The 121,896-nt window shown below is 37.6% G+C and overlaps 1 protein-coding gene, 1 long non-coding RNA gene and 1 pseudogene across 10 annotated transcripts in view; 2 read left to right on the top strand and 1 right to left on the bottom strand.

Moving 5' to 3' along the window:
• Positions 1-206: 206 nt before the first annotated feature.
• On the bottom strand, positions 207-1,310 carry LOC109503027 (annotated as a pseudogene).
• Positions 1,311-15,150: 13,840 nt separating this feature from the next.
• On the top strand, positions 15,151-64,226 carry LOC123379003. Of its 4 annotated transcripts, XR_006582849.1 has the most exons (5): positions 15,151-15,412; positions 15,893-16,067; positions 60,642-60,710; positions 62,292-62,382; positions 63,993-64,226. It is a non-coding gene; the product is annotated as an uncharacterized LOC123379003 (long non-coding RNA). The 4 variants fall into 4 exon arrangements; XR_006582852.1 differs by lacking the exons at positions 60,642-60,710; positions 62,292-62,382; positions 63,993-64,226 and adding exons at positions 39,656-39,692; positions 40,300-42,017; XR_006582850.1 differs by lacking the exons at positions 60,642-60,710; positions 62,292-62,382; positions 63,993-64,226 and adding an exon at positions 39,656-42,017.
• Positions 64,227-114,673: 50,447 nt separating this feature from the next.
• The window catches only part of LRIF1 (ligand dependent nuclear receptor interacting factor 1), a 25,918-nt gene continuing 18,695 nt past the window's right edge, over positions 114,674-121,896 (top strand). Inside the window, exon 1 of one of the 6 annotated variants that reach the window (XM_045033274.1) lies at positions 114,674-115,153. In XM_045033274.1, the coding sequence (XP_044889209.1) occupies positions 115,086-115,153 (68 nt within the window). In that variant the 5' untranslated portion in view covers positions 114,674-115,085. Of the gene's footprint in view, positions 116,537-121,896 lie in introns of all 6 variants that reach the window. The other 5 variants (XM_003990432.6, XM_019837600.3, XM_006934987.5 and 2 more) reach the window with 5 other exon arrangements.

Genomic DNA, 121,896 nt, shown 5'->3' with positions numbered 1-121,896 from the left:
TTCTGCCTGAAAACCCCATTTGGCGCTGAATAAACCAGGTCTCCTGGGGGCTGGACTCATTTTGAACCACTAGCCAGAACCTGCCAGCTTTGTCCATGCGAGGCCAGTGGGAGGCCACTCATCATCTGCCCCACCAGCCCCTGAATGACTGGCTGTGCCGGCCACCTCCCAAAGCATCTGTCCTGGCTCCCAACAGTGCTGTTGTGACTGTGGCAGGTCAGCTAGGCTGCAGCTCAGGGGAGGCCCTCCTTCCTCTGACGGCATTGTGGGAGAGGCGCCCGCCAGTCAAAGACGTAGGAAAGGCGCAGCTGCATGTCCTGCTTGCACAGGTGGTCCTCTCCCATCAGGGCCTTGCACTTTTTCAGCATGTCCTCCAGGCTCAGCTTGCGTGTCACTGGGTACAGGTCGCTACAGCCGCTGGACTTAGACTCGGTGTGGAAGCAGGGGTCGTACTCGTGCCAGACACCCATTGACCCCGGCCAGGTGCCCAGGGACACCTCCTCGCTGTGCCACGTGTGCAAGTGCTCAAGCTGTGGCACAGGTAGTGCACCAGGTCCGCTGAGAGCACAGAGCCACTGCTCGGCGTGTACGGCAGGTAGTAGTCACAGAGCTGTCAGATGGCTTTGTGCCAGTGGCCCCGAGGCTTGGCGCTGCCGCGGCCTAAAAGGAAGCCCCAGTTGAGACGGTGACCGTGCCTGGGGTCACGTGTGCAAAGCTCTGCCAGCAGCTCGCCCAGCCCCGCAAACGCGTCGGCATCCGCCTTTAGCATGAATGCAAAGGCCACATGCCCTCCAGCCAGACCAGCGTGGCCGGTACCTTGGCCGTGAGGTTCTCGCACACGTGGTGCAGTGCCGGGAGCAGCAGGTCACTGTGCTGTGCCTGCTTGCGTGCCAGGGCTAGCCGCTCCTCGGCGCCCAGGCTGCCTGTGCCCACTGGCAGAATGTGCCCACATGTCACCCTGGCTGCTGGGCTATGCGGCCGCCTCCTTTGTGTGGTGCACCACACAGTGCTGTGCGGCCGCCCACGGCATACGGGCCAACGGTACCACCAGGAAGGTGGTGGCCCGTGCTGGCCCAGCGGGAGGAGGGCTGCGGCCTCTGGCAGGCTAGGGCCAAGAGCCGCACAGCAGGCCAGGTAGAGAAGTCCGGCACTGGAGAGCACCAGGCCACCCAGGCCCAACACTGTCCAGTGCCACCAGGTGTGGTATAGTAGCTTCAGGACACTCCCCCGGGACATACCAGAGGCCCTGACCCTGAGGCACAGGCAGAATCCACTGGCAGTGGAGGCTGAGGGCCAGGGCAAAAACTAGTTATTTTACATAATATAATATAGGGACTCTAGAAATCAGCCCTCCCCTCTCCTCCCCCCCCCCCCTTCCAAAAGCTTGTTAGTTTGCTGTTTGATTACTTATCTGGATCAATACAATGCATTCCCTATTCTGTCTAGTGTGGAGCCGGAGCCGACAATATTTTTGGTCAACTTCATAGTCAACCAGTGATTGGCAGAAACTTCAAAGCAGTGCCGGGGGCACCTGGGTGGCTCAGTTGGTTAAGTGTCTGGCTTTGGCTCAGGTCATGATCTTGCGGTTTGTGAGTTGGAGCCCGGCATCAAGCTTTGTGCTGACAGCTCAGAGCCTGGAGCCTGCTTCGGATTCTGTGTCTCCCTCTCTCGCTGCCCTGCTTGTGCTCTTGCTCTCTCTCAAAAATAAAAATAAACATTAAAAAAAATTAAAAAAAAAAAAACAACTTCAAAACAATGCCTTAAAGCAATGAATCGTCCCCATTTGAAAAGAGGCTCTGTGTACATGTTGCAGCATGCCCTCGGTGCTCTGGTGGTTTATAGTTCTTTCTTAGCTTTCATTTCCTGCTTGTGAGAGATTAGGGTCTTTTACATTGTCTTCCTGAGCTTCCATGCCTGCTTGCATGTGCATTCTGCCCTCTAGACCTCTACGTGTAACCATTTGTGCACATCGATTCCCTGGATTTTCCGATATAATTTTCTTGGCCATCTTTCTAGCCCTTCCTAGTTTTTCTGCCTGAGGCAGCTGCAATTTGACATAATCGCTGTTATTTATTTTTGACTAACGGCCAGATGTTTCCTCACTGTGTGAACTCTAAGTCAGTTCAAAGCTGGTGAATGGGCATTTCCAGGAAGCTTCCAGACAGGTCAAACAGTGACAGTTCTCTGGTAGTGGGCTTTTTTGGAAACTTCCCAAACAATTGTCCCTTCAGTACCTACTACACTGGGGTTTCTTTCCTTTTCCCTTTCCTTTCCTTTCTTCCTTTTTCTCCCTTCCCCCCTCCCCCTCCCTCTCCCCCTCCCCCTCCCCCTCCCCTTCTCTTTAGTTGCTCTTGCTCTTAGGCCTCTAATTTTTAAGACTCCACTGATCTGTGGAGGTGACTAGGAAAGAGCATCCTCAGAGCTCACAGTTCTTCTTACTGAGATTCACTTGTTGTTCTTGAAGAAATGCTCTCCAGCTTCTTGAAGCCTTGAGTAATTTCCAAAGTTTAGAAAAAGTTGACGTTGACCATTTTGACACTGTTCTCTCCCCCCACCCCCCCCACCCCCGCCCCACCACACCCCTCTCAGAGTGGATATTCAGAAGTCCTTACTTGACTGTTCCTAAAGTGTTCTTCAAGACACTTTTGAGGAACAAGTTTAGAGTTTGAAAAAGTGGGCTGAAAATACACAGATTCTTGCCAGGTGAGCCAATTATTTAAAATAAATCTCTTTCTCAGGAATCTAGTTTTGGAAGCAGGAGGTGAGAAAATGAGTCTTACTTACAAAAACCTATGAAAATAATGCATCTGGTCTATGTATTTTTAACATGGGTTCTAAAAAATTCAATGAAAAAGAAGAGTTTTTTTAAATCAAATAGTGCTCAAACAACTGAATAACAAAAAGAAACAAACTGGCACTTAATCTAATACTTCACACAAAATATTTACTTTATATAGACATCCATTTAAGAATGCTAAAACTATAAAATTTATAAAAGTATGAGTAATTTTAGCAGTATTGGGGGTAGACATAGTTTTATATATATGTAACATAAAAGGCTTGAGTTATTACAGTGGATAAGTTTGAGTTATCATAATTAAAATTTTCTGCTTCAGACACTCTGATGATTGATTTCCTGTGTCCAGCTTGGCTAAGCTATGGTACCCAGTTGTTCAGTCAAACACTAATCCAGATGTTGCTGTGAAGGTACTGTTTTAGATGTGATTAACTTAAAAAAATTTTTTTAATGTTTTTGTTTATTTTTGAGAGAGAGAGAGAGAGAGAGCGGGGGAGGGGCAGAGAGTGATGCAGGGCTCAAACTCATGAACCATGAGATCATGACCTGAGCCAAAGTTGGACGCTCAACTGACTGAGCCACCCAAGCGCCCCTAGAAGTGATTAACTTTTGTAATCAGTTGGCTCTCAGTAAAGCAGATTATCCTCCATAATGTGGGTTAGCCACATCCAATCAGTTGAAGGTCTTATGAACAAAAACTGAAGTTTCTCAAGAAGAATGAATTCTACTTCAAGAACATAACAATTCTGAGTGAATTTTCAGTCTTTTGCTCTGCAATGGAGATTTTGGACTCAATACTGCAACATCAAATTCTACCTTAATTTCCTATTTGCTGGCCTCCCCTATAGATTTCCAACTTGCCAGCCCACACAATCATGTGAGACAATTTTTTAAAAACTCTTTAACACCTCCCACCCCACACACACATAGGTGTCTCTGGGGAGCCCTATGCACACCCTAAGAAAATGAAAAGGAAAACTAGAGAGTGGGGAAAAACGTTTTAAATATATATCTTACAAAGGATTTATATCCAAAATATATAAAGTACTCTTTTAATCCAGTAATATAAAGATCCATAAAGAAGGGGAACAGATTTAAACAAATACTTTGTAACATGAGATCAAGAAATGGTCAATGAGCATATCAAATTATAATGAACATTATTTGTCATTAGAGAAGTGCATATTGAAATATCAATATAATTATACTACACACCAACTAGAATTACTAAAATTATATAACTGACAATTATAAATATTGCTAAATATGGAGCACTTAGAATTTTCACATGTTTCTGGTTAATGTAAAATTTATAACCACTCAAATATTTTTGATGGATTTTTTATAAACTCAAATTTACAATTATGATATGAGTCCACTGGATATTTACCCACGGTAAATGAAAACTTTTGTCCACAAAAGACTTATATTGGTATTTCATAGCAGCTGTATTAATAATAATTATAAACTGGTAATTATGTGAATGTCTGTCAACAGGTAAATGAATGAACACATTGTGATATATCTGCACAATGGAATGCTAATCAGTAAAAGGAAACAAATTTCTGATATATGTAAATATGTAGATGAAGTTCTAAACGTGTTTAGACACAAAAGAGAATGTATGTTAATACAGTTCCACTCATATGAAATTTTAGAAAAGGGAAAAAGCAAATTGTAATTTGTAACTATAGAAGACAAATCCATTTGGGACTTGGGTGTTAGGGGATTGACTGCAAAAAGAATTTTGAGGAATGATGGAATACCTTTACTTCCTAATTCTGGTAGTGTTTACATTGCTGTACATAGTTTTCAAAACTCATGTAACTCTACACTTATAATGAACACATTTACGTGAACTATATTTCAATAAGGTTTATACTAAAAATCATAAATCTGTTAAAAGGCATCGAAGATTTGCATAGGTACTGGCAAATTTGGAAGCCAAACTTTAAAAAGAAGGAATGCTCAAAGAAGCGAGCCTGTCATCGATGCTGCTTTTTCCTCAAATTATAGGAATTGCCAATTCTGAAAGGAGGTACAAAACCAAGCATCACTTTCTGTGGAGTCAATAGTAGTACACTGACAAATACTGCAGTAATTGGCCCTAGGAAGGAGGTGAGACCTTGGGCAATAACCCACTTTCAGTCGGGACTCTGAAAGGCGTGAGGCTGAGGTACATGTAGAATTTCCATTGTACAGTTTGAAGCCAAGCTTCAGATCATATATTCCTTAGATGAGTCCGCCTACTGTGGGATCTCCAGCTCCTTTAGCCTATATTCCTAACAGAAGCATGAGCAAATCCGATCTGGAGAAAGGTCCCATCACCCAGAGTCTCTAATTATATCTACAGTTTTTAACATTAAATATCACAGTACGGGGCGCCTGGGTGCTCAGTCAGTTAAGTGTCCGACTCCAGCTCAGGTCATGATCTCACGGCTCATGAGTTCGAGCCCTGTGACGGGCTTTGTGCTGACAGCTCAGAGCCTGGAGCCTGCTTCAGATTCTGGGTCTCCCTCTCTCTCTGTCCCCATCCCCCACTTGTACTCTCTGTCTCTCAAAAACATTAAAAAAAAGTGAAGTACCACATTAATATATCTGACAACCAGATGAGTATAGGGGCAGGTGAGGGGGGATGACAAAATACCAAGAACTTACTTTAGATAACCAAGAAAGCCAAATAATGGAGTTCACAGACATGGACTTTAAAACCATACAAATGGATTTGTTAGGCTAAAACACATAATAGCTGAAAATAATATTCACTTAAGATGTAAAGGAAAAGAGTAAAAAATTTGTCAAAAGAAAATATTACAGTGATGCCATAGAGAAGCAAAAAGATGGATGTCAGAAGAAGGACCATAAGAGATACGTGGACTACATAGTGAAAAAGACTGATTGGAGTGAAGAACAGGGTGGAGAGAGAATGGGGCTGAACAGTACTTAAAGAGATGCTGGCTGAAGGATGTTAGAAGATTGAAGAAAGATCAATCTGCAAATTAAAAGAAAAAAGTTTTATAAACATAAATTTATGAAGGTAAATTAAAACATATGTAAGTATATTACAGCAAAGCTAGTAAAAATTAATGACAAGGAGAAAGTCTTCAAAACATCCAAAGAGAAGAAACATTGTGTTTAAAGGGGGAACATGGGACACCTGGGTGACTCAGTCGGTTAAGTGTCTGACTCTTTATTTCAGCTCAGGTCATGATCTTTCAGTTTGTGAGATTGAGCACCATATAGGGCTCTGTGCTGAATGTGGAGCCTGCTTGGAATTCTCTTTCTCCCTCTCTCTCTGCCCCTCCCTGACTCGCATGCACACGTGTCTCTTCCTTTCTCTCTCTCAAAATAAATAAACATTAAAAAGGGGGGAACATAACATTTACAAGTGACTTGCTAACAGAGATGATGGAAATCAGAATGCAATGGAATAATGTATTCAAAGAACTAAAAGAAAATAATTGCCAACTTAAACCTGTGTATCAAGTCAATCTATCAAGATTAAGTAAAAATAGCAACATTTTTGGACCTATAAGGCCAATAAATTTCACCATTTGGTCTTCACTAAAGAAAATATTAAAGGGGGTTGTTTGTGCAAAGTTAAGATTCCAGAGGCAGTATTAGAAATTAAAGAATAAACAGGAACAGAATGGATATATAAATGGGTAAGTCTAAATTACTGTTGATTGTACAAAATCATCATCATCATTATCAATCACAACTGCCTAGGCCTAAAATATACGCAGAAGCAAAATATATGAAAAAATACACAAATCAAAATAAATGGAATAAAAATTTTTGAATTTCCCTTAATTGCTCAGGAAATGTACAGATTTTGGTTTAAAAATTTTTTTAATGTTTATTGATTTTTGAGAGAGAGACAGAGCATGAGTAGGGGAGGAGCAGAGAGAGGGGGAGACACAGAACCTGAAGCAGGCTTCAGGCTCTGAGCTGTCAGCACAGAGTCCAACGCAGGGCTCGAACTCACGAACTGTGCGATCATGACCTGAGCCAAAGTCGGATGCTTAAGTGACTGAGCCACCCAGGCACCCCCAGATTTTGATTTTAGTAAGGGTACATGCTGGAATCTGTAGGGAACCCCTAAGACATTAGTATGAGAATGTGTAAGAGATAATAAAAGGAAAAATGGAATAATAAAAATTAAGCCAAAACAAAGCAAGAGGATTGAAAAAGTAATAGTGCAAGTGAGATAAATGTGACTGTATCTCTATTTCATGGATTTAAGTCAAATGTATCAATACTTATAATAAATATTAACTATAAATTCTCTAAAAGGCAAACACTGCTACAGCTCAATAACAGAATAGCAAATAATGTGATAAAAATGTGCAGAGAACTTCTTAAATTTATTTATTTATTTAAATATAGTTGAATATAACATGATATGAAGTTAAAGTTTACAATGCATTGATTAGATACAGTTGTATATGGCAATGCTTAATAACACCTTAGCATTAGCTAATACTTCCATCATATCACGTAACTATTATTTCTTTATTGTAAAAACAATTAAGGTCTAGTCTCTTAGCGCTTTTGAAGTTTATAATACAATATTGTTGATTATAATCCGCTGTACTATACATTAGATCTCCAGAATGTGTTTATCTACTAGTTTCAAGTTTGTACCCTTAAACATCCCAGTTCTCCTACTCCTCAATCCCTGATAACCTCAATTCTATGCTCTGTACAAGTTTAGCTTTTTAAGATTCCATATACAAGTGATATAATGCGGTGTTTCTCTTTATCTCTCTAACTTACCTCGCTTAGCGTAATGCCCTCAAAGTCCATCCATGTTGTTGCAAATGGCAGGATTTCCTTCTTTCTCCTGGCTGAATAGTATTCCATTGTATGTGTACACATCCACATCCACACATCCACATCCACATCTTCTTCATCCATTTACCCACTGAGGGACACTTAGGGTGTTTCCATATGTAAAAATGCTGTAGTAAAGCTGCAATGAATATGGAATTCTTTTTGAAATCCTGATTTCATTTCCTTTGGATGTATACCCAGAAGTGGGATTGCTGGATCATATGATCACTCTATTTGTTGTATTTTGAACTTCCATACTGGTTTCCATAGTATCTGTACAAACTTACATTCTCACCAATAGTGCACTAGGTAGGGTTCCTTTCCCACACATTTTCACCAACAGTTGTTATTTTTTATCTTCTAGATGATAGTATTCTAACAGGTGTGAGGTAATATTTTATTGTGGTTTTGACTTAGATTTTCCTGATGATTAGTAATGGTGAACACTTTTCATGTACTTGTTATCTATTTGTATGTCTTCTTTGGAAAAATACCTATTGAGTTACTTTGCCCATTTAAAAATTTTTTTTACATTTTTTTATTTTTCAGAGAGAGACAGTGCAAGTGTGGGAGGGGCAGAGAGAGAGAGGGAGACACAGAATCTGAAGCAGGCTCTAGGCTCTGAGCTGTCAGCACAGAGACTGATGTGGGGCTCGAACTCACGGACTGTGAGATCAGGACCTGAGCTGAAGCCGGACACTTAGGCAGCTGAGCCACACAGGCGCCCCTACTTTGCCCATTTTTAATTTGATTTTCTTTTGTTATTGGCTTGCGTGAGCTTTTGGATATTTTAGATATTATCCCATATGCAATATATGGCTTGAAAATATTTTTTCTCCTTTTCTGTAGGTTGACTTTTCATTTTGCTGATTTTTTCCTATGCTGTGCAGAATTTTTTTTGTTTCATGTAGCTTCACTTGTTTATTTTTGCTTTTCTTGATTACGTTTCTGATGTCATATACAAAAAAAATCATTGCTAAGACCAATGCCAAGTGAATTCTTCTCTGTGTTTTCTTGTAGAAGATTTGCAATGTCAGGTCTTATGTTTATGTTTTAATTTATGTTGAGTTATTTTTAATGAATGCTGTAAGATTGCAGTCTGATTTCATTTTTTTGCATGTGATGATCCACTTTGTGCATCACCATTTGTTGAAGAGGCTTTCATTTCCCCATTGAGTGTTCTTGGACCATTGTCAAATATTAGTTGACCGTATCTGCAGGGGTTTATTTCTGGGCTCTCTTCCATTGGTCTAAGTGTCTATTCTTACGTCAGTACCATACTATTTTAATTACTAGAGCTTTGTGTTATAGTGTGAAATCATGAAGTGTGATGTCTCCAGCTTTGTTTTTTTCCCCCCAGAATTGCTTTGAATATTTGGGGTCTTCTCTGGTTTCACACAAATTTTAGAATTATTTTGTTCTCTTTCTGTGAAAATTGCCTTTATGATTTTGATAGGGATTACATTGAATTTATAAATATACTTAGTGGCATGATATTTTAACAATATTAATTCTCCTGACCATGAACATGGGATATCTTTCCATTTATTGTGTCTTCTTCAACTTATTTCATCAAAGTCTTGTAGTTTTCATTGTGCTGAATGTCCACTTCCTTTGTTAAATTATTAAGTATTTTACTGTTTTTCATGCTATTGTGAATAGGATAGTTTTATTCCTTTTTTCATATATTTCACTGTTAGAGTATACAAACACAACTGATTTCTCTATGTTGATTTTATATCCTGCAACTTTCCTGAGCTTGATTTGTTCTACAGGTTTTGGGTTGAGTCTTTACTATTTTCTACATATAAGACCATATCACCTACAAATAATGACAATTTTACTTCTTCTTTTCTAATTTGGATGCTTTTTATTTCTTTTTTTAAAAATAATTTATTTTTTAATTTACATCCACGTTAGCATATAGTGCAACAATGATTTCAGGAGTAGATTTCTTTTTTTTTTTAAGTTTATTTTTGACAGAGACATAGTGTGAGCATGAGCTGGGGAGGGGGCAGAGAGAGAGGGAGACACAGAATCCGAAGGAGGCTTCAGGCTCCAAGCTGTCAGCACAGAGCCTGACGCGGGGCTCGAACTGATGAACCGTGAGATCATGACCTGGGCCGAAGTTGGACATTCAACCGACTGAGCCACCCAGGCGCCCCTCAGGAGTAGATTTCTTAATGCCCCTGACCCATTTAGTCCATCCCCCCTCCCACAACCCCTCCAGTAACCCTCTATTCTCCATATTTAAGAGTCTCTTATGTTTTGTCCCCCTCCCTGTTTTTATATTATTTTTACTTCCCTTCCCTTATGTTCATCTGTTTTTTAAGTCCTCATATGAGTGAAGTCATATCATATTTGTCTTTCCCTAATTTTGCTTAGCATAATACTCTCTAGTTCCATCCACATAGTTGCAAATGGCAAGATTTCATTCTTGTTGATTGCCGGGTAATACTCCATTGTATATATGTATATACCACATCTTCTTAATCCATTCATCCATAGATGGACATTTGGACTCCTTCCATACTTTGGCTATTGTCAATAGTGCTGCTATAAACATTGGAGTGTATGTGCCCCTTTGAAACAGCCTACCTATATCCCTTGGATAAATACCTAGTAGTGCAATTGCTGGGTTGTAGGGTAGTTCTCTTTTTAAGTTTTTGAGAAACCTCCATGCTGTTTTCCAGAGTGGCTGCATTAGTTTTCATTCCCACCAGCAGTGCAAAAGAGATCCTCTTCCTCCACATCCTCGCCAACATCTGTTGTTGCCTAAGTTGTTAACTTTAGCCATTCTGACAGATGTGAGGTGGTATCTCATTGTGGTTTTGATTTGTATTTCCCTGATGAGTGATGTTGAGCATTTTTTCATGTGTCAGTTGGCCATCTGGATGTCTTCTTTGGAGAAGTGTCTATTCATGTCTTTTGGCCATTTCTTCACTGGATTATTTGTTTTTGGGTGTTGAGTTTGATAAGTTCTTTATAGATTTTGGATACTAAGCCTTTATCTGATATGTCATTTGCAAATATCTTCTCCCATTCCATCAGTTGCATTACAGTTTTGCTGATTGTTTCCTTCACTGTGCAGAAGCTTTTTATTTTGATGAGGTCCCACTAGTTCATTTTTATTTTTGTTTCCCTTGCCTCCAGACACGTGTTGAGTAAGAAGTTGCTGTGGCCAAGGTCAAAGAGATTTTTGCCTGCTTTCTCCTCGAGGATTTTGATGGCTTCCTGTCTTACGTTTAGGTCTTTCATCCATTTTGAATTTATTTTGTGTATGGTGTAAGAAAGTGGTTCAGATTCATTTTTCTGCATGTCGCTGTCCAGTTTTCCCAGCACCACTTGCTGAAGACACTGTCTTTATTCCATTTGATAGTCTTTCCTGCTTTGTCAAAGACTAGTTGGCCATACATTTGTGGGTTGATTTCTGGGTTCTCTATTCTGTTCCATTGATCTGAGTGTCTGTTTTTGTGCCAGTACTATACTATCTTGATAGATGAGAGCTTTGTAATACAGCTTGAAGTCCAGGATTGTGATGCTTCCAGCTTTGTTTTTCTTTTTCAAAATTGCTTTGGCTATTTGGTGTCTTTTCTGGTTTCATACAAATTTTAGAATTGTTTGTTACGGCTCTGTGAAGAATGATGGTGTTATTTTGATAGGTATTTCATTGAATATGTAGATTGCTTTTGGTAGTATTAACATTTTAACAATATTTGTTCTTCCTATCCAGGAGCATGGAATATTTTTCCATTTTGTCTGTCTTCTTCAATTTCTTTCATAAACCTTCTATAGTTTTCAGTTTATAGATTTTTCACCTCTTCAGTTAGATTTATTTCTAGGTATTTTATTGTTTTTGGTGCAATTGTAAGTGGGATTGATTCCTTGATTTCTCTTTCTGGTCTTCATTGTTGGATGTATAAGAATGCAACTGATTTCTGTGCATTGATTTTATATCCTGCAACTTTACTGAATTCATGGATTAGTTCTAGCCATTTTTGGTGGAATCTTTTGGGTTTTCCATGTAGATTATCATGTCATCTGCAAAGAGTGAAAGTTTGACCTCCTACTGGCCAATTTGGATGGCTTTTATTTCTTTGTGTTGTCTGATTGCAGAGGCTAAGACTTCCAGTACTATGTTGAATAACAGTGGCAAGACTGGGCATCCCTGTCTTGTTCCTGACCTTACGGAGAAAGCTCTCATTTTTTCCCCATGGAGGATGATATTAGCATTGGGTCTTTCATGTATGGCTTTTGTGATCTCAGGTATGATCTTTATATCCCTACTTTCTTGAGGGTTTTTGTCAAGAGAGGATGCTGTATTTTGTCAAATGCTTTCTTTGCATCTATTGGGAGGATCATGTGGTTCTTGTCCTTTCTTTTATTGATGTGATGTATCACATTGATTGTTTTGTGGATATTGAGCCAGGCCTGCATCCCAAGTATAAATCCCACTTGGTCATGGTGAATAATTTTTTTAATATTATTGGATCCAGTTGGCTAATATATTGCTGAGGATTCTTGCATCCAGGTTCATCAGGTAAATTGGTCTATAGTTCTCCTTTTTCATGGGGTCTTTGGTTTTGGAATCAAGGTAATGTTGGCTTCATTGAAAGAGTTTGGAAGTTTTCCTTCCATTTCTACTTTTTGGAACAGCTTCAAGAGAAAGATGTTAACTCTTCCTTAAATGTTTGATAGAATTCCCCTGGAAAGCCATCTGGCCAAGGACTCTTGTTTTTTGGGAGATTTTTGATTACTAATTCAATTTCTTTGCTTGTTATGGGTCTGTTAAATATTTCTATTTCTTCCTGTTTCAGGTTTGGTCATTTCTATGTTTCTAGGAATTTGTCCATTTCTTCCAGGTTTCCCATTTTATCGGTGTGTAATGCTCATAATATTCTCTTATTATAATTTGTATTTCTACTGTGTTGGTTGTGATCTCTCCTCTTTCATTCTTGATTTTATTTATTTCGGTTCTTTCCTTTTTCTTTTTGATCAAACTGGCGAGGGTTTATCAATTTTGTTAATTCTTTGAAAGAAGCAGCTTCTGGTTTCATTGATCTGTTCTGTTGTAGGGTTTTTTTTGTTTTTTTGTGTATTTTTTTTGTTCTTTTGTGTGTGTTTTTTTTGTTTGTTTCAATAGCATTGATTTCTGCTCTAATCTTTATTATTTCCTGTCTTTTGCTGGTTTTTGGTTTATTTGCTGTTCTTTTCCAGCTTCTTAAGGTGTAAGGTTAGGTTGTGTATCTGAGACCTTTCTTCCTTCTTTAGGAAGACTTGGATTGCTATATACTTCCCTCTTATGACCGTCTTTGCTGAGTCCCAGAGGTTTGGGGCTGTGGTGTTATCATTTTCATTGGCTTCCAGGTGCTTTCAAATTTCCTCTTTAACTTCTTGGTTATCCCATTAATTCTTTAGTAGGATGGTCTTTAGTCTCAAAGTATTTGTTATCTTTCCACATTTTTTCTTGTGGTTGATTTCGAGTTTCATAGAGTTGTGGTCTGAAAATATGCACGGTATGATCTCAGTCTTTTTGTACTTGTTTAGGGCTGACTTGTGTCCCAGTATGTGATCTATTCTGGAGAATGTTCCATGTGCACTGGATAAGTAGGTGTATTCCACTGCTTTAGGATGCAATTTTCTGAATATATCTGTTAAGTCCATCTGGTCCAGTGTGTCATTCAAAGCTATTGTTTCCTTGTTGATTTTCTGTTTAGGTGGCCTGTCCTTTGCTCTAAGTGGGGTGTTGAAGTCCCTACAACTGTGGTATTATTATCAATGAGTTTCTTTATGTTTGTGATTAATTGTTTTATATATTTGGGTGCTGCCACATGTGGAGCGTAAGTGTTTACAATTGTTAGGTCTTCTTGGTGGATAGACCCCTTAAGTATGATATAATGCCCTTCTTCATTTCTTGTTACAGTCCTTATTTTAAAGTCTAGATTGTCTGATATAAGTATGGCTACTCCAGCTTTCTTTTGTTGACCATTAGCATGATAGATGGTTCTCTATCCCCTTACTTTCAATCTGAAGGTGTCTTTAGGTCTAAAGTGAGTCTCTTGTAAGCAGCATATAGATGGATCTTGTTTTCTTATCCATTCTGTTACCTTATGTCTATTTATTGGAGCATTTAGTCCATTGACATTTAGAGTGAATACTGAAAGATATGAACTTTTTTCCATTGTGTTGCCTGTAGAGTTGGAGTTTCTGGTAGTGTTCCCTAGTCCTTTCTAGCCTTTGTGCTTTTGGTCTTTTTTGTTTTGTTTTGTCTTTTCTCCCTTCAGAGAGTCCCCCTTAAAATTTCCTGCAGGGCTGGTTTAGTGGTCACAAACTCCTTTAAGTTTTGTCTGTCTGGGAAACTTTTTCTCTCTCTTTCTATTTTGAATGACAGCCTTGCTGGAGAAGGAATTCTTCACTGCATATTTTTTCTGAGTCAGCACACTGAATATATCCTGCCACTCCTTTCTGGCCTGCCAAGTTTCTGTGGATAGGTTTCTGCAAACCTGATCTGTGTTCCCTTGTAGGTTAGGGACTTTTTTTCCCTTGCTACTTTCATGATTCTCTCCTTGCCTATTTTGTGAATTTGAGTATGATATGCCTTGTTGATGGTCAGTTTTGCTGAATCTAATGGGAGTCCTCTGTGTTTTCTGGATTTTGAGGTCTGTGTCTTTCCCCAGGTTAGGAAAGTTTTCTGCTATGATTTACTCACATAACCCTTCTACCCCTTTTTCTCTCTCTTCATCTTTTTGGGACCCGTATGATTTTGATGTTACTTTTTAATGAGTCGCTGATTTTTCTAATTCTTAAATCATGCTCTTTTGCCTTAGTCTCCCTCTTTTTTTCTGCTTCATTATTCTCCTAGAGGACCAGTTTGTCCTTTATATTGCTGATTTACTGCTCTGCTGCATCCATCTTTGCCTCCGTGGCATCCATTCGAGATTGCAGCTCAGTTATCCATTTTTTAAATTTCTTCCTGACTAGCTTTTTCTTCTTTTATATCCTCAGAAAGGGATTCTAATATGTTTTCAACCCCAGCTAGTATTCTTATTATTGTGATTCTAAATTCTAGATCAGACATCTTGCTTGTGTCTCTTGATTAAGTCCCTGGCTGTCATATCTTTCTGCTCTTTCTTTTGGGGTGAGTTCCTTCATTTCATCATTTTGAAGGAAAAGGAATTAGTGAGATAAAAAATTAAAATTATAAAATAAAAACAACACACACAAAAATCAAATAAATGATGCTAGATCCTAGGTGTGTTTTGGTCTAGTTGTTGAAAAGGGCTTGATAGATTAGTGAAAAAAGGGAAAGATAAAAAAAAAGAAAAAAGAAAAAAGAAAAATGTTTGAAAATTTGAAAAAAATGAATACAATGAAATAGAATTAAATGACATGATGGAAGTAAAATAGAATTTGAAAAGTTTACAAAAAAGTAAAAAATATAGTAGAAAAAATTAAAGACAAATTTTTTTATAAAAATTGAAAATAAAAATAAATTTTTTTCTCTTTCTGTATTCAAGCAAAAGAAAAGAAAAAGAAAACAAATTGAATAGATGGACCAGCAAAGACTGAAATACAATTGAAATTACATCAGTTTCCCCTAGAAGCAAACTATGAAGCACTTCATAATCCATCAACTAAGCAGGCGGAGAAACTTGTGTGGTGGAGAAACTTGTGTTCCTGAAGTGTGAGGTTGGCCCAGCTGGGCGGGGCTTAGTGTAACAGCTCCGTTCTCCACTAGATGGCACTTCTAGCCTACTGCGGTCGATTGTTGTGTCGCATGTAAGTATGTTTGCGCATGTGTGGGAGGGGTGAGAAGGGTGTCACCCACCTACCCAGTCTCTAGTATCAGAAATCTGTTCTCCCTGATCGGCAATCCCGCACACACCCTTTGTCTCCAGCTTCCAACCACACTCCACTTTTAGACTGTCTGTGACCAAGCCGCCAGGTTACTAGGCGGCACCTCCCTCCTGAGTTTTATCTCAAATGCGGCTGTTTCCTGACCCCTCACTTCTGAAGGACTGCGTCTTTGACCCACTCAGACCTTCTTGGGGAGCGTCTCACCAAGAAATGGCTGGGTGCTGGCCCACCCCCAGGGACGTTTGGGAGACCGCGTCGCTGCTGATGCCCAGAGACCACGGCTGGGTGCCAGCCCGCCCCAGAAAAAGTTCACACGATCATGTAGCAGCAGCATTTCAGGGATTATGAAAAATCACAACACATATCTGGCACCAGGCTTCACCCTTAATGACCTTGTTCCAGCACCAGTGAATGTGGTTGTTCTCCGGGGTCTGCTGGAACCTTTGCCTGTGGGGTGTCTGCATAGCCTCTACCAGATGTCCTCCCAGCAAGGGAACTGCCTCTTCTCTGTGGCCCAAGGACCTCCCGACCTCACTCTGCTCCTGGGGATTCGCCCTTCCTACCAGAACACCATCAGGTATCAAGCTACAAAGTTTCAGACTCTGAGGTCCCCCTGTTTAGAGTCTTAATGGAATCTAAACCCTCTTATTTCTCCTTTCTCTCTTTTTTTCCTTCACTTCCTTGTGTGCTCTTTCTTTTCTCTCCAGCTGCTTTCAGGCGTTTGGGGGTGGGATGCTTTCCTGTACTCTCCCTACCCACCCCCCCATCTCCATCCTCTCTCCACAAGCAAAAACAGCTCCTTGCCCTCTGTGGCTTCTCTCCCCTGGTTCACCTCTCTGCCCACGTACCTGCTGAGTTCTGTGATCCAGGTTGTGTAGATTGTTGTGTTAATCCTCAAATCAGTTTTCTAGGTGTGCAAGATGGTTTAGTGTTGATCTGGCTGTATTTCAGGGATGAGAGACGCAAAAAAAATATTCCATGCTGTTCTGCCAACTTGGCCCCTCTCAGAAAGCCACTTTTTGTTTCTTTATCTTCCTAATTTCTCTATCTGTGGCTTCCAATACTATGTAGAATAAGAGTGGTGAGGGTGATCTTAGAGGAAAACCTCTCATTCTTTCACCATTGAGTTTGATGTTAGCTGCGACACTGTCATATATAATCCTTGTTTTGTTCAGGTATGTTTCTTTTATACTCAGTTGACTGAGGGTTTTTTAGCATGAAATGATGTATTTTGTCAAGTGCTTTTTTTGCATCTATTCATATGATCATAGATTTTATTTTTCATATTACTAATATGATATATCACATTTATTGATTGTGTTTGCTGCATCCCAGGGATAATCCTGCTTGGTAATGTTGTATGATATTTTTAATGTGTTTTTGAATTCAGTTTCCTGATATTTTGTTTATAATTTTTACACCTATATTCATCAGGGATGTTGGCCTTTAGTTTTCTTCTACTGGCATTTGTATGTGGGTAATGCTAACCTTGTAAAATGAGTTTGGAAATATAACTTCATTTTCAATTTCTTGGAAGAATTTGAGCAAAATTGGCATTAATTCTTTAAATATTTGGTAGAATTCACTAGTGAAACCATTTCATACTGATCTTTTCCTTGTTGAGAGGTTTTTGACTAATGATTCAATCACTGTTCTAGTTTGGGTCTCTTTAGACATTCTATTTCTTCATGATCTACCTGTGGTCGGTTATGTTTCTAGGAATTTATCCATTTCTCTTAGATTATCCAGTGCTTTGAGATAAATAGCTTTTTCTTTCTTTCTTTCTTTCTTTCTTTCTTTCTTTCTTTCTTTCTTTCTTTCTTGTTTTTTAGTTTCAGGTATAGAATTTAGTGATTCATCACTTACATACAGTACCCAGTGCCCATCACAACCAGTGCCCTCCTTAATACCCATCACCCCTTTAACCCATCCCCCCACCCACCTCCCCTCCAGCAACCCTCAGCTTATTCTCTATAATTAAGAGTCTGTCTTATGGCTTGCCTCTCTCTTCCACCCCACCAATGTTAATTTGTTTCATTTCTTAAATTCCACGTATGAGTAGAATCATATGGTATTTGTATTTCTCTGACTGACTTATTTCACCTAGCATAATAGTTTCCAGCTCCATCCATGCCATTGCAAATGGCAAGATTTGATTCTTTTTGATGGCCGAGTAATATTCCATTATATATATATATATATATATATATATATATATATATATATATATATATATTCATGCCACAAGTTTTTTATCTATTCACCATTCAATAGACATTAGGGCTCTTTCCATACTTTGGCTATTGTTAATAATGCTGCTATAAACTTTGGAGTGTGTGTATCCCTTCAAATCAGTATTTTTGTGTCCTTGGGGTAAATATCTCGTAGTGCAATTGCTGGATGGTAGGGTAGTTCTATTTTTAAGTTTTTGAGGAAACGTCCTACTGTTTTCCAGAGTGGCTTCACCAGTTTGCATTCCCACAAACAGTGTAAGAGTGTTCCCCTTTCTCTGCATCATCACCGACATCTGTTTTTCCATGAGTTGTTAATTTTAGCCATTCTGAAAAGTGATCTTTTTATTTGTGTCATTAGTTCTCATGTTTCTTTCATTTCCAATTTTATTTATTTGAGTGAGTTTCCCCTCTGTTTTCTTAGACTAGTGAAGGGTTTGTCAGTTTTATCTTTTCAAAAAGCCAACTCTTAGTTTTTTTAAAATCATTTTGCTATTTTCTATTTCTTTGACTTTTTCTCTAACCTTTGTTATTTTCTTCCTTCTGCTAACGTTGGATTTGGTTTATTACTATTTTTCTAGTTCCTTGAATTGTAAAGTTAGGTTGTTAATTTGAGTTTTTTTTTAATGTATTCATTAATTACTACAAATTTCCTTCTTGGTCCTGATTCTTCTACATCCTCTCTGGGGAGTCCACCATAGTGATGGCTGCTGGTTACCTCAATGGAAAATAGTTGCTGGTGTCTTCTGAGGAGTAGACTGTCAGGATCCACACTAACAAACATTTTAGAGTCCTCAACTTTGAACAGTATAGGAGCCTGGGGTTGTTTTGAGGGCTACTGAATTCCTAGGCAGTAAAGCCTGGAAGAGCCCTCTGCAGAGCAAGCCAATGGAAAATGTGATGGCACCCACCACATAGCTAATAACATAACCCCACCCTTTTACTTTGTTCCTAATCATCTCCAGATATCTTAACTAACACAATCTTCCCAGTGACCCTTTCTGTGTGGTTTATCTTAATTTTTTGCTCCACTGTGTTGCTATAGAATCTTGATACTTTTGAGCTCTCTAAGGCCTATTTTCACTTATGGATAACTATTTAAATGTTATGCTTTGTGGGGGGAATGAAGATTGATGTATCCTATTCTGTGTCTAGCTGACATTATTCATGTTCATTATACTCAACAGTGGAAAGTTGAAAACTTTCATCAAAATAAGGAACCAGGTAAGAATGCCTTATCTTGCTGCTTCTACTCAGCATAGTATTGGAAGTACTAACCAGAACAATTAAGCTAGAAAACAAAATGAATCAAAATTTGAAAAGAGGAAGCAAAATTGTCTTTGTTTGCGGATGATGTGATCTTATATGTGGAATACCCTAGAGACTCCACCAAAAAATTTTTAGAACTACAACCAGACTCAGTAATGTTACACAATACAAAATCAACATGCAAAAATTATGTGATTCTGTGTACTAACAATGAACTATCTGAAAGAGAAATTAAGAAAACAATTCCAGGGGTGCCCAAGTAGCTCAGTTTGTTAAGTGTCTGACTCTTGATCTCAGCTCAGGTCTTAATCTTGATGTCGTGAGCTCAAGCCCCACATTGGGTTCCATGCCAGGCATGGAGCCTACTTGAAAAAGAAAAAAAGGAAATAATTTCATTTACAGTAGCACCCAAAACAATAAAATGTTTAAGAATAAATTTAACAGAGAAAATCTTGAACATTAAAACTCTAAGAAATTAAAGACACAAATAAATGGAAAGATAGCCCATGATCATGATTGAAAGAATTAATATTGTTAAAATATTCTCTCTATCCAAAATGATGTACAGAATCAATTCAATCTCTATAAAAATTACAATGGCATTTTTCACAGAAGTAGACAAAACAATTCCAGAATTCACATGGAGCCACAAAATACCCCAAATAACTAAAGGAATCTTGAGAAAAAAGAAGAACGACATAACACTTCTTGATTTCAAGCTATACTACAAAGTTATAGGATCATAACAGTATGGTACTGGCATGAAAACAGACACACAGACCAACAGAACAAAAAAGTAATCCAGAATTGAACCTACATATATAGTCTACTAATCTTTGGCAAGATTGTCAAGAATACGCAATGGAGAAAGGATAGACTCTTCAATAAATAGAGTTAGAAGAACTGGTTATCCACATACAAAAGAGTTATCAACAGTCTACTTATCCTAACTGATAAGGAGTTAATATTAAAAATATAAAAAGAACTCATAAAATTCAATAGCAAAAGAAAAAAATCTCATTAAAAATTGGGCAAAGGACCTAAATAGAAATTTTTCCAATGAAGGTATACAGATAACCACAAGTACACAAAAAGATGCTCAATATGACCAGGGAAATCTTGGTTGAAACCACAATGAAATACATCTCACATCTGTTAGAATAGCTATTAACAACAACAGCAACAAAAGAGTTAGTAAGGATGTGGAGAAAAGAGAGCCTTGTATACTGCTGATGGAAATATAAGTTGGTATAGCCATTATGGATAACAGTATGAAATGGAGGTTCATTAAAAAATTAAAACTACCATATAATCCACCAATCCCATTTCTGAGAATATATCTGAAAGAAAAAAAAGTCAAGCAAATTTACTATTCTTTTTCTAATTTCCTGTAGAGGAAGCTTAAGTTATTGTTTTTTAGATCTTAAAATATGTATTCCATGCTATAATTTCTTTCTAAACACTGCTGCTATAGACTGAATGTTTGAGTCTTGCTCCCCCACCCCAAATTCATAAATTGAAATCTAATCCTGACGTAAGAGTATTTGGAGGTGGGGCACTTGGGAAGTGAGGTTATTAGGGAAGAGCCCTCATAAATATGATTAGAATCTTTATAAAAGAGACTGTAGAGGGGCACCTGGGTGGCTCAGTCGGATGAGCGTCCGACTTCGGCTCAGGTCATGATCTCACGGTCTGTGAGTTCAAGCCCCGCATCGGGCTCTGTGCTGACAGCTCAGAGCCTGGACCCCGTTTCAGATTCTGTGTCTCCCTCTCTCTGACCCTCCCCCGTTCATGCTCTGTCTCTCTCTGTCTCAAAAATAAATAAAACATTAAAAAATTAAAAAAAAAAGAGACTGTAGAGATTTTCTTTCCCTCTTTTGATATGTGAGAACATAGCAAAAAAATCTATGAACCAAGAATTAGACTCTCATAAGACACTAAATCTGCCAGCGGCTCTATCTTGGATTTCTCAGCCCCCTGAACTGTGAGAAATAAATGTTTCTTGTTTATAAACCACCCAATCTGTGGTATTTTGTCATGGCAGCCCAAACAGACTAAAACAACGGCCTTTGCTGAGTTCCACAAATTCTGATAAGTTGTATTTTCATTCAGTTCAAAACATTTAAAAAATTTTTGAGCTTTCTTCATTGACCCATGTGTTATTTAATCTTTACATATACTGGGATTTTCTGGCTATTTTCCTGTTGTTGATACATGGTTTAATTATGTTGCGGTCTGAGAGCATACATTGTATATTTTCATTCTTTTTAATTTCTTAAGGTGTATTTTGTGTCAAAGAATGTGGTCTATCTTAGTAAATATTCCATATGAACTCGAAAAGTCTGTGTATTCTACCTCTTTTTGATTGGTAGTCTATTGATGTCAATTATATCGAGTTGCTTCATGGTGCTGTTGATTTTAACTATGTCTGTACCAATTTTCTTCCTGCTAGATCTGTCCATTTCTGATACTCAGTGTTGAGGTTTCCAACTATATTAGTGAATTCGTTTATTTATCCTTGCAATTTTGATTTCCTATATTTTGATGCTCTGTTGATAGGCACATGCATGTTTTGTATTGTTATGTTTTCTTGGACAATTGGCCCATGTCTCATTATGTAACACTGCTCTTCATACCTGATAATTATTCTTGCTCTGAATTCTGCTCTGTCTGAAATATAGCTACTCCAGCTTTCTTTTTTTTTTTAAGTTTATTTATTTATTTTGAGAGAGAGAGTACAAGCAGGGGAGGACCAGAGAGAGGGAGAGAGAGCAAATTCTAAGCAGGCTCCAAACTGACAACATGGAGCCCGATGCGGTTCCCCAACCCACGAATCGTGAGATCTTGACCTGAGCTGAAATCAAGAATTGGATGCTTAACCAACTGAGCCGCCCAGGCACCCCCTAACTTTCTTTTGATTAGTGTTATCATGGTTATCTTATTTGTTCTCTTACTTTTAACCTACATGTATCCTTGTATTTAAAATGGGTTACACATGGATAACATAGGTAGGTTTTATTTTTTACATACTCTGATGTAAAAATTCCAGAAATAGCAAAAGTAAAACAACTGGATCATAGTAATTAGTAAGAGTTTATTATAAACACAAAAACAGTTCACAAACTGGGAGCTCTGAAGCCAACAGTAGAAAGAGGCTCAGAGGAATATTATTATAAGATAGCTTATATTGTAAGAATGCAGAGGTTGCATCTTTACAATAAGTTGATTACAGTATTAGAGTTTTCCTACTAATAAGGGACTGCCAGTTTGGGGGAATAGCTTGTTTCATTTATGATTTTAAGAGGCATAAGAATGGCTCAAGTTTGACTTGCGTTGCAGAATTGGCTGTATTAAGTTTTCCTTATGTGGTTTAATTGGGTTTTTCTGCTCAGGAAATTTTCATCTCGTTTCCATTCTCTATTTGATTTTAACATCTCTATCTTCTAAATGATGTATATAGGACATTGATGTTTAAAGTTATTGTTATATACTTCATATACAACAAATCATATTTGTTACTGTTATCTATTCCTTGCCATGAATGTTTGTTCAACTTTTTGTGTTCTGCTCTTTTGCTGACCATTGCATTTTTAATTGAACATTTGATATCATCCCACTTTATGTCCTCTCTTACTATATCAGTAATAGGTTGGTTTTTTAAACCTTTTTGAGTTATTATCCTAGAGTTTGAGTGTACATTTACAGCCAATGCAAGTCCATTTTTTAATCTATATCACAACACAGATAATGCAGGTAGCTTATGACAACAAAATATTCCTAATTCTTTTCCATTTTTTTTCATCGTTACTGCCACTTATTTTACTTATATATAAGCTATAATCATCAAATACATTGTTGATAGTATTTTGAGTAAACCATTATCTGTTAATTAAGAAGAAAAAATTAGGGGCGCCTGCATGGCTCAGTTGGTTATGTATCTGACTTTGGCTCAGGTCATGATCTCATGGTTTTTGAGTTCAAGTCCCACATTGGGGTCTCTGCTGGTAGTATGAAGCCTGCTTTGGATTCTCTCTCTCTCTTTCTTTCTCTCTCCCCGCCGCCCACCTTGGACAGAGAGATCGGGACAATCTCCTGCTTACACTGTCCATTTCTCTAAAAAATAAGCATTGAAAAATTTTTTTGAATTAGAGTTTTTATTTTACTTATTCCTTCTCTAATGCTCTTTATTTATGTAGATCTCAGTTTCTGACCTGTATTATTTTTCTTCACTCTGAGAAAGTTCTTTTACATTTCTTTTTTTCCTTTTTAAAATTTTATTTTAATTCCAATAGAGTTAACATACATTGTCATATTAGTTTCAGGTATGCAGTATAGTGATTCAGTAATTCCATACATCACCCAGTGCTCATAACCCAAGTGCACTCCTTAATTCTCATCACCTTTTTCACCCATTCACATATTCACCTCCCCTTTGGTAACCATCAGTTCTCTTTAGTTAAGAGTCTGTTTCTTGGGTTCTCTCTCTCTCTCTCTCTCTCTCTCTCTCTCTCTCTCTCTCTCCTCCCTTGCTTGCTTGTTTTGTTTCTTAACTTCCACATATGAATGAAATCATATGGTATTTGTCTTTCTCTGACTTATTTCCCTTAGCATTATAATCTCTCATTCATGTCATTGTAATTGGCAAGATTTCATTCTTTTAATTGCTGAATAATATTCCATACACACACACATGCCACCTCTTCTTTATGCATTCATCAGTTGATGGACATTTGGGCTGTTTCCACGATTTGGCTATTGTGGATAATGCTGCTATAAATATCAAGGTGCATGTATCCATTTGAATTAGTATTTTTGTATCCTTTGGGTAAATAATTCCATTTTTAACATTTGGGAAACCTCTACACCATTTTACAGACTGCACCAGTTTGCGTCCCTGGCAATAGTGCAAGACAGTTCTCCTTTCTCTACATCCTTGTCAACAAATGTTGTTTCCTGTGTTATTAATTTTAGCCATTTTGACAAGTATGGGGTGGTATCTCATTGTAGTTTTAATTTGCATTTCCCTGATGGTGAATGATGTTGACCATCTTTTTATGTGTCTATTGGCATCTGTACATCTTCTTTGGGAAATTTCCTATTCATGTCTTCTGCCCATTTTTTTAACTGGGTCATTTAATTTTTTGGTGTTGAATTTGATAAGTTCTTTATATATTTTGAATACTAACCATATGCATGTTATGATCTTATTCATTTGTGTTTGCTGAGGCCTGATTTCTGAATATGTGATGTGTTCTGGAGACTCTCCAATGTGTACTTGAAAAGGATGTGTATTCTGCTGTTTTAAGATGGGATGTTCTGAATATATCTGTTAATTCCATCTGGTCCAGTGTGTCATTCAAAGCCATTGTTTCCTTGATTTTCTGCTTAGATCTGTCCATTGATGTAAGTGGGGTGTTAAAGCTTCTAGTAGTATTGCATTATTATCAATAAGTTACTTTATATTTGCTATTAATTTTTTTTATATATTTGGTGCTTTCATGTTGGATGCATAAATTTTTACAATTGTTAGATCTTCTGGTTGGATTGTATCCTTTATGATTATATTGTGCCCTTTTCTCTTTTTACAGTGTTTGTTTTAAAAAAATTTTTTTCCCAACGTTTTTTATTTATTTTTGGGACAGAGAGAGACAGAGCATGAACGGGGGAGGGGCAGAGAGAGAGGGAGACACAGAATCCGAAACACAGAAACAGGCTCCAGGCTCCGAGCCATCAGCCCAGAGCCCGACGCGGGGCTCGAACTCACGGACGGCGAGATCGTGACCTGGCTGAAGTCGGACGCTCAACCGACTGCGCCACCCAGGTGCCCCTACAGTGTTTGTTTTAAAGTCTAGTTTATCTGATATAAGTATTGCTACTCCAGATGTCTTTTGACATCAGTTTGCATTTTAAATGTTTATCCATCCCCTCACTTTAGTCTGCAGATATCTTTAGATCTAAAATGAGTGTCTGGGAAGCAGCCTATAGACGGATTTTTTTAAATCATTCGGACACCCTGTATCTTTTGATTGGAACATTTAGTCCATTTACATTGAAAGTAATTATTGATGGGTAGTATTTATTGCCGTTTTATTGTTTTGTCATTGTTTCTGGATATTATCTCTGTTCCTTTCTTGTGGTTGTCACTTTTGTCCTTTTCTTTCCAAAGAAAAAAGAGACCAAAAAAAGTTACAAACAGAGAGGGAGGCAAACCATAAGAGACTCCTAAATACAGAGAACGAACTGAGGGTTGATTGGGGGGACGGGGAAAATGAATGATGGGCATTGAGGAGGGTACTTGTTGGGATGATCACTGGGTGTTGTGTGTAAGTGTTGAATCACAGGAATCTACTCCTGAAGCCAAGAGCACACGGTATACACTGTATGTTAGCTAACTTGACAATAAAGTATATAAAAATAAAATGTATATATATCTATATCTGGCAACACTGGTTAGTTGTCATGAACATCTTTAGTTTTTGTCTGTGAAACTCTTTTATCTCTCCTATTCTGAACAACAGCTTTGCTGGATACAGTATTATTGGCTGCAGATTTTTCCCATTCAGCACTTTGAATATATTATACTCCTCCCTTATGGCTTGCCATGTTTCTGTTGAGAAATCTCCAGCTAGTCTTATGGGTTTTCCCTTGTAAGTTAAGGACTTATTTTGTCTTGTTTCTTTTAAGGTTCTTTCTTTTTCACCATATTTTGCAAATTTATTTACAATATATCTTGGTATGGGACTGCTTTTGTTGACTTTGATGGTAATTCTCTGTGTCTCCTGGACCTGGATGTCTGTTTCCTTCCCCAGATTAGAGAAATTTTCACCTATAATTTCCTTAAATAAACCTGCCCCATTTTCTCTTTCTTCTTCTAGGACTCCTATAAAATGAACATTATTACATACAATAGGGTCACTGAAATCTCTAAATCTATTCTCGTGTTGCAAAATTCTTCTCTCTCATTTTTTTAATGCTGATTTTTGAGAGATAGAGAAAGAGAGAGAGAGAGAGACAGTGTGAGTGGGAGAGGGGCAGAGAGAGACACACACAGAACCCAAGCAGGCTCTAGGCTCTAAGCTGTCAGCACAGAGCCCGATGTGGGGCTCAAACCCACAGACCACAAGATCATGACCTGAGCTGAAGTTGGATGCTTAACTGACTGAGCCATCCAGGCGCCCCTATCTCTCTTTTGTTAAGCTTCATTTCTTTCCATTATTTTGTCTTCTGGGTCACTAATCCGTTCCTCTGCTTCTTCTAGCCTGCTATTCATTGCATTAAGCCTGTCTCCATCTCATTTATTGAGCTCTTCATTTCTGATTCTTTTTTCTCTTTCATCTCTGTGGTAAGGGTCCCACTATTGTCTTTTCTCAAACCCAGCAAATATCCTTATGATTATTGCTTTAAATTCTCCATCAGGCATGTTTCTTATATCTGTTTAGGTTATATCTCTGGCCATGGCCATAACTTGTTCTTTCATTTGGGATATATTTCTCCATCTTTGCATTTTGTCCAACTCTCTGCCTTCTTCTCTGTGTTAGAAAATCTAGTTATTCAAATACACAACCTAACCCGATACCTAAAAGAGCTGGAAAAAGAACAGCAAATAAAGCCCTAAACCAGCAGAAGAAGGGAAATAACAAAGATTAGAGCAGAAATTAGTGATATTGAAATTAAAAAAAACAAAAAAAAAACAAAAACAGTAGAACAGATCAATGAAACCAGGATCTGGTTCTTTGAAGGAATAAACAGAATTGATAAACCCCTAGCCAGACTGATTGAAAGAAAACGGAAAGTACCCAAATAAATAAAATCACAAGTGAAAGAGGAGAGATCACAACCAATGCCACAGAAATACAAACAATTCTAAGAGAATAATATAAGCAATTATGTACCAACAAATTGGGCAATCTGGAAGAAATGGACAAATTCCTAGAAACATAAACTACCAAAACTGAAACAGGAAAAAATAGAAAATTTGAACAAACCCACAACCAGTAAAGAAATTGAGTCAATAATAAAAAAAAATCTCCCAACAAACAAGAGTCCAGGGCTGGATGGCATTCCAGGGGAATTCTACCAAACATTTAAAGAAGAGTTAATACCTATTCTTTGGAAGCTGTTCCAAAAAATAGAAATGGAAGGAAAACTTCCAAACTTTCTATGAGGCTAGCATTACCTTGATTCCAAAACGAGACAAAGACCCCACTAAAAAGGAGAGCTACAGACCAATTTCCCTGATGAACATGGATGCAAAAATTCTCAACAAGATACTAGCCAACCGAATAAAAAAATACATTAAAAGAATTTTCACCAAAATCAAGTGGGATTTATTTCTGGGATGCAGGGCTGGTTCAATATCCATAAATCAATCAATGTGATATATCACATTAATAAAAGAAATGATTAGAACTACATGATCTTCTCAATAGATTCAGAGAAAGCATTTTACAAATGCTAAATTGATAAAGACCCTCAAGAAAGTAGAGATAGAAGGATTAGACCTCCATATCATAAAATCCAGATATGAAAGACCCACTGCTACTATCATCCTTAATGGGGGAAAACCGAGAGCTTTCCCCCTAAGATCAGGAACACAACAAGGATGTCCACTCTCACCACGGTTGTTCAACACAGTATTGGAAGTCCTGGCCTCAGCAATTAGACAACACAAAGAAATAAAAGGCATCCAAATCAGAAAGGAGGAAACAATCAGAAAAACTAAAAGGCAACCAAGAGAATGGGAGAAAACTTTGCAAATAACAAACACTCTTTGCAGATGACATGATACTGTATGTGGAAAACCTAAAAGACCACACACACACATAAAAATTCTAGAACTGATCCATGAATTCAACAAAGTCGCAGGATATAAAATCAATGTACAGAAATTGGCTGCATTTCTATACACTAGTAATGAAGCAGCAGAAAGAGAAATCAAGGACTTGGTTCCATTTACAATTTGACCAAAAACCATAAAATACCTAGGAATAAATCTAACCAAAGAGGTGAAAAGTCTATACACTGAAAACTATAGAAAGTTTGTGAAAGAAATTGAAGACACACACACACACACAAAACTGGAAAAACATTCCATGCTCATGGATTGAAAGAACAAACATTGTTAAAATGTTGATACTACCCAAAGCAATCTACATATTTAATGCAATCCCTATCAAAATAAAACCAGAATTCTTCACAGAGGTAAAACAAACAATCCTAAAATTCGTATGGAACCAGAAAAGACCCTGAATAGCCAAAGCAATCTTGAAAAAGAAAACCAAAGTTAGAGGCATCACAGTTCTGGACTTCAAGCTGTCTTACAAAGCTGAAATAATCAAACCACTATGAAACTAGCACAAAAACAGACACATAGATAAATAGAACAGAATAGAGAACCCAGAAGTGGACCCTCAAATGTATGGACAACTAATCTTTGACAAAGCAGGAAAGAATATCCAATGGAAAAAAGACAGTGTCTTCAGCATATGGTGTTGGGAAAACTGGACAGCGACATGGAGAAGAATGGACCTGGACCACTTTCTTACACCACACACAAAAATAAACTCAAAATGGATGAATGACCTAAACATAAGACAGGAAGCCATCAAAATCCTAGAGGAGAATATAGGTAACAACCTCTTTGACTTTGCCACAGCAACTTTTTACTTAACATGTCTCCAGAGGCAAGGGAAACCAAAGCAAAAATGAACTATTGGGACCTCATCAAGATAAAAGTCTACTGCACAGAAAAGGAAACAATCAGAAAAACTAAAAGGCAACCAAGAGAATGGGAGAAAAATTTGCAAATAACATATCAGATAAAAGTTTAGAATCCAAAATCTGTAAAGAATTTATCAAACTCAACACCCAAAAAAACAAATAATCCAGTGAAGAAATGGGCAAAGGACATGAACAGACACTTTTCCAAAGAAGACATCTAGATGGTTAACATACACTCATCATCAGGGAAATTCAAATCAAAATCACAATGAGATACCATCTCCCACCTGTCAGAATGGCTAAAGGAAACAACTCAGGCAATAACAGATGTTGGTGAGGGTGCAGAGAAAGAGGAACACTTTTGCACTGCTGGTGGGAATGCAAATTGGTGTAGTCACTCTGGAAAACAGTATGGAGGTTCCTCAAAAATTTAAAGATAGAACTACCCTATGATCCAGCAATTGCACTGCCAGGTATTTATCCAAAGGGTACAGGAGTACTGTTTCGAAGGGACACATGCACCCATTGTTTAAACAGCACTATTGACAATAGCCGAAGTATGGAAAGAGCCCAAATGTCCATAAACTGATGAATGAATAAAGATGTGATGTGTGTGTGTGTGTGTGTGTATGTATATATGTATATATGTATATACGTATACATATACACACACAATGTACATGTATACATATATACACACACAATGTACATACATACATGTATACATACACATACATATATGTATACATATATGTATACATATATACATATATACATATATTTATATGTGTGTATGTGTATACATATATTTATACATATATATACATATATATACATATATTTATATGTGTGTATGTGTATACATATATTTATACATATATACATATTTATATATGTGTATGTGTATACATATATTTATACATATATACATATATTTATATGTGTATACATATATGTGTGTGTATGTGTATATGGCATGCATGTATATATACGTGTGTGTGTGTGTGTGTGTGTGTATAATGAAATATTAGTGATCCAAAAGAATGAAATCCTGCCATTTGCAAACATGTGGATGGAACCACAGTGTATTACGCTAAGCAAAATAAGTTAGAGAAAGACAAATGTCATATGACTTCACTCATATGTGGAATTTAAGATACAAAACAAGTGAACATAAGGGAATGGAAGCAAAATTAATATAAAAACAGGGAGAGAGAGAAACCATAAAAGACTCTTAAATACAGAGAACAAACTGAGGGTTCCTGGAGGGGTCTTGGGTAGGGGGATGGTCTAGCTAAGTGGACAAGGGGCATTAAGGAGGACACTTGTTGGGATGAACACTGGGTGTTATACATAAGTGATGAATCACTAAATTCTATTCCTGAAATCATTATTACACTGTATGCTAACTAACTTGGACTTAAATTTTTAAAAAAGGAAGAAAAGAAAATCCAGTTATGTCTCCTGCTCCTGAGAGTAATAGCCTTATAAAGTGGTCATGTAGCACATAGGGCCTGGTGCTCCAGGGAGTGTCTCCAGAGTGTGTTGCACGCACTCTGGTATTGTGTTATTATCTGCTGTGGGCAGTGTTTGGACCCTGTCCTGAATGTGGTGAGTCTCAAGTAGATGTGCCCTAGTCTGCTTGTGAAATGAGACTTGACACCATCTTTACCAAAACTGAGCCCTGTAGAACTCTCTGGTCAGGTGACATGGTATGGGGAGGTGTTTGTGCTGGTACTCTGGGGGAAGTGCCCACAGCACTGAGACTGAGGCAAGCTTAACTGAGAAGGGCAGTCCCACCAGAGTGCAGTGAGGTGGGGCCTGGTATATGCAAGTTAGGCACCCAGTGTTGGTGTCATGCTGCTTCCTGCAAGTGGCTTTGTGTCTATGCTGAGGGGTGGAGGATGGAGGATGGTGCCAGACAGCTCCTTTTTTCCTGGAGAGGTTTCTCAGAAACACATTTTGAGAAGAGTGAATAGTCTCATGCCTGTGTGCCCCAGGCATTCTTCAGCAAGCAGTCTCCAGTCTGTCCCCAGGTTGTTTGCCTGCCTTCTCTCCAGGATCAGTACAGTGCCTTCCAGCTCTATCCCAACCAAGCCCACTGTCCTTTAAAACTGCAGGCTTTAAACCCTGCTTGTTGCAGAAACTCTCAAAATTCAGCCTCTCTCACTTTCCAAGCAATAGCTTTTGGGAAGCATTCTCCTTGTGTGTTCCCCTGTGTACTCTTCTCTCGCTTTCTCACTTTTCTCAACTACCACACTCCCTCCCCTCCATAGCTGTGATCCATTTCTCCCCTAAACCATGTCTCCAACCTTCCTACGTTCCTTGAGGTGCTTCATTCCCCTTAGTTGTGCAGTTCTGTCAGTCTTCATGTCGATTTCTGGGGTGCTTAGGGTGATTTGATAGTTATCTAGTTGTGTTTATGGGATGAGGTGAGCCTAGGGTTCTCCTCCCTGCCCCCACCATCTTCCTCTCCAACATTATGTTTTTTATATATTTTGGATACTAGCCCTTTATTGGCTATTTCATTTCATTTGTAAATATTTTCTCCCATTCTGTACGTTACCTTTTAGTTTGTTGATTGTTTTCTTCATTGTGCAGAGGACTTTTATTTTGATGTAGTCCCAGTAGAGTTTTTAAATATTATTATTATTATTATTATTATTATTATTATTATTATTATTTTGTTTTGCTTTAGATTTTGCTTTTATTTCCCTTGCCTCAGGAGACATTTATAGAAACATTTTGCTACAGCTCATGTCAGAGATTACTGCCTGTGCTCTCTTCTAGGATTTTTTATGATTTTAAGTCTCACTTTTAGGTCTTTATTCCACTTGGGGTTTATTTTTGTGTATGATACAAGAAAGTGATCCAGTGTCATTCCTTTGCATGTAGCTCACTAGTTTTCCCAAAACCATTTGTTGAGGAATGAGGAAGCTTTGTCCCATTTGATATTCTTTCCTGTTTTGCCAAAGATTAATTGACCAAATAATCATGGCTTTATTTCTGGGCTTTCTATTCTGTTCTGTTGATCTATGTGTCTGTTTTTGTACCAGTACTATACTGTTTTGATCACCACAGTTTTGTAGTATAAATTGAAGTCTGGGATTTTGGTACCTCTAGCTTTTCTTTTCTTTTTCAAAATTGCTTTGACTCTTCAGGGTCTTTTGTGGCTCCAAACAAATTTACAGTTTTTTAATTCTACTTCTGTGAAATATGCTGTTGGTATTTTGATAGGGATCGCATTAGCTGTGTAGATTATTTTGGGTGGTGTGGACATTTTAACATTTTTTTTCTTCAATCCATGAGATGGAATGTCTTTCCATTTCTTTATGTCATCTTCAATTTCTTTTATCATTGTTTCATAGTGTTAACGAGTACAGTTCTTTCACCTCTTTGGTTAGATTTATTCCTCAGTATCTTATTACTTTTGGTGCAATTGTATATGGGATTGTTTTTATTATTTTCTCTTTCTGCTGCTTCATTATTAGTGTCTATAAATGCAATGGATTTCTGCACATTGATTTTGTATCCTGTGATTTTACTGAATATATTTATCTGTTCTAGTAAGTTTTTGTTGGAGTCTCTAGGGTTTTCTATATAGAGTTATCTGCAAATATTGGTTTTATGTTATATGTTATATATTATCTGCAAATAATGGAAGTGTTACTTCTTTACCTATTTGGATACCTTTATTTCTTTTTGTTGTCTAGTTGCTATGGCTAGGACTTTAAATACTATGTTGAATAAAAGTGGTGAGAGTGGACATCCTTGTCTTCTTCCTGACCTTAGGGATAAAGCTCTAGGTTTTTCCTCATTGAGTATGATGGTTGTGTTTTTTTCATGTATGACTTTTACTATGTTGAGGCATCTTTCCTCTAAACCTACTTCATTGAAGGTTATTATCATGAATGGATGTTGTACTTCATCAAATACTTTTTCTACATCTATTGAAATGATCATATGGTTTTTATCCTTTCTTTTATTGATGCGATATAGCATTTTGATTGATTTGTGAATATTGAACTACCCTTGCATACTAGAAATAAATTCCACTTGATTGTGGTAAATGATTTTTTAAATGCATTTTTGGATTCTGTTTGGTAGTATTTTATGAGGAATTTTATATCTGTGTTCATCAAAGATATTGGCCTATAGTTCTCTTTTTTAGTGGAGTCTTTATCTGATTTTTGTATTAGGGTAATGCTGGCTTCATAGAATGAATCTATAAATTTTCCTTCCTTTTCTATTTTTGTAATATATTGAGAAAAATGAGTATTAACTCTTCTTTAAATGTTTGGTAGAATTCACCTGTGAAGCCATCTGGTCCTGGACTTTTGTTCTTTCTTAGTTTTTTCTTTTTTCTTTTTCTTTTTCTTTTTTTTTTTTTTTTTTGTTACTGATTCAATCTCCTTGCTGGTAGTCTATTCACATTTTCTATTTCTTCCTGCTTCAGTTATGGTAGGTATATGTTCCTAGGAATTTATCCCTATGATAAGTTTCTTCTAATTTGTCCAATCTGTTGGTATATAGTTTTTCATAATATTCTCTTACAATTATTTGTATTTCTCTGGAGTTTGTTATTTCTCCTCTTTCATTTGTAATTTATTTATTAGAGTCCTTTCTATTTTCTTTTTGATGAGTCTGGCTAGAAGTTTATGAATATTGTTTATCTTTTCAAAGAACCAGCTTCTGCAACTTCTGGTTTCATTTATCTGTTCTGCTGTGTTGTTGTTGTTGTTGTTGTTGTTGTTGTTGTTGTTGTTGTTGTTTTAGTTTATATAACAATTATTTCTGCTCTAATCTTTATTATTTCCTTCCTTCTGCTGGTTTTAGGTTTTGTTTTTTCATCTTTTTCTAGCTCTGTTAGGTGTAAGAGTTGGTTATTTATTTGAGATTTTCCACGTTTTTTGAGGTAGGCTTTTATTGGTATAAACTTCCCTCTTAGAAACACTTTTTTTTTGCATCTGAAATGTCTTGGGCCATTGTGTTTTCATTTTCATTTGTTTCCATACACCTTTTGGTTTCTTCTTTGATTTCTTGGTTAACCCATTTATTGTTTTGAAGCATGTTATTTAATCTCTATGTATTTGTGGTCTTTCCAAATTTTTTCTTGTGGTTGATTTCTAGTATCATAGTATTGTAGTCAGAAAAGATTCATGGTATGACTTCACTATTGTTGAATTTTTTGAGTCTTATTTTCTAGACTAATATGTGACCTATTCTGGAGAATGTTCCATGTACAGTTGAAAAGAATGTGTATTCTGCCATTTTAGGATGGAATGTTCTGAATATATCTGTTAAGTCCACTGGTTCAGTATGTTATTCAAAGTCATTCTTGTTGATTTTCTGTTTGGATGATCTATTGATGTAAGTGGAGTGTTAACGTCCACTACTATTATTCTGTTACTATCAAGTAGTTTCTTTATGTTTGTTATTAACTATTTTATGTATTTGGGTTTTCCCATGTTGTGTGCATAAGTATTTACAATTGTAATATCTTCTTTCTTGGACTGTCTACTTTATGATTACATAGTGTCCTCATTTGTCTTGTTATAGTCTTTGTTTTAAAGTCTCTTTTATCTGATATAAATATTGCTACCCCAGGTCTCTTACCATATACATTTGAATGAGAAATATTTCTCTATCCTCTCACTTTCTTTTTTTTAATTTAAATTTAAATTCTTATTTATTTTTTATTTAAATCCAAGCTAGTTAACATATAGTGTAGTAAAGGTTTCAGGAGTAAAATTTAGTGATTCATCACTTACATATAACACCCGATGCTCATCCCAGAAGTGCCTTTCTTAACGCCAATCCCTCATTTAACCCATCCCCCTACCTGGTACTCCTCCAGGAGCCCTCAGTTTGTTCTCTGTATTTAAGAGTCTCTATAGTTTGCCTCTTTATCTGTTTTTATCTTACTTTATTTTTCCTTCCCTTCGCTATGTTCATCTGTTTTCTTAAATTCCACATGTCAGTGAAATCATATGGTATTTATCTTTCTCTGACTAACTTATTTTGCTTAGCATAATACATTCTGGTTCCATCCATCTTGCTGCAAATGGCAAGATAGCATTCTTTTGGATCACCAAGGAATAATCCATTGTATATATATGCTATATTTTCTTTACCCACTTGTCAGTGGATGGGCATTTGGGATGTGGAATTTGGGTATTGTTGATAGCACGGCTATAAACATTGCAGTGCATGTGCCCCTTCAAATCAGCATTTTTGTATCCTTTGGAGAAAGGATAGAGCAATTGCTGGGTCATAGGGTAGCTCTATTTTTAATTATTTTGAGGACCCGCCATACTGTTTTCCAGAATGGCAGCACCAGTTTGCATTCCCACCAGCAGTGCAAAAAGGTTCCCCTTTGTATCTGTTTCCTGAGTGTTAATTTTAGTCATTCTCACAGGTGGGAGGTGGTATCTCATTGTGGTTTTGATTTGTATTTCCCTGATGATGAGTGATGTTGAACATCTTTTCGTGTATCTGTTAGCCATGAAACATCTAGATGTTTCTTTGGAAAAGTGTTCTTGTCTTTTGCCCATTTCTTCACTGGAATACTTGTCATTTGCAAATATCTTCTCCCATTCTGTTGGTTGCCTTTTAGTTTTGTTGATTGTTTCCTTTTCTGTGCAGAAGTTTTATCTTGAAGAGGTCCTAATTGTTCATTTTTGCTTTTGTTTACCTTGCCTCCTGAGACATGTCTAATAAGAAGTTGCTGTGACCAAGGTCAAAGAATTTGTTGACTGTTTTCTCCTCTACAGTTTTGGTGGTTTCCTGTCTCACATTTAGATCTTTCATCCATTTTCAGTTTGCTTTTGTGTATGATGTAAGAAAGTGGTCCAGGTTCATTCTTCTGCATGTCACTGTCCAATTTTCCCTGCACCATTTGCTGAAGAGACTGTCATTTTTCCATTGGATATTCTTTTCTGCTTTGTTGAAGATTAATTGGCCATACATTTGTGAGTCCATTTATGATTTCTCTATTCTGTTCCATTGATCTGTGTGTCTGTTTTTGTGCCAGTTGCATAGTGTTTTGATTATTCCAGCTTTGTAATACAGCTTAAAGTCTGGAATTGTGATGCGTCCAGGTTTGGTTTTCTTTTTTAACATTACTTTGGTTATTCAAGGCCTTTCCTGGTTCCATACAAATATTAGAATTGTTTGTTCTAGCTCTGTGAAGAATGCTGGTGTTATTTTGATAGGGATTGCATTGAATGTGTAGATTGCTTTGGGTAGTAGCAACATTTTCACAATATTTGTTCTTCTAATCCATGAGCATGGAATGTTTTTCCATTTCTTTGTGTCTTCTTCAATTTCTTTCATAAAATTTCTATAGTTTTCAGCATACAGATCTTTTACCTCTTTGGTTAGGTTTATTCCTAGGTATTTTATGGTTTTTGGTGCAGTTGTAAATGTGATCAATTCCTTTATTTCTCTTTCTGCTGCTTCATTATTAGCGTATAGAAATGCAATCGATTTCTGTACACTGATTTTATATTCTGCCACCTTGCTGAATTCGTATGTCAGTTCTAGCAGCTTTTGGGTGGAGTCTTTTGGGTTTTCCATGTAGAGTATCATGTCATCTGTGAAAAGTGAAAGTTTGACTTCTTCCTTGCCAATCTGGATGCCCTTTATTTCTTTATTTTGTCTGATTGCTGCAGCTAGGACTTCCAACACTATGTTGAACAACAATGGTGAGAATGGACATCTCTGTCTTGTTCCTGACCTTAGGGGGAAAGCTCTCAGTTTTTCCCCATTGAGCATGATTTTAGTGTTGGGTCTTTCATATATGGCTTTTATGATCTTGAGGTATGATCCTTCTATCACTACTTTCTTAAGGGCTTTTTATCAAGAAAGGATGCATTTGTCAAATGCTTTTTATTTTCTTTTGAGAGTATCATGTCATTCTTAACCTTTCTTTTATTAATGTGATGTATCATGTTGATTGATTTGCAGATATTCAACCACCACTGCAACCCAGAAATAAATCCCACTTCATCATGGTGAATAATTCTTTACTGTATTGTTTGACTGAGTTTTCTAGTATCTTATCGAGAATTTTTGAATCCATGTTCATCAGGAAGTTGGTCTGTAATTGTTTTTACTGGTAATTACTGTTTTACTGTAATTTTACTGTAATTGTCTTTAGTTTTGAAATCAAGGTAATTCTGGCCTTATAGAGTGAGTTTGCAAGTTTTCCTTCCATTTGTATTTTTTTGGAACAGCTTCAAAGGAATAGGTATTAACTTTTCTTTACATGTTTGGTAGATTCCTCTGGCAAGCCATCTGGTCCTGGGACTCTTATATGTTGGGAGATTTTTTTATTACTGATTCAATTTCTTTATTGGTTATGGGTCTGTCCAAATTTTATATTTTTTTCCTGTTTCAATTTTGGTAGTTTATATGCTTCTAGGAATTTGTCCATTTCTCCAGGTTGCCCAATATAGTCACCTAATTGCTCATAATATTCTCTTATTATTGTTTTTATTTCTACAGTGTTGGTTGTGATCTCTACTCTTTCATTCATGAGTTTCTTTATTTGGATACTTTCCTTTTTCTTTTTCATAATTCTTGCTATGGGTTTATCATTTTTGTTAATTCTTTCAAAGAACCAGCTCCCGATTTCATTAATCTGTTCTATTTTTTTATTTTGATATTGTTGATTTCTGCTCTAACCTTTATTATTTCCCTTCTTCTGCTGGTTTTGGGCTTTACTTGTTGTTATTTTTCCAGCTTCTTTAGGTTCCATGTTAAGTTGTGTACTTGAGACATTTCTTCCTTCTTCAGCAAGGCCTGGATTGCTATATACTTCCCTCTTATGATTGCCTTTGCTCCATCCCGGAGGTTTTGGAGTTTCGTGTTTTCATTTTCATTGGCTTCATGTACTTTTTAATTTCCTCTTTAACTTCCTGGTTAGCCCATTAATTCTTTAGTCAGATGTTCTTCAACTTCATAGATTTCAAGGACTTTCCAAATTTTTTCTTGTGGTTGTTTTTGAGTTTCATAATGTTGTGTTCTGAAAATATGCATGGTATGATATAGATCTTTTTGTACTTATTGAGGGCTGGTTTGTGATTTATTCTGGAGAATGTTCCATGTGCACTTGAGTAGAATGTGTATTCTGCTGTGTTAGGATGAAATGTTCTATATATATCTGTTAAGTCTATCTTGCCCTGCATGTCATTCAAAGCCATTGTTTCCTTGCTCTATCCTCTCACTTTATTTTAAAACATTATTTTAGGGGCGCCTGGGTAGCGCAGTCGGTTAAGCGTCTGACTTCAGCCAGGTCACGATCTCGCGGTCCGTGAGTTCGAGCCCCGCGTCAGGCTCTGGGCTGATGGCTCAGAGCCTGGAGCCTGTTTCTGATTCTGTGTCTCCCTCTCTCTCTGCCCCTCCCCCGTTCATGCTCTGTCTCTCTCTGTCCCAAAAATAAATAAACGTTGAAAAAAAATTAAAAAAAAAATTAAAACATTATTTTATGTTTATTTCTTTTTGAGAGAAAGAGTCAGAATGTGAGCAGTGGAGGCGCAGAGAGAGAGGGAGACACAGAATCCGAAATAGGCTCCAGGCTCTGAGCTTTCAGCACAGAGCCTGACATGGGGCTCAAACTCACAAACTGCGAGATGAACCTGAGCTGAAGTCAGATACTTAACCAACTGAGCCACCCAGGTGCCTTATAGCCTCTCACTTTCAATCACATTAATTTAATGTGAAATTAATCTCTTATAGGCAGCATATAGATGGGTCTTATTTTTTTATCCATTCCATCACCATATGCCTTTAATTTGAGAATTTAGTCCGTTTACATTCAAAGTAATTATTGACAGGTATGTATTTATTATCATTTTGTTACTTGGTTTATGGTTGTTTTTATAGTTCTTCTCTGTTCCTTTCTTCCCTTGCTGTCTTCTCTTACTATAAGTTGTCTTTTTTTTAGTGATATACTTGGATTTCTCTTTTTTAAATATTTATTAATGCTTTTTATATGTGGTTATCATTAGGTTTGTATATAATCTAATATGTATACATATATAGAAGTCTATATTAAGTTGGTGGTTGCTTAACTTTGTGCCTGTTCTTTACTCCTCCCTCTCTCCCTCATTTTGGGTATAGGTGTCAGCTTCTACAACCTGTTATTTTGTGAGTCCCTTTACTGATTTTTACAGATACGTTATTTTTACTGCTTTTTTTTTTTTTTGCTTCCCACTTTTTCATACTCTTGCTCATGGAATTTCTTTTCCACTCAAAGAGTCCTCTTTAACATTTCTTGTAGGATTAATTTAATCATCATGAATTCCTTTAACTTTTGTTTGTATGGCACACTCTATCTCTCCTTCTATTCTGAATTATTACCTTGCTGGATAGAGTATTCGTGGCTGCAAACTTTTTCCTTTTAGCACTTAAAATATATCATGCCACAGACTTCTGGCCTGCAGAGTATCTGCTGAAAAAATCAGCTGATCTCCTGGTGGGGTTTCCCTTGTATGTAACTTTTTTTTTCTCTCTCTTGCTGCTTTTAAAAATTCTCTTTATTGGTACCTTTTGCTGCTTTAATTATTATGTGTCTTTGTGTAAACCTCCTCGAGTTGATTTCCTGGGGTGTATCTCTGTGCCTCCTGGACCTGCATTTCTGTTTCTTTTCCCAGATTTGGGAACTTATTATTACTCAAATTAATTTTCCTCCCGCATTTCTCTCTCCTTCTGGTACCCCTATGATGTGAATGTGATTACACTTGATTGTGTCACTGCGTTCCCTAAGTCCATTTTCATTTTGCATATTTTTTTCTCTCACTTGCTCTGTTTAATTACTTTCTATTACTCTGCCCTCCAGGTCATTGATATGTTCTGCTTTCTTTAGTCTTCTATTTACTCCATCAAATATATATATTGTGTTCTTCTTTTCTGATTGATTCTTTTTCATCTCCTTTTTAAGATTCTTACTGATGTCCTCCACTATTTTCTCAAGCCAGGTGAGTATTTATGATCATTACTTTAAAGTCTCTGTCAGGCATACTATTTATCTCCATTTCCCTTAGTGTCTTGCTGTAATTTTGTCCCATTCTTTCACTGGGGACATATTCCTCTGTGTCCTCATTTTCTTTAATGCCGTGTCTGTTCCTGTACGTTAGGAAATCCAGTTATGCCTCCTGCTCTTGAAAGCAGTGCCCTTATGAAGAAGAGATTCTGTAGTGCTCTGCGTTGAAGTGTCCTTTGTTCAGTGGAGTCTGACACTTTGTGGGTGTCTCCTATGTGTGTTGTGTGCCCCCGTACTATTGTGGCTTAGCTGCTTTTTCTTTCAGTACAGTCGTCAGCAGTTCTCTTTGCTTGTTCTGGGCAGTGTCTGGTCCCTGTAGTGTTAGTGGGCCAATTTGGGGCTGCCTTGGACTTGAGTTGAGTCAGACGGGCATTTGTCAGATAATGCAGTAGCACCAAATTGCCAACGTGCTTTCCCTGTGTTGTAACCTGAGAAGTTTTCATTGGAGGGCACAGAATGAAGTCAGACCAACTGTCTACCCTGTGTCCTTTGCCATGATCAAAGTCTAACTAGTGTGTGTGGTTATCTTTCTCTCTCCCCAGGGCAGGAATCACTTTGGAGTGGTGCCAGCCTCTGTTGGGGCTGTTTATACACTGCCAGGTATAGTATGACTTTGGGATGTCTCCAGCCAAGAGTGTATTGGAGGAGGTAGATAGTAACATTGTGGAGGGGTGTGGCATGCCGTGTTAGCAGGGTTTGTGATCCAGTCCTCTGTGAGAGGGGAGCTCAGTGCAGGGACTGTGGCAGGCCTGGGTTTAGTGGGAAGATCTGCCAAAGCGTGAGGAGGTGTATCTAGCAGGACACTTGGTGTTATCAATTTTGGTAACAAGTGTCAGCACCACACTGGTTTCTACAGGTAGTTGCGTGTTTATGTTGGGGTGTGGGGGTGAGAAATGGCACCTGCCAGCTCCTTTGTTCCTGGAGGAGTCTCCCAATGATCTTTGTCCCCCTAGGATATGCTCTGCGTTTAGTAAGCTACTCTCCCTTCCATATGTCCCAGGCATTTTTCAAACTTCTGCTTCTTAGCTGTACTCTGGGGGGTGCTTCTTGTGCTGTCTCCTTAGGGGCAGGGATTCAATTTCCTCTTGTTCTCTCAGCTCTCCTAGAGCTGAGACCACTGATTTTTTAAATTACGGTTTTAAGTCCCACTGGTTGTTAAAAGTCATGAAATTTGGCCATTCTGGTTTTCAAAGCCAAATTTTATGGAGAGTCATCTTCCCCGTGTGGGTTCCCTGGTGTGACAGTCTGTTTCCCTTCCCTGACTGCACCTGTGTGTGCCTCTTTCCTGCAGATAGTCCCACTGGTCTGTTTAACTCCCCCCTGGGTCTCTGCCCTTCCTACACTCAGTGTTGCCTCTTCTTTACATTTAGTTGTGGAGTTTGTTCTGCCAGTCTTCAGGTCGTTTTCTGGGTTATTTACACCTGTGTTATCTAGTTGTATCTGTGGGATGAGGGTTGTATCTTAGGGTCTTTCTATTTCACCATCTTCCCAGTTGAACTAGTCCCGTTCATTGTTGAAAGTGTGTCACTGAAGTCTCCAACTATTATTGTTTGCACGTATTCTCCCTTTCTTTCTTTTCTTTTTTTCTTTATATATTTTAATATTCTGTTATTGGGTATATGTATGTTTATATTTTAAAATTATCTTCCTGACAAATTGACCCAATTATAATTATAATATTTTCTTCTTAATAATTTTTGTTTTGTTTTGTTTTAAGGTCTATTTTATATTTACATTTGTATTCCAGATTTCCTGTGGTTGCCTAATATGTCTTTTTCATCCTTTCTACTTTCACTCTATTTGTGTCTTTGTATCTAAAATGTTTTTCCTTCAACAACATATAGTTGGCTCATGTTTATTTATCCTATTTTATTTAGCTTTTAAATTTTTATTTAAATTCTAGACAGTTAACATAGAGTGCAATATTGGTTTCAGGAGTAGAATTCAGTGATTGGTCTCTTACATACAGTACCCAGTGCTCATCACAACAGTTGCCTTCCTTATACCTGTCACCTGTCATCTAGTCTATCCCACACCCTCCTGCTTCCATCTACCCTCAGTTTGTTCTCTATCATTAAGAGTCTCATATGGTTTGTTTCCCTGTCTCTCTTTTCTTTTTCCTTTCTTCCCAACCTTGCCTTATGTTTATCTGCTTTTTTCTTAAATTCCACATATGAGAGACATCATATGGTATTTGTCTTTCTCTGACTGACTTATTTTGCTTAGCATAATACACTGTAACTCCATCCACATCATTGCAGATGGCAAGATTTCATTCTTTTTGATGACTGAGTAATATTCCATTCTCTGTGTATGTGTGTGTGTGTATGATATATATATACCTATATATGTATATGTATATATATAGTAAGACATATATACATACATATATCTCATATTCATTCATTAGCCTAAGGGCATTTGCTCTCTGTTTAGTTAGGCTATTGTTGATATTGTTGCTATAAACATTGGTGTGCATTTACCCTTTTGAGTCTGTATTTTTGTATCCTTTGGTTAAATACCTAATCAACCACTGGATTGTAGGCTAGTTCTATTTTCAAATTTTTGAGAAACCTCCATACTGTTTTTCAGAGTGGCTGCACCAGTTTGCATTGCCACCAGCATTACAAGAGGGTTCCTCTTTCTCTGCTTCCTTGCCAACACTTGTTGTTTCTTGTATTGTTAATTTTACCCATTCTGACAGGTGTGAGGTGGTATCTCATCATGGTTTTGATTTGTACTTCCCTGATGATCTTGATTTATGATCTTGAGGTGTGTCCCCAAAAAGCAAAAGAAAGAACAGGAAGAAATGATGTCCAGGAATTTAATCAGCACAAGTATGAGTAAGATGTCTAAACTAGAACTTAAAACCATGCTTATAAGAATAGTACCTGGGGTTGAAAAAAGAATAGAGGACACTAAAGAATCCCATTCTTTTATCGCTGAGATAAAAGAAAACCTAGTCACACACACACAAAAAATGCTATAAATGAGATACAATCTTGAATGGATGCCATTACAGTGAGGATGGACAATGCAGAGCAGTGAACAGTGATACAGAAGATAAAATTATGGAAAATAATGAAGCTGAAAAGAAGACAGAAACAAAGGCAAAAGATCATAATACAAGACATAGAGAATTCAGTGACTTATTAAGAGGAAGAACATTCATATCATAGGAGTCCCAGAAGATTAAGGGAGAAAAACAGGAAGAAGGTTTCTGTGAGAAAATTATAGCTGAAAATGTCCCTAATCTGGGAAAGGACACAGACATCAAAATCCAAGAAGCACAGAGAACTCCCATTTAATACAACAAAAGTTGAACACCATCAAGGCATATCATAGTCAAATTCACACAATAAACTGACAAGGAAAGAATCGTGAAAGGAGCAAGGGGGAAAAAAGTTCTCATCCTACAAAGGAAGACAGATCAGGTCACAGAAGATCTGTCCACAGAAGCATGGCAGCCCAGAAAGGAGTGGCAGGAAATATTCAACATAATGAATGAGAAAAGGATCAAGTCAAGATTTCTTTAGTAAGGCTATCATTCAGAATAGAAGGAGAGAGAAAGAGTTTCCCAGGGCACCTTGGAGGCTGTCAGTTGAGCATCCGACTTCAGTTCAGGTCATGATCTCATGGCTCCTTGTGAGTTCAAGCTGTGCATTAGGCTCTGTGCTGACAGCTCAGAGCCTGGGGACTGCTTCAGATTCTGTGTGTGCATCTGTCTCTCAAAAACATGAATAAACAATAAAAAAAAAAAGAGTTTCCAAGGCAAACAAAAATTAAAGGAGTTCATGACCATGAAACTTGCCCTGAAAGAAATTTTTAAGGGGGACTCTTGGAGTGGGGGGGAAATACCAAAAGCAACAAAGACTAGAAGGGAACAGAGAGCATCACCAGAAACATCTACTTTATAGGTAACACAATGGTACTAAACTCATATCTTTCAATAATCACTCTGGATGTTAAGGGGCTAAATGCTCCAATCAAAAGATAGAAGGTATGAGAATAGATTAAAAAAACAAGATCCATCTATATGCTGCCTTCAAGAGTCTCATTTTAGACCTAAAGACACCAGCAGATGGAATGTGAGGGAGTGGATAATCATCTGTCATGCTGACAGATGTTAAAAGAAAGCTGGAGTACCCATACTTACATCAGAAAAGCTATACTTTAAAACAAAGACTGTGGGTGGCGCCTGGGTGGCGCAGTCGGTTAAGCGTCCGACTTCAACCAGGTCACGATCTCGCGGTCCGTGGGTTCGAGCCCCGCGTCAGGCTATGGGCTGATGGCTCAGAGCCTGGAGCCTGTTTCCGATTCTGTGTCTCCCTCTCTCTCTGCCCCTCCCCCGTTCATGCTCTGTCTCTCTCTGTCTCAAAAATAAACGTTGAAAAAAAATTAAAAAAAAAAAAAAAAGACTGTAACAAAAGTGGCACCTGATTGGCTCAGTCAATTAAGTGTCTGACTCTTGGTTTAGGCTCAGGTCATGATCTCACAGTTTCGTGAGTTTGAGCCCTGCATTGGGCTCCATGCTGACAGTGCAGAGCCTGCTTAAGATTCTTTCTCTCTCTGCCCTTCCCCCACTCATGCTTTCTCTGTATTTCTCAAAATAAATAAACTTAAAAAAAAAACTAGCAAGAGATGAAGGAGGGCATTATATCGTGATTAAGGGGCCTACCCATCAAGATCTAACAATTGTACATATTTATACCACAAAATTGGAACACCCGAATATATATATACACCAATTGAATGATGTGTGTGTGTGTGTGTGTGTGTGTGTGTGTGTGTGTATATATATATATATATATATATATAATTTATATGTATGTGTATATCCCAAAATTGGGACACCCGAATATATATATATATATATATATATATATATATATATATATATATATCACAAACATAAAGAAACTCATTGAAAATAATTCAATAATAGTAGGGGACTTTGACACCTCATGTACAGCAATGGACAGATCATCTAAGCAGAAAATCAACAAGGAAACAATGGCTTTGAATAACATACTGGGTTGGATGGACTTAACCATGGGATGGATATATTCAGAACATTTCATCCTAAAGCAGCAGAATGCACATTTTTTTGAGTGCACATGGAACATTTTCCAGATAGATCACATAATGGGTCACAAATCAGCTTTCAATAACTACAAAACGATTGAGATCATACCATGCATATTTTCAGACCAGAACACTATGAAACTTGGAGTCAACCACAAGAAAAAATGAGAGAAGATCAGAAATACATGGAGGTTAAAAAAATTCCTACTAAATAATGAATGGGTTATCCAAGAAATTAAAGAAGAAATTGTTAAGTACATGAAAGGGAATGAAAATGAAATATGACAGTCCAATATTTTTTGAATGCAGCAAAGGCAGTCCTAAGAAGGAAGTATATTGCAATACAAGCTTAGCTCAAGAAGCAAGAAAAGTCTCAAATACACAACCTATCTTTACAACTAAAAGAACAAGAAAAGGAACAGCAAATAAAGCCTAAAGCCAGTAGAAGAAGGGAAATAATAAAGATTAGACCAGAAATAAACAATATAGAAACAAACAAAAATAACCTAGTAGAACAGATCAATGAAACTAAGAGCTTGTTGTTTAAAAGAATAAAATTGATAAATTCCTAGCCAGACTTATCAAAAAGAAAAAAGACCCAAAGAAATAAAATCACAAATGAGAGAGAAGAAATAATGTCACAAAAATACAAACAATTATAAGAGAATATTATGAAAAATTATATGCCAACAAGCTGGAAAACCTAGAAAAAATGGACAAATTCCTAGAAATATGAAAATTACCAAAACTGAAACAGAAGGAAATAGAAAATTTGAACAGACCCATAACCAGCAAAGAAATTGAATCAGTAACAAAAAATCCACCAACAAACAAAAGTTCATGACCAGATGGCTTCGTAGGGGAATTCTACCAAATGTTTAAAGAAGAGTTAATACCTATTTTTCTCAAACTGTTCCAAAAAAATAGAAATGGAAGGAAATTTTCCAAACTCATTCTATGAGGCCAGCATTGTCTTGATTCCAAAACCACGTGGAGACTTTATTGAAAAAGAGAACTGGGGCGCCTGGGTGGCTTAGTTGGTTAGGTGTCCGACTTCAGCTCAGGTCATGATCTTACAGTCTGTGAGTTTGAGCCCCGCATCTGACTCTCTGCTGACAGCTGAGATCCTGGAGCCTGCTTTAGATTCTGTGTCTCCCTCCCTCTCTGCCCCTCCCCTGCTTATGCTCTGTCTCTCTCTGTCTCAAAAATAAATAAAAAACATTAAAAAAAAAACTGCAGGGGCACCTGGGTGGCTCAGTCGGTTAGGTGTCTGACTTCGGCTCAGGTCATGATCTCGTGGTTCCCTATTTAACAGTAAATAAAATGTAACATAGTCTAGTTTGTAACTTACATCTAACACCCAGTGCTCATCACAACAAATGCCCTACTTAATGCCCATTGCCCATTTAGCCCATCTACCCACCCACCTCCCCACCAGCAACCTCAATTTGCCCTCTATATTCAAGACTCTCTTGTTTGCCTCCCTCTCTGTTTTTATCTTATTTTTCCTTCCCATCCCCTAAGTTCATCTGTTTTGTTTCTTAGTCCACATATGAGTGAAACCATATGATATTTGTCTTTCTTTGATTGACTTATTTCACTTAGCATAATTCACTCTAGTTCCAACAACATTGTTGCATATGACAAGATATAATTCTTTTTGATTGCTGAGTAATATTTCATTGTGTGTGTGTGTGTGTGTGTGTGTGTGTGTGTGTATGTGTACACACACATACCACATCTTCTTTATATATTCATCAGTTGATGGACATTTGGGCCCTTTCTGTAATTTGGTTATTGTTTATAGCACTGCTATAAACATTGGTGTGCCTGTGCCCCTTTGAATCAGCATTTTTGTATCCTTGGATAAATACCTAGCAGTGCAATTGCTTGGTTGTAGGGTAGTTCTGACTTTTTGGAGGAACTTCCATATTGTTTCCAAAGGTGGCTGTACCAGTTTGCATTCCCACCACCAGTGCAAAAGTGTTCCCCTTTCTCCGCATCCTCATGAACATCTGTTTCCTGAGTTGTTAATTTTAGCCATTCTGACAGGTGTGAAGTGGTACCTCATTGTGGTTTTGATTTGTATTTACCTGACGATGAGTCATATTGAACATCTTTTTATGTATCTGTTAGCCACCTGGATGACTTCTTTGGAAAAGTGTCTATACATGTCTCTGCCCATTTCTTTACTGGAATATTTATTTTGGGGGGTGTTGAGTTTTATAATTTCTTTATATATTTTGGATACTAACCCTTTATCATATATGGCTTTTATAAATATCTTCTCCCATTCTGATGGTTGACTTTTAGTTTTGTTGATTGTTTCCATTGCTGTGCAGAAGCTTTTTATTTTGATGAGGTCCCAATAGTTCCTTTTTGCTTCTGTTTCCCTTGCCTCCAGAAACATGCCTGGTAAGAAGTCACTATAGCCAAGGTCAAAGAGGTGGTTGCCTGTTTTCTCCTCTATGATTTTGATGGTTTCCTGTCTCACATTTCAATCTTTCATCCATTGTGAGTTTTTTTGTATGGTGTAAGAAAGTGGTCCAGGTTCATTCTTCTACATGTCGCTGTCCAATTTTCCCTGCACCATTTGCTGAAGAGACTGTCATTTTTCCATCGGATGTTCTTTTCTGCTTTGTTGAAGATTAATTGGCTATAGGTTTGTGGGTCCATTTCTGGGATCCCTATTCTGTTCCATTGATCTGTGTGTCTGTTTTTGTGCCAGTTGCATAGTGTTTTGATGATTCCAGCTCTGTAATACAACTTGAAGTCCAGAACTGTGATGCCTCCAGTTTTTCTTTTTCAAGGTTTCTTTGCCATTCAGTGTCTTCTTTGGTTCCATACAAATATTAGAATTGTTTGTTATAGCTCTGTGAAGAATGCTGGTGTTATTTTGATTGGGATTGCATTGAATGTGTAGATTGCTGTGGCTACTATAGATATTTTAACAATATTTGTTCTTCCAACCCATGAACATGTGGCGTTTTTTCATTTCTTTGTCTTCTTCAATTTCTTTTATAAGCATTCTATATTTTTCCACATACAGATCTTTTGGTTAGGTTTATTCCTAAGTATCTTATGGGTTTGGGTACAATTGTAAATGGGATTGATTCTTTCATTTATCTTTCTGCTTCTTCATTATTGGTATATAGAAATGCAGCTGATTTCTGTATATTGATTTTATATCCTGTGACTTTGCTGAATTCCTGTATCTGTTCTAGCAATTTTTTGGTGGAGTCTTTTGGGTTTTCTACATAGAGTATCTCCTTATCTCTCCTATTCTGGATGGCAGCCTTGCTGGGTAAGGAACTTTTGGCTGGAACTTTTGAATTCTCCTGAATTCAGCAAGGATGGACTACCATCTCCAGGGACAAAGGGGCAGGCTGGCACCATTTATCTTCCCCACCCCTCAGCATAAACCAACTTCAGTCAACAGCACAAAGCCAACACTGGCTGCCTCACTTGCTTATACCAAGTCTTGCCCTCCCTGTGCTCTGCTGGTACTGCGTTGCTCAGTCAAGTGTGCCTTAGGACCAGCACAAAAGGCCTCTCCCCCAGAAGACCAGCACAAACCCCTGCATGCACCACATCTACTACCATTGAGTTCTGCAAAGCCTCAGTTCTAGTGTAAATACCATTGGGTCTCTTTTAGCAAGCAGACTAGAGCACGTATAGTTAAAACTCGGCATGATCTGGCCAAAGTACAAACACTCCACACTGCTGGCAAGGAGAAACTCTGCAGAGGACTGACCCGGAGGATAGAGCAGCTGAAACCAGCAGCAGAGTACTTGCAGCACACACCAGAGACACTCCCCAAAGTGCCAGGCACTGACATTATAGGACCTCTTCTTCATAAGACCATTACTCTCAAGAGCAGGAAACATAACAGGCTTTTCTAACATATTGAAGACAGATGCCTAGACAAAATGCCTAGATAGAGGAATTCATCCCAAAAGAAAGAACAAGAAAAGGTCACAGCCAGGGATTGGATCAAAAAAGATATAATTAATATGCCTGATCCAGAATTTAAAGCAACAATTATAACGATACTAGCTGAGCTTGAGAAAAGCATAGGAGACATGAGGGAGACCCTTACCACAGGGATAAAAGGGCTAAAAACCAATCAGGCCAAAATGAAAAATGTAGTAACCAAGATTTGAAATGAAGCAGATTAATGGCCACAAGGAAGGAAAAGCAGAGGAACAAGTAAGTGATATAGAACATAGAATTATGGGCACAAATGAAGATGAACAAAAGAGCAAAGAAAAATCTGGGGTCATGAAAGAAGAGAGACAACTCGGTGACTCCATCAAACATAGTAACATTCATATTATAGGAGTCCCAGAAGAAGAAAGGAAAGAGGGGCAAAAGGTTTATTTGGGGAAATTTAGCTGAAAACTTCCCTAATCTGGGGAAGGAAACGGATATCCAAATCCAGGAAACAGATAACTCCCATTAAAATAAACAAAAACAGGCAAACACCAAGACATATTGTAGTAAAATTTGCAAAATAGATGAAGAAAAAATCCTAAAATCAGAAAAACTGAAGAAGTCCCTAAATTACAAGGAAACACCAATAAGGTTAGCAGCAGATGTCTCCACAGAAACTTGGCAAGCCAGAGGGTAGTGGCATAGTATGTTCAACATGCCAAATGGGAAAAAAATCTGTAGCCAATAATACTCTATCCAGCAAGACTATCATTCAGAATAGAAGGCGAGACAGTTTCCCAGACAAGTAAAAACTAAAGGAGTTCATGACTAGTAAACCAGTCTGGCAAGAAATGTTAAAGGGACTCTCTGAATGGGACAGAAAGACCAAAATTGACAAAGATGAGAAAGGAACAGAGAAAACCTCTAGAAACTATGGCAAAGCAAGTAATAAAATGATACTAAATATGTATCAATAAATACTCTGAATATAAATGGACTAAACAATAAAAAGGCATAGGGTGTCAAAATGATAAAAAAAAAAAAACAGATTCATCTATGCACTGCCTCTAAGATATTTATTTCAGACCTAAAGAGACCTGAAGATTGAAAGTGATGGGGTAGAGAAACATTTATCATGGAAATGGACATCAAAAGAAAGCCAGAGTAGCAATACTTATATCAGACAGCATAGATTTTAAACCAAAGACTGTAACAGAGATGAAGAATGGCACTATATCATAATAAAGGGGACTATCCAACAAGATCTAATAATCAAACATTTATGCCAACTTGGAACAACCAAATGTATGAAACAATTAACAACAAACAAAGTAACTCATTGATAATATTACAATAATAGTAGGGGACTTCAACACCACACTTAGTGCAATGGATAGATTAAGCAGAAAAACAACAGGGAAACAATGGCTTTGAATGACACACTGTACCGGATAGACTTAACAGATATATTCAGAACATTTCATCCTAAAGCAGCAGAATACACATTCTTTTCAAAGCACATGGAACTTTCTTCAGAATAGATCACATAACTAAGGAAACAAATAAGGCCTCCACAAATACAAAAAGATTGATATCATACCATGCATATTTTCTGACTGCAACACTGTGAAATTAAGTCAACCACAAGAAAAAAAAATTGGAAAGACCACAAATACATGGAGGTTAAAGAACATCCAACTAAAGAATGAATGGGTCAACCAGGAAATCAGAGAAGAAATTTTAAAAAATACATAGAAACAAATGAAAGGAAAACACAACAGCCCAAAACATTTGGAATGCAGCAAAAGTGGTCTTAAGGGAGAAGTATATAGCAATACAAGCCTATCTCAAGAAGCAAGAATGTCTCAAATAAGCATGTAAACTTACACCTAAAGGAGCTGGAAAAAGAACAAATGAAACCTAAAGCAGCAGAGGAAGGGAAATAATAAAGATTAGAGAAAAATGATATAGATGTGAAAATACAGTAGAACAGATCTAGGAATCCAGGAGCTGGTTCTTTGAAAAAAAAATAATAAAATTGATAACCCCCTAACCAGATTTAACAAAAAGAAAAGTACCCAAATAAAATCACAAATGAGGGGAGAAATAACAAACTCACAGAAATACAAACAATGAGAATATTATGAAAAATTAAATGCCAACAAACTGGGCAATCTGCAAGAATTGGACAAATTCCTAGAAACTCACAAAATACAAAACTGAAACAGAAAGAAATAGAAAATTTGAACAGACTCATAACCAGCAAAGAAATTGAATCAGTAATAAAAAAATCTCTGAATGAACAAAAGTTCAGGGCCAGATGACTTCCCAGGGGAATTTTACCAGACACTTAAAGAAGAGTTAATACCTATTCCCCTTGAAACTGTTTGAAAAAATAGAAACGTAAGAAAACTGCCAAACTCATCTATGACCAGCATTACCTTGATTCCAAAACCAGACAAAGACCCCACTTAAAAGCAGAATTACAGGCTAATATCCTGTTAGCCATTTCTATGTCGTCTTCTCAAAAATGTCTTTTCAGGTCTGGGGCGCCTGGGTGACGCAGTCGGTTAAGCGTCCGACTTCAGCCAGGTCACGATCTCGCGGTCCGTGAGTTCGAGCCCCGTGTCAGGCTCTGGGCTGATGACTCGGAGCCTGGAGCCTGTTTCCGATTCTGTGTCTCCCTCTCTCTCTGCCCCTCCCCCGTTCATGCTCTGTCTCTCTCTGTCCCAAAATAAATATAAAAAACGTTGAAAAAAATTTAAAAAAAAATGTCTTTTCAGGTCATTTGACCATTTGAGTGTTGGTTTCAGCTATTGAGTTGTATGAGTTCTTTGCCTATCATGGATATTAGCCCTTTAACAGATATATAATTTGCAGTTATTTTCTCTCATTGCGTGGATTGCCTTTTCATTTTTGTGATTGTTTCCTTTGTTGTGCAGAAGCATTTTAGCTTGATATAATCCCAGTTGTTAATTTTTGCTTTTATTGCTTTACTTTTGATGTCATGTTCAAAAACTCATTGCCAAGACTATTTTCAAGGAGTTTTCTCCTATATTCTAGGAGTGTTGTGGTTTCAAGTCTTATGTTTAAGTTTATAATCTACTTTGAGTTAATTTTTGTAAGTGCTTTAAAATATTGATCTAATTTTATTCTTCCACATGTGGTTTTCCAGTTTTCCAAAACCATTTCTTGAATAGACTATCCTTTCCCAGTTGCATATTCTAAGCTTCCTTATCAAATACTAGTTGATTGTATATGTACATATATAAGAGGGTTTATTTCTGTGCTATTTTGTTTCATTTGTCTATGTGCTATTTTTTGCCAGTACTATACTGTTTTGATTACTATAGCTTTTACCATAGTTTCAAATGATGAAGTGTACTGACTAGCTTTTCTTTTCTTTCTTGGGATTGTTTTGACTCTTCAGGGTCTTCTGTGATTCCTCTACAAATTTTAGAATTGTTTTTTCGATTTTTGTAAAAAATGCCATTAGACTTTTGGTAGGAATTGCATTGAATCTAGATAGCTGTAGGTAATATGGACATTTAAACAATATTGACTCTTTCTGTCCATGAACATAGACTATCTTTCCATTTATTTGTGTTGTCTTCAATTTCTTTTATCAATGTCTTATAGTTTTCTGCACATAGATGTTTTACCTCCTTGTTTAAATTTATTCCTAAATAATTTATTGTTGTTGATGCTGTGGTAAATGATATTGCTTTCTTAATTTATTTTTCAGACATTTTGTTGTTAGTGTATAGAAACTCAAGTTATTTCTCTAGGTTAATTTTGTACCCTGCTACATTATTGAATTTATTTGTTCTAAAAGTGTTTTGGTGGAAAGCAGGAGGCATCACAATCCCAGACTTCAGCCTCTACTACAAAGCTGTAATCATCAAGACAGCATGGTATTGGCACAAAAACAGACACATAGACCAATGGAATAGAATAGAAACCCCAGAACTAGACCCACAAACGTATGGCCAACTCATCTTTGACAAAGCAGGAAAGAACATCCAATGGAAAAAAGACAGTCTCTTTAACAAATGGTGCTGGGAGAACTGGACAGCAACAGCAGAAGGTTGAAACTAGACCACTTTCTCACACCATTCACAAAAATAAACTCAAAATGGATAAAGGACCTGAAATGTGAGACAGGAAACCATCAAAACCCTAGAGAAGAAAGCAGGAAAAGACCTCTCTGACCTCAGTCGTCGCAATTTCTTACTTGACACATCCCCAAAGGCAAGGGAATTAAAAGCAAAAATGAACTACTGGAACCTCATGAAGATAAAAAGCTTCTGCACAGCAAAGGAAACAACCAACAAAACTAAAAGGCAGCCAACGGAATGGGAAAAGATATTTGCAAATGACATATCGGACAAAGGGCTAGTATCCAAAATCTATAAAGAGATCACCAAACTCCACACCTGAAAAACAAATAACCCAGTGAAGAAATGGGCAGAAGACGTGAATAGACACTTCTCTAAAGAAGACATCCGGATGGCCAACAGGCACATGAAAAGATGCTCAACGTCGCTCCTCATCAGGGAAATACAAATCAAAACCACACTCAGGTATCACCTCACGCCAGTCAGAGTGGCCAAAATGAACAAATCAGGAGACTATAGATGCTGGAGAGGATGTGGAGAAACGGGAACCTTCTTGCACTGTTGGTGGGAATGCAAATTGGTGCAGCCGCTCTGGAAAGCAGTGTGGAGGTTCCTCAAAAAATTAAAAATAGACCTACCCTATGACCCAGCAGTAGCACTGCTAGGAATTTACCCAAGGGATACAGGAGTACTGATACATAGGGGCACTTATACCCCAATGTTTATAGCAGCACTCTCAACAATAGCCAAATTATGGAAAGAGCCTAAATGTCCATCAACTGATGAATGGATAAAGAAATTGTGGTTTATATACACAATGGAGTACTACGTGGCAATGAGAAAAAATGAAATATGGCCCTTTGTAGCAACGTGGATGGAACTGGAGAGTGTGATGCTAAGTGAAATAAGCCATACAGAGAAAGACAGATACCATATGTTTTCACTCTTATGTGGATCCTGAGAAACTTAACAGAAACCCATGGGGGAGGGGAAGAAAAAAAAAAAGAGGTTAGAGTGGAAGAGAGCCAAAGCATAAGAGACTCTTAAAAACTGAGAACAAACTGAGGGTTGATGGGGGGTGGGAGGGAGTGGGTGGGTGGGTGATGGGTATTGAGGAGGGCACCTTTTGGGATGAGCACTGGCTGTTGTATGGAAACCAATTTGACAATAAATTTCAAAAAAAAAAAGTGTTTTGGTAGTCTTTAGGATTTTCCACATATAAGATCATATCATCTGCAAACAAAGACAGGTACACTTCTTTATGATTTGTATGCCTTTTATTTCTCCTCCTCCTCCTTCCCCTCCTCTTCCCCTCCTTTCCCTCCTCTTCCCCTCCTTTCCCTCCTCTTCCCCTCCTTTCCCTCCTCTTCCCTCTGCTCCCCCTCTTCCTTCTCCTCTTCTTCCTGATTACTGCTGTGGCTAGAACTTCAAGTGCTATGTTAAATAGGGGTGATGAGAGTAGGTGTCCTTGTCTTGTTCCTGATCTTAGAAGAAAAGCTTTCAACCTTACACTGTTGAGTATAATGTTAGCTGTGGGTTTGTCATATATAGTTGTCCTTATAAGGTATTTTCCTTCTGTACCTAATTTGCTTAGGATTTTTATCATCAACTGATGTTGTATTTTGTCAAATACTTTTTCTGCATCTACTAAGGTAATCATATGATTTTTATGTTCCATTTATATTGTATATTACATTAATTGATTTACATTTGTTGAGCCACCCTTGAAACCCAGTAATAAATCCCACCTGATCATGGTGTGGGAATATTTTGATGTGCTGTTGAAATCAGTGTGATAATATTTTGTTGATAATTTTCTCATTGATGTTCATCAGGGATATTGATCTGTAAGGGATTTTTATATTATTGTAGTGTCTTTATCTGCCTTTGGTTTCAGAGTAGTATTAGCCTTGTAAAATAAATTTGGGAGTGTCTTCTCTTTTTCAAGTTTTGGAAAAGTTTGAGAAGGGTCAGTGTTAATTCTTTGAATAGTTGGTAGACTTCACAAGGGAAGCCATCTGGTCTTGGATTTTACTTTGTTGGGTTGTTTTTTATTACTGATTCAATCTTCTAACTCATTATTGGCCAGTTTATATTTCCTATTTCCTCATGATTCTGGTAGGTTTATGTTTCTAGAAATTCATTCATTTCTTGTAGGTTGTCCAATTTGTTAATATATAATTGTTCATAATAGTCTATTATCAACCTTTGTATTTCTGTGGTATTTATTATAACAACTCTTTCATTTGTAATTTTATTTATTTGAGTCCTCTTTTTTTCCTGCCAAGTCTAGTTAAAGGTTTTTTAGTTTTGTTTATCTTTTAAAAGAAACAACCCTTTGTTTTATATTTTCTTTTCTCTATTTCATTTATTTCTGCTCTGAGCTTTGTTATTTTCTTCCTTCTTCTAATTTTGGGCTTAGTTTGTTCTTTTTCTAGTTCCTTGCAGTATAAAGTTAGATTTTTGACATCTTTTTTTAAATGTAGGCATTTACTGTTATAATTTTCCCTCTTACAACTGCTTTTGCTGCATGCCTTAAGTTTTGTTATGTTTTATTTTCTTTTTCCTTTGCCTCAAGATATTGTTTGGTTTTACTTTTGATTGCTCTGATCTGTTGTTCAGGAGCATATTGTTTAATTTCTACATATTTGCGATTTTTTTAGGTTGTGGTCAGAAGAGACACTCAATATTTTTAAATTTTCTGAAACTTGTGTTTTGACCTAACACATGATCTACTCTTGAGAATATTCTTTGTGCACTTAATGCTCTGTATAAATCTGTTAAGTCCAGTTCATCTAAAGTATAGGTCAAATCTAACACTTCCTTATTGATATTCTGTCTGGATGACCTATCCATTGTTGAAAGTGAAGTATTGAAGTCCTCTACTATTCTCATGTTATTGTTTATTTCTCTTCCGATGTAAGTTGTTACTTAATATATTTAGATTCTCTGATGTTGGGTGCATGTATATGTACAATCAATATAATCTCTTGGTGAATTGACATCTTTATCATTATATAATGAGATACCTTGTCACCTATTACAGATTCTCATTTAAAATCTATTTTGTCTGATAGAAGTATAACTATGGCTGCTCTGTTTTGGTTTGCATTTGTATAGAATACTTTTTTCCAATCCTTCATTATGAGCCTATTATGTCCTTAAAATTAAGTGAGTCTCTTGTTTTCAGGATACTGTTGGGTATTGTTTTTTAAATCCACTGAGCTACTCTTTAACTTTGATTGGAGAAGTTAACCCATTTACACTTACAGTAATTTTTTATAGTGAAGCTCTTTCTAATACCAACTTACTGTTTTCTGGCTGCCTGTAGTTCTTTTGTTCCTATCATCCTGTCTCATTTTCTTTCTATTTGCACTGATGATTTTTCATAGTGGTATCCTTGTTTTTTAAGTTTATTTATTTATCTTGAGAGAGAGAGAGTGTGCACAGGGAAGGGGCAGAGAGGGAGACAATCTGCACTGTCAGCACAGAGCCCAACATGGAGCTTGATCCCACAAACTGTGAAATCATGACCTGAGCCAAAATCAGGAGTTAGGTGCTTACCCCGCTGAGCCACCGAGCACCCCCATAGTGGTATGCTTTGATTCCCTTCTCTTTATCCTGTATCTATAATAGATTTTTTTCCTGTGTGGTTACCTGAGTCTTACATAAACATTTATAGTTATAACAGTTTAAGTTGATAGCAAGTTAACTTCAATCACATACAAAAACTCTACCCTTCTCTCTTTCTCCCAGTGTTTTTGTTTTTGATATCACAGTTTGCATCTTCTTATATTGTGTATCCATTAAAAATTGTAGCTATAGCTATTTTAGTACTTTTGTACTTTAGTTAGTTAAGTGTACTAGAGTTAAGTGATTAACATATCATCATATTATAGCATTGGAGTATTCCCATTTTGACTATATACTTACCCTCATCAGTGTGTTTTATAGTTTCAGTTTCATGTTTTTATGTTACTGATAGCTTCCGATCATTTCAGGTTAAAGGACTTCTTTCAGCATTTCCTGAAATGCGGATCTGGTGGTGATAACTCCTTTAACTTTTGTTTTCTGGATAGTCTTTATTTTCTTTTATTTCTGATATCTTTGCTAAATAAAGTATTCTTGGTTGGCAGTTTTTTTTAATTAATTAATTAGCAGTTTAAATATATCCTCCCATTCTCTTCTGGCCTGTATGATTTCTGCTGAGAATTCCACTAGTAGCTTTATGGGAGTTCTCTTGTAAGTGACAATCTTCTTTTCTCTTGCTACCTTCAATATTCTCTTTGTCTTTCATTTTTTAAAGTTTATTTGTTTTTTGTTTTTGTTTTGAGAGAGACAGAGACAGCATGATTGAGGGAGAGGCAGAGAAAAATGGAGAGAAAGAATCCCAACTAGGCTCCTCACTGCCAGCACAGAGCCTGATGTAGGGCTCAAACTAATGAAACTGTGAGATCATGATCTGAGCTCAAATCAAGAATCAGACGCTTAACCAAATGAGCCACACAGGTGCCCCTCTTTGATTTTTGACAGTTGTATTATAATGTGTGTTGGAGAAGATCTCTTTGATTGAATTTGGGAACCTATAAGCTTCATGAATTTGGATGGCCAAATTTCTCACCACTTTTGGGAAATTCTCAGCTCTTATTTAAATAAGCTTTTTGCTCATTTCTTCCACTCTTCCCCTTCTGAGACTCCAATAATGCAGTTTCCCTTAACAACATCCATAAGTCCCATAGGCTTTCTTCACTTCTTTTCACTTTTTAAACTTTTTTCGCTTCTGACTGGATAGTTTCAAGTGTTTTCTAGTTCACTGATTCTTCTGTTTGGTCCAGTTTGTTGTTGAAGCTCTCTATTAAACGCTTTAGTTCAGTCTTTGTATTCTTCACTTCTAGAATTCTGTTTGGTTCTTTTTTTATGTTCTCTTTTTGCTTTTTATTGTTTGTTTTCTATCTCATTTTGCTCTTTTATTGTTTTCCTGATATAGTTAAGTTGTATATCTATGTTCTTTTGTAGCCCTCTGATCATCTTTAAAATAATTATTTTGAGGGGCGCCTGGGTGGCTCAGTCGGTTGAGCGTCTGACTTTGGCTCAGGTCATGATCTCATGGTTCATGGGTTCGAGCCCCACATCAGGCTCTGTGCTGAGAGCTTAGAACATGGAGCTGGCTTCCAATTCTGTGTCTCTCTCTCTTTCTGCTCCTCCCCTGCTCATGCTCTGTCCCTCTCTCCTTCAAAGATAAAAAAAAATTAAAATAATTATTTTGAATTGTTTGTCAGGCAATTTATGTATTTCTATTTCTTTGGGGTCAGTTACTAGAAGTTGACTGTGTTCTTTTAGGGATGGTGTGTTTCCCTGACTTTTGTAATGCCTTTATCTTTACATATCTTTACATACCTCCACATATTTGAAGAAGCGTTCACCTCTACCATACTTTAGGGACTGACTTCAGTAAAGAAAGACCTTCACCTGTGGGTGGGGGCACAATAGAGAGTGCTGTAGGTAGTGACCCCAGGTAGTGATACAGAGTGCCACATGCAGAAGTGTGTGCTGGCTCCTAGACTGGGGTAGATGTGATGTCTCATTGACTCAGGCTGCTGGAATCCACAACATCAACAAATACGTGGTTCTTCATAAGTTCTGTGGGGGGGTCTGCAGTAGCTACAAGTGTTGCTTGTATCCTTAGTGTTGCCTCCTGGTCTAGCTGCTATAGGCCATAGCAGGTGGGGGTTATAGTTGGAGTTGTCTTATGCACACACTCAGCTGTATAGTGGCAGGAGTAGTTGCAGACATACATGAATTGGCAAGGTGTTGGGCAAGGAGCAAGGGCTGAGGTCAACTTCAGTCACACTTGCAGCTATGGGGGCTCTGGCTGTGGGTGTGCACTTCTGTGGCTACTGGGTCTTGCCACAGGTGTGCATGTGGCAGCGGAAGTTGGTAATTGGAGTCAAGTTGGATTAGTGCAGGTGCACAGCTGCATGGGTTAGCTGTATTTGAGCACAGCAATACAGGCCAGTGACAGGAGATGGGACCAGTCTGGGTCCACAAACAGCTATGTAGGCTGTGGCTGTTGGCATTTGCTCCTGTGGATCCAGGGTCTTGCCATGGGTATGCACATGGCAATATAGTCTGGTGATGGCAGCCAGGCCAGTGACATGTATAGCTGTATAGTTGTACAACTGGAAGGGCTAGTCTCAAATGTGCCCATGGTGGTAGGGTCAGCTGTCATGGTCTAGGCTGCCATCTTGCCATCATAGAGACTATGGGCTACCAGTGTGGTTCATGGGATCTAGTGGGAATGGGGGAAGGGATCCAAGAGGGATTTGGGCAGCTAGAATTTGCAAATGCAAAAATCTTTGGGTTAAAACTCTGAGTCAAAAATGGTGGGGGTGTTTGAGGTGGCTGTGCTAGACATTGGTTTCTTCAGCAACACAACCTGCTGAGGTCCTTTGCCAAGCAGGCCACTGGGAACCCTTTGTGGCTCATACTAGTAGCCTCTGCCCATTCCCATACATATTGGGAATTTTGGTAAACCATTTTTTCCCTATGAGCCTCAGCCTTATAAGTTTCATGTCTTGCCAACACACAACAGAGGCTACATTTCCTTAGCAGGGATCTATTCAAAATGATATAGAAGTGGAGAAACAGTAACCCTCTTGCACAGTTGGTGGGAATGCAAACTGGTGTGGCTGCTCTGGAAAATAGCGTGGACGTTCCTCAAAAAATTAAAAATGGAATTACCCTAGAACTCAGCAATAGCACTACTAGGAATTTATCCAAAGGATACAGGAGTGCTGATTCATATGGGCACTTGTACCCCAATGTTTATAGCAGTGCTTTCAACAATAACTAAATTGTGAAAAGAGCCCAAATGTCCGTCAACTAATGAATGGATAAATAAGATGTGGTATGTGTATACAAGGGAATACTATTCGGTGATCAAAAAGAATGAGATCTTGCCATTTGCAATAATGTGGATGGAACTAGAATGTATTATGCTAAGTGAAATAAGTCAAAGAAAGACAAATATATGATTTCACTCATATGTGGAACTTGAGAAACTTAACAGAAGACCATGGGGGAAGGGAAGGGGAAAAATAGTTACAAACAGAGAGGGAGGCAAACCATGAGGAACTCTAAATGCAGAGAACAAACTGAGGGTTGATGGGGGGACACGGGAGGGGGAGGGATGGGTGATGGGTATTGAGAGCACTTGTTGGGAGGAGCACTGGGTGTTGTATGTGAGTGATGAATCACAGGAATCTACCCCCAAAGCCAAGAGCACACTGTATACACTGTATGTTAGCTAATTTGACAATAAATTCTATTAAAAAACAAACAAAAACCCAAAATGATATAGGAATAGTGAAACAGCTGTCAATACACTTCTTCTGCAGGAGGAAAGTTAGCCGTAGTTCTTGCAGCAGTCCACACAACCATACAGGAGCTAGTTTCTCTGTCTCCCCAGGTATCAGCTCATGTGTGAAAAAATAAGACTCACATTGAGTTAAGAATCATCCTGGTTTTCAAAACTCATGCCCCTCCAAAGCATATACCTCCTGTTAGAGATGTCACTTTTTTGCTCCAGATATTGAAAAGTTGTTTTTCTCTTTTTTTTTTCCTTAATAAGTCTTGCTAGAAGAGTCATTGTTTTATTAAACTTCTGGCTTTATTTTCTCTATTATGTGTCTGTTTTCTGTTCACTGATTGTTGTTCTTTATCATTGCCTTTCTTCTATTTTTCTTTAGATTTAATTGGCTTTCTTTCTCCTTTTCTGAATGTGGAATTGTAGACTTCACTTTCTTCTCTTAAAACAGGTATGTTTAAAGCTTTACATTTTCCTCCTAAACTATGCTTAAATGTGTCTCCCAAATTTCGAAATTGTTTTTATTATTAAACTTAAAATAGTTTCTACTTTCACTGTGAGTTCTTCTTTGAACTAGTGGTCATTTGCAATATGTTGCTTAATTTTGAAATGTTTATACTTTTTATTTTTTTTAAGTTTGAATTAAATTCCAGTTGACTAACATACAGTGTAATATTAGTTTCAGGTGTACAATATGGTGATGCTGCACTTCCATACAAGACCCAGTGCTCAACATAAGTGTGCACCTTAATCCCCATCACCTATTTCACCCATCCCTACACCACCTCCCCACTGGTAACCATCATTTTGTTGTCTATAGTTAAGAGTCTGTTTCTTGGATTTTTTTCCCTCTCTCTCCCCACCTTTACTCTTTTGTTTTGTCTCTTAAATTTCATATATGAGTGACACCATATGGTATTTGTCTCTCTCTGACTTATTTCACTTAGTATAATAGTCTCTTGCTCCATCCATGTCACTGCAAATGGGAAAATGTCATTCTTTTTTATAGTTGAGTAATATTCCACTGTGTATATATACAACAACTTCTTTATCCATTCATCAGTTCCTGAACACTCGGGCTGTTTCCATAATTTGACTGTTGGAAATAATGTTGCTGTAAGCATTGAAGTTCATGTATCCCTTTGAATTAGTATTTTTGTGTGCTTTTATATTTCCTTAAGCAGTCCACTATATTTTTTTTCAAGTTTTTATTTAAATTCTAGTTAGTTAACATAGAGTGTTATATCAGTTTCAGGAGTAGAATTAAAAAGTTGTCTCATTGTCATTGATTTGTAGCTTAATTTCACACACAGACAGGCTGGAAACATATCAACAAAATCAGCCGGTGTATGTTCATATATAATGACTCTCTCTCTACTGGAGTATGACTAATGTCCTATGCTGTCATCTACTGACAACTGATGGGAATGCAAGCATATTTTTTTATTATTGGAGTAAAATTTGTAAAGAACATAAGTTTCAGGTGTACAGCATTAAAATTCAATACCTGTATACACTACAAAGTGATCACCACAAAAAGTCTAGTTACCATCTATTACCATAAATATACCCCCTTTACCCATTTTGCCCACCCTCAACACAGTTCCCCTCTGGTAATCATCAAGCAGTTCTCTGTATCTGAGTTTATTTTTATATTATTTGTCTTTTATTTGGGTTTTTTTTAGATTCCATACATTAATGAAATCATGTGGTATTTGTCCTCCATCTGACTCATTTCACTTAGTTTAATACCCTCAAGGCCCATCCGTTTATACAGAATGAACTTCTTATGCTGCCATTCTGAACCCCTCTCCCTGGAGTGCAAACATTTCTTAAATGATTTCAAGTAATCAACTTTTTGAAAAACTTAAGCCAAGAGACTATGAACAAAACTTTTTTGAGTGACTAAGACTGCTTTCAGACTGAATAAAACCCCTAATATGCTGATGGTATATGAAAAAAATTCTTTTACTGAAAAGAGTGAAAAACTATTATTTTTGTTATCTGATGTAAACTTACACTTGATTCCTAGGATACAAAGATCTATGGGAACTTTAAAAACTAATTGGCTGGTTCTGCCCTGCAGCCAGGCTGCAGGCCTGTGAGGCTCCTCACTGCTGCAGGTAAGATTTACTTGAGATTTATGTAAGTAGGGGGCTCCTGTTCTGATGTAGGTGGAGTGGTTGAGCTGGAGACTTGAGAGCATGCTCCCAACGAGGCTGTCTGCTGCCCAAGAAGAGTCGTGATGGGAACTGGTGTGTGAAATCCAACATGGTGGAGAAGTAGGGGGACTTGAAGTTCCCTTGTCCCTCAAACATAGCAGTCTAGAGGCCAGAGGACTTTGACTTCCAAGAGTCTGGGCTGCAGAGTGACAGAGATGTCTCCAGGGGCCGATGGGGACAACCTGGTAGGCTATATGTGCATGATTGTGAACTCGGAAAGATAAAATGGGTGGTGTAAGCACAGAGGGGAGGGATCCCCCTTCTGCAGAGAGGCAAAGGGAAGAGAAAGAGAGGCTGTGGAAGTGTAAGACTGTGTTTATACAAGAGAAAAACCATGGACAGGGGGTCAGAAAAACAACGGAGAAAGATCCAATCTCTAACTGTGGGGCTTTCTCTGGACTGGGGCTGGCTGTCCAGTTTGCTCACCTGGGGAGGAGGGGAGCCTGCCCTGGGCTCAGTAACTGGTTCAGAAGTGCAGTTTACAGTGGGAGAAAGCAACCCCTTCCCTTGAGTGCTGTGGGAAGAAGGTATATAATCATTCAAAGGACAAAGGACCATGCCTGTGCCCACCAGTAAGGGGCCATTTATTGGCAGGGTGGAGTGGCACTTCCCTGGAATCGAGGTGCGTGGAGCAGGATCCTTTAGAACATCTGGGTTTGAATCCCAGATGAGCTCCAGGGAGGTGCGGGAGACTGTGGAGCCAAAGAACCAAACCAAACCAAACAAACAAACAAACAAACAAAAAATGGGCCTATTTGTGCTTGCACAGCACTGGAGGGCTGCCTGAACAGAGTTCAGGACAGAGTTCAGGATTGGGTTTGGGACATCCAATCTGGGGAGGAGAAACTGGGTGTCACCATTTTTCTCCCCATCGTCAACAAAGTGGTGCTTCAGGGAATGGACAGCAGACCCACGGTGGAGGCAGGACCTGCCTACACCAAACCACTCCCTTCAGCACCTGTTAAGTGGATATCTACCTGATGCTGACCAACCAGACAGCCCCTCCTCCAGACCAGCACTGCCACCGGTTCCAAGGCACCAAGTGTTTTTGCATTTTCTAATTTAATTTGGGTAAATATATATTATATATATTATATATATATATGTAATATATATAATATATATAATATTTTATATATATTAAATATATATAATATATATATATAATATATTATATATATATATATATTTTTTTTTTTTTCTTCCTTTTATCCTTTGTACTTCTTCCCTCCTCCAGTCTGGTTATTCTGGTTGTTGGTTTGTTTAAGCAGACATATTTAATCTATTCTCTTTATACCTATTCTATATCTCCTTCTTTCCTTTCCCCCCTCTCTCTCTGGATTAAGCCATATGGTTTCTCTGCCTAGTCAATTTTCTTTTCCTTTCTTTTTCCCTACCCTTGTCATTTCTCTCTTTGTATGGGATGAGGCCTCGTCCACCAACACTTCACTCCCTCCCCCATTTTTTTTGGTTTGTTTACGCGGTTTTTTTGTTTTTAATTTTTTTTCCAGGGCTACTTCAACGAACAAATCAAAGCACACCTGGTGGAGGGCCCAAAACATCACTACAAATAGGGAGAAAAAGCAACCAGAGTTCAAACAAGAGAGAGCACATAACACATTCCAAAAACATCTCCTGAAGGGCCAGGTCCTTGACAGTGTATGACCCCTCTTTAATATAGTAGTGCTCGCACATAACAAGCTTTTAAAACACATAAGGGACAGAAAACTAACCAAAATGATGAAACAGAAGAATTCTCCTCAAAAGAAATTCCAAGAAGAAATGACAGCTAAAGAATTGATCAAAACAGATATAAACAATATATCTGTTCAAAAATTTAGAATAATAGTCATAAGATTAATCACTGGGCTTGAAAAAAACATAGAAGACAACAGAGAATCTATTCCTGCAGAGATCAAGAAACCATGAATTAAAAAATGTTGTAAATGAGGTGCAAAATAAACTAGATGTGGTGGCAGCAAGGACTGAAGAGGCAGAGGGGGATAATAAGTGAAATAGAAGATAAAACTATGGAAAAAGATGAAGCTGGGAAAAGAGACAAAAAAATTCTAGAGCATGAGGAGAGACTTAGAGAACTAAGTGATTCAATGAAACATAATAATATCTGTATCATAGGAGTCCCAGAAGAAGAAGGAGAGAAAGGGGTGGAAGGTGTACTTGAACAAATCATAGCTGAGAACTTCCCCAATCTGGGGAAAGAAACAGACATTGAAATCCAGGAGGCAGAGAGAACTCCCTTCAGACATAACAAGAATCGATTTTCTGCATGGCATGTCGTAGTGAAACTGACAAAATACAAAGGTAAAGAGAGAATTCTGAAAGCAGCTAGGGACAAATGGGCCTTAACCTACATGGGTAGACACATAAGGGTAGTAGCAGACCTATCTTCTGAAACTTGGCAGGCCAGAAGGGAGTGGCAGGAAATATTCAATATGCTGAATAGGAAAATATGCAGCCAAGAATCCTTTATCCATCAAGCCTGTCATTCAGAATAGAAGGAGAGAGAAAGGTTTTTCCAGACAAACAAAAACTGAAGGAGTTCATCACCACTAAGCCAGCCCTACAAGAGATCCTAAGGGGGACTCTGTGAGTGGAATGTTGCAAAGACCACAAAGGGACAGAGACATCACTACAAGCATGAAACCTACAGATAACACAATGAAACTAAATCCATATCTTTCAAAAATAACGCTGAATGTAAATGGACTAAATGTTCCAATCAAAAGACTTAGGGTATCAGAATGGATTAAAAAACAAGACCCATCTATTTGCTGTCTACAAGAGACCCATTTTAGACCTGAGAACACCTTTACACTGAAAGTTAGGGGATGGAGAATCATCTATAATGCTACTGGAAGTCAAAAGAAAGCTGGAGTAGCCATACTTATATCAAACAAACTAGATTTTAAAGTTAAGACTGTAACAAAAGATGAAGAAGGACATTATATCATAATTATGGGGTCTGTCCATCAAGAACTAAACGATAAATGATTATGCATCCAATTTGAAAGCACCCAAATATATAAAACAATTACAAACATAAGCAATCTTATTGATAAGAACACAGTAATTTCAGGTGACTTTAATACTTCACTTACAACAACGGACAGATCATCTAGGCAGAAATATTAATAAACAATGGCCCTGAATGGACCAGATATAGTTGACAGATATATGCAGAACTTTTCATCCAAAAGCAGCAAAATACACATTCTTCTAGAGTGCACATGGAACATTCTCCAACATAGATCACATACTGGGTCACAAAACAGCCCTCAATAAATATAAAAGAACTGAGATCATACCACGCACATTTTCAGATCACAATGTTATGAAACTTGAAATCAACCACAGGAAAATACTTGGAAAACCTCCAAATGCATGGAGGTTAAAGAAAATCCTACTAAAGCATGAATGGGTCAACCAGGCAATTAAATTAGAAATTAAAAAGTATATGGAAAAATATGAAAATGAAAGCATGACAGTCCAAACCCCTTGGATGCAGCAAAGGCAGTTCTAAGAGAAAAATACATTGCAACCCAGGCCTATCTCAAAAACAAGAAAAATCCCAAATATAAACTCTAATAGCATACCTAAAGGAACTAGAAGCAGAGCAGCAAAGGAGCCCCAAGAACAGCAGAAGAAGAGAAATAATAAGGATTAGAGCAGAAATAAACAATATAGAATCCTCCCCACCAAAAAAAAAACAAAAAACAAAACAAACAAACAAAAACAGTAGTACAGATCATTGAAACTACGAGCTGTTTTTTTAAAAAAAAATCAACAAAATTGATAAACACCTGGCCAGACTTCTCAAAAAGAAAAGAAAGAGTACCCAAATAGATAAATCACAAATGAAAATGGATTTATTACAACCAATCCCTCAGAAATACAAGCAATTATCAGGGAATGCTGTGAAAAATTATATGCAAACAAACTGGACAACCTGGAAGAAATGGACAAATTCCTAGACACCCACACACTACCAAAACTCAAACAGGAAGAAGTAGAAAATTTGAACAAACCCATAACTAGTGAAGAAATTGAATCAGTTGTCAAAAAATCTCCCAACAAATAAGAGTCCTGGGCCAGATGGCTTCCCAGGGAAGTTCTACCAGACATTTATAACAGAGTTAATACCTACCCTTCTCAAGCTTCTCTTCCAAAAAATAGAAACAGAAGGAAAGCTACTGGACTCATTCTATGAATCCAGCATTGCCTTGATTCCCAAACTAGACAGAGACCCCACAAAAAAGAGAATTACAGGCCAATATCCCTGATGAACATGGATGCAAAACTTTTCAACAAGATACTAGCAAATCAAATTCAACAGTGTCTAAAAATAATTATTCACCATGATCAAGTGGGATTCATTCCTGGGCTGCAGGGCTGGTTCAATATTTGCAAATCAATCAATGTAATACATCATATTAATAAAAGAAAGGATAAGAACCACATCCTGTCAATAGATGCAAAAAAAAAAAAAAAAAGCAGTTGATAAAATACAGCTTCCTTAATAAAAACCCTCAAGAAAGTCAGGATAGAGGAACATACCTAAACATCATAAAAGCCATTTATGAAAAGCTCACAGCTAATATCATCCTTCATGGGAAAAACTGAGAGCTTTCCCCTGAGATCAGGAATACTGCAGGGATGTCCACTCTCACCGCTATTGTTTAACATAGTGTTGGAAGTCCTAGCATCAGCAATCTGACAACAAAATGAAATAAAAGGCATCCAAATTGGCAAAGAATAAGTCAAACTTTCACTTTTTGCAGACGACATGATACTATGCATGGAAAACCCAAAGACTCCACCAAAAAGCTGGTAGAACCGATACATGAATTCAGCAAAGTTGCAGGATACAAAATCAATGTACAGAAATTGGTTGCCTTTCTATACACCAATAATGAAGCAACAGAAATAGAAATAAAGAAACTGATCCCATTCACAATTGCACCAAGAACCATAAAATACCTACGAATAAAGCTAACCAAAGATGTAAAAGATCTGTATGCTGAAAACTATAGAAAACTTATGAAGGAAATTGAAGAAGACACAAAGAAATGAAAAAACATTCCATGCTCATGGATTGGAAGAGTAAATATTGTTAAAATGTCAATACTACCCAAAGCAGTCTACACATTCAGTGCAATCCAAATCACAATTGCACTAACATTTTTCTTAAGGCTGAAAAAACAATTCTAAAATTTGTATGGAACCACAAAAGACCCCGAATAGCCAAACTGATGTTGAAAAAGAAAACCAAAGTGGCAGGTATCACGATCCCAGACTTTAGCCTCTACTACAAAGCTGTAGTCATCAAGACAGTGTGGTATTGGCACAAAAGCAGACACAAAGACCAGAGAATCCAGAATTGGACCCACAAATGTATAGCCAACTAATCTTTAACAAAGCAGGAAAGAGTATCCAATGGAAAAAACACAGCCTCTTTAACAAATGGTGCTGGGAGAACTGGACAGCAACATGCAGAAGAATGAAACTAGACCACTTTCTTACACCATACACAAAAATAAACTCAAAATGGATGAAAGACCTAAAGGTGAGACAGGAAACCATAAAAACTCTAGGGGAGAACACAGGCAACAACCTCTTTGACCTCAACCGCAGCGATTTCTTGCTCGACACATCTCCAAAGGCAAGGGAATTAAAAGCAAAAATGAACTATTGGGACCTCATCAAAATAAAAAGCTTCTGCATTGCAAAGTAAACAATCAATAATACTAAAAAGTAACCAACAGAATGGGAAAAGATATTTGCAGGTGACATATCAGATAAAGGGTTAGTATGCAAAATTTTCAACACCTGAAAAACAAATAATCTAGTGAAGAAATGGGCAGAAGACATGAATAGACACTTTTCCAAAGAAGACATCCAGATGGCCAATAGACACATGAAAAGATGCTCAGCGTCGCTCCTCATCAGGGAAATACAAATCAAAACCACACTGAGATACCAGTCAGAGTGGCCAAAATGAACCAATCAGGAAACAACAGATGCTGGCAAGGATGTGGAAAAATGGGAACCCTCTTGCGCTGCTGGTGGGAATGCAAACTGGTGCAGCCACTCTGGAGAAGTGTGGGGGTTCCTCAAAAAATTAAAAATAGGACTATCCTACGATCCAGCAATAGCACTACTTGGAATTTATCCAAAGGATAGAGAAGTGCTGATTCATAGGGGCACATTAACTCCAATGTTTATGGCAGCACTTTCAGCAATAGCCAAATTATGGAAAGAGCCTAAATGTCCATCAACTGATGAATAGATAAAGAAGATGTGGCTTATATATACAATGGAATACTACTTGGCAATGAGAAAGATTGAAATCCTGCCATTTGCAGCAAGGTGGATGGAACTGGAGGACATTATGCTAAGTGAAGTAAGTCAGTCAGAGAGACAAATATCATGTTTTCACTCATATGGAACTCGTGAAACTTAACAGAAGACCATGGGGGAAAAAAGGGGAAAAAACAGTTACAAACAGGGAGTGAGGCAAACCATATGATACTCTTAAATACAAAGAACAAACTGAAGGTTGATGGGAGAGGTAGGGGAGAGGGGAAAATGTGTTGTGGGCATTGAGGAGGGTACTTGTTGGGATGAGCTCTGGGTGTTGTATGCAAGCAATGTATCATGGGAATCTACCCACAAAACCTAGAGCACACTGTACACACTGTATGTTAGTCAATAAAGCATATTAAAAATAAATAAAGAAAAAATAAAACAAGAAAGAAATATATAAAAATAAATTAAATATAAATAAAATAAAAATATAAATAAAAAATAAATAAAAATAAATAAATCAACAAACATTAAAAAATAAAAAATAAAAAATAAAAATAAAAAATAATTGGCTGGGGGCACCTGGGTGGCTGCTTGAGCATCAACTTCAGTTCACATCAGGATCTCAAGGTTCATGAGTTGGAGCCCCTCATTGGATTTGCTGCTGTCAAGTGTGGAGCCTGCTTCAGATTCTCTATCTCCCTCTTTCTCTGCCCCTCCTCAGCTCATGCTCTCTCTCTCTCAAAAAAAGAAATAAACCTTTAAAAAAAAACTAATTGGGATAATGGGGGCTTCAAACAATCCCAGATCCAGAGCACAACATGTTGTTTTTCAACTTTTGTCTATTTATTAACAAGAAAACTGTTGACATCCAGTGTCATAATCAATGCCGTCTAACCTGTGTACTTTTGAGGACAGTGACCCTCAACAGCTCTGCCTTGAGAAGTGAAACAAAATTATTTATGAACTATACTACACATAGTGTTACAAATGACAGTAAATTGCACACAACTTTTTAAAAATATGAATTAGAGAAGATTAAAAGTTATCTAATCTTTTATTCATTCATGTAAAAACATTTTTTAAAAAGGGAAGTACAAAGTGTGTGCAACAATGGAAGATATGCCTGGAAAGTTCTGCTTTGGTGATAGTACATCTCAGAAAAACACTCATCTAGGACATGGCCAGTTTTCAGGTGAGAACGTGAATGAATGGATTTCAATCAGAATAAAATGGTTGATATGTGTTTGTGACACAAAGTTTTCATTTGAATTAAGAACAAGAATGCATGCTGAGGATCACAATGGATGGACCATATTATAGAGTTTCTGATATTTTTCCTCCAGATCTACTTCCTACTCTTCCCCTGGGTCTGACTTAGAGATTGACTATTATAGACTGGATGTTTGTGTCTCCCCAACAATTTGTATGTTGAAATCCTAGCCACTAATATGATGGTACTAGGAAGTGAGACCTTTGGGTGGTGATTATGTTTTGAGAGTGGAGGCCTTGTGAGTGGAATCAGTGTCCTTATAAAGGAGACTGCAAAGTGCTCCCTCACCCCTTCTGCCATGACACAGCATGAAGACAGCCATCTATGAACCAGGAAATGGCTCATACCAGACATCAAATCTGCTGGTGCCTTGATCTTGGATTTCCCAGCCTCCAGAACTGTGAGAAGTCAGTTTCTAGGTTTATATGCCACACAGTCCATGGTATTTTGTAGTGGCAACATGAACAAACTAGACAATGCCCTTATAAAATAGGCTGTAGAGAGCTCTCTTACTCCTTCCACCATGTGAGAATGCAGCGTGAAGACAGCCATCTATGAAACAGGAAGCAGCTCTCACCACACATCAAATCTGCTAGTGCCTTGATCTTGGACTTCTCAGCCTCCAGACTATGAGAAATAAATTTCTGTTGTTTATAACCCCCCCACCCCCCCAAAAAAACCTAATTGGCTAAAGAAAAGTCCAACTGGTTGGGACACCTGGGTGGCTCAGTCAGTTAAGCATCAGACTTCAGCTCAGGTCATGATCTCACAGTTTGTGAGTTCGAGCCCCGTGTCAGGCTCTGTGCTGACAGCTTAGAGCCTGGATCCTGCTTCAGATTCTGCGTCCCCCTCTCTCCCTGACCTTCCCCCATTCACACTCTGTCTCTCTCTCAAGAATAAACATTAAAAAAAATTTTTTTAAATAAAAGTCCATCTGGTTAAGGGATATAAGGAACATTAAGAAGTCTCATTGAATGATAAAAGTTATATTGATTATACAATAAAATAGTTTATCTTTTCCTATTTTAAAAGTGTTAAGAAAAAGTCATGGAAGGCAGAAAATCAGTAAAGAGTCAAATTCTCCCTGCATGAGAATTTTACCTTCAGTTAGTTGTCTAGCTCTGAAAATAAATAAAAGAGGTATGTATCAACTATGTTATTAAGCAACATTTACCAAGGTTAAAATGAACATTGGTAAATTGAATCTGGACTTGGAGAGCTATAAATACCTCATGAGAAGCCATATGCTCTGGATTTCCTTAGTGTGGGACTCATAACTGGACAACTTCCTTGTGAGAATCCTGGAAGATATGGATTTGCATCAAACTTCCAAGGATCATGAGTCTTTTAAACCAGCGAAGCTTCTACATTTCACCCATTAATGTTAATTTCCATTTCCTTGAAACTGAGCTTTTACTTGGAGAATCAGAGAAAATAGCACCAAAGTGACTGTTTAAACTACTGTAGGGACTCCTGCAAAACTTACTTCCACAAAAAAGCAACACATGGCAAGCTCTGGTGCCTGTCTCAGAGCCTCTGAATATACCTAAATATAGTCTATGATAGTTTTGTAAGACCAAATGCTTAGTTGAACCTAAAAAAAAAAGTTGGGAGGTGACATTAGTATGATGATGGACTTGGAGATTCCAATAATTGTGTCTTTCAGAAAAAGGACAGATGACCACTAAAAAAAATAGTTCTGAAAGCTCTGGACTACAATGCAGTAGTAGCAGGAAACCCTGTGGAGCACAAAAACTGAGGATGGCTGATAGAAAAGAATAGGAAAGATTGTACTTGCGTCATCCTATTCACAAGTCTAAAGCAGCTCAGCACCAAGCAGGATCCCCTTAGAGGAATTCACTTCATGGGGAAAAGGGAAATAGAGGGAGTCCAGAAATCTCCATCATTGCTTGGAACATCTCCAGCCTTGCTACCAAGAACCCCACAGACTTTACCAACTCTGAACACAGTTGATGTAGCTGCCCAGGGTTCCTGTTGCTGCATCTCCTCCCTAGGGCTAGAGCTGCTGCTGTGCTGTGCCCCATCCCTTGTGTTCTGAGTCAGGGCTTTGGTCCACCATTACCAGTGCTGCACTGTCACTGCTCTGTGCCCCACCTGCTAGGGTCTAAGTTGTGGACGTTGCTACACTATTGCTACTCTACACTCTGCTCCCTAAGGCCTGAGTGATGATTATGACCTTCCACTATGAGGGCTGCACTGCCTCTGCATCCTGCCCCCTAAGCCCAGGCCATGATTGCACCTTTCATCCCTGGGCCCATGCTTTGCTGCATTCTACCTCCCTTCCCCTGGGGCCCAAGTCATTACAGCAAGCCCCAGATACTCATAGATCATTTCCATGAATAATCTGCACATGCCTCTGCCTCAAACACCCATGCCATCACAACAGCAAGTGTAACTGTATCCCAGGCCTTAGGTAACATAGTAGTATGCACGTTCCTGAGCACAAGACCCCAGCTTGACTGCTGCTCTGGGTGCCATTGTTCTAGACCCAATTCCAGGAGGATATTCTGGTCTAGAATCTCCTCCTATGGACAAAAAGAAGAGAACACCAGCAGCCTTGCCACCAAGTATCACAGCATCCCTAGTTGCCACCGCCACTGAAGACACCCACAGCTTTGGTCACTGAAAACCTTCAGTCCTCACTGAAATGACTAAAGGTAATGGAGCTGCATAAATACTATACCACTGTACTTTTCCCAGAATCAGGTATACTGCACTCACCAACAATTGCCTTACAACTGCCTGCCAGTGAAAGTATTTCCCCACTGAAGAAGTGATTTCTCCCACAAATGTACAGACATCAACACAAGGCCACTAGAAACTTGAAAAAGTAAAGAAATATGATACCACCAAAGCAACAAAATAATTACCAGTAACTGACCCAAAAGAAATGGAGGTCTACAAGTTACCTGAAAAGGAATTCAAAATAATTATTTTCATAAAGGTCAGGGATTTTCAAGTGAACACAAACAGCCCAAAAAACTTATGAAATCAATATATGGACAAAATGAGAAGTTTAGCAAAGAGATAGAAATAATTTTTCAAAGAACCAAAGAAATATACTGGAGCTAAAGAATACAATGAATGCAATGAAAAATGTAATAGAGAGCTTTTGTAATATACTTGATTCAAACAGAAGAATCTGTGAACTTGAAGATGGACCTCTTTAGTATCTAGTCAAAGAAAAAAGAATAAAAAGAAAGAAGAAAGCATATGGGATTGTGAGACACCATCATAAGAACAAATATACTCATTATGGGGATCCTAGGAAACAGAGAGAAAAGGGGGCAGAAGAGTTAACTCACAAACTACCAAAAATGAAACAGGAAGAAATGAAAAATTTGAACAGACCCATAACCAGCAAAGAAATTGAATCAGTAATCAAAACTCTCCCAGCAAACTAGAGTCGTGGGTTAGATGGCTTCTCAAGGGAATTCTGCCAGACATTTAAAGAAGAGTTAATATCTATTCTTCTCAAACTTTTCCAATAGAAGGAAAAATTTCAAATTCATTCTATGAGGCCTATGTATCACCCTGATACAAAAACCAGATAAAGACACTACAAAAAAACCAAGAACTACAATATCTCTGATGAATGTAAGTGCAAAAATCATCAACAAAATACTACCAAACAGAATCCAGCAATACATGTAAAAAGCCATTCACCATTTTCAAGTGGGATTTATTCTTGGGTTGCAAGCATGGTAAAATATTCTCAAATCAATCAGTGTGATACATCACATCAATAAGAGAAATGATAAAAACCATATGATCGTTTCAATAGACACAGAAAAAGCACTTGATATAGTACAACATCCATTCTTGATAAAAGCCCTCAACAAACTAGGTTTGGAGGGAACACACCTCAACATAATATAGGTCATATATGAGAAACAGCTAATATAAGCCTCAATGGGGAAAAACTAGGAAACTTTCCCCTGCAGTCAAGAAGAAGACAAGGGTGCCCTCTCTCAGCATTACTATTTAACATAATACTGGAAATTTTAGACTCGGGAATCAGACAACAAAAAGAAATAATGGGCATACAAATCAGCAAGAAAGAAGCCAAACTTCTACTGTTTGCAGATGACATGATACTGTATGTAGAAAACCCGAAAGACTACATGAAAAAATTGCTAGAAGTAATACATGAATTAAGAAGTCACAGGATATAAAATCAATGTGTAGAACTCTTGCATTTCTATACACCAATAACGAAGCAGCAGAAAAAAAAAATAAAGGAATCAATCCCATTTACAATTGCACCAAAACCAGCAAGAAACCTAGGGATAAACCTAACTAAAGAGGTAAAAAGATCTGTACTTTGAAAACTATAGAACACTTATGAAAGATAATGAAGAGGACACAAAGAAATGGAAAAGCATTCTATGCTCATAGATTGGAAGAACAAACATTGTTCAAATATCTATAGTACCCAAAGAAATCTACACGTTTTATGCAATAGCAATTAAAATAACACCAGAATTCTTCACAGAGTTAGATCAAAGAATCCTAAAATTTGTATGGAACCACAAAAGACCCCAAATAGGCAAAGCAATCCTGAAAAAAATAAATAAATAAAACTGGAGGCATCACAATTCTAAATTTCAAGCTATATTACAAAGCTGTAGTCATCAAAATAGTTTGGTACTGACACAAAAACAGATACATAGATCAATGGAACAGAATAGAAAACCCAGAAATGGACCCACAACTATGTGGTCAACTCATCTTCGATGAAACAGGAAAGAATATGTAATGGAAAAAAGACAGTCTGTTCAACAAATGTTGTTGTGAAAGCTGGACTGCAATATGGAGAAGAATTAAACTGGACTACTTTCTTATACTATACACAAAATTAATTCAAAATCAATGAAAGACCTAAAGGTGAGATGGGAAACCAACAAAATCCTGGAGGAGATCGCTAGCAGTAACCTCTTTGACCTCAGTCAGGGCAACTTCTTACTAGACATTTCTCTGGAGGCAAGGGAAACAAAAGCAAACATGAACTTTGGGACTTGATCAAGATAAGATCTGCACAGCAAAGGAAACAGTCAACAAAACTAGAAGGTAACCTTAAAAATGGGAGAAGATATTTGCAAATGACATATCAGATAACGGGTTAGTATCCACAGTATGTAAAGAACTTATCAAGCTTAACATATAAAAAACAAACAACCTATTAAGAAATGGCAGAAGATGGGGCGCCTGGGTGGCGCAGTCGGTTAAGCGTCCGACTTCAGCCAGGTCACGATCTCGCGGTCCGTGAGTTCGAGCCCTGCGTCAGGCTCTGGGCTGATGGCTCGGAGCCTGGAGCCTGCTTCCGATTCTGTGTCTCCCTCTCTCTCTGCCCCTCCCCCGTTCATGCTCTGTCTCTCTCTGTCCCAAAAATAAATAAACATTGAAAAAAAAAAAAAGAAATGGCAGAAGACATGAAGAGAGGGGTGCCTGGGTGGTGCAGTTGGTTAAGTGTCTGACTCTTGATCTCTGCTCAGGTCATGATCTCATGGTTTGTGAGTTCAAGCCCTGCATTGGGCTCTGTGCTAATGGTACAGAGCCTGACTGGGATTCTGTCTCTCCTTCTCTCTGCCCCTTGCCCGCTTGTGTTTTCTCTCTCTCTTTCTCTCAAATAAATAAGCAAAAAACTTTATATACATAAAAAGACATGAATAGACACTTTTCCAAAGAAGATGGTTAACAGATGTATGGAAAGATGCTTGACATCATTCATCATTAGGGAAATACAAATCAAAACCGCGATGAGATACCACCTCACACCTATCAGAATGGTTAAAATTAACAACACAAGAAACGGGGGAGAAAGGGGAGTCCTCTTGCACTGCTGCTGCCAGTGCAAACTAGTGCAGCCACTCTGGAAAACAATATGGAGAGTTCTCAAAAAACTAAAATAGAACTACTCTACAATCGAGCAATTGCAGTATTAGATATTCAACCAAAGGATACAAAAATATGTATTTGAAGGGACACATGCATCCCAATGTTTATAGCAGCATTATCAACAATAACCAAACTCTGGAGAGAGCCTGAATGTCCATCAACTGATGAATGAATAAAGAAGATGTGGTGTGGTGTGTGTGTGTGTGTGTGTGTGTGTGTGTGTGTGTGTGTGTGTGTGATGGAATATTAGTCATCAAAAAGAATGAAATCTTGCCATTTTCAATGATATGGATGGAGCTAGAATATATCATGCTAAGTGAAACAAGTCAGTCATAAAGACAAATATCATATGATTTCACTCATATGTGGAATTTAAGAAACAAACATGGGAGTGTGGGGGAAAGAGAAGAAAGGGACACAAGACACAAGAAACTCAATGATAGAGAAAAACTGAAAGTTGATGGAAGGAGGTGAGTAGGATGGACTAGATTGGTTATGGGTATTAATGAGGGCACTTGTGAGCACTGGGTGTTGTGTGTAAGTGATGAATCACTGAATTCTATTTCTGAAATCAATGCTGCACTGTGTATTAACTAACTAAAAGTTAAAAAAATTAATGGCTTAAAACTTCCCAAATCTGGGAAGATATATTGACATTCAAGTACATGAATTTCAAAGATCCTCAGACATACTCAAGATACATCATAATCAATGATAAAGTGAGAATTTGGAAAGCGGCAAGAGAAAAAAGTCATCACTTACAAGAGAACCCCCATAAGGCTATCAACAGATTTTGCAGCAGAAATCTTGCAGGCCAGGAAACATTGGGATGATATATTCAAAGTGTTGGGGAAAAAAGCCATCCAAGAATACTTCAGCTAACAAAGTTGTCCCTCAGAAATAAAAAAGAGATAGAGTTTCTTAGCAAAATGAAAGCTAAAGGAGTTTATTACCACCAAGAAAACTTGCCCAAAATTAGTAGAAGGAAAGAGATAAAGGTTAGAATAGAAATAAAGAAAATAGAATACAAAGAAAATAGAAGAGATCAACAAAATCGAGTTGGTTTTTTGAAAAGATAACAAAACTGACAATCCTTTAGCTATGCTAAGGGAAAAAGAGAAATGACTCAAATAAAATTTAAAAAAAAGACACAACTGATACGATAGCAATCCAAAGGATCTTAAGGGATACTGTGAACAAGTATATGCCAACAAATTAGATAACCTAGAAGAAATAAATTCCTAAAAATATACAACTTACCAAGGTTGAATAATGAAAATATAGAATTTCTGAACAGACCAATAAGAAGTTAAGTATTTTAAATCAGTAATCAAAAATCTCCCATTAAGGAAAAAATACAGGACCAGATGCCCTCAGTGGTGAATTCTATAAAATATTTAAGAAAGAATTAATGCCAACACTTCTCAAACTTTTCCAAAACTTTGAAGAGGATGGAACACTTCTAAATTCATTTTATGAGGCAAACATTACCTGATACCAAAGCTAGATAATGACAGAAGAAAATAAATTTACAGGCCAATATTTTTGGTGAACTTTGATATAAACATCCTTAACATATTTGGGCTCTTTCCATAGTTTCGCTATTGTTAGTAATGCTACTGTAAACATCAGGGTACATGTACCCCTTTCAATCTGTCAGATTTTTGTGTCCTTCAGGTAAATACATAGTAGTACAATTTCTGGATCATAGGGTAGTTTATTTTTAACTATTTAAGGGAATTCCACACCATGTGGATGCAGCCAGAGTGTATTATTCTAAGCAAAATAAGTCAGGCAGAGAAAGACAAATACCATATAGTTTCACTCATACGTGGAATTTAAGAAACAAAACAGATGAACATATAGGAAAGGGGGAGAGGGGGTAAAAGGACAGATGGAAACAAACCACAGGAGACTCTTTATGATAGAGAACAAACTGAGGGTTGATGAAAGGAGGTGGGTGGAAGATGGGTTAAATGCGTGATGGGTATTGAGGGTACTTGTTCAGTTGCATACTGAGTATTATATGTAAGTGATGAATCACTAAATTCCACTGAAAACAATATTATAATATATGTTAACTAGATAGAATTTAAATAAAATTTTGAAAAATATCCTTAACACAATACTAGCAAACCAAAGTCAAATGTACATGAAAGGGATCCTACGTTATAATAAAGTGGGATTTCTCCCTGGAATGCAAGGATGATTCAATAGAAGCAAATCAATCAAAGTGATATACTACACTAACAGAATGAAGTATAAAAATATATGATCATTTCAGTAGATGCAGAAAAATCATTTTATGAAATTTAACATATACTTTCATGATAAATGTTTTCAATGGATTATGGATAGAAGGAATGTACCTCAGCATGATAAAGGCCATATAAGAAAAACCCACAGTGACTATAAATCTCAACTGTAAAGCTAATAACTTCTCTAAGATTAGGAACAAGGCAAGGATTCCCAATCTCACCACTTATTTTCAACATAGTACTGGAAGTTCTAGCCAGAATAATTAGGCAAGAAAAGGAAATAAAAGCCATCCAAGTCAGACAACAAGAAGCAAACCTGTTTCTATTTGCAAATGACATGACCTTATATATGGCAAATCCTAAAGACCCCACCCAAAATACTATTAGAACTAATCAACAAATTTAGTAAGGTTACAGGATACAAAGTCAACATATAAAATCAGTTATATTTCTATACACTAACAATGAACTAACTGAAAGGCAAATTAAGAAAGCAATGCCATTTACAGTAGCATCAAAAACAACAAAATACTTAAGAATAAATTCAAGCAAGGAGGTGAAAGATCTCTACACTGAAAACTGCAGAACATTGTTGAAAGAAATTGAAGACCATATTAATCCCATTTAGTTCCAGATATCCTTGATTCTGACCAAGGGACTCCTTTTACTTTCCATGATCTCCAGACCTGGGCATTAGAACAGGGTATTAAAACATCTTATTGGACTTTTATTTGTTACTAAAATTGCCATCTGGGAAATGAACCTCTTGCAGGCTTTACTCCTCCAAGCCCCCATTGTCCTCAACTCTGCACTCAGGGGGATCCATACCCCTCACACTAATTTTATACAAGTTGCGCCTGCTTGTTGTCAAAGCCAATCTGGCTTATTTCATTGTGTGGGACACTTATGTCCTAATAACTCCTGTCAAAGTTTCCTCATTTAAATGTAAGGAATTTTAGTTTTCTTCTAACCCCTTTGGCTTCAAAGCCCAATCAGGAATAGATTTTTAAATATGATCCTTTAACCACTGAAAGGCCCATTAGGATGCCCTAGATATTTAATTCAGACACAGGAGTACCTACACAAGCTAATGCCAAAGACTGAGACCTTGCTGCTGGTACTCAGGATATAAAGGATGGCTCCTTAACTCCCATTCCACTGACTCTTCATAAAAAGTGGAAATTATAGACCAAGAGTTGATCCATGGAGTTAGCTTCACCTCAGACAACTGCCTCTGCTCTGTATTTGGATTCTGTTTTGGACACTTCCCCTTTAAACAGCTCCCACACTCAGTGCCCATGCTCCTGCTACACACAGCTAGTCCCAGTGAACTGCAACGTTGTATTGCTCCCTATGAATATGAACTCTTCAAGTCCCTATTTTCTGAGATTGCTAATTGTTTAACCCTGGATCCTGCTTTGCTGAAACCTGCCTGTTAAACTGAGTTCAAATCCCATGATTGTAGAGCAGCTCGAGAATGCATTAAGGCTCTAGATTACAAAGTATTGTAAATTAAATACCACCCTGTAGGGAATATTTCCTAGTACACTTCTCTGCTGTGCCTAACAACTCATCCCCCAGATTCGCCACTCCTATGTGTCCTTCTAAAGATTTTGCATGATTTCTGTCCTTCCAACACTGACCATGGCAGGAATATCACACAGCCCAGCACTCATAGGGCTGGCACACAAGAGCATACATTCACACATACCACTCCCATGAACACCTGCACTTCCTGTGTCCTCTCTCTTATATCACAACAACCATCAAACTTCCCTGGTGACAGACCAGGACCTCTGACTCATACGAATGGGCCACCGAAGTTTCAGCTATGACTCTAGCTCTTTGAAACTGTTGGGCCTCCCAATAAGTCCCACTAGACATGGGGCCCCACCTCAAAATCCTCCCTGACAACTCCATGCTAGACCAAGTTCTATTGTGGCTTCAGAGGAAAGCCCCATTTGCTTAAATATACCACTTACCTTCATTCTTAACTGTACTCACATGGGACAGCTACAGATTATACTCAAGTCATTCTCACAGGCTTAGAGCTTACACGCAGGAATCAACTGCACTTGGCCAATTCCCCATGCTGAGGATTTTACTCTCTTATCCTCATGGTATATGACAGTCTAAATAATGGTACATTCAAGTTCTGTAGCTCAAACTCACAGGCACAGCAACTTATGTATTTTTTTCTTTGCCAACTCCTTGTTTTTCCTAATGAAACCATATCCCAGAGTGAAGTGGTTACATGGGGGATTCCCATCGTTCTTTATCCACTGACTATCTCCCTATTCTGTCAACCCAAGGACACCAGGCAAAATGCACCATATTTATTCCTGTCTTAATAGGGCTTACCATAGCTACAGGAATTGCGAGAGTTGGAGATTGTCAAATGCAATCAAATCATAACTGTCAAACAGAAACTTTCAGTGGACCTTCCAGGTCATATGCAAAGGCTGACCAAAACATTGTCCTTTATACAACTCGTCCGTGAGTCTCTAGACCAAATGGTAATGGATGACAGACTGGCTATTGTCTATTTACTAGCCAGGGAAGGAGGAGTTTGTGCCATCCAGGATACCTCCTTCTGCATGCACATGAATAACTCTGGACAAGTATAGGCCAAGCTATGAGGAATGGCCAAGAGGTAAAAGTCTTTTATAATGTAAAGGCTTTTATATTATAAAATATAATATAACTATATTATTATATAATTATGATTACAATATATAATTATATAATATATATATGTGTGTATATATATATACACACATATATATAATACAGATACATAATATAATACAGATATATAATACAGATTTCCTTAATCCAGAGGTGCCTGGCTTTTCCTGCAAAATTGGGTGCCCCATGGTGAAGTGAGTATAAAACCTTCATAATATGCCTAGTAAGGGTCTTTCTAGTTGTCACCTTTATCAAAATCTGCCTTCAGAGGCTAAGTCAAGTGTTCTGTTCACTTTTAACATCACCAAAGCCCAGACGGCAAGTATTAGCCATCCCAATTAGTGTTGCTAATGATATTGAGGTGGCACAGAGTCAATTGGATTGCAAATTTTAACCTTTATATTTTCCTACTGCCACAACATCCCAACAAACAGGCTGTGAGACTCTTGCCCAGGAGGCACAGAGGAGAAGGTCAGGTAAAGACAGAAGCAAAGATTGAAGTTGTGCTAACACAAGCCAAGAAATTTCTTTTTTTTTCCAATGTTTATTTATTTAGACAGAGAGAGCATGTGTGCACAAGTTGGGGAGGGGCAGAGAGAGAGGGAGAGAGAATCCCAAGCAGGCTCCATGCTGTCAGCACAGAGTCTGACACGGCTTAATCTTGTGAACCATGAAATTGTGACCTGAGCCAAAATCAAGAGTCGGATACTTAACCAACTGAGACATCCAGGTCCCCCAAGCTAAGGAATTTCTGAAGCCCCTAAAAGCTAGAAGAGGCAAAGAAATATTCTCCCCTACAATCTTTGGAAGCAATGGGCCTGAAAATCAGGAAAGAGCTTAATTTAGGACTTTTAGCCCCTAGAACTGTGAGGGAATATTTTTTCTTGTTTTAAGAGACCAAGTTTATGACAATTTATATATATATATATATATATATATATATATATATATATATATATACACACATACACACACACACACACAATATTTACTTATTTATTTTTGAGAGAGAGAGAGAGAGAGAGAGAGAGAGAGAGAGAGAGAGAGATATCCAGGCAGGGATGGGCAGAGAGTGGGAGAGAGAATCCCAAGTTCACTGTGTGCTATCAGCACAGAGCCCACTGCCAGGCTTGAATTCATGAACCTTGAGATTATGACCTGAGCCAAAACCAAAAGTTGAATGTAACCAACTGAGCCACCCAAGTGCCCCATGGCAATTTCTTATAGCAGCCACAGGAAATAGATACAGTTACTAAGAGAGTTGGGCTAATATTACCACTATGATTGTAGATTTTTGGGGTATTTTCTTTATAGTTGTCAGTCTGTGCTTTATACAATTCAAACTTATAGATTTTATTTGTATGTGTGGAATTATATGGGGATAGCTGTATGCAGAACTCATTGAATCTACACCCCACATAAACTGTCCTTCAAGTGACATGTTGTTTCAGTAAGACATGTTTTGGTAAGATATGACATTCCCCTATGCTTCTACACATATGTTTAGAAACATTTATATCTTAATGAGAGAAGATGTTAGCTGAAGGACGCAAAAAAAAATAGATTTATGATAGAAAGGTAGAATTATAGAAGATTAACCTTTATTTATGAATAAATATGACTCATCTCTAGGTATTCTATTCTGCCTTAAAAACCTATCTTTTATATTAATATAGCTATAACATCTTGCATTTCCTTAATTTTTTGTGACCTATGTTTTCCCATTTTTTAATTAAAAAAATTTATTCATTAATTTATTAAAAATAATAAACCTATTGCATGTTAACACATATAACATTATTTTTTATGAACATTAGGCATACCCCCCCCAAAAAAAAACCATAACAAGAAAGGGGCCATTGTTAGGGAAACATACAATTCTTTTTTCTTTCTATATCCCTGTATTTGAAGTGAATATCTTTGAAGCAGGAGCTATTCATAAACCTTTTATCTTTTAATAAGAAAATTGAGTCCACTTACATTTAATGAATTAATTTTATATATCCTGGTTTGTATATTCCATCGTACTATTTTTTAAAAATTTGGAAAACAAGCTTACTGTTCTTTTCTATCTTTCTTTTGCATCTTAGAAGGATAGAAGAGAATGAGGCAGAAAAATTAGTTCAAGGAACAATGACTGGGTTGGATCATTTCTGGGTCATAAGACAAGTCTCAAAGCATTACCATGAATCACATAAAGATCTTCTTCCATTCCAAAGGTTGCTTTTTGGTTTTGTTGATTTTTTTCCTTCACTGTGCTAAAGCTTTTTATCTCGATGAAGTCTCAATAGTTTATTTTTGCTTTTGTTTCCCTTGCCTCAGGAGACATATCTAGTAAGAAGTGGCTACAGTTGATGTCAAAGAGATTACTGCCTGTGCTCTCCTCTAGGATTTTGATGGTTTCCTGTCTCACATTTAGGTCTTTCATCCATGTTGAATTTATTTTTGTGTATGGTGTTAGAAAGTGGTCTAATTTCATTCTTTTGCATGTTGCTGTCTAGTGTTTCCAACACCATTTGTTGAACAGACTTTTTTCCCATTACATATTCTTCCCTGCTTTGTAAAGGATTAGTTGACCATATAGTTGTGGGTTCATTTCTGAGGTTTCTATTCTGTTCCATTGACTTATGTGTTTGTTTTCGTGCCAGTACCAAACAGTCTTGATAACTACAGCTTTGCAATATAACTCGAGGTCCAGAATTGTGATGCCTCCAGCTTTGCTTTTCTTTTTCAAGATTACTTTGGCTATTTAGCATCTTTTGTGATTTCATACAAATTTTAACATTGTTCTAGCTCTGTGAAAAATGATGATGGTATTTTTATAGGGATTGCATTAAATTTGTAGATTGCTTTGGGTAGTATAGACATTTTAACAGTATTTGTTCTTCCAATCCATGAGCATGGAATATTTTTCCATTTCTTTGTGTCCACTTCAATTTTTTTCATAAGTACTTTACAGTTTTCAGACTGCAGATCTTTTACCTCTTTGCTTAGGTTTATTCCTAGATATCTTATTGTTTTGGTGCAATTGTAAATGGGATCAATTCCTCAACTTCTACTTCTGTTGCTTCATTATTGGTGTATAGAAATGCAACAGGTTTCTACACATTGATTTTGTATCCTGCATCTTTGCTGAATTTGTGTATCAGTTCTAGCAAGTTTTTGCTGGAGTCTTTTCGCCTTTCTGTATAGAGTATCATTTTGCAGTGGGAGAAGATTTTTGCATATTACATATCTGATAAATGGTTAGTATCCAAAATCTATAAAGAACTTTTCAAACTCAACACTCCAAAAAACAAATAATCCATTTAAAAATGGGCAGAAGACATGAATAGACACTTTTCCAAAGATGACATCCAGATGGGCAACAGACACATGGAAACATACTCAATATCACGTATCATTAGGGAAATACAAATCCAAACTACAATGAGATATCATCTTACACCTGTCAGAATGGCTAAAATTAACAACACAAGATGTGGGGGATAAGCTTAGGAATCTCCCGGGCTTACACCAAAGGGTTAACAAGGCATAAAGAAATACAAAGTCATAAAATGCTCACACCCAAGTTTGGGTAAACCAGATTGGCACTCCAAGGATAGCGGGGTGCAAAGAAACCCCGAGAATAGGGAGGCACAAAGATGCCAGGAATAGGGAGGTGCAAAGGCACCCCAAAATAGGGAGGGGGTACAGAGCCCCCCAAAATAGAGAGAGGCAAAGGCCTGAAATAGAAACAGCGCAAAGGTGCCCAATACATGGGAATAACAAGATTAGATATTCAGGGTGAAAGCACCCCAAATTTAGTACTATAGCAGAAAGCTGCTTTCATAGGAAAATAGGCCAGGTTGGGTAAATTGGTGAATTGGACTATGGACCGCTGTGCTTCAGGCTAAGCAGCCCAGAACAGAGATGGTTAACAAAAGCAAAGGTATCTTGTTAACCCTGAGGTTTTTTTCCCCTATCTGTCTCATCCCCTAGGCTAGCAAAGATAAACAGGCACAGTACCTCCTGTCTGCTGTTAACAACCATTTACCCATCTGCCCAGTGCCTGGATTTTGTTTTATATTGACCCAAACCCCAAACACTGTATATCTTCAAAACTCCCCTTTTCCCTCACATCCACAAGTTAATGTTCACAGCTTCTTTGTCTCTTTGTACACGCCCATCATGTTTGTAAGCCTTCTGATCTGAATAAAAACGGGGCAAGGACCCTTATTCGGGGCTCTTGTCTTTTTCCCAGACATTAGCCATCTCTCGCTTTAATCCTGTGTCCATTCTTTTGCTGGCCAAAAGAGAACTTTAGACTTAGAGTCTATGACAAGAAAATAACAGGTGTTGGTGAGGATGCAGAGAAAGGGGGGCCCTCTTACACTGTTGGTGGGAATGACAACTGGTGTAGCCACTCTGAAAATAATATAGAGGTTCCCCAAAAGTTAAAAATAGAATTACTCTATGACCCAGCAATTACACTGCTAGGTATTTATCAAAAGGATACAAAAATACTGATTTGAAGAGATACATGCACCTCAATGTTTATAGCAGCATTATCAACAATAGCTAAAATATGGAAAGGGCCCAAATGTACATTGACTGATGAATAGATAAAGAAGATGTGGTATACAAACACGAACACACACACACACACACACACACACACAGAAGCATATTACTCAGTCATAACACAGAATGAAATCTTGCCATTTGCAATGACATGGATGGAGTTAGAAATCATTATGCTAAGTGAAATAAGTTAGTCAGAGAAAGAAAAATACCACATGATATCATTCATATGTATAACTTAAGAAACAAAACATGAACATGGTGGGGGGAAAAAGAGAGGCAAACCAGAAAACAGACTTCTAACTATAGAGAACAAACTAAAGGTTACTGGAGGGAAGGTGGGTGGGGGTGGATTAAATGGGTGATGAGTATTAAGGAGGGCACTTTTATGATGAGCAGTAGGTGTTGTATGTAAGTAATAAATCACTAAATTCTAGACCTGAAACTAGTATTACACTGTATGTTAACTAACTGGAAATTATGTAAAAACTTAAAAAAAACTAAATAAAGAAGAGAAGGCTCTCTAACCACAACAGAATTAAAATAGAAATGAATAACAATATTATATTCAGAAGATTCTTTAGTATTGGAAATGAAGCCACTTAATTCTAGAGTCAAACTAGAAACAATAAGGGAAATTAGAAAATATTTATAACTGAACAATAATGAAAATGTAACACATTAAAATTTGTAGGATACAACTAATGTATTCCTAAGAGGAAAACATATGACCTTACATCCTGTATTAGAAGGAAGAAAAATTCAAAAGCAATGATCTAAACCTCCAGTGAAATAAACTAGAAAAGGAAGAACATATTAAATCCAAAGAATTACAAGGAAACTATAAAGATAGGAGTGAGCAACAATGAAGTGAAAAACAAACAGTAACAATGAACAAACCCAAAGCTGTTTCCTTGAAAAAATTAATAAATTAGTAAAAACCCTAACCAGGCTAATTTAAAAATATTACAGTAGCATGAATGTCACTACATGTCTTACAGATATTAAAGGAGAAATTTATGCCAATATATTTTAAAGCTAACTAGAAATGGCTAATTACTTTGAAAACTCAGCTTACCAAAACTAACACAAGAAATAGAAAATGTAAATACACATCCTTTTTTTAAGTTTATTTATTCTGAGAGAGAGCGCATGCAAGTGGGGGAGGGGCAGACAGAGAGAGTCCCAGGCAGGCCCTGCACTTTAAGCACAGTGCCCAGTGCAGGGCTTGAACTCACAAACTGTGAGATCATGACATGAGCTGAAACCAACAGTTGGATGCTTAACTGACTGAACTACCCAAGCACCCCCAAATACACTTATTCTATTAAAATTTGAATTTATAAGTTAAAACTTTCCCAGAAATAAATCTCCAAGTTCAGAGGGTTTCCCTGGTGAATTTTAACAAAATTTTAAGGGATAAACTATAATGATATTATACAAAATTTCAAAAAATAGCAAAAAGATCCATTTAAATTTGGTTTATGAGATTAATCCTGATAACAAATCTGACAAATTATAAGAAACATATATAGGCTGCCAATCATGAGCATAGAAATTTGTTTAATATTAGTTCATCTATTTCAGCAATATACAAATAAGAGTAATCCTTGACAATCAATGGTGGTTTATCCCAGGAATTCAAGGTTGGTTCAACATTCAAAAATTATATAATAATAAAATTATATAAGTTTTTACCCAGATTAAGTGAAAGTATTGAGCAAAATTTCAACATACATTTATTACTTTTTAAAAAATCTAACACACTATAAATAAATGGAATTTCTTCAACATGATAAAAGACGTCTACTAAAAACCTAAAATTAACATTAATTAATCTTCAACAAAGCAGGAAAGAATATCCAACAGAGACAGACAGTCTGTTCCACAAATGATGTTGGGAAAACTGGACAGAAACATGCAAAAGAATGAAACTAGATCACTTTCTTACATCATATACATAAATAATTCAAAATGGATGAAAGACCTAAATGTAAGACAGGAAACCTAGAGGAGAACACAGGCAGCAATCTCTTTGAACTTGGCCACAGCAACTTCTTTTTTTTTTTTTTCTTTCAACGTTTATTTATTTTTGGGACAGAGAGAGACAGAGCATGAATGGGGGAGGGGCAGAGAGAGAGGGAGACACAGAATCGGAAACAGGCTCCAGGCTCTGAGCCATCAGCCCAGAGCCTGACGCGGGGCTTGAACTCACGGACCGCGAGATCGTGACCTGGCTGAAGTCGGACGCTTAACCGACTGCGCCACCCAGGCGCCCCAGCCACAGCAACTTCTTAGTAGACATGTCTCCAGAGGCAAGGGAAACAAAAGAAAAAATGAACTATTGGGACCTCATCAAGATAAGAAGCTTCTGCACAGGAAGCTTCTGCACAAGATAAAAAGCAAAGCAACAATCAACAAAACTAAAAGGCAACTGACAGAATGAGAGAAGAAATTTTGCAAATGACATATCAGATAAAGAGTCAGTATTCAAAATCTGTAAAGAACTTATCAAACTCAACACCCAAAAAACAAACAATCCAGTTAAGAAATGGGCAGAAGACAGGAATAGACACTTTTCCAAAGAAGACATCAGATGGTTAACAGACACATGAAAAGATGTTCAACATCACTCATCATCAGAGAAATACAAATCAAAACCACAATGAGATGCAACCTCACATTTGTCAGAATAGCTAAGATTAACAATTCAGAAAACAATAGATTTCAGCGAGGATGTGGAGAAAGGGGAACACTTTTGCACTCTTGGTTTGAATGCAAATTGGTGCAGCCAGTCTGGAAAACAATATGGAAGTTCCTCAAAAAATGAAAAATAGAACTATCCTATGACCCAGTAAGTGCACTACTAGGTATTTATCTACAGGATACAAAAATGTTGATTCAAAGGGGGACATGAACTCCAATGTTTAAAGCAGTGCTATCAACAATAGCCAAGTTATGGAAAGAGCCCCAATGTCCACCAATTGATGAATGGATAAAGAAGATGTGGTATATATATACAATGGAATATTACTCAGTGATCAAAAAAATAAATAAATAAACCCTTGCCATTTAGAACAATGTGGATGGTCTTGAGGGAAGATGGTGATGTAGGAGGATGCTGGGCTCACTGTGCGTCCTGCTGATCACTTAGATTCCACCTACACCTGCCTAAATAACCCAGAAAACCGCCAGAGGATTAGCAGAACAGAGTCGCCGGAGCCAAGCGCAGATGAGAGGCCCACGGAAGAGGGTAGGAAGGGCGGCGAGGCGGTGCATGCACCACAGACTGGCGGGAGGGAGCCGGGGTGGAGGGGCGGCTCGCTGGCCAAGCAGAGCCCCCAAGTCTGGCTTGCAAAAGCGGAGGGGCCTGACGGACTGTGTTCCGACAGCAAACGTGACTTAGCGTCTGGGAGGTCATAAGTTAACAGCTCTGCTCAGAAAGCCGGAAGGCTGGAGGACAAAGGGAGGGAGAGCTGCTGAGCCCCCGGATGACAGAGCTCAGTTTGGTGGGGAACAAAGGCGCTCGCCAGCGCCATCTCCCCCGCCCATCCCCCAGCCAAAATCCCAAAGAGAACCAGTTCCTGCCAGGGAACTTGCTCACTCTGCGCAAACACCCAACTCTGTGCTTCTGCGGAGCCAAACCTCCGGCATCGGATCTGACTCCCTCCCGCTACCACAGGGCCCCTCCTGAAGTGGATCACCTAAGGAGAAGTGAGCTAAGCCTGCCCCTCCTACCCCTGGGTACCTTGCCTACCCACCCCAGCTAATACGCCAGATCCCCAGCATCACAAGCCTGGCAGTGTGCAAGTAGCCCAGACAGGTCATGCCACCCCACAGTGAATCCCGCCCCTAGGAGTGGGGAAGAGAAGGCACACACCAGTCTGACTGTGGCTCCAGCGGTGGGCTGGGGGCAGACATCAGGTCGGACTGCGGCCCCGCCCACCAACTCCAGTTATACACCACAGCACAGGGGAAGTGCCCTGCAGGTCCTCACCACACCAGGGACTATCCAAAATGACCAAGCGGAAGAATTCCCCTCAGAAGAATCTCCAGGAAATAACAGCAGCTCATGAGCTGATCAAAAAGGATTTAAATAATATAACAGAAAGTGAATTTAGAATAATAGTCATAAAATTAATCGCTGGGCTTGAAAACAGTATAGAGGACAGCAGAGAATCTCTTGCTACAGAGATCAAGGGATTAAGGAACAGTCATGAGGAGCTGAAAAATGGTTTAAACGAAATGCAAAACAAAATGGGAACCACCACGGCTCGGATTGAAGAGGCAGAGGAGAGAATAGGTGAACTAGAAGATAAAGTTATGGAAAAAGAGGAAGCTGAGAAAAACAGAGATAAAAAAAAAATCCAGGAGTATGAGGGGAAAATTAGAGAACTAAAGAAATAATATACGCATAATTGATATCCCAGAGGAGGAAGAGAGAGGGAAAGGTGCTGAAGGGGTACTTGAAGAAATAATAGCTGAGAACTTCCCTGAACTGGGGAAGGAAAAAGGCATTGAAATCCAAGAGGCACAGAGAACTCCCTTCAGACGTGACTTGAATCGATCTTCTGCACGACATATCATAGTGAAACTGGCAAAATACAAGGATAAAGAGAAAATTCTGAAAGCAGCAAGGGGTAAACGTGCCCTCACATATAAAGGGAGACCTATACGACTCATGACTGATCTCTCTTTTGAAATTTGGCAGGCCAGAAAGAATTGGCACGAGACTTTCAGTGTGCTAGACAGAAAAAATATGCAGCCAAGAATCCTTTATCCAGCAAGTCTGTCATTTAGAATAGAAGGAGAGATAAAGGTCTTTCCAAACAAACAAAAACTGAAGGAATTTGTCACCACTAAACCAGCCCTACAAGAGATCCTAAGGGGGACCCTGTGAGACAAAGTCCCAGAGACATCACTACAAGCATAAAACATACAGACATCACAATGACTCTCAACCCGTATCTTTCTATAATAACACTGAATGTAAATGGATTAAATGCGCCAACCAAAAGACATAGGGTATCAGAATGGATAAAAAAAACAAGACCCATCTATTTGCTGTCTACAAGAGACTCATTTTAGACCTGAGGACACCTTTAGATTGAGAGTGAGGGGATGGAGAACTATTTATCATGCTACTGGAAGCCAAAAGAAAGCTGGAGTAGCCATACTTATATCAGACAAACTAGACTTTAAATTAAAGGCTGTAACAAGAGATGAAGAAGGACATTATATAATAGTTACAGGGTCTATCCATCAGGAAGAGCTAACAATTATAAATGTCTATGCGCCGAATACGGGAGCCCGCAAATATATAAAACAATTACTCATAAACATAAGCAACCTTATTGAGAAGAATGTGGTAATTGCAGGGGACTTTAACACCTCACTTACAGAAATGGATAGATCATCTAGACACACGGTCAATAAAGAAACAAGGGCCCTGAATAAGACATTGGATCAGATGGACTTGACAGATATATTTAGAACTCTGCATCCCAAAGCAACAGAATATACTTTCTTCTCGAGTGCACATGGAACATTCTCCAAGATAGATCATATACTGGGTCACAAAACAGCCCTTCATAAGTTTACAAGAATTGAAATTATACCATGCATACTTTCAGACCACAATGCTATGAAGCTTGAAATCAACCACAGAAAAAAGTCTGGAAAACCTCCAAAAGCATGGAGGTTAAAGAACGCCCTACTAAAGAATGAATGGGTCAACCAGGCAATTAGAGAAGAAATTAAAAAATATATGGAAACAAACGAAAATGAAAATACAACAATCCAAACGCTTTGGGACGCAGTGAAGGCAGTCCTGAGAGGAAAATACATTGCAATCCAGGCCTATCTCAAGAAACAAGAAAAATCCCAAATACAAAATCTAACAGCACACCTAAAGGAAATAGAAGCAGAACAGCAAAGGCAGCCTAAACCCAGCAGAAGAAGAGAAATAATAAAGATCAGAGCAGAAATAAACAATATAGAATCTAAAAAAAAACTGTAGAGCAGATCAACGAAACCAAGAGTTGGGTTTTGAAAAAATAAACAAAATTGACAAACCTCTAGCCAGGCTTCTCAAAAATAAAAGGGAGATGACCCAAATAGATAAAATCATGAATGAAAATGGAATTATTACAACCAATCCCTCAGAGATACAAACAATTATCAGGGAATACTATGAAAAATTATATGCCAACAAATTGGACAACCTGGAAGAAATGGACAAATTCCTGAACACCCACACTCTTCCAAAACTCAATCAGGAGGAAACAGAAAGCTTGAACAGACCCATAACCAGCGAAGAAATTGAATCGGTTATCAAAAATCTCCCAACAAATAAGAGTCCAGGACCAGATGGCTTCCCAGGGGAGTTCTACCAGACGTTTAAAGCAGAGATAATACCTATCCTTCTCAAGCTATTCCAAGAAATAGAAAGGGAAGGAAAACTTCCAGACTCATTCTATGAAGCCAGTATTACTTTGATTCCTAAACCAGACAGAGACCCAGTAAAAAAAGAGAACTACAGGCCAATATCCCTGATGAATATGGATGCAAAAATTCTCAATAAGATACTAGCAAATCGAATTCAACGGCATATAAAAACAATTATTCACCATGATCAAGTGGGATTCATTCCTGGGATGCAGGGCTGGTTCAACATTCGCAAATCAATCAACGTGATACATCACATTAACAAAAAAAAAAGAGAAGAACCATATGATCCTGTCAATCGATGCAGAAAAGGCCTTTGACAAAATCCATCACCCTTTCTTAATAAAAACCCTTGAGAAAGTCGCGATAGAAGGAACATACTTAAAGATCATAAAAGCCATTTATGAAAAGCCCACAGCTAACATCATCCTCAACGGGGAAAAACTGAGAGCTTTTTCCCTGAGATCAGGAACACGACAGAGATGCCCACTCTCACCGCTGTTGTTTAACATAGTGCTGGAAGTTCTAGCATCAGCAATCAGACAACAAAAGGAAATCAAAGGCATCCAAATTGGCAAAGATGAAGTCAAGCTTTCGCTTTTTGCTGATGACATGATATTATACATGGAAAATCCGATAGACTCCACCAAAAGTCTCCTAGAACTGATACATGAATTCAGCAAAGTTGCAGGATACAAAATCAATGTACAGAAATCAGTTGCATTCTTATACAGTAACAATGAAGCAACAGAAAGACAAATAAAGAAACTGATCCCATTCACAATTTTCACCAAGAAGCATAAAATACCTAGGAATAAATCTAACCAAAGATGTAAAGGATCTGTATGCTGAAAACTATAGAAAGCTTATGAAGGTAATTGAAGAAGATTTAAAGAAATGGAAAGACATTCCCTGCTCATGGATTGGAAGAATAAATATTGTCAAAATGTCAATACTACCCAAAGCTATCTACACATTCAATGCAATCCCAATCAAAATTGCACCAGCATTCTTCTCAAAACTAGAACAAGCAATCCTAAAATTCATATGGAACCACAAAAGGCCCCGAATAGCCACAGTAATTTTGAAGAAGAAGACCAAAGCAGGAGGCATCACAATCCCAGACTTCAGCCTCTACTACAAAGCTGTAATCATCAAGACAGCATGGTATTGGCACAAAAACAGACACATAGACCAATGGAATAGAATAGAAACCCCAGAACTAGACCCACAAACGTATGGCCAACTCATCTTTGACAAAGCAGGAAAGAACATCCAATGGAAAAAAGACAGTCTCTTTAACAAATGGTGCTGGGAGAACTGGACAGCAACATGCAGAAGGTTGAAACTAGACCACTTTCTCACACCATTCACAAAAATAAACTCAAAATGGATAAAGGACCTGAATGTGAGGCAGGAAGCCATCAAAACCCTAGAGGAGAAAGAAGGAAAAGACCTCTCTGACCTCAGCCGTAGCAATCTCTTACTCGACACATCCCCAAAGGCAAGGGAATTAAAAGCAAAAGTGAATTACTGGGACCTTATGAAGATAAAAAGCTTCTGCACAGCAAAGGAAACAACCAACAAAACTAAAAGGCAACCAACGGAATGGGAAAAGATATTTGCAAATGACATATCGGACAAAGGGCTAGTATCCAAAATCTATAAAGAGCTCACCAAACTCTACACCTGAAAAACAAATAACCCAGTGAAGAAATGGGCAGAAAACATGAATAGACACTTCTCTAAAGAAGACATCCGGATGGCCAACAGGCACATGAAAAGATGTTCAGCGTCGCTCCTCATCAGGGAAATACAAATCAAAACCACACTCAGGTATCACGTCACGCCAGTCAGAGTGGCCAAAATGAACAAATCAGGAGACTATAGATGCTGGAGAGGATGTGGAGAAACGGGAACCTTCTTGCACTGTTGGTGGGAATGCAAATTGGTGCAGCCGCTCTGGAAAGCAGTGTGGAGGTTCCTCAGAAAATTAAAAATAGACCTACCCTATGACCCAGCAGTAGCACTGCTAGGAATTTACCCAAGGGATACAGGAGTACTGATGCATAGGGGCACTTGTACCCCAATGTTCATAGCAGCACTCTCAACAATAGCCAAATTATGGAAAGAGCCTAAATGTCCATCAACTGATGAATGGATAAAGAAATTGTGGTTTATATACACAATGGAATACTACGTGGCAATGAGAAAAAATGAAATATGGCCCTTTGTAGCAACGTGGATGGAACTGGAGAGTGTGATGCTAAGTGAAATAAGCCATACAGAGAAAGACAGATACCATATGTTTTCACTCTTATGTGGATCCTGAGAAACTTAACAGGAACCCATGGGGGAGGGGAAGGAAAAAAAAAAAAAGAGGTTAGAGTGGGAGAGAGCCACAGCATAAGAGACTGTTAAAACCTGAGAACAAACTGAGGGTTGATGGGGGGTGGGAGGGAGGAGAGGGTGGGTGATGGGTATTGAGGAGGGCACCTTTTGGGATGAGCACTGGGTGTTGTATGGAAACCAATTTGTCAATAAATTTCATATATAAAAAAATAAATAAAAATGGGTAGGACCACATCTCTAAAAAAATAAATAAATAAATAAATAAATAAATAAATAAATAAATAAATAAATAAATAAAATTAAAAAAAAAAGAAAGGAACAGAGAAAATCTTTAGAAACAATGTCAAAACGGGTAATAAACTGACACTAAATACATATGTATCAATAATTACTCTGAATATAAATGGACTAATTCTCCAATCAAAAAACATAGGGTGTCAGAATGGATAAAAACAACAAGACACGTCTATATGCTTCCTCCAAAAGATTCAGTTTAGACCTAAAGTGTCCTGCAGATTGAAAGGGAGGGCATGGAGAAATATTTATCATGCAAAGAAATATCAAAAGAAAGCCAGAGTAGCAATACTTATATCAGGCAACATAGATTTTAAGCCAAAGACTGTAACAAGAGATGGAGAATGGCACTATATCATAATAAAGGGTACTATCCAACAGGAATATCCAACAATTGTAAATACTTATTCCCCAACTTTGAAGCATGAAAATATATAAAATAATTAATACCAAGCATAAAGGTACTCCTTGATAATAATACAATAATAGTAGGGGACTTTAACACCCCATTTACATCAACAAACAGATCATCTAAACAGAAAATCAACAAAGAATCAATGGCTTTGAATGACTCACTGGGCCAGATGGAGTTACCAGATATATCCCATCCTAAAACAGCAGAATATACATTCTTTTCAAGTGCTCATGGATCATTCTCCAGAATATATCACATATTTAGGTCACAAATCAGGCTTCAACAAATACAAAAAGATTGAGATAGATCATACCATTTATACTTTCTGACCACAACGATATGAAACTTGAAGTCAACCACAAGAAAAAATTTAGAAGGGCCACAAATAATGGAAGTTAAATAACATGCAACTAAACAATCAATGCGTCAACCAGGAAATCAAAGAGGAAATTTTTAAAAAACAAGGAAACAAATAAAAAGGAAAACATGGCAGTCCAAAACCTTTGGGATGTAGCAAAAACAGTCATAAGAGGGAAGAATATAGCAATAAAGACCTATTTCAAGAAGCAAGAAATATCTCAAATAAACAACCTAACTTTACACCTAAAAGAGAAGAAGAACAACAAACAAGTCTAAAGCCAGCAGAAGAAGGGAAATAATAAAAAAAATAAATGATATAGAAGCTATAAAAACAGAAGAACAGATCAAAGAAACCAGTAGCTGGTTCTTTGAAAAAAATAATAAAATTGATAAACTCCTAGCCAAAGTTATGAAAAAGAAAAGCGAAAGGACCTAATTAAATAAAATCACAAGTGAGAGAGGAGAAATAACAACCAACAACATGGAAATACAAAAAATTACAAGAGAATTTTATGAGAAACAGTACGTCAACAAATTGGACAACCCAGAAGAAATGGATCAATTCCTAGAAGCACATAAACTGCCAAAACTGAAACACCAAGAAATAGAAAATGTAAACAGACTGATATCCAGTAGAGAAATGGAATCGGTAAACAAAAATCTCCCAACAAACAAGAGTCCAAGACCAGGTGGCTTCATAGGTAAATTCTACTAATCATTTAAAGAAAAGATAATATCTATTCTTTCCAAATTATTCTTGAAAGTAGAAATTGAGGGAGAAATTCTAAATTCATTCTATGAGGCCAGCATTACCATGATCCCAAACCCAGAGAAAGATTCCACTAAAAAAAAAGAACTACAGTCAATATCTTTGATAAACATGGATGCAATAATTCTCAATAAAATATGTACAAACCAGGTCCAACAATACACTAAAAGAATCATTTACCCTAGAGTGGAATTTATTCCTGGGCTGCAAGTATGGTTCAATATTCACAAATCAACGTGATACACCCCACTAATAATAATAATAAAAGATAAGAACCATATGATTATTTCAACAGATACAGAAAAAGCATTTGGCAAAGTACAACATCATTCATGGTAAAAAAAAAAAAAAGTCCTCAACAAAATGAGGTTACAGGGAAGATACCTCAACAAAATGAAGGCCATATATGAAAAATCCACAGCTAATATCCTCAGTAGGGAAAAACTGAGAACTTTTCTTCTATGGTAGGGAACAATACAGAGATGTCCACTTATTCAATATAAGACTAGAAGTCCTAGACACAGCAATCAGACACCAAAAAAATAAGTAAGTAAATAAATAAATAAATAAAAGGCATCCAAATAAGCAAGGAAGAAATTAAATTTAACTATTTGCAGATGACATGATATTCTATATAGAAAGCCCAAAAGACTTCATCAAAAAACAGCTAGAACTGATACATGAATTCGGTGGAATTACAGGATACAAAATCAACACACAGAAATCTGTCTCATTTCTATACATCAATAATGAAGCAGCAAAAGAGAAATCAAGGAATCGATCCCATTTACAACTGCAACAAAACCAATAAGATACCTGGGAATAAACTTAACCAAAGAGGTGAAAGGCCTATACTCTGAAAACCATAAACATTGATAAAAGAAATTAAAGATGACACAAAGAAATGGAAAAACATTCTTTCTCATGGATCAGAAGAGCAAATATTTTTTAAATGTCTACATCACCCAAAGCACACATTTCTTGCTATCCCTATCAAAATACCACCAGCATATTTTACAGAGCTAGAACAAACAATCCTAACATTTGTATGGAACCACAAAAGACCCCAAAGAGTCAAAGCAATTTTGAAAAAGAAAATCAAAGCTGGAAGCATCAGAATTCTGGACTTTAAGTTATATTACAAAGCTGTAGTAATCGAGACAGTATGCTACTGGCACAAAAACAAACACATATATCAGTGGCACATAATAGAAAACCCGGAAATGAACCCACAAGTATTTGGTCAGTTAATCTTAAACAAATCCAAATTTGAAATAAGAAAACATTTTCATTCACTATAGCACCAAAATTAATAAAATTCTCAGGAATAAATTTAACAAAAGAAGTACAGACTTAGGCTCTTAAAATTACAGAACAGTGTTGAAATCAATTAAAAATGATCTGAATAAATGTAAACACATTAACATATTCCTAGATTGAAAGCAAAGATTGTAAGAAGTAAATACTTCTCAAATAAATCTGCAGTTTCATTGTAGTCCATAGAGAAATCTTAGCTGACTTCCTTGTACAAATTGAAAAGCCAATTCTAAAATTCACAATGAATTTTAAAGAGACTTAGAACAGCCAAAATAATCCTGAATAAGAAGAATCAAGTAGGAAGAGTCATACCTGCTGATTTTAAAACTTCCTACAAAACAATGAAGTGATGGAAGAAGATATACAAATATATCAATGAAACAAATGATGGAAATAAACCCATACATCTATAGTCAACAGATCTTTGACAAGGATACAAGTCTATCTCTAGGGAAAGAATATTTTTGATAAGTGGTAATGACAACTGACCAATCACATGGGAAAGAATGAAGTTGAATACTTTCCTTACTCCACGTACAAAATCATCTGAAAATGAACCAAAGACCTAAATGTAACTAAATATAACTAAACTAAAACTCTTAGAAAGCTATGTAGGATTAAACCTTCATGATCTTAGATTTGGCAAAAGATTCTCTTTTTTTAATGTTTATTTTTGAGAGAGATTGAGAGAGAAAGCACACGCACAAGCCGGGGAGGGGCAGAGAGAGAGGGAGACACAGAATCTGAAGCAGGCTCCAGGCTCTGAACTGTCAGCACAGAGCCCGACACAGAGGCTTGAACTCACAAACCATGAGATCATGACCTGAGCTGAAGTTGGACACTTAACTGACTGAACCACCCAGGCGACCCCCACTTTTTTTTAATGTGACAAAAGATTCTTAAATATGACACCAAAAGCAAGAACAGAAAATAGATAAGTTGGATGTCATCAAAATTAAAAGCTTTGGGCATTGCATTAGGGTTCTAGGATTACTATAACAAATACCACAGACTGGGTGGTTTAAACAATAGAAATTTATTTTCTCTGGAGGCTAGAAGTTCAAGATCAAGGCACCTGCAGGGTTAGTTTTCTCTGAGGCCTCTCTTGGCTTGTACATGGCCACCCTCCTGCTGCCACTGTGAGCACATGATCATGGTGTTTCCTTCTCGTAGGGACACATGTCATGTGATTATGGCCCCATTATCTAATAGCTTCTTTTAACTTAATTACCTCTTTAAATACCTTATTTTGATTATATTTGTGGGTACTGGAGTTTGGGATTCCATCATATGCATTTTGAGGGACACAGTTCAGCTCATTACATGCATTAAAGTACACTATCAAGAAAGTGAAAAAAACTACCCACAGAATAGGAGAAAATATTTCCAAATCATATATCTGATAAACACGTTGCATCTAGAATGTATAAAGAATTCTTCTAACTCAATAATAAAAAGACAAATGATCCAATTTAGAAATGGACAAAGAGGGGTGCCTTGGTGGCTTAGTCAGTTAAATGTCTGATTTTGGCTCAGGTCATGATCTCATGGTTCATGGGTTCAAGCCCCCCATCAGGCTCTATGCTAACAGCTCAGAACCTGGGACCTACTTTGGATTCTGTGTCTCCTTCTCTCTCTGCCCCTCCTCCACTCACACTCTCTCTCAAAAATAAATGAACATTAAAAAAATTTTAATAAAAAATAAACATTAAATATTTTTAAATAAAAAAAAGAAATGGACAAAGGGTCTCAATACACATTTATCCAAGGAAGGTATGTATATGACCAATAAGTATATGAAAAGATGTTTGACATCATTTGTCACCCAGGAAATACAAATCAAAACCACAGTAAGATGCAACTTCATACTCTCTAGGATGGCTAAAACCAATAAGTCACATAATAAAAAATGTTGGTAACAGTACAAAAAATCAAAACCCTTATACATGGCTTGTGGGACTGCAAAATAGTTCAGTCATTTTGGAAAACTGGCATTTACTCAAATGATTAAACATAGACTTAGCATATGACCCAGCAGTTTCACTCCTAGGCAGATATCTATGGGAAATGAAAACATATGTCCACACAGAAATTTGCACATGAATAAAGCAGCGTTATCCCTACTGGCATTATTCTTAATTATTCCAAGATGTAAAACCAACCCAAATGTGTGTCAACTGATGAATGGATAAATCGAATGTATCAATGGATAAACCGTGTATCCAGTGGAATATCATTTGGCCACAAAAAGGAATGCAGTACTGTTACATGCTACAACTGGATGCATTGGGAAAATATGGTAAGTAAAAGAAGGCAATCAGAAAATATAATGGTAAGTAACTCCAGTCTCTAAGCCCCACTGGTCACAAGTACTCACCCAAATAAGCCCCTCTCATTTTCCCAGCCAATGAATTTGGGGAAGTGTTCTCCTTGTGTATTCCCCTGTGTGCTCCTCTCTTTATTGCCTTTCTCTGCAACCATGGCTCCTTCCTCTCTGCAGCACCTGCAGTCCATTTCTGTTCCTAATCATGTCTCCCTCTTCCTACCTTCCTTGATGTGCCATTTTCTCTCCTTTCAGTTGTGGAGATTGTTCTGTCAGTCTTTAGATTGATTTCTGGGGTATTTAGAATGATTTGATAGTCACTAGTTGTGTTCACAGGTCTAGACAAGCCTAAGGTCTTCCTACTATGTCACCATCTTAGCCCCTTCCTATTCCATACACTTAAAATTTATATAGTTTATTGTATATTAGTAGTACTTTGAAAATTTCTTACTTTTATGAAAAAATTCTTTGTTTTAAAAATCAAATTCTCTAAAAAGAAATGCAACTTAAAGGACTCAACAGTAAAGAAATAAATTTCCAAGAAACATGATCTCACATTCAGAAATCTTATTCAGAAAAATGGATAGCAGAATAAGTCCCTCAAAGATTTTAGATGCTGATGTAATCTGAATCAAGGTATGAAAGGAATATGTTCACTCTGTTTATAAAGTTAAAGTTAGAAAACATAAACATGTATTAAAAAGCCATAGACCAACAATTGAAAAGGAGCTGGATATCCTAGGAAAGAAAAATAAATATTGAAATTAAAGAACCAGTGGGTTGTCTTGAGAAAACTTCTAGTTCTGACCAGGATAGAGTAGATTATATTTTACTAAACCTGTTTCATGTAAACATACGTGTGTGTGTGTGTGTGTGTGTGTGTGTGTGTGTGTGTACACAGTAAACAGCCTATATAAAACAAAAATTTAAAGGCATTGGAGAACAAACAATGGAGTCAGGAATTAAAGAACTATGCTTCTTGTTAGGAAAAAAAAAAGCATGTAAGGAGAGATTCATATGTATTCTGACCAGTTTCCTGACAGCTTTTTCCAACATAGGGACTGCAGTTGAAAGTATAAAACACAGTCATTTTAGAATGAACAGCAGAGATCAAAGTTCAGAGATGCCATGTGTCTGGGATTTAAGAAAATTTCTACAGGGAATAAACCATAGAGAAAGAATTCCAGCTACAAATTCACATTGGCCACATCCTTAGCTATGCATACAAAGGGCAGAAATACAATGAATTAATCAGAAAACAGCAGCTGAGGGATTAACAAACTGAGCACAAGTTTCAGCAGCCATGTTTTACTGATAAGACAGATGTTGGAGTTCAAAGCTTGCTATGTGAAAGGGTTTTGATAAGCATTAGAGCTTTCAGTTAAGATTCCACAATGGACACACCCTAGAAATATGGACCATGCCATAGCAATAATAATAAAAACTGAAATAGACTAGTCCTAACATAGTCTCAAACAAACCCTCTAAAGGATTAATATGGTCTATTGGTACTCTTACTGCTGTCCAGAAAAAAGCTTTATCCTTAAACATGTTTAACATAAATGTCCATCATTCAACAAAAAAAATCATAAGACATCTTATAAAACAGCAGAAATTGACAAAAACAAGAATAGACAGTAAAACAAACTCTGAAATGAGTTAGATTGGGAATTAACAAACAGTATTTTATTTTGTTTTGTTTTGTTTTGTTTTGTTTTGTTTTGTTTTATTTATTTTATTTTATTTTATTTTATTATTTTACTTTATTGTATTTTATTTTATTATTTTATTTTATTTTAAGGCTTATTTATTTATTTTGAGGGAGACAAAGACAGCACAAGTGGGGGAGGGGCAGAGAGAGAGGGAGATTGAGAATCCCAAGCAGATTCTGCACTGCCAGCAGACAGCCCAATGTAGGGCTTGAACTCATGAAACTGTGAGATCATGACCTGAGCCCAAACCAAGGGTCAAACGCTTAACCAGATAAGCCACCCAGGAACCCCTAACACATGGTATTTCAAAGTATAATTAATAAACACATGAATATAATTTTTAAAACAGAAAACTTTATATTAGGGATATGAAATATAAAAAACAATGAAAATGGAAGTTCTACAACTGAAACTACTAAATTGAAAGTAATAGTTTCATAGACTGGTAACATAGTTTATTAGACATCATTGTACAGAGGATTGGTAAACTGGAAAATAAGAGAGAAGAAAATATTTCGAATCAAGCATGCAGAAAATAAAAAATAATGAATATTGAATAGATCATAGGAGACATATGGGACATTGGTAAAAGTTCTACCATAAGTGTAATTGAAATATAGAAATGTGTATAGGGGGCATGGCAGAGACAGAAGGAAGGGAAGATAAAGAAAGGAAAAGAGACAGAAGGAGAGAGAGGGGGAAAGACAAAGAAGCAATATTTCAAAAAATATTGGTGGAGAATTTTCCAAAATTAATTACAGTTGTTAAAATACAGGTTCAAGAATCCCTATACATCCTAAATAAGATAAATCCAAGAAAAGCACACCTAGGGTCTAAGATTTCAAGTTCACCTACCATTTCTTCTAAAATCTCTAATTCTCCATTAATCCAACCCAGTGTATTTTTCTATTTCAGCATTGTAACTCTTCTCTGGAAATTTTTATTTGGATTTTTAAAATATCTTCTATGTCTTTACTTAACTTTTTGAACAAATGGTATACGTTTATAATATTTATATTAATATCTTTCTTTGTTAATTCTAACATCCAGGTCAGTTTTGCTTGGTTGATTATTCTCATTACAGATTGTATTTTATGGTCTCTTTGTATGCCTACTATTTTGGATTGGATTCTAACATTGGGGCCATTGCCTTGTGGGTGTTGGACATTTTCGTATTGCTACACATTTACTTGAATTTTGCTCTGGGATACAGTCATTTTACTTGGAAACAGTTTGATTTGAGGTCTTGTTTTTATAAGTAATTAGGTGGATCTGGAGTGTAGAAGTACCCTAAAAAAGTATGAATTTTTTCAGTCTAGATGTGGGAACGGGCACTATTTCCAGCCCTGTGTGGGTGTCAGGTGGCCTTTCCTCTATTCCTTTTGGATGTTTTTTTTTTTAATTTTTATTATTTTTTACTAAAATTTTTTTAAGTTTATTTATTTACTTTGAGAGAGACAGAGACAGCGTGAGTGGAGGAGGGGCAGAGAGAGAGGGGGAGACAGAGAATCCCAAGCAGGCTCCACACTGTGATAGCCCAATGCCGGGCTCGAACTCACAAAGCCCCAAGATCATGACCTGAGCCAAAACCAAGAGTCAGATGCTTAACCAACGGAACCCTCAGGTACCCCGTTTTGGATGGTTCTTTATCCAGCTTTGTATTGTTTCCTTACAGGTATGTGCTTAGCAGTATTCTACTGAATATTCAAGAGAGACTGTCAGCAGATCTCTGTGGTTCTCATATGCAGTTCTTCCCCCTCTCTGAAAGTCTATCCTGTCAATTCAAGCTGCCTTTTTCCCTGGAGTCTCAGCTTCATTTTCTCAACTCAGCTAGTTTGCCATGTTCTGCCTCAGTTTCAGTTTTCTGAGCTGTGGTCTGTAAACTCTCTCAAAGCAGTATCCTAAGAATTACCTCATTTGCTACTCATCTTTCAAGGATCACAATCTGTTGTGGATGAAATATTTGTTTTCCCCAAAACTCATATATTGAAACCCTACCAACAACCCTCTCCAATGTGATGGTATTAGAAGATGGGGACTTTGGGAGTTAACTATTATTGGAAGAAGGCATGTAGGTAAGTCCTCATGAATGTGATTTGTGTCCTTAAAAGAGTTAAGACTGAGCTTGCTTCTTTTCTCTAATCTCTTCAATATGAAGATACAATGAGAAGTCAATAGTCTGTAACTCAGAAGATGGTGCTTACTAGAATCTGACCTGCTGGAATCCTGATATTGGACTTCCAGCCTCCAGAACTATGAATAATACATTATTGTTGTTGTTTATAAGCCACCGATTTTATGGTATTTTGTTATAAACAGCCTGTGCTGACTAAAGTATTGTTCTTCATTGCCTGACTCCAGTGTCTTGAAAAGTGTTGTTTCATGTGTTGTTGTCTGATTGTTATTATTGTTCCTTGAAATTGCAGGACAAATCCAGTCCTTGTTACTCTGTCTTGTCTAGAAGTGGCTTTCCAAAGGTTTTCGATTATTTTTGGAGGTTTGGCATAACATGACACATATATTCCTAAAAATCACCACACTATGCAATATTATGCAATAAAAATCCATTATGCTCATGGGAAAATGAGGTTAGGACCACAACACCAAAAACTTCTGAGATATTAAACAAAAAGATAGGGAACCAAATAAAAATGGAAGTACAGTTTTTAACATGTTAAATGGTTAATAAATATATAAATACTGTAATACACATGGCACTTTGTTTTGTAAAAGACCTGAGATTGATTGTGGGAGTGCATGTTCATTCTCCTGCAAGCCTGACCATCTCCTGCCCCCAAAGTGCTGCATAGGTGAGGAAGAGAACAAAAGAGATTTTTTTTCCAGGAGAGATTTTTATAAAAGAAAGAAATTGGAGATAAAGAAAGAGAAATAATGGAGTAATGGGGAACATGGAGAAAAAAGTACAAATTGGCTGACAGGAAAGAGGAGAAAACTAAAAAGAGAATGTGTGGGGGTTGAGCAGTCAAGATGGACATCTGAAAATCTGCAATTTGTGAAGTATTGTGAAGTCTGGAAAGAGGGTTATCTGATGTAAGATGGACAGTTGTAATAACAGATGTGGATGTGCATGAATCATTTCTCTTGAGGTATGTGAGAGCATGTGTTTTATGTCTTACACCTCTTAGTTCAGCTGGGTACAGTCTTATACTCACCTAGTGTTTCTTAGGTATTAAACTGTGTTTAAGGAAATACAAAAAACATATCATGCTCAAATTCTTCCATAGTGTGTGAATTGTATAGGAATAAATCATGTGTTCAGAATAAACATTATAGAAAAATAACTGTACTTTTCTTATTTTTTCAATATTTTATGGAATTGTTTTTCTTATTATTTTAGTATTTAATTAAAAATATTTTAAGTTTATGTCTTAGAGTAAAAAATTCTTTTTGTGTGTGTGTGTTTCCAGTTTTTATTTAATTTCTAGTTGGTTAACATATAGTGTAATATTCGTTTCAGGAGTAGAATTTAGTGATTTATCACTTACATATAACACCCAGTGCTCATCCCAAGTGCTCTCCTTAATACGCGTCACCCATTTAACCCATCACCCTGTGCACTTCCCTTCCAGCAAACCTCAGTTTATTCTCTATAATTAAGAGTTTCTTATGGTTTGCATCCCTCTCTTTTTTCTACTTTCCCCTATGTTAATCTGTTTTGTTTCTTAAATCCTACATATGAGTGAAATCATATGCTATTTGTCTTTCTCTGACTGACTTATTTTGCTTAGCATAATACACTCTAATTCCATCCATGTTGTTGCAAATGGCAAGATTTCATTCTTTTTGACGGCTGAGTAATATTCAGTTATGTATATAATACATATTATATACATATTATATTTATGATACATGTATATAATACATATTTTATATATATATATATATATATATATATATATATATATATATATATATATATAGGCACCACATCTTATTTCTATATTTAGCTATCATTGATAATGCAGCTGTAAGCATCAGGGTGCATATGCCCCTTTGAATCAGAGTTTCTGTATCCTTTGGATAAACATCTAGTAGTGCAAAAATTCTTATGAAGCTTTGTATGTCATATTAAATGACATTTTTACTGTATATAAATTTCTTGGTTATTTCAGAAAATTGTCCAAAAATGTTAAAGTGAAAAAAAAAAGATTGAAAACAGAGAGGGAGGCAAACCATAAGAGACTTCAATACAGAGAACAGAATTTCTGGGTTGGTGGACACATGGAGGTTTGGGGAGAGAGGCGTACCTGGAGAGGCGATAGAAGCACCCTTCCCCACACCTGGCCCTCTGAATCTCCTCATCTGGCTGGTCCTGAATTATATCCTATTACAATCCACCCATGATCTAGATCCAGTCAGGGATCTCACATTACATGCTTGTCATGGCTGCTTACTCTTCTCTTGTGTGGGTAAGGTCCTACATCTTTCCTGATCTTTTGTGACCTGAATACTAGAGAAGAATAACGGCTTCATGCCCAGCATGGAGCCAAATGCAGGGCTTGAACTCAAGAACCTTAGATCAAGACCTGAGCTGAGATCAAGACTAATATGCTTGAGGAGGGAAGAGTTCAGATGACAGAGATGAGACCCTGAGCTTGTCTCCTCCCTGAAATGCAGCTACATCAGCATCAAACCATTTTGAACACCTAGGAAACTTATCTGAGGACTAATGCAACAATCTGCATACTTGGAGCCAGAGAAAATGGCAGGTATGCAGTGTGGAAAGATGACTTGGGGGAGAGAAAAGCTGAAGAGCCCCAGAGGGTAGAGAGCCATTTTCCTGGAGAGAGGACAGAAAGAGAAAGAGAAAGGGGGAGAGTTCAGCACATCAGGATTGTGCAAGAAAAGCACCCCCCTCCCCGAAAGTAGCTGGAGAGAAAGAAAGAGAACGTGAAAACACTCGCAGGGGACTGGATAGAGAGAAAGAAGAGGATTTCGATACCACCAGGATTCTATAAACTGTGGAGCACAGAGTCTAAAATTTCAGAGCTCAGTGCCTGACGGTGCTCTAGTGAGAAAGTAGGATGAATCCCAGAAGCAGGCAGCGTGGCCTGATGGGGTCCGTGTGCCACAAGGAGAATCAGTTCTCCTGATTGAAGTGCATTTGGTACCGGCCCTATGGCTTCCCAGTGGGCAAAAGTCCTGGAGGACCCTGGAGAGCAGCCATGTTTACCGATATTGGAACAAAGACACTGGAGTACAGCAAAACCTGGCGCCAGCTGTATGTTGTGATTTGCCATAAACTCTGGACCTCTGCCACAGTGTTATTGTGCTAATGTTTTCCAGGACAAGCCGGCACCCGGCCATTGTCCAGCGAGACACTCCCCCAGAGATTTGGTGCAGGTCCAAGCTGCAGAGCTCTCTGAGGTGTGGGGTTATGAAACACAGTCCCATCTGAGATAAAACTCTGGAGGGATATGCCACCTGGCAGGTGGACAGCTTGGACATGGACAGGGTAGAGGCAGGGAGCAGACAGAGGCCTGAGACAAAGGAGGGATGCTTGATCGCAGGTTGGTGAGGGCATGGGGTTCCTGCACCAGAGACTAGGGATCTGTGTGAAACCAATTTCACTTCTAGTGCTCACATGCATGTGTGCATGTACACAGATCAGCCCCAGTGAGCTAAGCAGCGCCACCAAATGAAGAACAGAGCCATTACACCAAACCTCACCCACCTATGCTCTCCAGGCACATTCCCCAGAAGACCAGCACAAATCCCCTCCACCTGCTTATTTGTCTACAGACTATAAAGTGTGTGCTGCAAAGTTTCTGTGCTAGAGGAAACTGGCTGTAACTTCATTCAGGTTTCATTCTGTTTGCAGATTTACTTATTTGTTTTCTTTGCTTCTGGTTCTGTGTAGGTTATTTTCTGTTTTACTTTACTTCTTTTTCTTGGATACAGAAAGAGCAAATATTTCTATTTTTAATTTTTATTCTCTTTTATTAAATTTTTACTTAAAAATTTTAAAACTTTTTTCCCTTCTCTTTTTTCTCTATTCTATCAACCTTCTCTCAACAAGCAGATGGAAACATCCCCTAGGATCTAGCTTCCTTTATTTGATTTTTTGTTTTGTTTTTAATTTTTTAATTTTTACTTTTTATCTTATTTTTTCTTCCTCCAAAATGACAAGATGGAAGAATTCACTCCAAAAGAAAGAATAGGAAGAAATGATTCCCAGGGATGTAATCAACACAGATATAAGTAAGAAGTCTGAACTAGAATTTAAAATGACTCTTATAAGAATACTAGCTGGCAATATCATTTTTAATGCTTGCTCATGTGGTGGGCCAACTCCAAGATGGCCTCCAATTATCTCACCTTCTAGTATTTACACTCTTGGGTAATCGTCTCCTTTTGAGTATACGGTGGCCTAGTGTCTTTCTTCTAACCAAAAGAATTCATTAAAGGTGATGAGATATCACTTCTCTGTTTATGCTAAGTAAGATTATGAACTTCATCTTGCTATGAGACTCTTCCTGGTTGGCTTTGATAAAGCAAGCTGACAAATTTGGGAGGCCTTGAGGTCCTATGAGTTTTCAGCACATAAAGACTCCATCCAGTGTGCCTGGGTGGCTCAGTCGGTTAAGCATCCGACTTCAGCTCAGGCAATGATCTCGTAGTTCACGAGTTTGAGCCCCACACTTGGCTCTGTGCTGACAGCTCAGAACCTGGATCTTCCTTCAGATTCTCTCTCTCTCTCTCTCTCTCTCTCTCTCTCTCTCTCTCTCTCAAATAAATAAATAAACATTAAAAAAAGAAATTCTACTTCTGAAACATTATTATGTTAAATATGTTAAATATTGTTAAATAACTTGGATTTGAATTTAAAAAAATAAGAAGACTTGTGTTCTTTCAGTGAAATGTTGGACATTCTCTGGAAGACATTTGGGGATTATTAGATTCTACAGGGTTTTCACTTTCCATTACCTTTGGTCAATTTTTCAACTCTTTAGTGATATAAGTTTGTGGGGTTTTTTTCCAAATTTTTATTTAAATTCTAGTTTGTTGGGGTGCCTGGGTGGCTCAGTTGGTTAAGCATGCATCCAAATCTCTGCAGTAAGAGACAACCAAACTCCAGTATGACTTTTAGCAACATAAAACTGTGTCCCTAGGATGACCCTCACTACCCCTTAAAATAAATGCCTTCCTGATAAAGCTCAATATTGCCGGGAGAATTTACTGTCTTTTCTAACCAACCCCTAATGATAGGTCCCTGCCCTCTCTCTTACAGCATTTTATAAAACAGGCTTACAGGGGCGCCTGGGTGGCTCAGTCAGTGGGGTGCCTGACTTAGGCTTAGGTCATGATCTCACAGCTTGTGAGTTTGAGCCCCACATCAGGCTCTGGGCTGACAGCTCAGAGCCTGGAGCCTGCCTTGGATTCTGTGTCTCCCTCTCTCTCTCTCTCTGACCCTTCCCCACTCACACTCTGTCTCTCTCTCAAAAGTAAATAAACATTTAAAAAAATTAAAAAATAAATAAAACAGGCTTATAATTATGAGTCCTTCCTCTGTCTCTTTGAGACGTATATGTATCTCCTACAACTCAGATGTGTCTTTTTCAAGGACCTGAAAGTAATTGCTTTGAAATATATTTGTCAGGAAGTATAGGGCCCCTGTCTCCCAGTCTCTGTGGGAGCACAGAATTCTAACTTTTATCATTTCCAGCTAGCAGACACAGCTGGCCTAATTACATTTACACTGATCAACCTTTTGTAATTTTTCACTTCATTGAATCTACTTGAGCCCTCCTTCATCCCTCCCCAACTCTTCTTTAAAACAACCAGTCACTTCTGCACAAGTTGGAATGGGGTTTAGAGCTTTCCTCTACTGTTAATAGTTACTAAATAAAATCTGTTTTGATAGCCCACGTAGCAAGGAACTGAGAAAAACCTGTGGCAAAACAACCAGCAAGAAAGTGAGGTCATTAGTCCAACAGCCACAAGAACTGAATTCCACCAACCACATGAGCTTAAATATGGATTTTTGACTAGTTGACTCATGTGAACACGAGACCCCAGCCCTGGAAAACATCTGGATTGCAGCCCTGTGACAGGCCTTAAAACAGGGAACTCAGCTAAGCTGTGCCTGGACTCCTGACCCACAAAAAATTGGGAGATAATAAACGTGTGGGAATTTTTTAGCTGCTAAATTTGTGGTAATTTGTTACATAGCATTACATAACTAACGTATTCTTCCTTTTGGAAGCATTTAGGACATTCTCTTTCTTTTTGATAGTGTTAATCTTAATATCACTATTATTATACATTTTTTAAATCTCCCTTACTCATTTCTTTTTTAAATTTTTTAATGTTTATTTTTGAAAGAGAGAGTGCAGTTTCCTATTACTTTAATTTTCCTTATAATCTTAATTTGATTGACAGTGCATATTTAAATTTTTGGTCTGGGGCACCTGGTGGCCCAGTTGGTTAAGAGTCCAACTCTTGATTTTGTCTCAGGTCAGGATCTCATGGTTCATTAGATCAAGACCTGCATTGGGCTCTGCACTGTCAGTGTAGAGCCTGCTTAGGATTCTCTCCCTCTTTCTTTGCTCCTCCACGTGTACTGTTTCTCTCTCAAAGTAAATAATAAGTAAACATTTTAAAAAATCCTTTAAAAAATAAAATAAACGTTTGGTTTGTTTTTGTAACTGTTCTTCAGATTGTATTGTGTTTCAATAATTCCATCTGCTTTCTTCTGATAGAATTGTACTCCTTCAGTTTTTAGTTACTTTGGTTTGTGATGTCATGTTCTCCTCTTGGTTTGGGCTGCTTTACCTGGTAATGTGTTTTGGGCAAGGGCCAAAGACCTGACCCTTATCTATGTCATTTTCTATTATAATTAAGGAAGGAGTAGGTGGGTTGAGCTCTAGGACACAGAACTCCAGGGATCCTCAAACCACTTAATTAGTCCCACTTGCTGCCTCCCTACAAACCAACTCCTCCAGTCAAGGTATTATTGGACTTAAAGAAGGTGTAATTTTGGAGGAGCTATGTCCCTAGTCTGTGATCTGTCTTAGGATTTCGAGGAAGAAAGATATAGTGAAATGAGCACCTGCCTCTCCGAGTAAAATTAATTTTATTCAATGCCTCACCTCAGCAGTGTTGTTTTGCTGACTTACCCAGAGATCTGGGTTACTACCTTAAGTTTCTTCTGAGTAGACTGACATAGATTGTCCCTAGGCAATGTGGGAGAGAGACAATAGAAATAATTTAAAGCTTCCTTTCTCCAACCTGTTCTTTCACTGTGTCCTCTAACTGTGCTCCACCCCAGACTGTGACTACCTTCTTCCCTTGCCACACACAATCATTGTTTTAAGACAGCTTTCAGCTCCCTCAGTTTTCAAAATTTGTCTTAGTTCTTAAAATGTTTGCCTTTTATAATTTAGATAAAGGAACTAGCAGCTAATGGTAGTTCATCATTGTAAAAGGATTCAGTAAGTGTTGTATTATAATTTCCATTCATAGTACTTGCAAACAAAAATCTCTGTCATATTTATAGTTATTTTCCCTTTTTATTCTGCACTTTGCTTACTTGTATTTTTTCATTTTGCTTGATCACTCTTGCTAACAGTTTATCTCTATCATTGATCTGATTAAAGAACAAGTCCTGGTCTTGTGAATTTAATGATTTTTTTTTGTTGATACACTTCACTTATTCTTGTTTCTTTTGATTTTCTGTTGTTTTCCAATACTTCTTAAATTGAATGTTTAACTCATTTGTTTTTAATATTCTTATTTTCTGACAAATGTATTTGTCATTTAATTTCCATAATTTCATAATTACTTCAAGGGTAATTTAGTAATAACTTATTTAGTTTCTAAATGTCTTACAGCTATTCTGTATTTTCTAAACTTAATTTAATAAATTTGCAGTTGCAAAGCATAGTCTGTAGAGTACTGATACTTTGAAACTATTAGGGCTTCTCTTGTCACCTAATACATGGCTTATTTTTATACACATTATACATATGCTTAAAAAGAATGGTGAACGGGGGTGCCTGACTGGCTCAGTCAGAAGAGCATGTGACTCCTGATCTCGGGATTATGAGTTTGAGCCCCACATTGGGTGTAGAGATTACTTAAGTAAATTAATTAAAAATATGATGGTGAACTATTCAATGAGTGGAGTTATTTACATATCTACTGGTTTGATCTGGTTTGTTGTGTTGTTTACAAATTTTATATCTTATTTCTTGTCTGCTTTAACTATTACTTTCTCAGAGATGTGTGTTGTAAAATCATCCTCTTCATTTATTGACACTTGAATCTACTCATTTCTGTCAGTTGTTGCTTAAGTTTGTCAATATCTTTTGCTATCAAGATATATATTTCAGGGGCACCTGGGTGGCTCAGTTGGTTGAGCATCCAACTCTGGATTTCGGTTCAGGTCATGATCATAGAGTTGTGAGATCAAGCCCCAGATTGGAATCCATGCTGAGTGTGGAACCTGCTTGAGATTCTCTCTCTCTCTCTACCCCTCTCTCCCGCTTATGATCACATTCTCTCTCTTAAAAAAAAAGATATGTATTTTAATATGCTCTAATTTCTTTTTGGCCTCACTTTCATCCCTTTATCTATGCTGTTGTTATTCTCTGTGCATCAGTTTCTTTATCTGTAGTAATTTTTTACTAGTTGTTAAGAGTAAACGAGTTAATATTTGTAAAACACTTGAATAGTGTTTGGTTGGCATACAGTATTATATAAGTAGTTAGTATAACAATGAGTAGAAGTGGTAATTAAATCCATGGGCATGGCTGAAATCATTTGAGAAAGCATGACAGTTTGAGAAAATAAGAGGATCAATGATCAATATTTAAGAAACTCTTTTATTTAATGGCTGAGAAGGGAGGCATGAACCTCTAAAAAAAACTGAGTAGACAAAAAAGTAGGAGGAAAACCAAGAAAGTATATTCTCAGTGGCACCAGGAGTGAAGGAATAATTAATAATACTGCTGATAATGTGTAAAATTGTCAAACCACTATGTTGTATGCCTGAAACTAATGTAACATGTGTGCCAAGTATACTTTAAGAAAAACATGGATGAAAGAAGTTGAAGATTAAGAAAAATAGTGCTGCTGAGTACAGGTCTGAATGAATGTGTGAAAAACAGCATTAACTGCAACAGTTGAATGAGAGGTTTAATGAGTACAGTGGATGCTGTGATGTATCTCTGGGAACTCCCTTGAGGAATAAAGATCTTATACCATCAGTTGCTGGGAGTGTTGCCAGCAGACATGTCTCAGCTATCAACCTCCTTGAATAATTGCCTTGGCTAAACAGATCCTTTTCGCCTAAGGTCATAACACTTTTCCTTGGCAAAGCTGGCATTCCTACTGGGGAGAACTTTGAAAGTGCATTGCATTTTAAAGGTCTGTGTGGGATGGGCTAAGGCCTTTGTTGAGATGGGGCGTCACAACCTAACTTCTCCCTCTTCCCATTTTTTTAAAGTTTATTTATTTACTCTGAGAGAGAGAGAGGCACACACACACAAGAGGGGCAGAAACAGAGGGAGAGAGAGAGAATATGAAGCAGGCTCCGCATAGTCAGCACAGAGACTGATGCAGGCTCAAACCCACGAACCGTGAGATCGTGACCTGAGCTGAATTCAAGAGTTGGACCCTTAACTGACTGTACCACCCAGGTGCCCCCCCCCGCCATTGTTTGTTTATTTATTTATTTTGAGAGGGTGTGAGAGGGGGAGGGGCAGAGAGAGAGAGAGAGAGAGAGAGAGAGAGAGAATCCCAAGCAGGCTCTGCACTGCCAGCACACAGCCTGATGCCAGGCTCGAACTCATGAAACCATGAGATCGTGACCTGACTGAAACCAAGAGTTAGATGCTTAATGGACTGAGCCACCCAAGCACCTCTCCCTCTTCCCAATTTTACTTCCTTTCCCTCCCTTCCCCATTTACTGATCCCTAATAAACTTCCTGCATGCCAAAGTACTTTGCTTCCCAGGGAACCCAATCGGCGACAATGAATTTCATTTATAGGAAGTGGTGATGGATAAGGGAGAACTGAGATGCAAAAAGTAAGAAGTAAATGATAAAAACATGGAAGAAGCCAAGAATGGGCAATCTATTCAAATAATTTGCTTTCATAGATAGGAGGATAACCAAAATCAAGGCAATATACACGGTTCACCACCCTGCCCCCTCTTCAGTAAGAGAGATATTTGACTGTAAGATAAATGCCAGTTAGACATACTGGAGTCTTGTATCACTGAAACTAACTTGTAACAAAATGTTACAGGAGTTGGAAATTATTGCTTTCTGTTAATGGATCAGGACATCAAGTTCTTTAAACAATATTAGCTCATTAAGGAGTTTGGGGAATAACTAACCAGCATTTTTAAAAGACTAACATAAACCTTTGAATTAGCCATCTTATGCCTGTCTTCTAAATTTGGTCAGTATGAACCAGTTTACATTTTTATTGCCTATATCTGATAAAACGATCCTCTAAACCACTCCTCCGACAACTTCTTTCTAGCCCCAGCTGAACTAGAAGTCTCTACTCTTTAAGCCAGACTTAACCTGTTTCTTGGTTAAGTTATTTAACAACGGGAATCAAGAGACTCCTGAAAAGTTTCTCTCTGGAGATCCAAATGAAGGTGCAAAACAAAACAAAAACCTTTATGGGGAATGAAATTTTTAAAGAATTAATTAATTAACTGTATGACCATAAATAATTTTGACCGAGTCATGAGCGTGTGGTGGAGGAAAAGGTTAGGTTGAGACTGGAGGCAAAGCTTCAAGAAAGAGGAAAAGCATAGAAACTCCAGGAACTATCAATAAATAGGCCGCTGGCTACAGGCAGGCGTCTACAAGGTTCGCACGCCACGAGTGCCTGGAGACTCCAAAACGGCCCTCCGACGTCTTTTAAAGCACTGGCGGGAAAGAAAAACATACACTAGCGACGAACACAAAGGCAGAAAATTTACGATTGACCCCGGAAATATTTTATTTTGCGTAGGTATCTGGAGAATATTCTTCTGTGATTCGTTGCTTGATCCGGAAGAAGAGCCAGCAAACGTCACTTGCGATTGGATTGTCTCAGAGGGCGGCGCTTTAGCGAGCCAGTCACCTTGGCAACCGGATGTGACGATCGCGGAAGCCGCTGACCGAGCTTTGCTGGGCTGGCAGCTTCGGTGGGCGGGGTCGGTCGAGCCCGTCCGGCTCAGACTTCTCCACAGACCCGACAGTGCTGAGGGAGGCGCCATTAAGGCCACGCCTCCTACGCTGACTCCGGGTGGCTCTGGAGCGGTGTCGTAGGCTCGCGGAGGCGGAGACTCGGGCCGCTCCTCTCAAAGCCTAGGGCCCGAGCAGCGTCGTCAGCCGCTTTGGTTCTTCCGGTTTCTGGTGGCGGCGTCGCCTCCCTCCGAAGGCTGGGGATACGCCCTCTCAGCCGTCGTTCCCCTTTCGTCATCGAACCCGTCTTGCTCCGGGACACCTGCAGCGAAACATTCTATCGCTCTGGTTCTCGCCCCTTGGAGAGACCTCGCCCCCCCCTCACCCCACCCCCATTGCCCACTTTCCTGGATGTGCTGGCCCCTCCGACCCCTCTAAAATGTCCAATAACCTACGGAGGGTCTTCCTGAAACCCGCAGAGGAAAAGTCAGGCAACGCCTCGAAGTGGTAAGTACCGGTTTCGAATCTCGCTCGACACACCCGCCCCTCGCCCGTCTCTTAGCAGGGTGTCGAGTCGGCCGTCGTTTGCGGACTCTGTGCAAGTCAAATGAGCTTGATTCCGCAGTGGGAGCGACTGCGGGGCAAGTGCTCCTCACGGGGCCACTCAGCCACTCAGAACCCTCGGAGCGCGCCCCTCTTGGAAACGTAAAGCCTCTTCAGAGCCTGACGCAGGCAAGCCTCGGCCGTGGCTCCGCAGGACTCCATCGTCTCAAGTTACGTAGGCGACATAGTAGATAGAGCTCCACGGGAGAGGAAAACCAACATGGCCGACAATCCTGTGTGACTAAAACCTTCTGGAAGATTCTTGCGCACTCGCAGAAAAAACACGCAGCGCCCAGCACGGACATGCAAGTGCAGCCCAGGTGGCGCTGGACCATCAGTGAAAATAGGTAGTATTTAAGAGAGCGAGAAGGAAAGGAAAAATTTTTGTGTAGTTGATGAGGATATGAATTTAGACGCTGAAAAGTTGATCTCGCGTGAAGGAATGGATTTTTCAAAAATCAGATGATAGTTTTATACGAAGAGAAAGAAAAGTAGACAGAGTAATTCTCGTGTAAAATCGATCCTTTAGGACAGATGAGAATGCCATCTCTAATTGGATATCTCTGTAGAGGAGCTATGTTTGACGTAGGGAGAGTGTAGTATTTCTTAAGACGTACGTACGTACGTAGTTGCACATTTACAAAATAGTTTTTCACTGACTCAGTTCTTTTAAGGAAAGGTTATGTTGGTCAAGATGAAGTAAAATGGGAACAAAACTGTGAGCGAAGATCGAATATTTTAAGTTGTAGGCTCCATAGTTAGTAGAGGTATAATAAGTGGTGGGAAAAAACTTATGGGGCGCTCTCTGCAGAAGAAAAATGTAAAGAAAGCCTGGAAATTGAGATGTAAAAATCACGGAAGAGGAATTATGTTTGAAGAACATCCGGCTGCCTAAATTTAATCGTAGCTTTGACAGATACTGTTTGTATGACTAAGTGCCTTCTTTCCAGTCGCCTTTCCAGTAAGAGCGCTTAGAGATATTTTAAGAATTAAAAGAAGAAGTGTGTGTAAAATACTGGGTATAGGAAAGCAGAAAACCACTATTTATGTGTTAGCTGTTGTTATTGTAAGAATACAAGTTTGTTTCTGTACAAATTTTAGCCCAGGAAGTAGGCAGTAGGTTTCTTTTCATCACTATTAGATACAAAACAGAATTATAATAACGACTGAAAAACATGCATAATATTCTAAGAAGAAATAACGAATCGCCTTGAGCTAAAGCAATATTGAAGAACTGCCAAGAAAGAACCACTGCTTTTCAAATCGAATAAAGAGCCAGCTTGTTGTGTACGTATGTTGTTTGTTGGCTTACTTTGGTGGAAGCTGGGGGGAGAGGAGAGGCAGAGGTAGTGTTCTGTGTAGATGATTCAAAAGTAGAATTACTTTCTAATGATTGTTCATTTCTTCTCCCTTGTTCTGGTACCTGGATATTTGATTACATCTGGCTTACCCTAATTTAATGCAGTTTGTTTTAGGATTGCATTGTTTTTCAATATTAGAAATAGGGTAGACTAAGAACTTAACGTTTATATTTCTTGTGTATTTTAACTCTTTTATCCAGTTTCTCAACCTTTGGCTGTCTATATTTGACATTTTTTAAAACATTACAAATTGAATTATGTTTTGATTACACTCGTAAGTCATTGGGAGTTCTTAACTCGTTGGTTTATGCATTGTTTTCATCATCTTTAAATGCATTTGTTTCTTCAATCACTGGGGTTTGGCATCACGTATTTGGGACATTTACCAGATGCCTTTATGAAGCTATTTGACTCTTATTTTGGTTATTGCTTTGCATATTCTATTCTGTTTTGTAAGTAACAATCTGCATGATGCGCAAGTATAATTTTATAAATCATTTGATTACTGTTCTTGAATTTATTGAAAGCTTAGGTTTCATACTTTTCTGGTAATATTTTTGATGGTATTGAATCATTATCTTCATAAACTTAAAATGAGTATATGATTTTCTTATTTTCTATTGATTGTTGGATTTTTCTTGAGTTACTGCTGCTTTTGTAGAGTTTTTCAACATTGCGTTACAGAATGTTTATTGCTTAATGTATCTCTAATTCATCAGGGCATAAAGTGTAAGAATCAAATTTACTCTTAGAGTACACAGGAAAAATCTGGAAGATCTATGCGATAGTAGGCATTAAGTTTATTTAGATTGGGGCTTTATTTACAAAGAGCAAAACAGGAGTTAGAATGGTATAAGTATAAAGAATGTAAACTTTGGAGTTACGACGACCTAGGTTCATGTCCTAGTTTCCCATTATTATCCGTATAGTTCAAACATTTTGTTGAAAAATATTCACTGAGTGCCGCTTAAGTGATAGACTGTGCTAAATGGAGAGACTAACTAAAGAAGAGGATATGAACCGTGCCCATGAAAAACCTCATAGCTAAGGGGAAGATGATGTAACACAGTTTTAAATAGCATTACGCACAGGATGCTGTCAGGGCATAGAGAAAGGAAATTGTAGAAAGGGTTCAGGAGCACCTGAGTTGGGGAATGTAGATACCAACTTGCCAATTAAAGATAAATGCAGGCTGTGCTCAAGCAGAGGGAACTGGTAAATAAAGCACCAGTATGGTTTATTATTAGCTATTGGTATTTTTGTTTGAGTCTCTACTGTAAGCAGGATGAATAGGTAGCTCTTAAGCGCTTGGTTTGCTCTGCTAGAGAGATTAGACTTCATCTACTGGAGATCATTCAGAGGATTTTATGAAAAGGGTTGTCACTTCCCACGTACATTTTAGATAACTGATGGCAGTGTGGATTTGGGAGTGAGGGATCAGGTGTATAAAGATTCTACTTAAGTTGTCCTTTCAGAGATTCTGAAGACCTGAACCAGATGATGTAGAGTAAGGGTTGGATTCAGAGAAATATGAAAGGGAAAATAGGCATATTTTGTTAGTGAATTGGCACAAAGAAAGGGGGATCAATTATAATGCCAGTTCTCTGGACAGATATTGGTGAATTAATTGAGATGAGGAACACACCAAAAAAACGATTGCAGAGGTATTTGAATTTGAAACTCAGGCAGAGTCAGAGCTGAAAATAGAGATTTGAGTCAGCACCTTAGATGTATTGTAATAAAAGCCTGTGATGCTACATCTCACAATAATAAGAGTTAGGATGTGATTGGCAATTGGCTTCTGTCTGCTCTTAATCCTTTGTTCTTAAATGGGGAGCTAAAATGAGTGTCCATACCAGCAGGCTTGATTTAGTTCGAAACATAATGTTTCATTGTCAGTTTACTGTGCATTTAGTTTTGTACCCCATAACTGTTATTATCTTTACTATTTGGGTGTGTAACAAAAGGACATCGACATGTATGCCTTACAGGCTAACTGAAATCTGTTTCTCATTAATCTCTCACTTCATGCAGTTGAATTTTTTGGACCTTGTTATGTTTGCTTTATGTTAAAGTAAATACAAGAAAGTATATAGATGGGATTGACCATGGGAGCATGTAATTCTGAATAAGTTATTTAATATTACCAAACCTCAAACTATAAAATGGTAATGGTGATACTCACATTACTGGGCTGTTTATTAGGATTAGCGTTAGCTATTTATAATAATTGTCTATTATGTATATAATATTATGTAGTATATAGTATTGTATATGTTATCACATGTATATGGGGTATGTACATAATGTTAAATCATAGATAGTACGATGGAAGAAAAGGTCTTCTAGCTGTTGAAAAAAATACATTTTGCAAAAATACCTACAAAATGTTCAATAGCCTGTGAAATTTTTTTCATTCCATTTCTTGTGAATGTGTTATGTCGATATTAGAATTAAAAAAAGTTAGAAGTTATATAAATATGTTCAATATACTTACTTACTAAAGTTCTCATACTTTTTTATTAAAGTTCTTACATTGTCAAAAATTACCTGATTCATTTACTTATTCTTGGACACCAATTGTATATTTTAGTGGAGTATGATAACTTGCATTTATTAGGAGCTTATCATAATTCCAGCCCGTCATTTCATTTGCTTCTTATAGCAAGCCTTATCATTCCCATTTTGCTAATGAGGAAACATATTCAAAGAGATTAAGTAAATTTATTAAAATTAATTAACTAATAATTGGAAGAGCCAAGATTAGAAGCCTGATAATTTTCTAGTGTATTCTTCTGTTGCCTTTTAAAGTCTTTAACTGTTCGTTTTTCCAGTGTAGTTTCTCGGTTCAAATACCAACTGGTTTAAAGGAATTAGCACATTGATGATTTTTTTTTTAAATCTTTAAGTGAAAAACTAGAGCATGGGATGTAGAATCTGGTTCTAATTTTAGTTCTAACATTAGCTTGCAGAGTATGATTTTTAAGAAGACAATCTTTATATGATTTTTTTTTATGATTTTTTTATGATTTTTTTTATGATTTTTTTATGATTTTTTTTTTAAATCTTTAAGTGAAAAACTAGAGCATGGGATGTAGAACCTGGTTCTAATTTTAGTTCTAACATTAGCTTGCAGAGTATGATTTTTAAGAAGACAGAATCTTTATAAGGTTTTAGTTACAGTTACTCTCGTAGCAGGTCTCTTCTAGATCTGGGGGAAAAAATGGATATTGATTGGAGAAGGGTGAATCTCACCCTGTTCATTTCATTTTAGAACTTATTCCATTTGTTACTAGTAAGTCGTGTGTGTTTGTTTTTAATGATGACATGCAGGAGTTAATTCAGCTAATGTTATTGTTTACAATGTGCTAGTTACTCTCTTAGGTGTAGAGGATTTACATGCAAAGTGCATAACCTACCCTTAAGGAATTTAGGTCTTTGGTAGATTATGTGAATCTCTGTTGATATAATGACATAGAAGAAACTATTTTCCTTCCCTTTTTGAAGGGGAAATGGAAGAATGTAATCAATGATTAGACTTGAAAATAGTTTGTGCGGTATGTTTTCTGTAAAGCAGGCACATTGAGGCCACATAATGAAGTATGTGAATGAAGTATCAGAAGCATGTGCCGTTTGTTTACAAACCATACCAATTAAAAATGTGCATGCCCATACACAGATGATTATAAAAGCATAGGTTCTGCTCTTTGAAGCTTTTAATCTGAGGGCTAGATATTATTGACAAATGAAGTGCATAAATAAGCTAAATAAGACTAAAGGAAAGGTATTGAGACAGTTCAGTTAAAGTGGAGATTTGGAAGGGATGCATTAGTTTTTACATAATTTTTTGAGGCCCTACTGTACTTGGCATTGGGAGAACAATTAGAAAGTAAACAGTATAGTCTCTGACTGTAAGGAAAACAATATTTTACTCATTTTTTAGAAGGCATTATATAACTCGTAGCATTCGTGGCACTAGTGGGAGTGCTTTATGGATTTCAAGTTGGAAGAAATTAATGTGAGTTTGAGTGACTTGCAAATATTTCATGGAGAAGATGGAATTGATCCTCAATTTATAGCTATGTTTTAAATTGCTGGAGAAGGAAAAAAAAAATAACTTGAAGAAGACTTAGAATAAATAACGTACATGGGAGAATCCAGAATAGCAAAGAGACCTCTGTGGGAAGATCAGAGATTTTGTGTTTAGAAGTTAGAGATGGTACTGTTGTAGAGATTGGTTGGGTCTAGATTTTAGATAATTTTCAAGTCAAGCTGAATTGGCAATGATGTATTATTGGAAGTTTGAGAAAGGAGGTAACAGTATGAAAACAATGATTTAATCTGCCAGAGATACGTAATAGTAGTGGCTGCAGTCACAAAAACTAGTTTAAAAGTCACAGCAAAATACAGGAATGAGATAATGAGGACGAGACAGGTCCTAGGTAATACACGTCTGATCTAGGTCATGGTAGTGGCAGTAGTGAAGAAGGAGAAGAATGAGTAAGAGCTGTAAAAAGGAAAAAAACCCCAAAACTTTACAGATGCAGTGATTCATTCACTATACATTTATTGAGTGTTTACACTTTGTAAGCATCTATACAAGATGCTCTGGGTGAATCAAAGGTAAATAAGGGCAATAAAGGCGTCGTTGATGAGTGGGGGATTTAAAACCAAAGTGACTTGGGAAATAATAGTGCTGACATATGACTAGATGGTAGAATAGAGTACTAGTTTTCAGTAGAGAGTAATTTTAACTTTAAAGTCATGGTTTTCAAAAAACATCATGGTATGAAAAGTGAAAGATTTTGGTAGGACATCACAAATATGGAACCGAGGTCAATATTAGGGGATAGGAATGATGGATCTAACTGTGAGGGTCATTATTGCAAAGGAGATAGTTGAAGGAAATAGTTCAAGCAATCGACAGTAGTTGAAGCAATTGGTACAATCTTTAAGGAAGAATGTCTTTAAGGAGAAACAGGGTCAAGAATTGTGCTTTGGGGAATAGTCTTAAGTGGGTGCTTAAAGTGCAGAATAAGAAAGGGAACATTAAGAAAAACAAGCAAATTGTGCATAATGGACATCATGTTAGGGATCTGTTCACGATGGATAATTAATTAGCTAGCAGTGTCTATTTCAGCAGGAAGCACCTAGAGAATGAGAATAGAATAAAGATAGATTTAACTGTGAAAACACATTTGGTAATCTTTGAGAATGAAATTTAGTAGAATAATGGGAAAGAAAATAGACTGCAGAAGAGCGTGAATTTCGAGACAACTTTTTGGC

This window comes from Felis catus, chromosome C1, assembly GCF_018350175.1.
Source record: "Felis catus isolate Fca126 chromosome C1, F.catus_Fca126_mat1.0, whole genome shotgun sequence".
Lineage (NCBI taxonomy): Eukaryota > Metazoa > Chordata > Mammalia > Carnivora > Felidae > Felis > Felis catus.
Note: the sequence above shows the minus strand (reverse complement) of the source record. Positions and strands in the feature narration are given on the sequence as shown.